The sequence below is a fragment of the Mustela nigripes genome, chromosome 5 (genome assembly GCF_022355385.1).
Source record: "Mustela nigripes isolate SB6536 chromosome 5, MUSNIG.SB6536, whole genome shotgun sequence".
Taxonomy (NCBI): Eukaryota; Metazoa; Chordata; class Mammalia; order Carnivora; family Mustelidae; genus Mustela; species Mustela nigripes.
The window spans coordinates 128,294,197-128,438,375 of NC_081561.1; the positions used below are offsets into that span (position 1 = coordinate 128,294,197).

General features: G+C 43.7%; 2 protein-coding genes and 2 pseudogenes across 5 annotated transcripts; all 4 read right to left on the reverse strand.

The window, feature by feature from the left end:
- Nucleotides 1-7,289: 7,289 nt before the first annotated feature.
- DDO (D-aspartate oxidase) lies at nt 7,290-27,115 on the reverse strand. 3 transcript variants are annotated; one of them, XM_059399271.1, is made up of 5 exons: nt 27,035-27,115; nt 25,043-25,218; nt 21,875-21,983; nt 17,743-17,919; nt 7,290-8,967 (listed from the first exon to the last, which is right to left on the reverse strand). In XM_059399271.1, exons 2-5 carry the CDS (start codon nt 25,212-25,214, stop codon nt 8,406-8,408), a joined length of 1,020 nt encoding a protein of 339 aa, XP_059255254.1. In that variant the 5' UTR covers nt 25,215-25,218; nt 27,035-27,115; the 3' UTR covers nt 7,290-8,405. The 3 variants fall into 3 exon arrangements, with proteins under 3 accessions (XP_059255254.1, XP_059255255.1, XP_059255256.1); XM_059399272.1 differs by lacking the exons at nt 21,875-21,983; nt 25,043-25,218 and having other exon boundaries at nt 27,035-27,113; XM_059399273.1 differs by lacking the exons at nt 21,875-21,983; nt 27,035-27,115 and having other exon boundaries at nt 25,043-25,129.
- A 5,849-nt stretch (nt 27,116-32,964) lies between these two features.
- LOC132018712 (U6 snRNA-associated Sm-like protein LSm3) lies at nt 32,965-33,336 on the reverse strand (annotated as a pseudogene).
- Nucleotides 33,337-34,468: 1,132 nt separating this feature from the next.
- On the reverse strand, nt 34,469-74,948 carry SLC22A16 (solute carrier family 22 member 16). Of its 2 annotated transcripts, XM_059401204.1 has the most exons (8): nt 74,845-74,948; nt 63,063-63,542; nt 53,829-53,946; nt 48,423-48,954; nt 45,049-45,176; nt 42,195-42,304; nt 41,028-41,127; nt 34,469-34,859 (listed from the first exon to the last, which is right to left on the reverse strand). In XM_059401204.1, exons 1-8 carry the CDS (start codon nt 74,895-74,897, stop codon nt 34,650-34,652), a joined length of 1,731 nt encoding a protein of 576 aa, XP_059257187.1. In that variant the 5' UTR covers nt 74,898-74,948; the 3' UTR covers nt 34,469-34,649. The 2 variants fall into 2 exon arrangements, with proteins under 2 accessions (XP_059257187.1, XP_059257188.1); XM_059401205.1 differs by lacking the exon at nt 45,049-45,176.
- Nucleotides 74,949-111,146: 36,198 nt separating this feature from the next.
- On the reverse strand, nt 111,147-111,688 carry LOC132017490 (large ribosomal subunit protein uL22-like; annotated as a pseudogene).
- Nucleotides 111,689-144,179: the final 32,491 nt, after the last annotated feature.

Genomic DNA, 144,179 nt, shown 5'->3' on the forward strand with positions numbered 1-144,179 from the left:
TTCCCCCAGTCTCCTTCTTGCTCATTGCACTGGCCCCCTTGCTTCTCTTTATGCAGACCAAGCACACTGCACTTCAAGGCTTTTGCTCTTCCCTCTGCCTAGAATATTCTTCCTCCAGAAATTTACATTGATTGTAATTCCCTCATTTTCCTCAGGTTTCCACTCAAGAGTCACCTGCTCAGAGAGGCCTAACCACACCACTCTGTATAAAATAGTAACCTCTGATCCTCCCTGTTTAAGAATATATTTTTTTCAAAAAAATTAAAAATTTAAAAAATAAATTAAAAAATTTTTTTTCTTCATAGTATGTTGTACCTCTGTACATTAGGGTATGTATGTGTGTACTCGGTCTCTCCCAACTGAACATATACATTCCATGAAGACAAGACCTTTGTCTCATTCCCAACTCTTTCTCCTCAGTTTGGGAACAGTACCAACATATTGTGGGCATTTAACAAATATGCCTTGAATCAATGAATGAATTGTATAGATTGGAGGCACCATCAATTCAGGGTCACTAACCTCCAAGCATTATTTAGTGATCTGTTTCATACCCCCATGGTCAGATTTCTTCCAGATGCATCTTCTAATATCACACTCCCCTGCCGCCCAACCCCCCCCGCCCCCCCACCTCCCAGCTTCAAGCTCCTTCCCTGTCCTGCAGCTCCTCACTTGTTATCAGCAAAAGAATTTTCAGGTCGCTTTCCAGGAAACCAGCAAGGTCATCAAATGGAAACTCCATACCTACAAATGCTCCCACATCTGCTTCCCCCTGGTCTGTCTTGCCTTCTGTCTCAGTGGAAGAGAACATCTCCCCACCCACTGTGTTCCCCAAGGATCTTCTGCACCCATTAACTCTCTGTGGTTGGCTCTTCAGTTTCTCCCACTCAAGGGCCAGTGTCTTCCAGCATTTGAACATTTTCAAGTATCCCATTTTAAATATCCCAGGGCTTGGATAAGGGTGAGCCTCACACACACTATCAGCCTTGGCTTGGTTGGGGGACTGAGTCTGAAGGCCCAGGTCAGAGGTCTTTGGGACCTGAGCAGTGTGGGCTGAATTACCATGAGCAGGCCAGAGCTCACCTCCATCTTTTGACCTAGTGCTGTTCTCTGGCCTTCCCATAGGCTCAGACAGCTGAGGGGCTACTAGCTGAGGGGCTGCTAGCATGTCTGTCCCCAGGCCCAGCCTGTCCTAACAGCATGTGCCTGTCAGGGTCTAAAGCCTGCCTCTCAGGGCTGGCTGTTCACCAAAAAGCTCCCAGAACAGTTCTCAAAAATATGCATTCCCAGGTCCCACCACCCCCTCCCTTGAGATTCTGATTTATTAGGTCTGGAATCTGTATCTTTTTTAAAAGCTCCCCAGCGATTTTGAGGTATGGTCAGTATTGGAAATCTAGATCAGTGTGTCTCAGTCCTGGATGCACATTAGAATCACCAAGATTAAAAAATAAAATAAAATAAAATCACCAAGATGAGGGTGGGGGTACTTTTAAAAAACATGGATGCCTACTATCGCCATCCAAGAGCTTCTAATTCTGTTGGTTTGTGGGTAGGCTTAGGTATCACATTTTTGTTTTGTTTTGTTTTGTTTTGATTCCCATGCACAGTCAGGGCTGAAGACCTCTGGTCCAGACAGCCAAATGGGATTTTAGTTCAGAGCAGTTAATTCACATCTGAATGGGTACAAAGGTGGGAGAAGTCCAGACATACTAAAGGGGCCATCAGTGGGCTATGCAGACAGCAGGACCCAGGGGTCAATGTGGGATGGGCCAAGCTGAGATAAGGTATAGAGCTTACCCAGAAGGCTTTCTGCTGATGCAGTTTCCTGACACGAGGCCCATGTTTTTTTCTTTTTCTCTCATTTCTCATTTGGTAGGAACCAAATCCCAAGCATGACAGGCTGGAGACTGCAGAGACCACAAAAGCAGGGAAGAGACCTCGCTTTCATTCGTTCCCTTACCAGAGGACACTCTTATACTCCTTAGTCCCAGTCTTATAAAATGATGCCAGTGGGATGTGGGGGCCTGGATGAGGGCACTGACGTAATGGCTCTGTTCCTAAGGAAATTTTCTTTGTCCTATGCCCTCTGGCTGCTTAAATCATTCAATTGCCTGAGAATCCAGGCCAGGAATGTATTCTCTGTGGTATTTTCAAGCTGCGAGATATTAGTAGTAGATAGACTGTCACAGTTTTTAAGGAAAATCAATTAGGAAGCCAACAAAAGAGCTTGTTGCAGGAGGCTTAATAGTTTTTTTTTTTTTTCAAATTTAAGCCGAGATAATCTGTCTTCTAATGGTGCATTGAGAGTTTACTCACCCAGTGATTCAACAAAGGTGTATCGAGTACGAGGCTTGGTGTTTGGAGTTGGGTAGAAAATGTTAAATGAATCAGCATGTTCATGCCCACATGGAAGTTATAGTTTAGGGCAGAGCAAACTGTAGCCCTGATACCAAATCTGGCCCTCTGTCTGTTTTTATAAAATAAAGTTTTATTGGAACACAGGCATAAACATTTGTTTACAAATGACCTCACTCTTCTCCAAGTGGTTGCAACAAAGACTACATGGTCTGCAAACCTAAACTCTTCTCCAACTATAGGGGCAGAGTGGAAGAGTCGAGTGGTTGCAACGAAGACTACATGGTCTGCAAACCTAAAATCTTTATTACTAGGCCCTTAACAGAAGCAGTTTGTCAACCCCTAGACTAGTGGATCGTTTCCCGTCTCAAGGATCCACTTGTTTTTTATAAGCTGACTTAGTTGGGGATTTTTGGTTGCAAGGAGAGAATCTCCTTAAATGGGCTCAAGGCAAAAGGGGGATTATGATAAAGTATTTCCCTGTGGAACCCATGGACAGGAAGTTAAAGACAGGCATTACTCCTACAGCATGAGCTTTTGTCATACTTATTGGCTATGACTAAGTCTGGTAATTAAAGAACATAATCTGCATTACTAAGAACACCATTGGTTACCATAAGATCGAGGCCGGGAACTAATAACATACTCGGGAGCTAGCACTCCTGTAAGAAAAACGGTTGCCTGAGCCACACGGGGCTTTGTTCGGGTAGTTTTGACTTTGTTTATCCTCATAATAGGTGATAACAATGGTAAAGGAGATAAGGATATATAAAATGTCCCCTACTGGTAATAAGAAAAGAATGAGTAAGGTTTTTAGGCAGAAGGGGGATTTAGGCCAAATGCTGGATTTGCCCCGTGATGTTTAGATTTTACTCTTCTAGCCATAAAAAGCAACCTTCCTATTAAAATTCCCGCAGGAAAAATAACTTCTTGGGGGGGGTAGAATCTGAAAATCTCCAGCCCCCATCTGTTTTCCCTCCTTAATAAAATGATTAAAAAAAAAAAAAAAAAAAAAGGCAGTCTAAAAATGTGAGGTTTCCGAGGAATGAATGCAGAATTGACTGTCCATTCAAACCTCATGAGAAGTGGAACTAGGGCAGGACTTGAGGTCATTCTCAATGCTTCCCCAGAAGTACATGGCCCCTTGGCTTTCCGCCTCTGCTCTTCTCTACCTGCTCTCTAGCCCGGCTTCACCTGTAAAAACCTGAACAACCTGGACTGTGAGCCCAACCCTGGACGTCTCCCAAACCTGCCATTACCAGGAAACAGTTTTAGAATCCTGTAGTATAAATTCTGAAGGTCTGACTGGCTTAAATCAGTTTATAGTTGGACCCTTTTAGCAGAGCCTCCTAAAACCTTACATTGTCACCAATCCAAAAGACTCCATTTCCAGCTTCCCTTGAATCTCAGTGTTAGGCCTGACGCTAAATCCTATGCAATGAGATACAGTCTCCTGGGATGTTCCCTTGGGGGTAGAGGTGATGGTGTGATGGCCAAGAGCCCAAGAGCCACACCTTTGAGATAGCTGAGTGTGAGCAGGAAGAACCTGGGGTACTGACTGAAATTCCCATACCAGCCCTGAACGGCCTCCATCGGGCTTCTTTTAGCAAGAGAGAAATGCACGCCCGTCTTGTTCGAGTAACTATTGGGGGAGTTTCTGTGACTTGCGACTGAACCTAAACTAACTAATCATTTCCTCTGATCCAATAAGCTCTGACCACAGAGGCAGGGCATCGGGGATACTGCCCAGATAGTGAACTCCAGAATGGAGCAGATTTGCCAGGGAAATGGGCCTGGGCAGAGCAGGCAAATAATCTGGAGTATTGCCAACCCTGGCTGAGGTCCGCTGCCAGGCCACTGGGGTCTGCAAGGTAGGGAAATACTAGGAAACATATGAAATTTGAGGGTAGTCTGACATCCTAGAACTTGGCACCAAGGTAAAAATTATAATTTCAAGGGAAACGGGCTCTGGGTGGTTAAATTATGGGTAGCGCGGCTGCAGGCCAGGTCGGCAGGTGCCCCGAGCAGATGGAAGTCAATTGTTCTGCTAATAATTGAAGAAACGTTGGTTAAATTCTTTCAGAGCTCTGGTTAACTCATTCCCTTTGGCTGCGAAGGGCTGTAATTTATAGGTAGCAAAGTCACTTAGGATAATAAAGCCCCCAGGCCTGGTAGCAAACTGCTAAGATTTTTCAAGAAGAAAGGGACCACTTAAACATCTCAATCCGGAGTGAATGATACCCAGAGGAAACAGGTTTCAAATGTGTCTCCATCATTCACAGCCTCAAGAAGAAAGATGAGAGGAACCAAGCAAGATACTAAAAGTGCTACATTCATTTCCAGTATCTGACAAGTGAGGAGAGACCTAGGAACAGGTTTTCCCTGTAAGACTAACTACAACTCCCAGAGGACACAGGTCCCACCATTATTTTCTTCCTTTTCTCTAAAAGCTCTTAATGGATTGAGAAAAAATGGGTTCAAATATCAGTTGGTTTGAATGCATCTATTCAATAAAAAGAATAGATGTCACTGTTAAAAATAGCCTTTCTTCTACACAGCCGTGTCCTACTGGGCTATGAGCTTTCGCCTTAACTTCTTTCTAAGTGAAGAAAAGCCTAAAAGCACGTACATCACCTCTGTTTGCTGGAGAAGCACCTAGCTTGCAGTGTCCATTCCCTCAAAGCCACCAGGTCCCCCTGGTCACAGGCACAGCAGGTCCGAGCTCACCACAAATGTCAGACCCTTGAAAGCAAAGATTTAAGAAGGAAATCAGTTGTTCTCCATGTTTGGGAAAAAACTTCAAATGGCCTGTAATAGAAAGTGGAGGGGCGGGGAGCAGAGGGGAAGTACTCCATTCTCTGGCCCGAGCACAGGTCACCAAAGACAACAACTTACAGAAACAGGAAATCCTTGTGGAAATAAAGATGCTCCAAATGAGAAAACAGTGATGATTGATCCAGAGTTTACTAGAACAAGGGAGTTGGCCACCATGGCTCCAAGGCTGGCAGAAGAGTGGGGAAGCTTTAGAGTAGCAAAGAGAAGACTTTAGGTATGCCCTAAGTGGGGTCTGTCTGTCTCTCCGCATGAGCAAGCTGTAAGTGAGCTAACTAGAAGCAGGTGCGTGTGGGCTTGCCCTAGTTGCTCCTCAGTTGAACTCGGGCCACCAATTAGGGCAGCTGTCAGTTATTAATCAAGTCCTGGCCATGTGGGGCCAATTGTTTCAGAATCAACTATTCAGCTCTCTGGATTGTTACTAGGGACAGCGGTCTGGCTTTCTGCACCTCTGACGGGGAGGAGGCAGGCACCCTGGGTGCCTCGTTGGAGACGAGAGTGTTGGTTTCCTGAGCCGGTTGCCGCGGGTTATGGGTCAGAGTTGTATTTTTATATACGATGTGGCCATCATCTGTTTGTCTCTTCAGTTTTTCATCTTTCAAAGACAGGGGACTCTAGGCAGCTGACCCAGAGCCAACAAGGTGATTCCCAGCATTTCTAGGGAGCCACTGATGGAGATAGTTAATTCCATAGGCCACCTTGCCCAGAAGTGCCTACATGAGCAGGTCCATCCATGTGCCAAGATGGCGAAGGACGAAGGGAGAGGTCACGGTTATGGTAGCTCTGGGGTCCTAGGGGGTGTGGAGGGAAGAACGCTTCCTAGTTCTCAGCTGCCAACAGTTATAGGTTAGAATGCTGTGGGAAGGTTTGGGCAAATACTGATGGGGCCAGGACGGGTGGGGGGGCCACCAAAGATCCTAATTTAACCTAGCAAGCCGGAAATGGGTCTTTTTTTCAAAACCTCCCAGGTGATTCTAGTTGATTTCTAGTGTGCAGACCAGGCTGGCGGCTGTTGACCAAAATGAATAAACCTTTAAGAGACATGGGGAGCAAACATTTAGCAATCAGTGAACATGCAATCAGAACAGGGAGCCGTGATCAAGAAGCCTTCAATCTTTCAGTCTTTCCACTGGACTAGGGGGGAAAAAAAAAAAGCAGACTGACCTAGAGTAGCAAATAGCCAGCAGCACAGAGTGTGAGCCTACCTCCCCAAAATGGAAACGCTGCGGGATCTAAACCGTGGGCATAAGGGGCAAATCAGCGCACTTCAAACTACTGTAAACACAACTGAACCGTTCCTACTTTGAGCGGCCTTCTGGATTTTCCCTGTAACCATTAAATGTTTTTTATTCCCTCTCTTTAAAATGCCGTTTGATCCCGACTTGGTATTTCTCCCGGACTGTGATGAGAACAGGCACGTGCACGTGGGGTCAGCCTTTCTGAGTCTGCACTTTTCTCAAATACCTTACACAGAACAATTATGTTCGGGGCATATAAACTCCAGAACCTGAGAACAATCACACACTCACTCCACACAGTGGGTGTCCTTTTTTTTTTTTTAAATTTCTAGTCATTTCTAAATTTTCCGATTTCCCAATTTATCCGAATTTGATACAATACCACCCCCTGGTGGGAACCTTCGGGGAAGACGCTCACGGGAGGAGTTTTAATTCGAGAAGAAAATTCAGAGCATCTAGTGCACTGCTTTTTTCTCTCTCTCTCTCTCTCTCATTCTCTTCTCTCTCTCTCTCTCCCTCTTCCAGCCAAGTGTTCTCTTTTTAAAAACCTTATGCAAAACCTCAGGGAACAAAACAATAAAATGAAGCTATGCTGGGGGCCTTCTCTTTCCCAACTCCTCATTTCCAACCTCACACTCTCCCCCACACCGCCACAACCCCAGGATGTCCAAAATAGAACTTATTATCAGTAAACACAAGCCATCTCCTGCCAAAATTAAAACTAAAACGAAAATTAAAATTACAGCTAGTTCTGCAAAGCGTCCTTACCTCAGTGAATGGCATCTTCTTCACCCTTCTCTAAAGCCAAAACCCTCCTGAGCATTCACGATACACAAGAACAGAATAACTCTGAGCAAACCTGAGTCAGGAAACCAGGTTAGATCAATTTATTTCAGCGATTCCCAAACTCATTTTTACCATAACACATTTCTCCCTCATTCCCGGTAGGTTTTTTTGTTTTGTTTTGTTTTAACAACTTGCAGAAAACTCTTTGGATATATTTCATTCGGAATGATTGTTCTTTCCTAATCAGCAAATTAGCTCTTTGGCTGCACCTGCTTGCTACTCAATCTTCAAAAACGCTTAGGCAAAGTCAATCACGCTACAAGCGAGTGCTTGTGGTAATGGAGAGTACGGCCCTTGGGGACTGACCCCAGACAGTTACTGAGTTGACGCTCTGTCCATAGGCAACTTCGTCCCTGTCTTCTTCTTCTTCTTTTTTTTTTTAAGATTTTATTTATTTATTTGACAGAGAGAGAGATCACAAGTAGGCAGAGAGGCAGGCAGAGTGAGAGGGGGAAGCAGGCTCCCTGCTGAGCAGAGAGCCTGATGCAGGGCTCGATCCCAGGACCCTGAGATCATGACCTGAGCCAAAGGCAGAGGCTTAACCCACTAAGCCACCCACCGCCCCATCCCTGTCTTCTAACCACCATGACCAGCTGAGAGGAGGAAGAGGTTGCCATTAGTACTTGGAGGAATCATGCTTTGTCTTCTATTAAGTGTAATAAGCCTGTGTTGCGTGATCACCGTGTATTTTATTTAAAGGGATTATAATGCTCCCTTGAGCACAGCCTGCAAACTGTGACTAACAGTGAGTTAAGTGTTTTCCATACATCATCTCTCGCTGTGGATTTATTAGCCAAAAGATGTCAAAATCCTTATCGTTCTAGCATCAGTGTAAATTAGCACAGAGCTTTGAACACCGGATCTAGAAGAAATCTTACTCTCCCACAAGTATTTTTAACAAAAATAGTTTTGTGCCCTATGTCATTAGAACTGGACTTCAGCCTAGTTATGCATCGGTCCTAGATTAGGTTAGAACTAGTCCTAAGGCTACTAGGGCTTCATATTGCATCATTTCCCATTTTGAAAAGAAGGATACCACTAACTAAACTTTCATGCAATGGAGAAGTTAGTGGAATCAGTTGTGCTGCCTAGATCGTATTTTGATCATAGTCTCCGGGGCCATTTGCATGTGACCTACAGCTTTGACTTGGGACTCCTGAGGGCTCGGACACACTCCCCCACCAGCCTGGCGGCCTCCAGAGCAGTGCCCCAGTGCACGGAGATGCCCCCGCTCCCGTGGCCGTAGTGGTGGACCACGGGCAGCCTCCTACCATCCTGGGCGAGGAGCTCTGTCTGCAGCCGCAAGCCTGGCCGGAAGGGCCTTAAGCCCACCTTCTCCCTGATGTGGCAGGCTCCACGGAGGGACGGCTCAAGAGCACAACAACGGGAAAAAATATCTCTGCTCATTTCTGCATCTGGGGACAGATTCCAGTCTCCTTTCTGCCTCGTTCCTCCCAGGATTACGTTGGCTATGCCAGGATAAATATATGTCAGCCCATTCCCGTCCCGGATGAAATGCTTCACCCAGGGAGCCTGAACTCTGAGCACTTGGCCCCGCACTGGGAACAGCTTCGAGTCTCCTGCTAGCTGTCTGCTTCCAAGGCCTGAGCAGTTGATCACGATGTCGAAGGACGGATGGAGTTCCCACAAGTCTCCTATTCGTCGGGTGAGTATCGGGACCCCACTTCCTTTTAACCTGGGAAGAATGAGAGAGACTGTTAGGGGAGACTCAGTGGCTTCCTGTGCAAGCCCTCATGGGAAATGATGGACAAGACCACCGTGGCCAGGGTCCGAGCGATCCAAATTCTAGCCATCAGCTGCCCCGCATCCTTGGAAACTAGAGATTCCTAAACTGGAAGCTAAATGGAAACCTGTTTCAAAGATTCAAAACAAAAGAAATGTCTTGTACCTTTTGGTGTTTTATAAAGTTCCTATATCATACTAGCTGCTCAATAAACACTAAATCAATTCATATTTTAAATCCCCTAACCTTTTCTTTTTATGCCCTCTATTTAGAACCTAAATTTGAAGCCTGAGACATGTTGTCTCGTGTTGTGAACTCGTGCAAGTTCCTTTGCATTGTTCTGGTCTCCGTAATGAGATGTTTGGAACAGGAGTCACACCACCCATTTTATGTCTACCACAGGAATGTTTGCACGAGACAAATGCAAAGTATTTGCAGCTGATGGACTGACAGTTGCTGTTGATAATGATATTTTGGACCAAGTACATCCATAACAAAAAGAAATGGCTGGGGGCACCTGGGTGGCTCAGTAGGTTGGGTGTGGGACTCCTGGTTTCCACTGGGGTTGTGACCTCAGGGTCCTGGGATGGAGCCCCATCCACCCTCATAGCTGCTATGCTACTCTAAAATGCAATCCGGGTTTGCCTGCTCCCTACACCCATCTATCACTCACATTCAATGGTTTAATAGCCTGTAAGAATGACATTTGGTCTTCAGAAAATGTTTTACATTGATTATTATTTGAACATTATCTTGGTTTTGCTTTTAACACATTGTGGATTCCGCATGTTACTTAGTTAACACTGTGCTCTGGGTTCCAACTCTTCTAATTAAAACTCAGAGTTATTCTCCTAATTCAGAGAAATAAAAGAATTTTACCAGCCTGAGGACTTGACTGCACTGAACTTGTTTCCTCAACTGTCACCTACCGATAAGAATGTTGTAAGTCCGCAGGTTTTTGTAAAGATTATGCATGAATTCAACAAATGCAAATGTCCTTCTCAAGGGTCCCCCACTGGTTGCTACTGATGAAAGTCCACTCTCTCCCTGGAGACTTCTGAAATCATCAAAGCGACTGGAAACACCCCCTTATCCCCCAGCACCCCCTTCTTCCCCCACAGCAGGGTGCTGAGTACCTCCCTGGCCTTGACCCCAGGAGGGAACTTACTGAATGTGCCAGGGACCTGTCATCCTTGCACTGTTGCAATACAACCTCGTGTGATGCCCATTCACTCTTGTTATCCCATGGGCAATGTGTCGGTGAGCAGCAGGGTGTAGGAGGAAACCATACCGGAAGCTGCATGTTGGTTGACCAAGCACTTGTACAACCATATGTAGTAGTTATTTTATTCTGAGGGTTTTGAATGACATGGTTGGGGGTATAAGCTTGGTGACTTGCCCCATAAGGTTTCCTGCAACTGAGCAAGACCTCATTCTAGATAGGGAGAATGCGTTGTCCCAACCTCCCCTGAGGAAATGTGGGGACGGGAAACTCAAGAAGTTGAGTTCACTAAATAGCGCCAGACCAGTGTCTCCTGGCCATCACGTTAAAACCCAAGTGCCCATTTTCACCAAGCCTAAAAGTCAGCCCTCTGAAAGACCATATCAGCCTGATGCATTCAATTGGGGTGTGTGGGGGGTGTTCAGCAAGAGGGGAATTGAGCAGGTGTGGCCCTGAGAGGGATGGAGTTCCACGAAGCTCTTCTTTACACACACACACACACACACGCCCATACTCCACATCCCAGAAGCAAAGGGGAGTCCCCTCATCCTCTCCCTTCTCATAGGACTAGAGGCATCCTGTACCCCAACTCCCATCACACAGCACAGACTAAGCCATGTAAGAGAGGAATAATCCTGGGCAGCATGAAATAAGGAGTGGGGTGCCTGGGTGTCTCAGTCCATTGGGCATCTGCCTTTGGATCAGGTCATGATCCCTGGGTCTTGGGATTGAGCCCTGCTTTGGGCTCCCTGCTTAGTGGGAAGCCTGTTTCTCTTTCTCCCTCTGCTTGCCACTCTGCCTACTTGTGCTCTCTCTTTCTCTGTCAAATAAACAAAATCTAAAAAAAAAAAAAAAAGAGTAAGAAAAAAAAAAAGAAATAGGGAGGGGGCGTTGGGTTCAGTGTGGAGACTTCCTGGGGGAAAGGGGACACAGGGAAAGACAGAAGACAGGGCTCTGTGAGCTCTAGTAGGAGGGATGAGGCTGCTTTGACACTGAGTATGGTTATACCTAAAATAGCTTATAATACTTAGATTTAAAATATACATATATACATTTACATATATATGCATAATTTGGATGTGGTAAATAATTTGTATTCAGAAGGTCAATGGTGATATTTTCAAAATATATCCACAAATTCTTTGAACCCTTCCAGGCTGAAGCCTAATTCCCCTCCCCTTGAATGTTGGCTAAACCTAGTCACTTGCTTCTAATGAACGTATATATCATATATACACACAGACACATATATATACATAGATATAAATATATAAAACATATATATATTTGTTTTTGCAACATATGATATATGATCCTGGATTTTCTTTTGCTATAATGTATATTATTGGGACAATTGGCAAAATCTGACTTAGGTCTATAGATTTCAGAAATGTACCCATGTTAATTTAATGCCCTAATTCTGACCTTAGTTATATAAAAGAATGGCCTTTGGTTTAAGAAATATATATTCAGTATTTGGGGCAATGGGGCATCACATCTGCAGCTTACTCTCAAATGGTTCAAAAAAAAAGACATATATTTGGAGATAAAAGGATAAAGAAATATGGTAAGTTTAAGAGTTAGGGAATCTGGGTGAAGAATACATGGGATTGGAGCGCCTGGGTGGCTCAGTGGGTTGAGCCGCTGCCTTCAGTTCAGGTCATGATCTCAGGGTCCTTGGATGGAGTCCCGCATCGGACTCTCTGCTCAGCGGGGAGCCTGCTTCCCTCTCTCTCTCTGCCTGCCTCTCCATCTACTTGTGATTTCTCTCTGTCAAATAAATAAATAAAATCTTAAAAAAAATGATACATGGGATTTCTTTCATTTTATATAAAGTCTAATTTTGTGCTGGAAACATGATATCATCTGATGGCCATATTCCTTAGTCATTTCCTATTTGCATATTCTAATAAATCTAATGCATATTCTAATAAAATCAACTGCTTTCTATTCCCCACTTCTCAAAATATCCATCCCTGCTCTGACCACTCCATGAACTTGTATTCAAGTTCATTGAACGTCTCTCAGTTCCATTCAGGGGTACAGCGTTCTCTGGTTCCTTGTGTGGATGAGGCTCAGGGTTTCTATGGGCAGAGTGGTCCTGAAGGGGAGCCCCTGGGCACCCCGAGTCAGACCAGTGGGTGGAGTTTCAAGGAACAGGTCACCCGTGGAGCTGCCTTAGGATAGCTACTGAAGCCCCAGGGGGAACCCTTAAGGCTACGACACTGCACAGGGTCAATCTGTCATGTTCCTGATGTATGATCCATATTTCTGTCCAACTCCTAAGGGAGCCACATGAGTTTTGGGGGGGTTTTTGTTTTTTTTTTGTTTGTTTGTTTTTTGAGGCACTGCTGTGAGTGAGGCCACATGGGAGAACAGAAGCTATAGGAGATGGGAGACAAGGAAAGTAACTATGAGGCATTGTTGTACCAGTGGAAAGGAAATACAGAGAGAAGATTAGTATGATCAGTGCTCTGGTCAGTGCGGACCTTATCAGGGCCACAGTATAAAGCATGGCTTCTAAAGAAAGCAATGTACCGAAGTTACAGGGTCCCTAGCACAGAAATGAGGCATCCAGCTTTCCGGATGCAGGCAGGATGATTCTGATCCAGCCAGGATGATATATTTAGGTAGGATGTCTGGCAAAGAGACAGGCTCGGTTGACTTACTGCCTCTATGATTCATTTCCTGGACAGGGCAAGTGAAAAGCAGCAGAATATGACTCCACCGGCTGAGGATATAAAATATGATCTGTATGGCTCATTAAACCTCTGAGGGGTTTTTGTTCTTTTTTCTTGTTCTGGTTATTGTTGGGCATCGCTTTTTTTTTTTTTTTCTTTTTTGAGAGGGGGATGGTCCCTTCTGTTCTTTGAAAAAAGCTAAAGATCTCAATTGTGGTTAAAAACTTTTTTTTTTTTTGGTCTTTCCTAGAAGTTTATATTATTTCAGAAGGTTAGAGCTGAGGTTGGAGACATTTTTGTGTGGCTTGCTGAATGAAAAGCCTGTTTTTGAGTCAGAACACTGTAGGCTGAACACTCACATTGTATGGAAGGGGTGTAGGAAGCAACACAACAGACCCTGGGTGTGAGGAACAAGCAAAGATTGTGTGGCTTCCCAGCTGGGTTCGCCCCGGTGGAGAAGAGCAGATGCAGCCCACGGAGTGAGCCCCATGGGTCCCACTCCCTCAGCACAATGCCACTCTGCCTCTCATTTGGCTTGAAATCCTTGCCTGATAGGCTTGCCTTGGGCATGGAGGAGTCCCAGCCCTACAAAGCCTCCCTTAGGAGGAGAGGAGACAATGTCGCTCTCTTCCTCTTCCATGTTGGCTTTCCTGCCAGATGTCAGGCCCTGAGGGAAGAGAAGAAGACACCTAATGTCCACAGAGAGGAGGCCCTGTGTGCTGTCTGTGTAGACCTCGCTTGGGTGGTGGGCAGGGAGCAGGAGGAAGAGGAAGGTATCAGGGGCACAAGACAGTGCTGAAAAGATGGAAGGGTGGTGGTGGGACAAGGGTGTGTGTGCTCTCTGTCTGAAGCACCCATGTCCCAGCCCACTATCATGGCGGCCATGTCTTTCAAACAAATGGACTGACGAAGACCTACCCAGGACTCTAGCGGGGGAAAGAGCAGCCCCTCAGGCCTCTTCCCCCTGACTCTATCCCCTAAAAACAGACAGGAAGCAGCGTGCTCCAAGGCATGAACCCTAGCTGACTGGTCATCAGGCCAATGGCACTACTGCCAGGAGGTGGCTCCCACAGGCACAAAGTACCACTTGACTCCAGGTTATTTTAAGTAGACTGACATGCTGACAGCAGGCCTCCAGCTAATGAGGAAGTAGCAGGATTTCTCCAGGTCTTCATCCCACAGTTAGAAATTAGTCCTGAAAATAAGGTAATTTTGGAAATAAGGGGCCTGTTTTCCATAAGGTGATACTTTAGAAGCAGGTAGAACAAATCATTCAGGTAATATTTGTTTCCGTAGGAAAGTGGTTGGGGGTGGCTCCCAGAGCTAAGACATTTATTCTCAGCCAGAGTGGGAGGGCAGCTGGGATGAGGGCCACGCTGGGGACTGGCCCTCCCTCACTGTCAGCCTGGGGGTGCCCCTCCCCCACAGAGGGGGAAGCTTCCTACTGCCCAGGGCAGCCCCAGGCCAACTGGGAGGCTTAGGAAGACTCCTCAGAGAAGGGACACATACACTGTGGGTGACGCTGGCTTCCCTGCCCTGGCCCCCTCCCGTAGCAACGTCACCTGTTCAGGTAGCCTGGACCCTCATGCTTCCTCTGCCCCCAAAACTCTTCATCTTCTAAGGGCCTTATTGACTATTCATCTCTCAAAACAAAATGAAAGCAATGTGCCCTCTCTTCCAGGAAAAATTTCTGTTTAGGTTTTCTGTCTAGACTTTATATCCAATGCTTCATTGAAATGTTAGGAGAAACTACACGGACATGCACACACACACACACACACACACACACACACGTGATTACCATAAGCTCAAGACTCTTTCTAGGACTTAGAACTTACCCTGGCTAATCTGAGCTGTGCCTCCCTTCCACTGGGCCGCTTAGAGGACCCCACTCTGGATCTTCTCCCGCTATGCATGAGAAATTAGAATGTGGGGCCAAGGAATGGACCCAGCAAGCGCCCCCCTCCTTCACAACCAGTCCATGAGCTGGGAACCCACGGTCCCCATATTTTCCCCCTACTTCCAGGGTCTGCATCGTCTTCCTCTGAGAGGTAGATCATGTCACTTCGTGCACCCTTGCCCAAGAGGTAGCCAAAGGACAGCTATTGGCGCAAAGTGAGCTTGAAAATATGGACTAGGGTGTCTCATGGCATGCACCTAGTATCCCCTGCCACCATGTTACTGTGCAGCACTCCTGAGAATCCAAGATGGCTATATGTAAACTTGACCTTTGGGTGGTTGCACATTAGTTGTTAAAGTAAAGGGATAAATGATATTTTATTTAATGGTTTGTTAGCTTGGTTTGGAACATTTAAATATGTACACATACCATATGGGCTCCTGTATGTGTTCTTGTCCAGGCTGGATGTGGTAGAGGAGGGTCAGATGTTGGGTGTGTTCTCTACATTCCAAAATCACAACAGAAGGAAACTTCAGGGTACGAAGGGAAGTAGAAGGGAGACAGAGTAAAGGCAGTTTATTTCTGCTTTGAATATATACATTTAAAATGTAGCATTGCATCAGGTTGGTTTTAAGGAAAAGATGGAAAGAAATATTCATGAAAAGAAATCATTTTTCTTTTCAAAATTGGAGTGTGTGGAATGCTGTTGTGCCCGAAAGTAAGAAAGTGCTAAAGAGAGAGAGAGATGCAGAAATGTCAAAAAGACATAAGAGCTGCTTGAAGGGGCTCTCACTGGCCAAATCTTGGGCAATTTGAACATCAAAATAAATAATAAGAGTAATAGATTATAATTCATTGAGTAAAATAGGAATCCCCGAGCCCATACTGACATAAATAAGTAACTGAATAAATATGGGGGAGGGGAGTTTTCCTTATAGTAGAAAGCAAACTAAATGTGGAAGGAGTTGGAAATTTATCACTTGGCAGGGCACCTGAGGTGGCTCAGTCCGTTAGGCCTCTGACTCTTGGTTTCATTCAGCTCAGGTCATGATCCCATGGGTCGTGAGATCAAGCCCTGCATCCAGGGAGCCTGCTTAAGATTCTTTCCCCTTCCGAACCCTCCTACACTGTTGGTGGAAATGCAAGCTGGTGCGACCACTCTGGAAGACAGCTTGGAGGTTCCTCAAAATGTTGAAAATAGAACTACCCTACGACCAAGCAATTGCACTACTGGGTATTTACCCTAAAGATACTAACGTAGTCATCCAAAGGGGCACATGCACCTGAATATTTATAGCAGCAATGTCTACAATAGCCAAACTACGGAAAGAACCTAGATGTCCATCAACAGATGAGTGGATAAAGAAGATGTGGTATATATACACAATGGAATACTATGCAGCCATCAAAAGATGTGAAATCTTGCCATTTGTGACAACGTGGATGGAACTAGAGCGTATCATGCTTAGCGAAATAAGTCAAGCGGAGAAAGACAACTATCATATGATCTCCCTGATATGAGGAAGTGGAGATGCAACATGGGGGGTAGGAGAAGAATGAGTGAAACAAGATGGGATCAGGAGGGAGACAAACCATAAGTGACTCTTAATCTCACAAAACAAACTGAGGGTTGCTGGGGGTAGGGGGTTTGGGAGAGGGTGGTTGGGTTATGGACATTGTGGGGGGTATGTGCTATGGTGAGTGCTGTGAAGTGTGTAAACCTGGCAATTCACAGACCTATACCCCTGGAGCTATTATATAATTATATGTTTATAAAAAATTTAAAAATAAAATTTAAAAAAAAAGATATTTTCCCCTTCCCTCTCCACAACCCCCTTCTTTCCCCTCTAGTTCCTCCTGCCTTGAGTAAATAAATGAAATATTTTAAGAAATGAAATGATCACTTGGCAAACATTATAGTAGTGATCAAGTCAAGAATCATGAATGAGAGTTAAAGCTAATGTGCAAAAGTCTTTTTGGAGGGGGACCAGCTTCTAACACAGTGCCGAGTTCAGGCATAGATGTTGAACACAGAATTGTGGGATTCATGAATGTGGAAATCAGTCATCCTATAGATCATACCTGGGACCAGATCATCGTTGCCACTGCTTATCTTGAGTCATTTTTCCAACGTTTACAAATAATTCACCTTGTCCCTATTTATCTACCATATATACAGATTTGGGGACTGAAAGGGCCAATGTGTCTCAACCCTAGATATACTTATAATTTCCAGACTAAACTAAAGGGAGATTTATTGATGCGTTGCAAATAAAGAAACTCTTGATGTATTTCATAACTAAGTGGGATCAAGAAGTCCCGAAAACCAAGCCAAAATGCAAGTTCAAGGTATTTTGGACTGAACTTGGTAAGGAAGCATTTACCTAATCTAGATAAGATAAGACGCCTTAGGTATAGATGTCTTAATTATGACAAAGAGAAAAAGAGAGCGATTTTTTTCAACACTAATGAGAACAAAAATTTCAAAAACAATTTATAATAAGCTTAAGATTCTCCATCTAAAGAACTGGAGCAAATCATCTAATTCTATAGCCGGAAGCTACTCTCCAAATGTCTCCATTTTACAAATGAGGAAATCTCAGATACTGTGTCAGTGAGTGGGTTTTACTTACTGGTGGGCGGGGGACCAATAAATCATACAGCCTGAAGAAGAATCCGGCACCACGAGGTAGAAGAAGATGAATGTGTTACTAGCGGCGTAGTGTCCCTTACTGCTCGCAACACACACACCGTCTTCAGATCGTTCGACCCAGCCCTGGCCATTGTGAGCAGTGAACAGGACACATGGCAGAAGACCTCTGGGGGCCCAACAGGGAATTTTTCCTCTCTATTGTATGAGAAGCTACGAAATTATTTATGGCTAGGACAGATAAAGGAAGCAGCAAGGAGCCATTTCAACTGACCTCTTCTCCAACCACGGGAGGTAAGTAGGGCTTTCACATTTCAGAGTCGTGAAAGCGTGACCAAACACATGCTGGGGGAATTTCTTCAGCTCAGCCTCGGTCATCTTTCGAAACCCCAGAACCACATCAGCCCAGAATGGCACTTCCTCCGTAGGAACGCTCCGAAATATTTGCCAACTGAAAAACATAAGTGGAAAAAATTTCCTGAAATTTTGTGAAATATGTTTCCCGTGAACCTCCACATTTTTTAAAGCATTTTAAAAAACACACTTTCTGGGGCACCTGGGTGGTTCAGTCGGCTCTGGTCATGCTCCCAGGGTCCTGGGATCAAGCCTTGCTTCGGGCTCCCTGCTCAGCGGGGAGTCTGTTTCTCCTTCTACCCCTCTCCCCTGCTTGTGCTCTCTCAAATAAATAAATAAAATATTTAAAAATAAATATATAAAAACACACTTCCTATCCCCCTAAAAAGAAAAAGATCTACTCTTCCATTCTCTTGGGTTCGGATAATTTAGCAGCTATGTTTGAAATGTTCATGACTGGGCGGGGGGGATAAGATGTTTAAAAAGCTGTGTTTTAAAAATTGGACTTAACTCTTTTTTTCTAAAAACTCCTCTCAGACTTTCTTTATTGACTTGTGACTATGCACTTTTGAGGAAAGGTTTTGGTATCTTGTAGTACATTTTATGTAAGTTGCAAGCATCCATCAGAAGCTTAAAGGTTGCCCTCCATTCTGAACAAAATATCTAAATTGGAGCGAGCCATCATGGGTGAACAGGAGGCTGAGTGTGCATTATGGGGTAAGTTGTGGGTCATCCCCTCATGCTGAGTCATCAGGAGGAGCCCAGTTACCGTCGGGCCACCAGCACAGCCAGGGTGGATGAGGCCGGAATGATACTGGTTGTTAACAAGCTGGCAAGAATGCTACTAAGAGATGCTAGGCACGTGTTTGGATTTGCAAGTCTTGGGTTGTTTTCATCAATAGATATAAGGGTTTTAAATCATGGCTACTCTAAAATAGCAAGGAAAATCGCTTGAGTGCTGTACATAGTAGCTCATGATGTGATCATTCACACACCAGAATCCATACGTCTCTAAGTAGTTCATTTAAAGAGCGCCCAGGGAAGGTGTGAACGCTGTTTGCTGCAGGGCTCCATGCTGGGCCTTCTTGCTGTCTCATTCTGCACACTCTCCCTCGGCTAGATGGCCCCTTCCATATCTTCACCATCATCTACACGCCAGACGCTCAGGGGGCTACAGCTCCAGCCCTCTCTTCTCTCCTGAGCTCCACAACCAGACCCAGACCCATGTTGACTTTCTCTCTCCCCCCCCATCCACATGCCATCAACTGCCAAATCTCAAGTCCCATCAACTCTCTTTCTCAGCATTTCTCAAATCCATCTACTCTCTGTCCCCACGGTCAACACCTAAAGGGTTGTACCACCGTCTCTCTTTCCAGGCTACAGGAGGGATAGTTTTCACACATAAACATGATAAACATTTCAATGTGTAAAATCTCAATGGCTTCCCATTACCCTGGTGGTTTTTCAGTTCCTTCAACACACCACAGTTGTCCTAGACTCAGGTCTCTGTGAACGCTCTTCCTTCTACCTGCAATGACGCCCCTTGTGATCCTGACCCTGTCTCTGCCCCCTCCTTTCACTTCTGCAGTGTCACCAGACTAACCTACACTCATCCAGATGGTCTCTGTTGAAACATCACTGTGTTCCAGGTGGCTTCTCAAACTTCCCGGAGCAAGTTTATTCTCCAGTGATACACTTCCATAGGACCCTACATTCTTTCCTTGGTAACTCGGGTCTTATTTGCAATTAGTTAGACTTAGGACAGACCATAAGCTATGGGAGGGCAGGACTGTGTCTTTTTTTTTCTCAACAATTCATTCAACATACATTTATTGAGCATTTACTATATGCCAAGCAGTGTGTATTAAATGGCTCCTTATTCTATCACTAATACTGAAGAGAGTGCTATACTGGTGAATGCTGAATAGAGTGTTTTGAAGAAATACATAGATGAATAATGAATGAGGCTACACACTTATGCTAAAGATGCTCTGGACATCATTTGTGCCCTTATCTCTTCACTTGACTGATTCAAATCTGTGTTGTTGTTGTTGTTGGTTTGTGGTGGTTTTTTTTGTTGTTGTTGTTTTTTGTTTTTTGTTTTTTTTGGTAAGCAAGTGCAACAAGATCACTCATGTGAGAGAAATAAATAACTCTCTTTCAGACCAGGTAGAGGTACATTCTTCTTAATACCATCGACGGCGACAAAATCTCAGTCTTGAAAGGACATTTGCATTTTAGACGCAACTGTTTTCAAAAATTACTTAGAGACAAAGTTTGTGAGTTAAATATGTCACATGGGTTTTGGACAAAAACAAATTGTGGCCATAAATCAAGGAGAACAATTTTTCTATGCGATTCATCAGCTGGATTTGGAGTTACAGTATCAATTCATCTTCAGGAGGTCGAAAGGAAGTAAAAGTTGCTGCTTGTTTCGACTGTGGGAAATGAGGGGCGTCGACGCCAGTCATGATGGTGGGGGGGGGGGGGCAAGAAGAGGAAAAGGGCAGAAATCGGCCTGAAGGGGGGGTGTTCACTGGCAGAGAATGTCAGCGACAGCCTGATCACAGAGGAGAGAGGGCAGGCTTTTCTAAACTTCACAAAAGATGCAGCAGTTTTGAGAACTTAGTAAAAAGCAAGCATCCCTCTGCTCTTCAGGAAGCTATGGGGTATTACTGTGTTAGCACATAGGACATCACAGAGGATATATGTGTTATGTCATAAATTAAAGACATAAATTAGAAGTGAAAGAATGGTTAGTGATCTCTTTTTAAGAAGCTATAGCAAGATGTTATCATATTCTAGGTGCTAATCCACACTAGAAATGCCAAAAAGGATTCTTTTAAGTTGTTCATGTAATTATGCATGTCTCCTGAATTATGCATATCCTGAAGATATTGAGAATCAAACAGAGGGCGCCTGGGTGGCTCAGTCGGTTAAGTGTACGACTCTTGGTTTCAGCTCAGGTCATGATCTCAGGGTCATGAGATCAAGTCCTGCATCTGGCCCCATGCTGGGTGTGGAGGCGGCTTAAGATTCTCTCTCTCACACTCTCTCTCTGCCCCTCCCCAACCCACCCAACACTGTTCAGGTACTCTCTCTCTCTCTAAAAAAAAAAAAAAAAGAAAGAAAGAAAGAATCAAATAAAAATGTCCTAACCATTTCAAAAATATGCCTCCTAAATGCCACTTTAAAAGATAACTTTAGTTACCAACAATATTTCCTTTTTTGGGACATCTCATTCTCCAATATCACACCTGTTGGCTTTCCATCAGCCACAGGATCCCCACATAGCCCAAGTTCGGTATTTACTTGCTATAAGTTTTGTTTTTGTTTTTAAGATTTTATTTATTTATTTGACAGAGAGAGACACAGCGAGAGAGAGAACACAGCAAAGGGAGTGGGAGAGTGAGAGGCAGGTTCCCCGTGGAGCAGGGAGCCCAATGTGGGACTCGATCCCAGGACTCTGGGATCATGACCCGAGCCAAAGGAAGACGCCCAATGACTGAGCCACCCAGGCACCCCAAGTTTTTTAAGCCATATTTGAAAATCACTGCATAATACCTGAGGAAACCCAAAGTAGTATTTGTGACAAGAAACTGTAACAGTTGTTTAAAAGTCTAATACTATAAGGGGCCTGGGTGGCTCAGTTGGTTAGGCGACCAGCTCTTGACTTCAGCTCAGGGGCATGGGATCGGGTCTGGCATTCAGCTCTGTGCTCAGTGCAGAGTCTACTTGGGATCCTCTCTCTTCTTCTGCCTCTGTCCCTCCTCCTGCTCAGTCACTCACCCTCTCTCACTCTAAAAATAAATTTTAAAAATCTACTTTTTAGAAGTCTAATACTATATATACTAATATATGATATATGATTAATGTACTAATAACTTGTCTTTCTTGAGTTCTTGGGAGTAACGCCTAGAATGTTCTTCAAAATCCTCCCACATCCAGTTCAGTCCTCCTCTCAGCAGATGCTCAACAATATTTCAAGATGAATTCTCAAGTCCACTAAGATCATTCTAAATTCTAAAATAACTTCAAATTTCCTCTCTTACCCAGATACCAGGTGAACACCAGCATCTTCAGCTTCTGCAGAATTGGCAATTGCAAAGAGGTGGTCAAAGGTCTCTCTAAACCACTGCTTCTGCTTGGCAATGGGTGCGTCTGTAACCACGGGGGAAAGCAAAGCAGGGCAGAAAGGAAGTGGTGATGATGACCATGCTCCCAACTAGCCCCTTCCTAGACACTGGGAGAAAATACAGAGGCAGGGAGGAACATTTAGATAAGGCACCACATTGGGGTCGAGAATCCATTAGCAACCAGAGTATCGAATGTTGACACCAGCTGTTGACTCCTGTTCATGTAAAGATTAATCATCAGAGGGTGAAGTGGCCGATCAGAACAAAATCTGACATAGGAGCCATCTGGAAGGTGGTCTTTGGCCCTAGATATATTCCAGACCTTGACAGGTCCATAGCCAATCTGAGCAGAAGTTAGTTCAGGCTGAGGGAGGTATACCCAGATGGCCACACAGTTGAGACAATAGAAGAAAGAACCTAGAACCTCTTTCCTGGGGTCTAAAAACATGGTGGGTAATAAGGGAAAAATCTGTGGGGCCCAAGGCAACCAGAACAGAGAACAGACTACACATCAATAGGAAGCCCAGGGTCCTTACCCTCTGATGCAAGGAGACAAGGTCAGCATTATGGAGCTGAGCTCCTCAGGAAGGACTTGCTGCAGTTCCATCCTAGGCTGCCATTCCTCCATCCCCCTCCACTCCCTGGAACCACATGATAGTTTAGGGTAGCATTCCCCAGGTCAGTAGGGCATGCAGGGAGCACACGAGGCACCACCTCCCTGGCAGAGTCCTATGGATCAGTGCTCCCTGTCAGCCAGGCATCGTCCCTGCCAGAACACAAGAGACTGGACCCAGATACTAACAGAGAAGAAATAAGGGTTATGGTTCAAGCCCCCAAATAATAGGGTCCAGTGTAGGCATAGAGAGCGAGCACAATCTGGGGGTGCTGACAAATCCAAACGGGGTGAAGAATTGGGACATCTGATCCCTAGGGAAGGTTATGAGGGAGAATCCAAGGTCAGGCTAGGGTCTGAGGAACAATAATCCTGAGGGGCCGCGACGGCAGGAGCCACAGGGGAGGCCAGGGAACTGAGGCAGAGAGGACGCTGGGTAGGCTCTGCTTGGAGAGATGCCCCTAGAGTTCACGGTAGAGATGAAAAGGCCTGCGGAGCCATCTTGCTCCCCCAAAGTCTCCAGGTCAATGCGGCCATCTCAGGTAGCAGAGTTTTATAACAATTCTCTTATCAGAGTGCCAATAAATATGTCTTTAATAGTAGATCTGTGCTGTCGTCTTTAAACACAGCCCATGTGAACTCAACACAGTCTTCCAAAGTGGCAGCCTGGGCCACTGGCTTGGAAATAAGAGAGGAATCATAAGCTGTAAAAAGAGCTAAACTAGGCCTTGCACAAATTATACCCCAACAGTCCAAGCCGGTGTCTGGGGCTGTATTGAAACGCATCCCCTTGATCCCATTTCAATCCTTAACAACAAAACAGTGGCTGCACTTCACATGCTACAGGAGTCATCCCCAGAGAATGGACGATTGCAATTCAGCGGCGGACAATGCAGGCCAGCCTGGCGATCTAAGTCACGTTCAAGGGCTGGTAAGAGAAAACTGCAGCTGGAGCAGTGGTAGTAATGGCAATCATTGCTACAGCACTTCCAGGTGCTGTTCTAACCAATTTCCATGTAGGAACTCATTAATCCCCCAGCAGCCGATGTTGTTCCTAGATGGAACTGACATTTATGAGCACAGAAGTATCGCTGGGACTGGTCTGAAAGAAGCCCAAAGAGAAGACTGAGGTCCTTATCCGGAAGCACCAGGGAGAAGCGCCCTCTGATCCAGGGGCCCGCAACCACCCAGCCAAGGGGTGAGCTCAGGCCTCCACGGCCCGCATGGACTCTTAGATGAGCCTCCTCTACCGATGATTCCATGACTCCCATTCAGCCTTCTGACTGCTCGCCCAGGCCTGGTGCAAGCCAAGGGGCTCCTGGACAATGGACACAAGAACTCTGGTGGCAGGAAAGGTGCTCAGAAAGTGTGAACTCGCATTCTGCAAAGCACTCCAGGTTCCTGAGCGTATTCCCATGCACGTGTAACTCTGATTTTACAAAAAATAAATAAATAAAAGCTAAAATTAAAGGAGGGTAGAAATGAGGAAGTGGAGATGGTGAGTATAAGCGTCATTGGCTGCAAAATGATTTTGGTTTCTATTTAATGCTGTTTCCCTTCTTCTGTTTCATGTGCAGAACACAGAATGGAACGGATATGTGAATGTGTTTAAAAAAAAATCAAGGCATCTGTAGGCCTGAATACATACAACGGACTGTTTGTATACTGGCTAAGAAGCGAGGTAGTTTTAGGGGCAGTTGGGTGGCTCAGCCCTTGAGTGTCTGCCTTTGGCACAGGTCATGATCCCAGGGTCCTGGGATTGAGCCCTGCCTCCGGCTTTCTGCTCAGTGGGAGGCCTTCTTCTTCCTCTCCTACTCCCCTTGCTTGTGTTCCCTCTCTCGCTGTCTCTCTGTCAAATAAATAAATTGAAGAAGAGGAAGAGGAACAAGAACTGGGGATAGTTTTAGTCCCATTACAAATAAGCCTCGGAGTTACCAGCTGTGGTAGTCATGAGTGCTCTTCTCCAAATACTTCTGGCTGGCTCCTTTCTGGGAGCCTTAGAGAAATAGACTTTCTGGCCACCTTCAGAGAGGTGGGGGCAGGTGACTAGTGCTGGCCAATGACCTGTCATCAGAAGGGATGAAAGTTGCTTCCTGTCCAGAGCCTTTCGTTGCTAGGGTGAGACCCTGCCCACCCCTCAAAACTGTCTCCCCCCAGACACAGGTCCTGACGACATCCAAGACAGCAGCTACCCAGCCCCTTAGGTCCCAAGGTGATGAGCAGAGCCCTTGTTGATGCTCAGTAGACACAGTCTGAGCCAGAGACGAAGCTTTGTTTTTTAAGCTGCTAAGACTTGGAGGCTATGTTTGTCCTGCAGTGTAACTCAAGCATTCCTAACAGAGGAACCAATAAGATGTTAAAATTGAGCATTATAGGGACATGCACATCCAGTGGTCCTAGTCTACAGAATTCCACTCAGAGCCTCCTAACGTCTATCATATCTGACAGAGGAGCTAAAATCCCTCTCTTACCTGCATCGACATGAGGGATAAGCATGCCGGCTGCCACATCGCTCGTGGTATCAGGAGAGAACTTGTCTGACAGGACTGTAATGGAGCATCCCGGGACCAGCTTGGAAACGCACAGGGCGGTAGAGAGCCCCACCACGCCTGCCCCCACAACTGCGATCCGTACTGGGTCCATGGGCCTGGGAGGAGAGAGTGTGAGCTAGAAAGCTCGGTTAAGTGTTCTTCCATCCAGTTCAAAGCCTGGCCCTGATGACTCCTTCCTTAGGTCCACAGTTTCTCCAAATAAGGTCTATCCCATCAGCAGTTCTCATGGGTTAAAGAGAGCCCCTCCATAAGCTCTTTCTGGTAGATGTTGGGGTATTGGGCAACAAAGTCTCGATGGAGTTTTAGACATCAGCCTGAAGTGGCCTTTAGAGCACATGACAGGTAAATGGGTTTGCATCTGGGGGCAGATTTCTACTCACTCAGCTCCTTTCCTAAGCCGCTTCTCCTGTGGGCGCAGCCTAGGGAAGGCTGGTCAGGTTTGCAAGGTAGCCAAGAGGAGCAGAGATACCCTCTCTATTCCCAGAAACCTCCTGAGGAGTGGCCACTGAGAGGACAGGACCCATGGGGCAACTTTAGAACTCAGCTCTTTACAAACTGGTTTTTAGTTACAACGACAAGACAAAAGTCTGAACAATTGAAACTCACTCCTTCCCCCTCCTGCCCCTCTAACTGGAAACCAACGCTCGTCTCCCTTCCCTGCCTCTGCCACTGCTTTCCCACCGGCCGCCCGTGTCACCCCGCCCCCCAACCCCTGTGCCTGAAACCCCACCCTCTGAGGGTAGACTTTCTCGAAAAGGAGCCTGGATTTGTTGGGGGGGGGGGCGTGGGCAACCCATGTCTTCCTACCTCCTAGCCTCAACTCCCTCATCAGCAAACCAGGTCATGTGAATTCTTTATTAGCTCCTTTGGGTTGGAAAAAAGAAAGACCCACAGAGGTTATCGCACAAAGGCAGCTCTGGCATGGAAATGCAGGAGGCGGACCTCCAGGAGCCTGAGGCAGGTACCCAGCGTGAGAACAAAAGGGTGGTTGAGGGCCCGACACCCACCCCCTCCTCACCGTTGAGCAGCAGGAGCCCACTGAGCCTCTCCGGCTGTCAGCCTCCCCAACCACTGCTGCTCTCCTGCTTGTCTTTCTATTTTCGTTCCCCACCCCCTCTCTCTGTAGGTCTTGGGCTGAAACTCCAGAGAGAGAAAATGCGGTGGTTCCAGGTGCTCACTGTCATTGTTATCCACGTTCTAGCACCAGGGGAGCTCACTGGGCTAAGCTGGCCTAGAAACGTGCCTCTTGGCACATCTGCCCTTTCCTGTCCAGTCAGCAGTAGGCAGGGCATCAGTTCCCGTGGTTCAAATCATGGCCACCTGCCCATAAAATTCACCTTTCCCCGGGAGGGCATTGGGCAGTTCTCCCGTGAGTGGGGCCAACATGGCGGGGCTCAGCTGTCGGTGGTTTCCTCCAGTTCTGATGGGCTCTGGCTCCAGGATCATATAAGGTCCTCCAGTGAGGTTTAAGGTGTGCTTTTTCTATTTCTCAAGCAGTACATGCATTTCCTCAACCATTAGTTAATCTGCTTCCTCCCCAACAGGTGGGCTAGCTGAGAAGGAACAGGATTGCCAGGACAGAGGGAAGGGTCTGGGACAAGGGAGAGACCAGTGGAGGCGGGGCAAGCTGGAAGAGCATAGCCCCGCATATGCCCTTGCTGACTTTCCTTTTTCGCAGGCTCCCCTGCCCAGCAACTTTCTCAAAATAGCTCTAATAAATTAAGTTGAGAGGGAAAGTAACATGGCTGAGAACAGCCAGCTGCCAGAGAGGAGAAATTGAGCCAGCCAGGTGGGTACATCCTGGCCCAATGACTTGAGAATCACAGTCACCTGATCCGATTAAGACAGTCCCAAACCCCCAGAGCACGTAACAGAATGACCCCCGAGCTGCAAACGGAAGGATTCGAGTACCTGTCTGTGAGAAAGCGGTCTGGGAGTCCACAGAAGGCCCTGGCACCAACACTTGTTTTCCCAGTGAGTGGTTGGTCTAGTGCCCTGAGAGACAGAGGGAAAGTAAAACTGCTTCCCATTGGGGAGTTTATTAAGGACATTCTCTCTAATCTTCCTCTCCATTGGCCCATAACCCCCCCCCCCCCCCCCGTGTCTCTGTAACTTATTTCCCTGGAGAAAGGAGGGATTAACTTCATTCTGTAAGCTCCGTGGAACTGAGGCTCTGCCGAACCCCTGGGGGCTGGTCCACCCTCAGCAGCTCTCCTCTTTCTAGTTTACAAACCCCCCTGTCTTGCCACCAGTCTGGGACTTCTCCAGCTGATTTGTAGGCATGGTAAATAACAGGTGAACCTGTCCAACTTCCAGCAAGTTCTGGCCAGAAGCCACACTGGTTGCCTCATTTGTCTCTTCTGGGTCAGCGGGTTTTGGCAGGAGTGGGGGTAGGGTGAGGGTAGAATAATGTTGTGGATCATCTAAGAAGATGACCCGATTGCAGTTGGAAAAATTACTCAGGAGATAATCGAGGATAAAAACCAAATGATTCTTTAGCCCACAGATTCAAGTATTTGTTGAGTGTCCACCATGTGGTAGGCACTTGACAGTCAAGAGGTTGTTGACCGGGAAGCAGTCAGAGGAACCAAAGTAATAATAATATCATAACTAATATGTATTTAACATTAATCATGGGTTACGTGCACGTACGACATCATATAGCACAACTACCTTCCGAGGTAGTGAGATACTATGATTATCCCCATTCTATACATGGGTAAGTTGAGGCTCTAAGAGCATAAGGAAGAGCCCAATTTCTCCTACATAGCAAAGCCCAGTCTGAGTGTCAGACTCCAAGGCTCAAGGTCTTAATCAAAGTGCACACTTGGGCATCGAGACCTGTCTGCTTTACCTGAGCAAGTCACCTAATTTCTAAGTTTCAATTTCCCCCTTTGAAAATTGGGAGTGAGCTAATTCCTCTTACAAGTTATTGTAAGCATCTGCTGAGTTAAAATCTATAACATTCTTTGTGAGTGTGGCATATGTATTTTATCGAGCACTTGCTATAAAATTAATGAACATGCATGGAGCACTCACTCTGTCCGAAGCACGCTGCAGGGACTACGAGAGATTTAAGGATTTCTAAACTGATGTTTTCTCCCTCAAGAAAGGAAACGAGGGAGAGTAAGACAGTCCTCTGATACGTAGTGGTTACTGTAGGTGCTGTGGGGGCTCAGAGAGAGGGAAGCGTGGTGGACCCACATGGCCAGTCCAGGAGGGACGATGGGAAATGAGGAAAGTTTCAAAGAATCAGAGGGATGTGGATGGACGAAGAAGAGGAGGGAGAGAATTATCTAGAGGGAGGAGAGGGCGAGCAAAGTCACAGAGGCAGGATGTTTGAAGAGAGCTGAGGAAACAGCGTGTGTGTCCATGGGGAGGTATGCGAGAGCAGAGTGTGACGTCTGGTCAAGATGGAGGCCACCATTTTCAAAGCAATGGCAGCCATGGAGGATACCTGAGAAGGCTTCTTAATCCCCGCCCAGGGCAGGACTCCATTTTCCTCTGAAAGCAAGAAGAGGAAACATTTAGAAATGAAACCAGGAACACAAGCTGTTGTGTGTAAAGGGCTAATCCGTCTTCTATTCTTTTGCTCCACAGAACTCTAGCCATGTTGCTTGAAAGAGGGGTCATTTAGAAAACTGAAAGGAGGGGCGCCTGGGTGGCTCAGTGGGTAAAAAAAAGCCTCTGCCTTCGACTCAGGTCATGATTCCAGAGTCCTGGGATCGAGCCCCACATCAGGCTCTCCTCTCAGCAGGGAGCCTGCTTCCCCGCCCCGCCCCCTCTCTCTGCCTGCCTCTCCATCTACTTGTGATCTCTCTCTGTCAAATAAATAAATAAAATCTTAAAAAAAAAAAAAAAGAAAGAAAGAAAGAAAGAAAACTGAAAGGAAAACTGATTTAGGTATCATTGAGGTGGGAGTTAAAAGTGGCATCAGGGGTCCTCTAGTTGGGTGTCTTGTGTTATCATTTTATGGGCAAGTGGCTGAGGTCGAAAAAGCTGAAGGGACCCCCTGAGATTGCAGGTGAGCTCAGTGTCACCCTCCTCCCCAGTGATTTTTCAGAGACTTTTCACTGCAGGCTCTGGAAGTCCCCAGAGCCTCCCTTGTGCTCCGTATTGGAGGCTTCCCGAGTCCCCCAGCACCGCCTGCTCTGCTCTCCGTGGGCATCAGTGGCTTGGGATGTGTCAGCCTTGTGAGTGTGTTTGTCCGCCAGTAAATAAAGAGCCTCAAACCAACAGAACTTGAATGTTTCAGGATGCTGTTAAGGAAGCAAGGCTCTGGGAGACGGGGATTCAGCCACAGAGGCTACAAACCGGGGTAAGGAAACAGGAGAGGAGGGAGGGTGGAGTGACTGGACTGTCTGATACATTGGCCAGCCCTGACTCGAGACACGGGAGCAGGGCAGAATCTATCATTGAACCCTTTCTTCTTTGTAAAATAATTTGACTTTCAAGATTCACTTACTGGAACATCCATGAAAATCTCCTGATGGAGTAGGCGAGGAATGGACAAGGAGGATGAATTTACTTGGGGAACTAGCAGTTGTCAGTAAATACTGGTGCAACGTGGACTTTAGAGATAAAACAAGCAGCTGTTACTGGCTTCTGGCAAATTCAGATAATTCATCTCTGTTGGGGGAAGTTACCATGAACTCTGGCTTCCATAGTCAGCTGAAACAATCTCGAAAAAGAAACTGTTCCTCTTCACCATCTATAGGAATTTATGAAGTGCCCCCTCTGGATATGTCATTTTAGAGAATGAACCCTTTGTGTTTGGCTTGCTTTCGATAAGTATTTGATCGACGTTAAGAGAAAGGCCACAGAATACATTCAGAGTAGATTTTCAATATGAGCTTCCCTAACAGCACAGCGACGGGAGGCAGGACAGGCTCAGCTTTTGTGGGGGCTGAAGTTTTTACAGTTTTGTTTGTTTGTGTGTTTTGAAGCTTATACAGTTTTTAGAGTCCTCTATAAGATAAAAATCTATAAAATCGTGAGAGAAGAAGTGCCTCTGGTCATTTTGATATCATCTGACAGAGAGGAAATATAACAGAAGGAAAGAGACAGTGGTCTTAACTGATGGCAGTGAACTTATCTTGCTTTTGCAAAATTTACAGAATTTTACAAAAACGTCTGGCCAAATGAACCCATCATTGAGGTCTCTCACAGGAACCTGTGTGAGGGAGGGAAGCCAATCTGAAGTTCATGCTCTGGTGGCTTCGCAAGAGGCACTCCCTACAGCGGTCATGGGCCAAAACCAGTCACAGGGGCAGGACACCTGCCACGCTTCCTGATGGAGCAATGGAATCATCTATGGAGTGGAGAGAGACAGCGCTTCCAGCATCAGAATTGAATCACAGTGGATATGTGATGTAGATGTAGTAGCTTATCTTCCCGGTCCCATGAGGGACATCTTATTACCATTCTGAATTTTTCCATGAGAAGGCTGAGATGAAGAGAGGTTGATTTGCCCAAGTGATAGGACCTTTGTCCCGCCACTAGCCTCCACCACTTCTCACAATAACTGCCTGTCGAAGTCAGCTGGACGCACAGACCTCCGTTGAACAGATCTGGTGACAAGGTCACCTGCCTCAAGGTCACCTACTTGTGTGTGGCTGGTTCTCTGAGCTTTCCCGCGCTGTGGTAAGGTACTCCTTGAAATACTTACAACTAGAGACAGACCTGACATGCCAGGACTCTGTTCCAACTATTAAAGATATCTAACATCACTGTTTTTCAGGTATAAAATCAGAAGGCTGTGCATATGGAGAAATGCTGGAGGAACAAAGTATGTTTGGCTTCCTGTATGACTCATATTTGTAATCGTTATGATGAAAAGCCCAAATTTTCTCCCCAACAGCTTTTTATCCCCCTACTGATTTAAAAACACTTTTTATCAAGGTTATGGAATATAACAACAACATACCAAAACCAATTACCTTCCTTGATGCCAGTAATAAGCAGTAGAAAATATATGAGAAACTCAGCACTGCTAGTAATAAATATATTTACCGAAGAATAAGTAGGACAAGAAATGTGCATGATTTGTGGAGACAATCACACTTCATTGAAAGACATTAGAGATAACCCAAGTTGGGGCACTTGGATGGGTCAGTCATTAAGCGTCTGCTTCCGCTCAGGTCATGATCCCAGGGTCCAGAGATAGAGCCCCACATCAGGCTCCCTGCTCAGCAGGGAAGCCTGCTTCTCTCTCTCCCACTCCCCTTGCTTGTGTTCCCTCTCTCTCTGTGTCTCTCTGTCAAATAAATAAATAAATAAATCCCAAGTAGAGGTAGACATAACTCATGATATTGGATGGAAGAGTCAATACTAGGAATAAGGTATATTTTCCCTAAATTAATCTAAAAATTCAATTCAATTCAAGTTGAAACCATGCCAGGCAGTTTCCATAGCGTCAGTAGGAGTGTGGGCTCCTGGGTCCCTGGTCAGTGGCAGAAATGTGATATCTGCATGAGCAGTGGAAGCCGAGGGTATAGGTGTGGGGGCTCCCAGCCCAGTGAGGACAGTGTCTTCTGGCCTCTAGCTAACTTCTTCTCCATTTTGTTCCACCAGCCCTCCCCACGCTTTTGTAACTAATTCCCTGTATTAAATTTTTCTTTGCCTGAAATAGCTCAGAGGGTTCCTGTTTTGCTGACTGGGCTCTTGCTAATACAGAAATACCTACATGAGTGATAGACTGAACGTGTTTAGGGTCTGACAAGACAGAAAGAACAGGGCTCTCCAGATGGGATTAGTGCCCTTCCGAGACACCAGAGCATTCTCGTTCTCCCGGCAGAGATACACGGAGGAGGTCATGTGAACACACAGCAAGACCCTGGCTGCCCACAAGCCAAAAGAAGAGGTCTCAGGATAAAGTCTACCTTGCAGGCATCCTGATCCTGGAATTCAAGCTTCCAGAACATGAGAACTAAGTTTAATGTGGTGGAAGCCGCCCAGACTATGGTATCTTGTAATGGCCGCCTGAGCAAACCAAGAGTAAAAAGAAAAGTCAAGACAGTATCAAAGATTAACCAAGAGGAAAAACCTATATACCCATAGAAAAACAGGCTGAGGATAAAGGAAAAAAAGAAAAAGCAACACAGTAAGAGGTGAGAAGAAGGATAAAGAAATAGCTCCCTCTCATATCCTCATTGTTTTGTTTTCTTTCACAAAGGGAGAGAGGTTTAGGAGGTTACGTTTTATTTGCCAAGTGAAGAACTGAGGACTTACCCAGGGAATGGAATTAATATAAAAAGCCAAAATAATTCAAATCAAATCCCTTTTTCCCTCTTACTAATTTTTTTTTGTTTTTTATTTTTAAAAAGATTTTATTTATTTATTTGAGAGAGCGACAAAGAGTGGAAAGGGAGCACAAAGGGTGGGGAGAGGCAGAGATAGAGGGAGAGGGAGAACCAGGACCCAAGCTCCCCACTGAGCAGGGAGCCCGATGGTGGGAGGGGGCTCAATCCCAGGACCCCCATGATCATGACCTGAGTCAAACGCCTAACCGACTGAGCCACCCAGGCGCCCAGTAATGCTTTCTAAACAATAGCATCTATGTAGTTGTTTTAATCCTTTTATTTATTTTTTTAAGGAAATATCAAGTTTAATTTAAGGGGAAAAAAACCCCAGAAATTGTCTGAGGAAACAACAAAACAAATTAATTCCCTAAAAAAAAGAGTTCTACATCTTGGTGATCATATTTATTGAAAGGGTTGCAAAAAAAAAAATAAAGCACCCGTTAGCTTAAGAATTTTTGAGCTATCTGCAAATCAACTCATTTCAGGAGTGGAAGAATCCTTGGTTATTTCTTACTATCAACATTTATGCAGGTTTCTCTTTTAAATGTCTTCTACATTTAAAGAGGCAGTCATACAAAAACTCCTATATTCCAAACACGATAAATTCTTTGTTTTAGCTGTGAATGGAGGGGCAACTAGTACAACACCATCTCCCTGGACAAAAAGCATGAGAATATTCCATTTTGCTGATTTATAGATCTCTTTGTATGTTTCCTCCTCAATTTCTATGGTAGTCACAGTTTCTTCCACATCTCCCAATATCATATCTAAATGCTGATCATAAGCATGTAATCTGCCTCAAAGCTCTCTGTCATTTCTCATTTTCACATAAATTCGCTCATCTAGGCTGATGAGACCCAAGGGCTCCTCTACGGTGTTGGTTGGTTGTTGCTGCCCCACGTCGTCTGCCATGCTTCAAACCCTGCGCCCTTTCCCCTTAATCCTCCTTCTACTTGCTTCTGCTGCTAACGTCACCAATTCTAATATATTAGACATAGGCATAGCCAACGGCTAATTTTCCAGAGCATAGAAAAAATTAATGATGAAGCAATAGGAAAGAGAAATCCCAAACCTATGGCAGACTTGTCTGAAATGTGTTCCTCTAACAGGTATTATTTTTTCTGTTGAAATATTAAGGATATTAAACTGAACATACATGCAAAATATGGTGTTAGGTGAAGCTGGGGAAACAAAATTTAGTACTTAAAAAACACAAGAGTGAAATCTTCCTGCAGAAAAGATTTTTCAAGGCAAAAATACTTTTTTTTTTTTTTTTTTTACATTGGTAACATCCAAATGGTACTTAAAGTCAATTTCCTGGATGATCAGTAAACAAAAATTTTGCAATGCACTATAATGCCACAGATTCTCTGTACTGTGCAGGAGACTTAGAGAATTTGGCAAATTTAGGAAAGATAAGAATGTCAAACTAGAAAACTTGCACCTGGCCCCAAGCAGACAGCTGTCCTTTAACTAGACCCGTCACAAAACACATCTGTCTGCTCATTCAAGGCCTCTTGCCTCAGGGTGCTGAGAAGCCAGACACCTTTTTCTGTAGCTATTGTTTTTATGCTTAAGTTAGGAAGACAACATTTTTTGACAGGGCATTTTTTAAAAAGATTTATTTAATTGAGAGAGAGAGAATCTCAAGCAGACTCCCCATTGAGTGTGGAACCCAAAGTGGGGCTCAATCCCACGACCCTGAGGTCATGACCTGAGCTGCAACAAAGAGTCAGAAGCTTAATGGACTGCACCACTCAGGTGCGCCCAGGGCATTTCTGAATAAAATCTGAATTTAGAGCTATGCTTCTCCTAAGAGGAGAAGGAATATCAGAAATAGAATCTTCTAGGGGCTTTGTCGAAACCTCCCATGCCCTCTCTTCCCAGTCCCCAGGGGGCAGGGGGAACCTGGTCCTGTGGGAGGGTGTGACATTCCCTCAGGCCCACATGGCTGGAGGCAGGGGGACGGTTGAGAATCAGTAACTTATAAGAACAGGGAGAAGTATTTTATTGCAGTGATAAAGCAGTGTAAAAAAAAAAAAAATGAGAATTCTCATCTTGGTTTTATTTCTTTTACTTTTACAAAACAATTGTTTTAAGATTTTCTTACAAAAAAATTTTTAAAAGACATACAAATGACATTGGGTAGATGAGAATAATACTCCTCCTAATACAAAGTCATTAAAGTAAACAAGAGTTCAGGTACCAGACAGCACAAGGCACATTTATTCACCAAGACCAGAAGCCCCTGAGTCAATGACTTCTACTTTTTCCAACACAGTATTACTGGCTGCGGGAAATAATTTGCCTGAACTCTCTTTTTCTCTCTCCTGTTCGGCAGCCTCCTCCCAAGTCGTCGCCAGAGGCCTCCCCATGGTTTCTGGAAGCATTAGCGACAGCATGCCACTGACGAATGCCAAAATCCCAACAACCAGCTAGAAGGAATTAAAAGAACAATAGTAAGTGACATATCAAGAAAGAAATGTACCCTTCAGAGAGAACAGTAGTTTCTGAACCTTTTACAGAGGGCAATAGCATTAAACTGGAGGCAGCAGTTGTCATTTTTACTCCCCGGGGAAACTTTGGTTACTTATGCCGTCCGCAGAGTTGGTCCAGTCACTGGTTCGTTCATTCGACCACCATGGAGACCTACTCAGCAAATCCCAGTTAATGTCTACATTAGTGCCCTTGCAGGCACTGTGTCCTAGGAGCTGCACGGAGAAAAAAGTCCCTGTCCCATCTTCTCCGATCCTAGAGAAACCCAGCAATTGAACCCTGGGTTGGGACTTCATGGCCAGAGACTGTCTTAGTCAAAGTTGTCCCTGCCCCCCAAAACGGTACATGATCAATATTCAATAGATGACGCAGAATGAATGGATGAATGAATGAATCCACAAATGAATGTTTCAATGAACCCAAACCTACAGAATTTAGAGAGAACCAAACAAAGGCAAATGGAAACTAACTGCTACTTTGGGGGGTAGGGGTCCATGTGATTTCCTAAAAAAATTCAGTATTTCTTTATTTTCCAAATTTTCACACCCAAAAGGCAAGCTTTTAGATTAGTACCAAGGTGGTTTGCCTTTAAAAAAGCAAATCCCGGAAAACAACGTGGAGGTTCCTCAAAATGTTGAAAATAGAACTACCCTATGACCCAGCAATAGCACTACTGGGTATTTACCCTAAAGATACAAACGTAGTGATCCGAAGGGGCACGTGCACCCGAATGTTTATAGCAGCAATGTCCACAATAGCCAAACTATGGAAAGAACCTAGATGTCCCTCAACAGATGAATGGATAAAGAAGATGTGGTATATATACACAATGGAATACTATGCAGCCATCAAAAGATGTGAAATCTTGCCATTTGCGACAACGTGGATGGAACTAGAGCGTATCATGCTTAGCGAAATAAGTCAAGTGGAGAAAGACAACTATCATATGATCTCCCTGATATGAGGAAGTGGTGATGCAACATGGGGGCTTAAGGGGGTAGGAGAAGAATAAATGAAACAAGATGGGATTGGGAGGGAGACAAACCATAAGTGACTCTTCATCTCACAAAACAAACTGAGGGTTGCTGGGGGGAAGGGGGTTGGGAGAAGGGGGTGGGATTATGGACATTGGGGAGGGTATGTGCTTTGGTGAGTGCTGTGAAGTGTGTAAACCTGGCGATTCACAGACCTGTACCCCTGGGGATAAAAATATATGTTTTTAAAAAATAAATTTTAAAAAAATGCAAATCCCATTATACCCACTTTACCTCAATTTAAGAAAGAGTAAATCGCATTAAGATTTAAAGACTGCCTATCTATTCTCAGTTGATCCTTATGGAGATCCTGGGTGGATTCTAGAACTAAATCTCTACACAGTCTGTAAAAATGGGTCTCATCCTTACATAATTTAAATGCCTCCAGCCAAAATTACTGCCTGGGACGATCCCATAAAAATAAAAGTAGGCACGGATTTCCTGACAGGTCTGCGTCCTTGGAGGAGACACCCGCAGCGCACAGAGCCTCGGTGGCATGAGGCAAGACCCCATCAATAACACGCAGGACCCGGGAAGGAGGATTTTTATTTTGTTTTTCAGAACGCTGATAACCTAATTCTTCGAAGTCCTTGAGCAAGCCTAGAAGCAATCACAGAATTTAATGTGACTTTCCGAAGGACGCTTTAAGGTATTTTCTGGTGCCTCCAGACATAGCAGGGAAACCCACTGGGTAAGTCTAAAAAGAGTCACTGGAAGATCCAAACCAGGACTGGATTTTTCTTTTGTGGCTTGGCCGTGAGAAGGATCACCAGGCAGGACCCAAACCCCATAACCTGTCACCCCCTCCTCTTTCTCACGTAAGACCTGGTCTCCTCCCCCCCCCCCCCGCGCGCCAGCTCCCTCCGCCCCCTAAGGCGTCCTCATCACAAGCCCCCATCACTTGTTCCTCATCTCTCCCTCCCGCTTCACCCTCTCCAGACCCCACTGCCCCCTACCTCGGATGGATGGGGGAGGGGGGACTGCTGGGGGTGGGGGACGGTTCCTCCATCAACAGCCTCCCTCTTCTTTGCATGTTTTCAACCCTTTCCTTTCTCCCAGTTACTTTCCTTCAGTAAAAATAACCGTTCTCAAGCCTCTTATAATCTCTGTGCCCGCCCCGCCTGGGAACTTGCTCCTGCTACCCGTGTGGTCTTGGTTACTTAAATTTCCTGCTCCTCAGTTTCCTCATCTGTAAAATGGAAATAAGAGTAGTACCTGCCTCAAAGGAGGGTTGAATGAATTAAATTAAAGGACCCATCTAAGGCGCATTAAAACAGTGCCTGCCCCCAGTCAGCAGTCCATAAATGGGATCATGTCATTCAAAGAAGCCAGAGAGGCCCCCGGCCTTGGCCCCCACCACCCGAGCCCCTCAGTCTGCTCACCTCCCCTCACCTCTTCATAAACTGACTCCCACACCCGCTCCTCTGGCTGACCTGTGGGGACTTCCAACCCATCACACACAATTCCAGTGCACTGTCCTTCCCCATGTCAACCTGGCCCTCCTACTCGGTTCCCTCCCGCCACCAAGAATGGCTCTGGCATCCCTCCACCCCCTACCTTCAGCACACCCAACTGCTCACCATGTCCCATGGATGTGACTTTTTCATCCCACTGTCTCTAAGTCACCCTTAGCACAAACACAGTTCCCTTCCGACCTCCTTTGAGATCCCTGCCTGTATTTCTAGAGGCTCTCCTGACTTCCATAACCCACCCTGGTGTTAGCAATAAGCATGACCCCAAACCCAAACTCGTCATGTTCTATTTCCTCTGTAAGCCTCTGCCTTCCTGTTCCCCCCACCTAGAATTCCCTTCTCTCTTTCTCCTCTGGCTGACTTCTACTGGCCCTTCCGGACATAGATTGGAGGACCCCTCCTCCAGGAAGCCTCCCCTCTGGCCCTCGCCTGGGTTGGTAGCCCTCTCCTATAACCCATGACCCTGGCATTCCCCATGTTCAGCCCTCATCTCTGGGGCTCGGGAGGGTTTGTTCTTCTGCCTTCCCCAGGCACTGGACAGACAGACGTCTCTCAGGACCGAGGCTGTTTCTTTCATCTCTGCTCCGTAGCACCTGACAAGGAGGCTAGTTCAAATACAACATTCAACAAATCTTTGCCAAACTAACTGAAGAATACAAAACTGATAGAAATTAGTGTCCCCTTATTTCTTAGACTATTAGAAAACAACGGTCTATAATAAAAGCATCAGAACAGGTGATTTTCACGTGCTTCTTTTTGGAAGAGAAAACACAAACTCCTCTTCTAGATCAGCATTTCCATTCCTCCAAAGCAAAATATTGGCTCCCTAGGCACTTTGATACCCATAAAGAAGCTTAACGACATATTTTATAATTTATTTTCTTACTCATTAAAAACAACCAGCAAGGGCATCTGGGTGGCTCAGTGGGTTAAAGTCTCTGCCTTCAGCTCAGGTCATGATCCCAGGATCCTGGGATTGAGCCTGACATGGGGCTCTCTGCTCAGCAGGGAGCCTGCTTCCCCCTCTCTCTCTCTGCCTGCCTCTCTGCCTACTTGTGATCTAATAAATAAATAAAATCTTAAAAAAAAAACCAGCAACAGCTGTTGCATCCAGAAGAAGCATATTCAGACTATCTCTGCAAGGAACACAAGGCCCTCCTGACAGAGGTTGTCTTGGGGAAAGAGGACTGGGCACTGAGGGTCAGGGAGGGGGACTTGATTTCTTGGCATTCCCTTCTGCACTGCTTGTTTAACTTGTGTGAAAAGCAGGGTATTTGGGTTTGAATCCAAGCTCTGTCACCCCGGTGACCTTGAGCTACCAATTACTTTCCAAACATCAGTCCCCTCATTTTTAAAATGCAGATAGCAACAAACAGTATCTGTAATCTATGAAGACCCAAAGGGGTCTTCTTGTTTTTGTTTTTGTTTTGCATAACAAGTGCTATTTAAGTACCTGGTAAACAAAATTTAAAGTCCCTTTTGACTCCATAGCCCCTGACTGACTATTATGGATGTTCTTTCTTTCTTTCTTTTGAATCTTTATTTGGTTTTAGTATTTTTAGAGCAGTTTGCTTTCATAGATGTATGTATCTTCTGTGTGTTTCAGCTTATTGGTTTCAAAAATGCCTTTTCTGCTTTTATCTCCTATTTATTTAATGAGGAGCACAGAGTGCTAGCACAAAGAAGATGCTTCTAGAAAAGTCCATGCCCTAAAAAGGATGGTGGGCTCTCCAAAACACTTCTCTATGCAGGACAGATAGCACGTATCATTTCTCAACCTCAGAGTCAGCCCCTGAGAGATGCTGGCATCCCAACACCACAATTAAGCAAACTTGACAAGTGCCCGTTACTGGGACATGAGAGATATCCAGGCTAAGCCAGTGATTCCCAAAGTGTAGGTGCACACCACCTCTGTGAGCAAGGTGATTTTGGGTGCACCACATACTTTGTTCAATGGTTCAATGGTAATGGTCCCGTTACTTTGTTTTGGAAAAACATACGACTAGCCTAACACCCAGGCTTTTGCTAGTGATATTGCTGAAGACAAAGCTAATTTTAAAAAGCCAGTCTATTTGATTTAAAATACCAGTTAAGGGATAACATGAGTGGCACACAGAGAGAGGGAAATGCTTTGCTGGATACAGTCCCGGGGATCCAAAGTGCCCTGTCCAGCCAGAGTCCAGCGGTCTAACCAGGGGGACAAAAACACACGCACAGACCATAAAGCTGGACTTTGGCTCCCTGTGGGCGCGGAAAGCAGCGCACGTGTAATGCTACGCAGACCAGAGGAAGGGAGACGTGGGGTCGTGGGATCCAGGTGTCTTCCTCAGAGAAGGGGGGTTTGCTCTGCTTCTTCAAGGATACGGGCAAGTTTAGCAAGGGGAGATGGGAGGGGGTCCCATCTGCAGGGGGTCCATCTGGAAAGGAATCAATACCCAGCAGAGCTCAGATTTTCTCCAACCCTGAAGGTGATGTGGCAGTCAGGAGTTGCTGTGGTGTGGCAGACTCTTCTGACGGGGCCGGGGGAAGCACAGGGGGAGGATCTGGGAGGCAGACGGCGGAGGCCATTGAACTGGAAGCAGGCAAGCTGGGGTGGTTTCGAGAAGGAGGGTGAAGGTTTGGTGTCATGGATGGGGACACGAGGGGGATAGAAGAACAGGACCATTGAAATGCTGACGCTCAAGCGTCCTGCTGGAGGCTGCTGCCTTCTCCCCCAAAGTGGGGGTCAGAGGAGAAGGGCATTAAGGCACGGACCTGTCCTGTCCGGGAAAACCTGACTCTGTTGTGAGACACCCTGGAGACCAGGCAAAGGATGGGTTTGCAGCGCAGAAGGGAAGTCTGAATGGCAAAGAGGTTTTCCACACAGGGACTGGGGAAGATAGCCCGGATGGCTCTCAGAGAATGAGTCCATTTAAGGCGAAATCAGAAAATGAATGAGGAGCACTGAAGATGAGAGGGGCCAGCCTAGAGGGAGCTGTGGCAAGTAAGTTCAAGAGAGGGCATCTGGAGGAAGGGGGAGAGCCAGAGACCCAGGGCCCTCCCCTAAGTTTCACAGCGCCCCAGGCCACCTCCAACCCCCACTCCCAAGCCCTCCCCGCCCCCCTAAGCTCTCACCCCACTTGTCTCCCATCTTCCTCCTGAGCAGAAGCCTCCCCCGTGAAGAACCTGTCCAGTTTCAGGTAAGCTGAAAACCAGACCCCTAAAGCTCTCCATCAGGCACCACAGGATCCTCCAAGCAGCAAGCAGCCTCCAGAATTCACCTTGACCTGGGCCAGGTGGGAACCCAAAGGCAAGGGCGGGGTGGGCCCCAGGCCCCGGGAGGACGGAGAACAGAGCTCTCCCTACGCAGCTTCAGGAGATGGCTGGGGAGAGGTCCATCCACCGCAAACACAAATGCAATTATGGACTCATCAGAGGCAATCACGGAATATAAAACAGCAACCGCCACTCTCCTTCCCGACTCGTGAGCTATTAACAAGGTTTCTATAATCTCCAGAACTGCATTATAAACTGGCTTCCAAGAAGTAAAAATACAGAAGGCAATTAGCTCCCCTACCCCTCCCTCTGCTGGCCCAGCGAGGTTCTCTAAACTGATGCACACCTGCGGGAGGAAGGTCCAAGCGTTGGAGAGATAAACCCAGAACGGGGCCACAATGCTTCCCAAACGGCTCACCATGCTGCCGCTTCCCACTGCCAGAGACCTGCAAACAGAAGGAGCATTAGGACAGCAGCAGGAAGTGCAGATGGGTGCTCGGAGGGCGTACCTCCTGCAGCATGCCCCCCCCCCCCACGCCCCGCCACCACCACCTGCCCTGCCCTGCCACACTTCTAGCAGAGAACAAATATAATAAAACTTCAGCTCGGCCTAATATACTGGAAAATAATTTTACACTAAAGTTTCGAGAATCACTTGGGATTTAGATCCACATTCTGTGAAACAGTGGTATATACAGGCATTCAGCAGATAATTCAAGACCCTTCAAGACCAAAAAAAATATAATAATAAAAATAACCCATTCTTCCTTTGCTATGCAGATGAGGCCCTTATGTGTTTTCATTCAATCTAACATTGAGAATAACATTGGTCTTCTAGAGCAGGAATTTGGTTGGGGCAGGGAACGGACAGGAATGAGGAAGAACGGATTTATATCTGTGGAATATTCTATTTTAATTGTTTAAAGTCAAGCAGTATCTTAATGTGCTCCTCTCTAAAAGCTATTTCAGGTAGACTTATAGAATGGGTAGTAAGAAGGAAAGAATGTGTTTTTAATGTGAGTAAGTATCTCTAATAAAGCCAAGAAGAAACGCCCCACACAGGAGAAGGCAAATCGGCCAAACAGCTTGATCCTGGACCTCGAGCCTCCAGATATGTGAGAAAATAGATTTCTGCTGTTTCAGGCACCCAACCTCTGGGGTTTTGTTAGGGAAGCCCTGAAAGTTAAGACAACGGACATCAGAACATCAAGAGACACACCCTGAGAAAATTAGCCTTGAATCATACAGAGAGTCGGTGTAAGTCAATTGTATTTGAGATTTAAAATGATTTTAGAATAATAGAGTGTGGTTTCACAACAATTTCTTTAGTATCCTTGTTAATGAGGTATAGACAAAGCCTCAGATTTAAAATTTGCATCCTCGTCTGACTTTCCCATGTCTCAGAGCTCCAGTAACCGCTAAAGAAAGAAAGCATTTCTACTCAACGGTCAAATATAATGAAATGACATGTAAGCAAAGGACAACAAAAAAACAAAAGAAAAATAATTCTTACCTTACCACGGTCGGGTACAGCTCTGCTGTATAAAGATAAATAAGACCAAACGAGGCCCCTATGGCAAATTTTCCAGCCATAGTCACCACCACAGTATAAACAAAGTAACCCTGAAAAAACATGTATTAGCAAAATAGACCATCAGAGGTAACATTTTTAAAAGAAAAATGTGAAATCTTAAAAATTATTATTATTTATTATTACTATTATTTCTAATTACCCAATACTGTTCAGAACTATGAAAAGTTTCATTTCTCTGTTTGAATTTTTGTAATCTCTACTCATGGGCTCTGAAGGCTTTTCATCTTTCCAAAATTTAGAGAAAAGTTTAATTGTGCCTTCCCTCGGCCTTGGAGATGTCAAATGAACAAATGAGAAAAGCCGTTTGCAAAGACTGTTCGAGAGCAAGACACGTCCAGACGGTACCTGTTCCGTAGTAATTGACCCACTCCTGGAGTTGAGCAGAGCAGAATGAATCAAAGAGCCATAAAAACAAACTGTGCCCTTTGCAACAGTAATCTTCTAGCTTATAAATTATCTTCAGAAAATAATCTGAGATGGATAACTGAATTATTAAAACAGATTCTTCTTTTTTTCTTTTCGTCGATGCGTTTCTCAACAGCGACCCTTCTCAACAGCGCCTCCAGCTCAGTTTCTGCGGTCCCTCTACTTCCAGCTGTGGCTCGCAAAGCCCTCCCCCGTTCCATCTTTGCTCTCCTCTCCTGTCTGCCAGCTGGATGTGGAGACCCAGGGGACCCCGGAGTTCGTGTGTTGAGGATGGCGGTGCCTCGGTCAACCTCAATCCATGAATGACCTGGTGAAGCCAAACACTCCCTCCCCTCCCAGCACCACGACCCACATCGGACTTTCTATGGGCAAGAATAAGTATCTGTTCTGCGAAGTCCCTGGAACTTGATGGAACTCGCCTCTAATGAAGCAACGAATGTCACCTTGTCATCCTGATCCCTGCGTGTTTGCTGGATGACTCTGTTGACAGTATCTATTGTAGACAGTGTTAACCGAATGAATTAATGTAACCTGGAAAACACTGATGGGTGCTGACACTGCCATTTGGGGAGAAACTTCATCAGAAGGAAGAAATTTGTGGTTAAATGTTAGTGCCCTGTTTCTAGAAATCCCCATCAGCTACTCTCCTGTTTTCCCTATTATCACAGGCATGTAACCATTATAGGACTCAGAGGTTTTGGGGTTCCCCTAAATCTTCACCAGCCAGCTCAAAGGCAGCTGCCATTAACTCAACTACTGTACCTGTAAACTACTTGAAAAGACAAAACCAAAAAAAGGTGTAAATGAGGTTCCCTCAAATTGGCAACAACCCCCTGGTCCTGAGTAGTTTGACGGCATTCATGTTAGTTGTGTCAATCAGTGGGAAACTTCATTGTATAAAACATTTGATTCACCATCCTTCAGAATTAAGTGAAGTATTACTATAAAAAGTCACTGGTTAACTTAAAGAAAATTTCAAACAATATGCAAAACTTAAAAAGCCTTGCTCTAAATGGTGAGATACTATTGTAATCCTAGAGAAAATTATAGAAAGTATTTTTTAGAAGATTTTATTTATTCATTTGAGAGAGAGACAGAGAGAGCACAAGCAGGGGGAGAGGCAGAGGGAGAGGAAGAAGCAGACTCCCTACTGAGCAGGGAGCCGAAATTGGGGCTTGAGTCCAGGACCCTGGGATCATGACCTGAGCAGAAGGCAGACAACTGAGCCACCCAGGTGCCCCATAGAAGGTATTTTAAAGTACTGTTAGAATAACCATATTTTCCAAATCAAGAATGAAAACACAAGTTCTGATAACATTTTGCAGGGGGAAGAGGAGGAGCACTTCTGGATGCAAGAATTATTCTGGGGGTGGCAGGTAGTGCCCGGACGGCTCAGTCTTCCCAGCGTCCTGGGATCGAGCCCCGCATCGGGCTCCCTTCTGGGCAGGAAACCTGCTTCTCCCTCTCCTTCTCCCCCTGCTCGTGTTCCCTCTCTCGCTGTGTGTCTCTCCCTCAAATAAATAAATAAATAAAATCTTTTTAAAAAGAGAGTTCTTCTAGGGGATGGTGTTCGCCCGACCATAGAAATGGGAAAGTGGTCTCCGTAGTTTCTGGCAGTGTTTCTCAGTAGGAAACTACATTTTTGAGAACGAGCTCCTTGAGGGATTTAGGCACACTTGAAAGTGAACACCACTAGGTGCCTGCAATGAAAAGCAAGACTGTTTAAATGGAAACAGTCCTGAATATAAAACTCATTATATCCTTCAGATGTCTCTATTGGCTTCCTCCCTCCTCTGGGTTCTAATCAGCTGCTACCTTCTCTGAGAAGCACACCATCCTCGATCACCCTGGATAAAATAAACACATATGTCACACCCACAAACACACATACACACACACACACACACACACACACACACACACACTCCACCCCTCATCCCCTTTTGGTTTTCTTCACACTTGTAGAAACTTGATTCACTGTGTGTCTTCAGCCCCTAGGACAACATAATAGATACACATTTGTTCAATGAATGAATGTTTACGACAACAATCATCACTGGAAGACGTGATCAACTTCCCTCATTCAGGACCACTGTGTTTACAAAAAACAATACTGGTCATCCATGGGAACTGGGATTATGGGCTTTTTTTTTGGAAACATTTTTTTCCCAAAAAAAAAATTTTTTTTAACATGAACATGTATTACTTACATCACAGAGAAAGAATGGTTTTTTTTTTAAATTTTTAAATATTATGTATCTTCTCTGTCCATGTGTCTGAATGGACCTTCGTCTTACTGCCATGGTATAACTAACTGTGCCTTCAATAAAACATAAAAATAACTCACCTTGGGGATCACCATAATCATACCACAGAACAGTGCTCCGGAGATCAGAGAGCAGACCAGAACGTTTCTTCTCCCTATCCTGTCCATCCCCCAGCCTATGAAGATGTAGGCAGGAATTTCCACTGCACCTGTCATCGAGTGAAAGGGCTCTCTATAAGCCATGACAACAACCACACCAAGGGGACCTCGTCTTCTAACCCACCACCCAAAAGGAATGATCAGCTCTCTTCCCATTACCAGGGTCCCCTAAGGGCTACCCAATGCCCGCCCTGCAAGCCCAATCCCTTTGAAACTCCCTGGCATGAAGAGGATGTGTCCTCGGAAGGGCACTAACACCCCCACAGTCCTCCTGGCACTTATCGCCTGTCCTGGGGATCTCGCCCCCCACTAGGCTGTAAGTTCCCCGGTACACAACATGGGACCCAGAGGCCAGGCGTATTGGATGACTACATGAGTAAATTCATAGACAACATTGATAATTTCTGATCTTTGGTTTTTCACGCTTGGCAGAACGAGGGAAAATTCTAGATCACTAACTTCCAAGTTAGGAACTAAAGCAGAGAATTCACTGTCGGCTAGGTACACAAACCAAAGAGAACACACGAAGGATTTTTAAATCTGAAAGTAAACATCTAGACATCTAACATGAATCCCCGATGGCCTCTTTTTACTGCCCTACCTTGAAGGTGAAGGCTGGAGCTCTGAGTCCATAACTGACTGGAAAGCCCTTCTCTTGAAAAACCAAAGTTTGAACCTGAGATCCAGAGCCTAAAAGCTCTATGCCTACCAGCCAGAACGAAACAGGGCGCAAGCAGAACCCTTTGGCCAAACTAAGCAACCCCAGCGATCTCCTTTAGGAAAACTGCCATTGTCTACCAGGCCAGATCTTCCATGTAATTCAGTCTTGGGGTTCTCCCCTCCCTTTGCAGCTTGCCTAATCTCAGGATGGGCCCCGCCCCCACTGCTCAGGTGTGACAGGCCCTTGTTCACACAACTGCAGAACACTGCAAGCACATGGAGGGGCAGGTCAGCCTCTCTGTCTCCCACAGCTTCTGAACACACCTCGGGGGGTGTGGGGAGGGGGGTAGATACCTACACTTCGGGTGAACATTCTCAGTAGTATATCAGAAATTTACACAGCCGCCACTGCTCAAAAAAAATAAAAAAATAAAAAAAGTGGCTCAGGCAAAGACAAAAAAGAACATTCTGAGCTGCCTTTGAGGCTCCCTTCCATCGACATGGAAATAGTCAGCTCTGAAGGAAATGCTCCCTTCCACAGACCTGCAGTGGCAAAGTCCATGCTTTTAGGCCAGATCAGGGTGTACATCTCTTACTCTACTCTCCTTTTTTTTAAATTATTTTTAAGAGTTTATCAGGCACTTTTCAAAGTCAAATAAGATAATGACCCACAAAAGAGCCACATGGGAGTAAGACCAGCTTCGGGTCCCCTCTTTACAACCGGGAGTAAATGCTTTGAGCCAGATGAGTAAGGGACAGCTCAGGGACCGGAAGCAAGGTCTTCAGCAGCCAAAGCTCCTTTCCTGCAGCCTCCCTCCCCCCACTGCCTCCCTCTGTGCCTCAGGCCAGGGTGCCCGGCCACCAACCAACTTCCCAGGGTCTAGAAAGCAGAGCTGCAACTGTGAAATGGCTGAAGGGACATTTAAAGTATCCTACAACTGGTTTTTCTTGAGTTGCTGCTTCAAGATACTGACACCACCTCTAGTTTTTGGTGTGACCGTGTCTGGAATAGACATGTACAAGCAATGAGGCCCAAGCCTCCTGGGATTCGGACAATCGGCCATTACTTTCTTCCATCTATAATGCAGAATCTCCCCATTCATCCGGACCCAGTTCTGCTCCTATCCCCACATGACCCCACGGGTATGTCTTGAAGCTGGACTGAAATCCCCACCAGCCCCAACCCATCTCCAGAGATAGAAACTCGTTCCAAAATGTCACAGCACAGAAATGCTGCCTGGAAGCACCTGCTGGCAAGAGAACTTCCGGGAAGGGTAAAAACATGAAAAATCCAAGATAGTAGAGAATAGAAAACCATGTATATTTATCTTAGAAACATTTTTATATTTATGAGATGTCCCAGTTTCTTGGGAATTTATATCTCCATTAAAACAAAGAAACTATATCATAGAGAACTAAGATTCCAACTTCCCTAAGTTTCCCCAAGTCACACATACGCCCCCACCCCCTGCCCCACCAGTCCTCCTGCCCCTTGCTACTCTGCTCGAGGAATTCTGCATCATTTCTCGAGCTGACATATAGAATGGGTTTTGAAGCCAACACGGACTCTGTCTGCAAGCTTGTTGATTTCCCCAAAAAGAGAAGACTTAAAATGACTCCCCTGGTAATTCCTGCTGAGCTATAATAAATAAAAACAGATGTTTTTATGTCATCAGAGTCCCTTAATGAGAAGGGATGCTGTCTTTGTGGAAAATTGTAAGAGCGAGATTTTTCTGAGGATAATAATAAATACAGGCAGCCTTCATGAAAATGACCAGGAGTTAAGACTAGATGGACACGTATCGACTTCTAAAGTTTCTCTCATGTCTGGTGTGATTTTGGTTGACCCTCGGAGTCATGCCTCAAGACGTCATGATATCTGGGACCATTTTAACCTGCTACTGAAATAAAGAGGCATGAAAATGAAATTATAGTTGCGTGTATTTAAGTGACCTTACAGACTACAATTTCTAAATTAAGGACTTTTGAAGGTAGAAAGATACCAGAAGAGCTCCAAGATATATTAAATTTAAAAACGAAAGCCACTTGCAAAGAACAGTAGTTAGTGAATGATCTCTTCATCTGCACAAATGTATGAAATGCATAGAAAGAGGTCTAAAAGGGTACAAGCCAGATATTACAGACATCACCTCTCACAGAGAGTTCTGAGATGGGAATGGGCTTATGGGAAGGAAGCAAGCAAGGAGCAGAGGCAGAAGAGGAAGGAGGGACTCAATTCTTTGCTGGCATTGTTCTAAAAGAGAAATATAGGCGCGCCTGGGTGGCTCAGTGGGTTAAAGCCTCTGCCTTCGGCTCAGGTCATGGTCCCAGGGTCCTGGGATCGGGCATTGGGCTCTCTGCTCAGTGGGGAGCCTGCTTCCTCCTCTCTCTCTTTCTCTCTCTGCCTGCCTCTTCGCCTACTTGTGATCTCTCTCTCTCTCTCTCTCTGTCAAATAAATAAATAAAATCTTTAAAAGAGAAATATATACCTGTACTCCAGCATAATAACACTAAAAGAGACCATAATAAATAGTTGGCAATATTGTTCCTAGTACAGAAAAGACAATAAAAACATACTAAAAACATGGTGGAAACATCAATTCATTGCCACACTTAAATATACTTTAACTACTTACCCATGAGGAAGAGGTTTAAATATTCATTGCCTCCTAAATTAACAGAATTCAAGGAGAAGAAGTAGAATCCCAAACACCCAGTGAACCAAATCAGCCAAACAATAAGCGTCCTTGTTCCAACATTCCAGTCAGAAAACAGATCTATCAGGCTGTGCTTCTTAACTTCAGAGGGTTCATTACCAACAGGACCATTTAGATCCAGTGACAAAAGTTCTGACAGTTTACAGGAGCTCGCCCTATTCCACTTGGCCATTGTATCAACTACTCTCTGTGCTTCTTCATATCTTCCCTGTGAGAGAAGCCAAAAAGGTGTCTCTGGGAGTATCCAACAGCACAGGACAAAGGGGACAGTCACTGTGGAGAGGATTATCTGATAGATCCACCAGGTCCTGACAAAGTAGGCTGTCAAAGCCACCAACATTGTTCCAATGGCAAAAAAGGAATGCATCTGGATGCATGCCAACGTCCGAGACTTCATGCCAATAAATTCCATCACATAGACAAACACCACCACGAGATAGCCACTTCCAGACTGAAAAACAAAGCAGGGAGGGTGGTCCAGATTTAAGGTCACATTTATTAACTGCTAAGGGGTCTGATCTCTCTGCATATCACACATGGGCAAGAAGGAAAATGACAAAAATTGTTTTCTGAGACCCTTCCCACATTTGTAAAATGGTGGTTAAGTCAATCCATCCTTCTTTAAATGATTCTTCCCACCCATCCCCCACCCTCACCCCCGCAAAAGACCAACTCGAGAAGCTACGTATGATAGAGATGACAGGATATGTATGATATATGTTAGACTCTGCCTTGGGTTTCATGTAAGGATTCCTCTGTAGCGTGCGTTTATTTCTCAGTTAATATAACTGTAAACATGCATACCAATTACTCTACATACAAGAGGCCCTTATTATTAAACCCTAAACTGTTAAATGGGAGCAAAAAATTTGACAACTAATGTGAAGAAAAAGATTTGGTTGAAACTTTAACAAGCAACAAAAGAGAAAATAAACTGGGCTTCATGAAAATTAGAATTCCGTGCGTCAAAGGAGGCTACCAACAGAGTGAAAAGACAACTTATGGAATGACATATCTACAAATCATGTATCTGGTAAGAAATTAATCACCAGCGTATATAGAAGACTCCTAAAACTCAACAACAAAACAAGCAATCCAATTCAAAATGAGCAAAGAAATTTGGATTATTCCAAAAAGATATATGAATGGCCAATAAGCACATGAAAAGTTGTTCATCACTAACCATTACGGAAATGTAAATCAAAACCACATTGAGATACCACCTCATAACCATTAGGAAGGCTATTAATTAAAAAAAAAAAACAAACAAACAGAAAATAACAAGTGTTGAATAAGGATATGGAGAAATTGGAACTCTTGTGCACTACTGGTGGGAATATAAAATAATACAGTCCTTATGGGAAACTGCATGGGGATTCCCCCCCAAAAAACTAAAAATAGAAGTACCATATGACCCAGCAGTCCCACTCTGGATATATACCCAAAATAATTGAAAGCTAGGTCTCAAAGAAATATTTGTATACCCATGTTTGTATCAGCATTATTACAATGGCTAAAATGTGGAAGCAACAAAAACATCCATGGACAGATGGACAGACAAGCAAAATGTGGTCTATCTAGATAATGGACTATTATTAAGCCTTAAAATCGAAGGAAATTCTGACACATGTTACAACAGGCTTTAAGGACATAATACTAAGCGAAATAAGCCAATCACAAAAAAAATACAATACTGTATGATTCCACTTGTATGAGGTACACAGTGTAGCTGAAATCATAGAGGTAGAATGCAGAATGTGGTTGCTCAGGGCTGAGGCGAGGAGGAAATGAGAGTTAGTGTTTAATGGGCATAGGGTTCCGGTTTTGCAAGATGAAAAGTGTTCTGGAGATGGATAGTGATTATGGCTGCACAACAATATGAATGTGCTTAGTATCCTTTATTTTATTTTTATTTTAAATAGATTTTATTTACTTACTTGACAGAGATCACAAGTAGGCAGAGAGGCAGGCAGAGAGAGAGAGAGAGAGAGAGGAGGAAGCAGGTTCCCCGCTGAGCAGAGAGCCCGATGCGGGGCTCGATCCCTGGACCCTGGGATCATGACCTGAGCCGAAGGCAGAGGCTTAACCCACTGAGCCACCCAGGCGCCCCTGAATGTGCTTAGTATCACTGAAATGTATACTTCAAGGTAGCTAAGATGGTAAATTTTACGTTATGTGTATTTCACCACAATTTTTAAAATTGGGGGAAATAATTTTATTTTGAAAACAAGCCTATCTTTAACAAAATTTAGACTATAATGGCAATAGGTGATCATTCTTAGAATAAACAAAGAATAAATCAAATGATGGATTTTTTTGTGTGCGGGGGGGCAGGGTGGATGATGAGGGGATTAGAATTTTTCCTTCCAGAGTATTTCACATTTGACTTCTATAACGCAAATCAGAAAGTTAATTTTTACAAAATTATTTAAGAGCCAAAGGCCTCTCTTAATCCTTTGATATTCAAATCATAATCTTTTGAAGGCTCATCATGTCATTATCCTTGTGGATGTTAATTTCTTCAAAAGTTAACTGGTCTAGCTCTGCCACATCCCAACAGGCCAAGGGATTTTGGTAGGATGATTTGGTTTTCCCCATTGCTCTCAAAGACATTTGTAATCAAACATCTTTTGTAAGACCTGCAATTTCTCCTTCCATCAGAGAGTCAGAAAGAGGCTAACCTACAAGCAATTTCCTGGGCCAGAGAAGCTGACACTAGCAGTAAGCAGGGATGTGCATGGTGGGGCCTCTCCTGCATGAATGCTTGGTTTAATATTTTTGTGACAACAGCTTCCATTTCTTCATACAACCTTGTAATTGCAAGACTCAGATAGCGAACCCTGATCATGAGGACTCCCACATCCAAAAATCTAGTTGTTTGGTAACTGCTGCTGTTACAGTACACAAAGATGGTGATTACTGTCAAATACTATAAATTTCCCCCAGTAAGTCAAGAGGTAACATCAGTGCCCAGCAGGGTTTTTTTTCCATATTAATTCTGAGTCCACTCCCACTTCTTATTGGTTACTTCTGTCACTGGCTTCAGACAATCCATACATCTATGTAATCCCAAGACACTCTTTGGATCCATTCACACCCGTCACCTCCACTGATAACACTCTGCTCTTCCCATCTCCCTGAACACCACCCTCCTCCCCCAACAGAGCAGGCAGAGTAGCCACTTTGCCCCACCTGAGCCCATTCAGGACATTCCCATTGCCTCTAGGAAATGACACAAACTCTTGATCATCCTCTGAGGCCCTGGCTAAGCATCCCCGACACCTTCAGCCTCATCGAGGTATTTTATCTCCTCTCTATTCTCCAGACATCTGGACCTTCAATTCCTTCTCATCTTAGGGCCTTCTTACTGGCTGCCTCTGCCTGGAACATTCTCTTACCCATCCCTCAGAACTAAAAAGCCCATGACTCTCCAGACTCTCCACCTTCCCAGCTTAAGACCCCCCACTGTCATGCCTCCATTGTCAACATTATATCTTCCAGGATGGCCCATGAGTGTCTCACCTTCCTACTACTCTCTAGGGTCTTTGAAACAGTCCGGTCCAGTTTACTGGGCGGGCAGATTCTAATAAATGTGTTGACTAAAGGAGTCTGTCTGCATCTTCCCTACTCAGAATTCAACCCAACTACATTTCTCATGAAAATCAAAGACAGAAACTTAAGGCTACATTTACAAATGCATTCAACGAGTGGCTGTTTCATTTTCTCGGTTCCAGAAATAAACACATGGTTTTTGTAAGACTGAAACAGCTATTTTCAGAATGCATCCTCTTAAGCCTTCCAAAAGAGGACCTTCACAATCTCTCCATACCTGTGCTTCCACTGAGCCATCATTCCCACCAAAGTTCTCATCAAATCTCACTCTGCAAGCCCAGAGCCATCTCTTTTCATTCTGTCCTTAATGGACACAGACTGCAGGTTGTTAACTTTTGTGTTAAAAACTCTTTATATTCCTAAATATATATAAGTACTTTTTAAAGGGGGCTATGCGGGGCACCTGAGTGGCTCAGTGGGTTAAAGCCTCTGCCTTTGGTTCAGGTCATAATCCCAGGGTCCTGGGATCGAGCCCCACATTGGGCTCTTGCTCTGCAGGGAGCCTGCTTCCTCCTCTCTCTCTCTCTGCCTGCCTCTCTGCTTACTTGTGATCTCTGTCTGTCAAATAAATAAATAAAATCTTTTTTAAAAATAAAAGGGGCTATGCCTCCAATTCTCCTAAATTTTTTTTCTTTTTATGCATCATCCCCATCCTTGGGCATGCATGTGGCTTCCTAGGAACCCTGTCCAGCCATCAGGGAAGACTCCAAAACTGAATGCACCTGCCTGCTTTGTGAGGGCCAGGACCTCTCCTGAGATCGCAGTCCTTGGCCTCTCCCCGGAATCTTGGCTCATACGCCCCAGTGAGAGGGGATGCTTGCCTGTCCCTGGGTTTAGCAAGATCACAAGCTCCTCCCACAGTAGAAACTTCACTCCACTTTCCTTGACCAGTGACCTCCCACAGGACTCACTGCTTCTGTCATTTGGCCATTTGAACCCTGTCTGGATGCCTCACCAAGTGTGGGGATGCTTTGTCACTGGCTGATCCACTTCTGGTAACAGTCCCCCCCAGAAGGACGGCATATGCTGTGTCAGGCGCCCTACCATGCATTTAACTTTAATCTCACTGACTCCTGAAAACAACTCAGTGAAGCAGGTAGTATTTTCTACAGTTTACAGCTTGGAAACTAAGGCCCAAAGAGTGTTTGTCCAAGGCCACACAGTGAAAAAGCCAAAATATTTGTTTGCCCAAGGCCACACAGTGAAAAAGCCAAAATTTGACCAAGTTGATGTGCAAACTCATGCCTGTTTCCATATATTTCCCTGTTCCTTGTAACAGAAGAGCCTGAGGCCTTCTAGTGTTCATTCCTACCACACAGTATACAAAAGGCTTTCTTAACAGTACACCTTAAGCATCTCTTTGGCTCCTGCATTCGGGGCCTGACTCCACCAATAGAATCGCTCAGAAATGAAATAATGCCTCAGTGATTGTGGAATGTGGATCATGTGCCAGGCGTGCAGTCAGACAAGAAGTCTGCCTAGTAAGCAACCACTTTTCATGTTAATGAATTTAGCTGTAAACACAGGGCGTTACTATTGCACAGAAAAAGGTCCTACTGGAGTGAACTAAGACAAGTCCTTACTCTCTCTCTCTCACCACATTCTAACTGACCCAAACTGACACAGGCTCGAGATGAAAATACAGCAGAAGAATTAATGAGATGTTTTTTGTTTGTTTGCTTGTTTGTTTTAAAAAGCACACACACAACTCACCATAGCAAGAAGAAAGCGTGTGATCATGAAACTGTAAAAATCAGATGAGAACGCCACGGCGACACCAAAGAAAAATATTCCAGTGCTTGTGATCCACAAGACAAACCGCCTTCCTATCCTGAAAAATAAGAATCGCACAGCAGGAAAACCAAGGTATGGTTAGTAACAGTTCAAGCATCCTCTCCAATTCACAAAAGGTGAGTACGACCTATGTATTTAATAGCTTCTGTACTGGGGCGCCTGGGGTGCTCAGTTGTTAAGCGTCTGCCTTCGGCTCAGGCCATGAACCCAGGGTCTTAGGATGAGCCCACTGGGCTCCCTGCACAATGGGAAGCCTGCTTCTCCCTCTCCCTCTCCTGATGCTTGTGTTCCCTCTCATGCTGTCTCTCTCTCTGTCAAATAAATCTTTAAAACAAAACAAAAACAGAGGTTTTGCTACATTCTGCTCCTGGAACAAGGTGCTTAGTTGCCGCATATTTTCTTAACGGGGAGGGGGCATTTCTTTGTCTAAAAAGCAAACAAACAAATTGCATTCCTGACGGATTTTTAAAAATTGAGATATAATTCGCAGACCATGAAATTCAACCTTTTTTTTTTTTTTTTTAGAAGGCTACACTACAGTGGCTTGTAGTATATTTACAAAGTTGCACCACGCTCATGACGAATTAATTCCAGGACGTTTTCATCACTGCAAAAAGATACTGTGCACCCAGGAGCCATCATTCTGCCTTTTCTGCTCCCTCCGGTTCCTGGCAACCACAGTTCCGTCTCTAGAGATTTGCCTGTTCTGGAGATTTTATACGAACAGAGTCACAGAACATATGACCTGCTGCATCTGGCTTCTATCACTTAGCATTGCGTCTTCAAGTCTCGTCTTAGAGCATCTGTGGCTGTGGCGTGTATGCTGTCTGTACCTGGGTGCTGAAAGTGTACAGCAGCACTTCCTTCCTTTTTGGATCTAAATAACACTCCGACATACGGCTATTCCACATTTGTTTGCGTAGTCATCACTTGATGTAAATTTGGATTGTTTCTACTTTTTGGCTCTTGAAAATAATGCTGCCATGAACACCTTGTAAGCAAAATTTTGTGTGAATTTAAGTTTTCAGTTCTCTTGGGTGTATACCTAGGAGTGGAATGGCTGGGTCATACGGTAACTCGATGTTTAACCATTTGGACGAACTGCCAAACTGTTTTCCCAAGTGGCTGCCCCATTTTTATAATCTTGCTCACAACGTATGTGGGGACCAATTTCTCTACATCCTTGGCAACACTTTTCTGTTGTTGCCTGTCTTTTTGAGGATGGGCATCCTAGTGAATGTGCAAGGGTATCTCATTGTGGTTTTGATTTACATTTCCTTAATGATTAATGATGGTGAACATTTTCTTATGTGTTATTGGCCATTTGTATACATTCCTTAAAGAAATATCTATCCAAATCCTTTTCCCATTTTTGAATTGGGTTCTTTGTCTTTTCATTGTTGATTTATAAGAGTTCTTTATATATTTAGGATACTGAACCCTTATTAGATATGTGGTTCTCAAAGATTTTCTCCCGTGAGTTATCCCTGAGAGATCATTTCAAGGCAAAAGAACATAGCTTTGAGATTCCAACCAAGACATCTGCCTGGTAAGGCAGAGGATATGGAAGCAAATTTTAAAAACCATCCTCTGCACACCATCAGCCTTCTATGCTCTCACACATACTAGCAGGGATGGTTGGCCCTACACACCCACATTCTCCAAACTCATCTGAGCCTTGAATGCCATTTCATATGTTTTACCCATCCCCCATCAACCCCATCTACCACCCACAATGTCTCTACCACCCCTCCCCTGCACAGAACAGAGACCATCAGAGAAAGCCCCACCACTTCCTGCTCTGTCCACTTGCCAACACATCCTATGTCTGGACTCCGTTCTCTCTTCCTCCCTCTGCTCTAGAGACACACACCCTTTCCTCTCCAAATACCAGTCTTTGTATTGGATCATGCCTCTTCCCCCCTCCCCTGAAAACTTCCTCTAACAAATACTTCATTTACCTCTCTCTTTCTCTCTCCTCTGACTCCTTCCTTTCAGTTTAAGTCTTTTCCAGCCAACGACAAGAACCTTCTCGGGACCCCGTCCCTCTTTCAGCCACATCGCATCCTGCCTTTCTTCCACTGATGGCTTCTCCCTAAGAAATTCCTGCTTCCTCAACTCCTACGTTTCCTTAGCCACTGACCGCCAGGTCACCACTGGCTTTCCTGAGATCGCTCTCCAGTCCCCACAGACCCCCAGGCTGCCTCCCTCAGTCTTCACATGCTTCTCTCTCGTGTCACTGACCCTCTTGCTCCTGAAGGCCCACTCCCTGTATCAGTTTGCAGAACTCCCCTTCCCACATTTGCCGTGAGGGCCCACCAGCCTCAATGCTGGCATTTCCTCAAGTGCCCTCCTGCACGCGCTCTGCCCTTTCTTGTCATCCGCTGGCCTGGCTCGGATTCCTAAAGACACAAGATTAACTTCCTCCTGGCCTTCTGCTCCTACTGGTTCTTCTCCATTTGCATGTCCTGCACAGCTGCCACCTTTTATTATTGCTGGTGGTGCTGTTTCAATTCTCCCTTTTTTTCTCAATCTAGGGATCGGACATGCTCATTGGAAAACATACTCAAACATGTTTTCCTTTCGTCTAAAGTGGCTCTTTCCCTCATGTTTCCTGAATTGGTTGGTATTCTCCCCAAATCCTCTCCCTCCTGCATAGTGGTCACCAAATTATGTCAGTTTAAAAATGCCTCCTTGGGTCACTAGGGTGGCTCAGTCGATTTAAGCATCTGCCTTCAGCTTGGGTCAAGATACTGGGGTCCTGAGATAGAGTCCCACGTCGGGCTCCTTACTCAGTGGGGAGACTGCTCCTCCCTCTGCCTGCTGCTCCCCCTGATTGTGCTTTCTCTCTCTCACTCTTTCTCTTTCAAATAAATAAGTAAAATCCTTAAAAAAAAAATGCCTCCTCAATATGTGTCCATCTTACCCTCTCTGTCTCCCCTGCCTTCACCATTTCCTACCTCTTTCATTCCAAAGGCCTCCCAACTAGCCCTCCTAATGTCGAACGAGCGCACTCCCCAATCACACTTCCCAGAAATAAACACAAAGCTGGGTGTAGTTTGGCTTCACTACCTTTAGCCATCCTTTCCTTCTGCCAAATGGGCCTCCCCACAATTCCCTGAATGTGCTGGGCTATCTTGTGACATAAAATTGGGTTTCCTCCCCCTTAGAAAGCATTCCCAGTGAGTATCTAAAACCCAGGTCAAACGTGCAGGCTTTTCTGACCATCACCTGGGGTCTTGCAGTAGAAATGAAGAGACAACGTACTGTAGTAATCAGGTGTTCAGGCCTGGGTTCAAATCCCAGCTCCACTGCTTACCCTCCAAATAAACTTTCTGTGCCTCCTTTTCTACACCGGTACTTAAAATAGGGCCAGTACTGCCTACCTCCCAGACTTCTTTAAATAATTAAATGAGATAATACACAAGACATTTAAAATAGCACCTAGTGCATAGTAAATGGTGTGTAATGGAGTTGTTATTTTAAAAGCATTTGTCACATTTCATTGAAATTATCTACTTAAAAGTCTTTCTCCTCTATAATGATGGAATCAGATCTTATTTCCTTGCCTTTTTATTACATCATGCATACAAAAGAATGCCTACAAAAACGTATGTACAATTTGGAGAATAATAAAGACTCAAACATCTGTGATTTCACAACCCAAAGTAAGAAAGGGACCATTGCCACCTTCCCAATAGCCTCTCACACCTCTCTTGGTGTTTCCAAACCCAACTCCTTGCCCCCTTTTTGGAGGGACCATTATCCTAATTTCAGCAACCATTAATTCCTTGTTTTCCATTCCATTTTACCATGTTTATAGACAGCCCAAAACAAGACAGGTTACTTTTGCTAGGTTTTGAACTTTCTATCATCAAACAGTACTGTACATATTATTTTATGTCTCGCTTCTTTCACTCAATACCATTTTTGGAGATTCCTCTCTGTTGTTTGAGTGATGTTTCATCCATTGCATGGCCGCACAACCCAGAGCAAGAAATACTGCCATACGTGTGTCTACAACATGGCTGAAGCATATCTGGGTTCCTTGCATGGCCAGGCTGGTAGCAACAATGCTGACGCACATACCCATGTGGACGTGTGCAGGGGCATCTCCAAGGCCCAACCCCTAGGACATGTGAGTTGTGCACATCTCCAAATTTTCTGTATAATGAGAAACGATTCTTCAAAGTTTTCCTGATTTGCAGTCTTAATTTGCATTCACACCAGCAGGGCGAGAGATCCTATTACCCATTATCCTCACCAACACTTGGCATTACAAGACTTTCTACTTTTGACAACTGGTCAAAAATAAACAGTATGTTATAGATCATTGACACCTTTTTCATCTTTCCATTAGCTGTCTGGATTTTCTCTTTTATTAAGTGACTTCAAATCTTTTTCCCAGTTTTCTATTGGGTTTGTCTATCTTTTTCCTATTGATATAAAGTCCTCTAAGTATTCTGGATTCTAATCTTTTAGTTATATGTAAAGCAAATATTCTCTCTCTTTTTCTATCTTGTCTTAAATTCTAGTGAAGTCAAATTTATTCGTTTTTTCCTTCATGGTTAGTGCTTTTTGCATCTTAAAAAAAATCTTCCCTTCCTTTAATTAGATTCTGAAAATGTTCTCCCCTATTATCTTTCTAAAGTTATATAGTTTTTCCTTTCACATATGGAACTTTAACCCTGGATTTTAATCCTTCTGCTGTTTGTACTGTAAGGTGTGAGGAAGGGACACCAGTTCTATTTTTTTCTATATGGCTGTACAGTGTCCCAGCACCACTTATTATTCTTTTTCCTGCTGATGTGTGATGCCTCATTTGTTCCATAGTTATATCTATAATTGCACTACTCTGTTTGGGGTCCCCTAAGGAACTATCAACTGTTTGTCTAATGATATATCTATTTATCTCAATGATTTGATTCTTGATGTCTGTCATTTTCTCTATAAAGAGTTTATATACTTTTTGATTTACCAAAAAAAGATTTATCCAAAAAAGATTTATCCATATATATATTATATTTTTAAGTTTTTACAATGGCATTTTTTAAACTTTTTTTTTAATTGAAGCATAGTTGACATCTGTTACATTAGTTTCAAGTGTACAACATAGTGATTCAACAACTCTATATATTATGCTCTGCTCATCGCAAGGGTAGCTACCACCTGTCCCCACACAAGGCTATTACAATATCATTGATTATATTCCCTGTGCTGTACCTTTTGTCCCCATGACTTACTCATTCCATAACTGGAAGCCTGTATCTCCCACTCCTTCATTTCACCCACCGCCAGCACTGTCTCCCCTCTGGCAACCAACAGTTTGTTTTCTGTATTTATGGGTCTGGTCCTGCTTTTGGTTTATTTGTTTGTTCATCTGTTTTGTTTTTTAGATTCCACATATAAGTGAAGTCATAAGATATTTGACCTTCTGTGACTTATTTCACTTGGCACGATGCCCTCCAGGTCCATCCATGTTGCTGCAAATGGCTGGAATATTATTCACCCATGTAACATTATATATATTACACATATTATATTATAAGTTCTATTATTACATTTTATTATAATTAATATTACTTTTATTAATATTTATTATTTTATTTTATATTATTAGTTATATATTTATTGTATATTTATATTTATTATATAGTACATATTTATATTTATATAATAATTATATTATTATTAATGTTAGGTCATATTATGCATTCTGTGTTATTAGCATATTGATACATTTTATTTCAATTTATTAACATATAATATATTGATAAATAAAATATATTCTATTAATATACTATTTATATATCACAACTTTTTTATCCCTTCTTCTATTAATGGACACTTAAGTTGCCTCCATATCTTGACTATTATAAATAGTGCTACAGTAAACATAAGAATACATATATTTTTTCAAATTAGTGTTTCCTTCTTCTTTGGGTAAATAGTCCATCATAGAATTACTGGATCAGGGCGCCTGGGTGGCTCAGTGGGTTAAGCCGCTGCCTTCGGCTCAGGTCATGATCTCAGGGTCCTGGGATCGAGTCCCGCATCGGGCTCTCTGCTCAGCAGGGAGCCTGCTTCCTCCTCTCTCTCTCTGCCTGCCTCTCTGCCTACTTGTAATCTCTCTCTGTCAAATAAATAAATAAATCTTTAAAAAAAAAAAAAAAAAAGAATTACTGGATCATATGATATTCCTATTTTCAAATTTTGGAGAAACTTCCATACTATTTTTCCACAGTGATTGCACCAATTTATATTCCCACTAATAGTGCACAAGGGTGCCTTTTCTCCACAACTTCACCAACACTTGTTATTTCTTGTTTTTTTTTTTTTAAATTTATTTTAGCCATTCTGACAGGTGTAAGGTGGTATCTCATTGTGGTTCTGATTTGCATTTAGTGATGTTGAGCATCTTCTCATGTCTGTTGGCCATCTGCACATCTTCTGCCTATTTCTTTTTCTTCTGCCCATTTTTTAATCAGATTGTTTTTCTGATGTTGAGTTGTATAAGTTCTTTGTAGCTTTTGAATACTAACCCCTTATGTATATATCATTTGCACATATCTTTTCCCATTCCATAGGCTACCTTTTCATTCTGTTGATGGTTTCCTTTACTATGCAAAAGCTTTTATTCTTGGGTAGCCCTGATAGTTTATTTTTGTTTTTTATTTCCCTCTCCTGAGGAGATATCGCTAGAAAAATGTTGCTAAGGCCAATGTCAAAGAGATTACTGCCTATGTTTTCTTCTATGCATTTCATGGTTTCTGGTCTCATATTCAGGTTTTTTAAGTCGTTTTGAACTTATTTTTGTGTATGATGTAAGAAGATAGTCCAGTTCCATTTTTTTGCATGCAGCTGTTCAGTTTTCCCCACACTATTTATTGAAAAGAATGTCTTTTCCCCATCAATATTCTTGCCTCCTTTGTTATAGATTAATTGACTGTGTAAGTGTGACTTCATTTCTGGACTCTGCAATGGCATTTAAAAATTGTTCTATTTACTACTAGTAGATATAAACATAATTAATTTATATGTATTAACATATCGAGCAACCTCATTAAATGTTCATTAATTCTAACTTCATCTGCTGGATTTTCTTCATACACAATTATATGCTAAAAATAATGTCTTTTCTTCTTCTTTCTGATTAGGCATTTCTCTCTCCTTCTGTTTCTCCCTCTTTTTTCCTTCACTGTTTTTCTTTATAGTACTAGAATCTCCAGCACAAAACTAGGCAGAAGCAGTGTTTCATGTATCTTTGTAGGTTCCTGATTCCAAAGCAAAAGCTTTTGACATTTTACATTAAGATGTTCATGGTAGGTCTTTTTGTAGATACCTGTTATCAGGTTAAGGACATTCTTCTACTTTTAGTTTTGTCATGAATTAATTTTGAAATTTAACAAATTTTTTCCTGTATTTATTGAGTTGCAAATATGAGTTTTGTCCTCTACTCTGTTAATGTAGTAAATTCCATTGATTAGTTTCTAATACCAAGTATATTTTAGACCTTACCCCTCCACCATCATGAATTTTAATCTCTCATATTTTCCATCTGTCTCTTGATGTTTATTATTAATAATTTTTTTCTGAGCTCTCATCCATTCTATTCATTCTTTCTTTACTTGTATATAACAGGTTGTCACAACTACCAGGAATTTGTCAGTCGCTTATTTTGGTCTGTATTTCTAGATGTTCGAGGTAGTTATTCTTCAATTTTGTAACATTTTAAAAATACAATTTCCAGGGGGTGCCTAGCTGGCTCCGTTGGTGGAGCATGTGATTCTTGATCTTGAGGTCATGAGTTCAAGTACCATGTTGGGCAAAGAGTTTACTTTAAATAAATAAGTAAATAAATAAGTAAATTTAGTTAATTTTTCTCATTTTGTTAAAATACAATGTCCAGATTGTTATCAATAATTTTAAGTTTGTCATCTATTCCTTTAAGAGCAGTGAACATAGTGGATTTTTGACCTACCCCTGACAATTCTAGTATTTGAAGTCCTTGTGCAGAAGGGCTGCTTTTGCTGCCTACTGCTTCTGCTGACTCTCACTCATGGTGCCTTCTGATCATGTGTTTTGGCTTTGACTGACCCCATTTCCACACCTTCCACACAACTACCAGGAAGGCAGTTACAGAACAGAAGATTCTTAATCACAGAAACATAACTTCAGCCACCAAATAATAACTACACTCCACTTCCCTAATTTCATTGTTCAAATAGCACCTCACAGGATGTGAGTGAGAGGTGGGGAGACCTGGGCACTCCTCCCTTTAGGCTTCCATAGACTCTGCCTCCATTGGCTTTCACTTCTAGTATGGCCCCAGCTACAACAAAGCCCTATACTTTTATTCTGGACACATCTGTTGGCCCCATTAGACTAGTTCACACCAAGAGCAGGGACTTTGACCTAAGCTGCTGCCTTCAGGTTCCCGGGACCCAGCACATGCCTGTAGAATTCACAACTACGGGACCAAATAAATTCATTTCTGTATATTAGGCCATGTATTTAAAGCGTAGTCCATGTCCATAGGGAGGAGCTTTGCTGTATTTAAATGTTATGTACCCATTTGTATGTGTGTTTTTTTAAAGAAAATATGGCTAGTGTATCAAATCCGCAATTTCACAGATAGTACTGCTTAGAACCAGGCTATATCTATTAAAAAGCAGGTATATTTAAACATACACACACACACACACACACACACACATACACACACACACACATATATATTTTATATATATATATTATATATATATTCAAGTAATAACAAGTATTTATTGAGTTGCTATATTTCCAGGTAATTTTTCTGCATTAATTTTACAATAACCCTTTGAAGTGAGTGCTATTATTTTCATCACCAGCTTACAAACTAGTTTCTGAAACACAGGTCATACAATTTTCCCAGGGCTCATGGCTAGTAAGGTACAACCAGGATCTGAACCCAGGTCAGCTATCATCAGAACACATGCTCTAACTACTAGGTTTTTTGTGTATCCCTAAATAACAGATCAGCAAAGAGGTAGGTATCTAGATAGGAGGTGTGAATATGACTAAAATTTTCAACATAATTTCCTGACCTCTAAGAAAACCAGATAGGAAAATAAGCCTTACACTGATGCAACAAACTTAAATACTTCATATTACCTGTCAGAAAAGTGGCCAAAAATCATCGCTCCCAGCAGGACTCCCACCATAAATACGGGCTGGACCATCCTTGCATACCATTCTCGGTTGCAGACCAGATCCCACTGAGTCACCACGGTGCTGTCCCACTTGCTCTTGTCATAGATGTAGCCATCCAAACAAGGAAAGCTACTCTTCTGGCCATTATAATCAGAGTTCAAAGCAGAATGGCCATCCCTCCGGAATCGGTGACAACTTGTCAGTTCCCAGACCTCACCATTCTGCAGCTGCACTATAATCTGATCTTTATGGCCTGTGAAAAACAGGATCCAGATGTCCTCCAATCTCCAAATAGAGACATTGCCGAAAAGAACCTGACTCACGTTGCCTGGAGGCCTGCAAGTATGGTAGGGGGACACTGTCAGGAACACAGATGCCAAGTAGTGGATACCACAAGAGATGTTCTGGAAGGCACATATAAAATAAAGGAATTTCTGAAATCTGTAAAGAGAAAAAAAGCAAGTTACTATATCTGGCCTACAGGTTCAAAAAGACTATAAGTAAATACGAAGGGTATTCATCATATTTAGCTTAATATATATACAGATGGATAAATACAGAAATAATTAGATGTTTCCATACATATATGTGTTATTTGTTATCATATATACATAACTCTGTTAGGTGAACCCACAAGTAATGACATTGAGACGGGGAACTAAAGGGACCCCCATGAAAAACTATTTTTCCTGTTTCTAGTCTTCCTAGGACCTACACCCCACCCTTTACACATGCCTTACAGAACAGATAATGCATGTCCTCCTTATAAAGGCCAAGGAGTTCATGATTTCTTTGGAGACTTCCAGTATAGTAGATAGCATCTAAGGAGTGACCACGTGGAGTCATAAAGAATGTTTTCCAAGACCACGAACTCATCAAGACCCCTGGCTGCAAGGCATAAGTGACTTATGGGGGACAACTAAACACTCATCTTTGTTCCCAGATACCTGAGAAGATGCTGCACCAGACCATTCCCAATAAAAACCCCAGACTCCAAGCAAAGATGAAACTCATTCTCCTTTCCTTTCCAACTTTCCCAGAGATTCTGTCTATATCTGATTTCTCTATGTCTTCAATAAACCTTGCTCTCATTTCCTCTTGGCTCACATTTGATTTCTAACCTGTGCAAAGCCAAGGACTCTCCTGGTTGATCCTGCAGGACATCCTCTGGGTTCTCAAACCTGGCCAATCCGCATCAACATCCCAATAGCAGCACACACACCCAGTGCCCAGAATTTGTTTTCTAAAAACCATTTCCTCATTAAAAGGAGCCAGGAAAAATGGCTGATTTGAGGACAGAACAGGAAAAATTAAAAGTATGGCTAAAGCATCTTACAGAATCAGAAAGTAAAGAGGCATGTAAAAATACAAAAGGTTGGGGGCATGTCACAGGGACACAGGAATCAATCTGAAAAAGCTCACAATTTGAGCAACGAAAGAAATAGCACGGTATATCCCAAGGTGTAAAATAAATCTACAAGTCTATGATGCTTTGTTTAATTTTATGTGTCAGCAAGAATGGGCTAAGCCCAGATACCCGGTAAACATTATTTCTGGATGTGTCTGTGAGATTAACATTTGAATGGGTAGATGGAGTAAAGGAGATTACTCCCACTGGTGGGTGGGCATGCTGATCCCACTGAGGGCCTGACTACAGCAAAAGGTGGAGGAAGGGCAAATTCATTCTCTCTGCTGGGGCCGAGACATCCATCTTCTCCTATCCTTGAACATTGCAATTCCTGGTTCTCAGGGTTTTGGACTCAGACCCAAACAGGGAAAGTGAAGGACTCCATAAAAACCTGCCTTTTGCTCCTTTTCCTGCTTCTATTACTTTTTTTTTTTTTTTTTAAGATTTTATTCATTTATTTGACAGAGGTAGAGAGATCACAAGTAGGCACAGAGGCAGGCGGGGGCGGGGGGATGCAGGCTCCCAGCTGAGCAGAAAGCCCAATGCGGGGCTTCATCCCAGGACCCTGATATACCTGAGCCAAAGGCAGAGGCCCAACCCATTGAGCCACCCAGGCGCCCCCTTGCTTCTATTCTTGCTAGGGCCTACTTTATACATGCCTCAGAAGGCAAACAGTAGGTCCTCCTTGTAAGGAACACAGAGTTAATGGTTTCTTTAGAATAGATAATATCCAAGGAAGAACCAGGTGAGAATGACCAACCGGATGAAGTTGTTACAGGCATATTTCAGATCACCAGTGCTAGACATCCATCTCAACGCCAAGGTCCCTCCCTCTAAGGAATAACACCTGGGCTTTCGTCTCCATACTAACTTGTTCCTGGATGCCTAAGAGGACATGTACACGAGACCACGAGACTCAGTAAAAACCCTCGAACCCTGACCAAAGACAAGATTTCCTCCTTTCCTTTCTGAGTCTCCCAGAAGTTCTGTCTATACTCTCTCTATACTTTCAATAAACTCTGCTTTATCCTCCCACTGGCTCAGATTTCTATCTTGTGCACAGTCAGGGACTCTCTTGGCTGGTCCTGCGGGACTCCTGGGTCCTCAGACCCAGCCTGGTAGCAACTAGACCACGACTTACATCATCAGCCCCCCGATTTTCAGGCCTTCAGTTGGACCTCACAAGTACAACACCGGCTATCCTGGATCCCAGCCTCCAGACAGCACATTGTGTGACTCCATAACTGTGTAAGCCAATTCCTATAATACATCTCTCATCTGTATCTCTCTATATATCCTATTTGTCCTGTTTCTCTAGGGGACCTTGATGAATACAGATTTTGGTACTAAACATAGTTCTAACAGAACAAAATTTAAAGAATGAACTTTCTGGGGACAACCTGGGTAGCTAAGTTGGTTAAGCAACTGCCTTTGGCTCAGGTCATGATCCTGGAGACCTGGGATTGAGTCCTGGATCAAGCTCCCTGCTCTGCAGGGAGTCTGCTTTTCCCTTTGCCTCTCCCCCTTCTCATGCACCCCCCTTCTCTCTTTTTCAACTAACTAAATAAATAAATACATAAATAAATATTTTATATGAAGTTTACTATCTTAGATGCCTCCTATGACTGGAGTCATGCCATAGTTATTCTTTTTGTGTCTGGCTTATTTTACTTAGCAAAATGTCCTCAAGGTTCATCCATATTTCTGTGTATTGCAGAATTTCCTTCTTTCTCTTAAGGCTGAATAGTATTCCACTGTAGGGTACACACCACATTTTCCTTACCCACTCATTTGTGGATACACACAGAGGTTGTTTCCACATCTTAGCCATTGTGACTAGGGCTGCCCATGGGATACCCATAACCATGGAAGGGCTAATATCTCTTTGAGATCCTGTTTTCAATTCTTTTAAACATATACCCAGAAGTGGGATTGCTGGATCATATGGTGGTTCTATTTTTTAATTTTTTGTGGAACCTCCATACTGTTTTCCTAGGCGGCTACACTCGTTTGCATTCCCACTGGCAGCACACAAGTGTTCCAACTTCTCCATATCTTCACCAACACGTGTTGTCCTTTGTTTGTTTGTTTGTTTTTTAATAATAGCCACCCTGACAGGTATAAGGTGATATCTCATTGTGCTTTTGATTTGCATTTCCCTGGTGATTAATGATAAAGGAAGCTTTTTCATACACCTACTGACTATTTGCATATTTTCCTTGGAGAAGTGTCTATTCAAGTCATAGGCCCATTTTTTTTTAATCAGGTTATTAATTATTTGGTTAGAAGTTGTATCCATTCCTTATTTTTTGGAAATTTGCTCCCTATCAGATATATGGTTTGGAAATATTTTCTCCCATTTTGTAGGTGGCCTTTTTATTCTGTTGACTGGTTGCTTTGTTGTGAGAAAGCTTTTTGGTTTGATGTAGCCCCATTGGTTTATATTTGGTTTTTGTTGCCTGTGCTTTTGATGTCATACCTATGAAATCAGTGCCAACATCATTGTCAGGAAGCTTTCCCGTCTTCTACTAGGAGCTTTACTGCTTCAGGTCTCATGCTTAAGTCTTTAAACACGGCCTTCTCTCTCCCAGCTTGCACCAATGGCGCAACTCACAGGAGTTCCTAAAGTCAGAGGATGGAGTAAAAGACTTGGGCCTGATTTTACAGATGGTTCCACACCATATGCAGGCACTGCCCAAAATTGGACAGCTGAAGTACAATAGCCCCTCCCTGGTACAGGCCTGAAGAACAGTCGTGAAGGAAAACCCTTCCAGTGAACAGAACTTCGAGCAATGCACCTAGTTACACTTTGCTTGGAAGGAGAAATAGCCAGACATGTGATCATATATCAACACGTAAGCTGTGGCAGATGGTTTAGCTGGATGGTCAGAACTTGGAGGGCACACGATCAAAAAATGGGCGTCAAATAAATTTGAAGAGGAGGTATGTGGGCATATCTCTAGGAAGAGGGGAGAAATGTGAAGATATTGGTGTCCCATGTGAATGCTCACCAAAAGGATTATTAAAATCCTCCTCAAGCAGATAGCATGATCCATCCTGCTGGCCTCTTTCCCAAGCCATCCTGTCATTGTCCATTGGGCTCATGAACAAAGTGGTTATGGAGGCAGGGACACAGGTCATGCACAGGCTCTGCATCTCGGTGAGCTGATCTGGCTCAGACACCATGAGGACCACATGTGCCAGCAGCAGAGACCAACACTGAGCCCCAGTATGGCACCGCTGCTGGGGTGAGTGTCTGCTTACTGTGCGGAACCATGTGGGCAGCACTTCGTCCTGACTAGAACAGACACTGGTTATAGACTTGCCTTCCCTGCACAATGCTTCGGCCAAAACTACAATACTTACAGAATGCTCTATCCACCACTGGGGTATCTCACGTAGCATTGCTTATGATGAAGAAATTCACTTCACAGCAGAAGAAATACGGCAGCGGGCCCCTGCTGATACCACTTACTGATCTTACCACGTTCCCTACTACCCTGAAGCAGCTGATTTGAAAGAACGGTGGACTAGCCTTTTGAAGACTCAATTACAAAGCCAGCTGGGTGGCCACAGCATGCAGGGCTAAGACGAGATTCTCTAGAAAGTTGTGTATGCTCTGAATCAAGCTCCGATATATGGTGCTATTTCTCACACTCATGAGTCTAGGAATCAAGGGGTGGAAATGGGAGTTATACCACTCACTGTCACACCTAAGGACCCGTTAACAAAATTGTTGCTTCCTGTTCCCACATCCTTATGCTCTGCTAGCCAAAGATCTTAGCTCCAGAGTGATGAATGTTTCCACCAGGAGACACAACAATGATGCCACTGAACTGGAAACAAAGACTGCTGCCGTCAGAGCACATCGATGCTAAATGGCGCTGTTGACATACGTGATCTTCCTCTTCCCATCTACTTCTCAGAGCTGCCCACCCACCTGGTCCTGGAGCTCCCCCTCCCTGGAAGGCACTTCCAACCATCCTTTAGCTCCCTTGTTCTCAAACTTTTTGTTCTCAGGAGGCCTTATATTCTTAGAAATCTTGAGGATCCCAAGGGCCTTATCTTTATGTGAGTTGCCAGTATGTATTAGAAATTAAAATGGAGAACACTTTAAATATTTATTCATCCGCTCAAACCTATTAATAAGCCCATTTCATGTTAACATTAAAGAACATACAGCTATAGTTTTCAAAACAAAATGAAACAAAATTAGTAAGAAGAATGGTGGCGTTTTGCATTTAAAACTTATAAAAATGGGGCACCTGGCTGGCTTAGTCAGTGGAGCGTGTGACTCTGGATCTTGGGGTTGTGAGTCTGAGCCCCACATTGGGTGTGGAAGTTGCTTAAAAATAAAATCTTCAACACCCCCCTACACACACACACTACTCAGATTAAAAGAAGACCCCTAGTTTCTCCAGTCAGTGGCTGCATTCCATCTGATACATTTTTACACTTCAGCTAGCCTCTGGAAGTCTATTGTATCTTCATGAAAAATGAGAGTAAAGATGGCAACTAATGTCTCTGTGTTACCATGGCAGCGGTTTGGACCTTGCAGACGCCGAGATGGCACAGGGCACATTGTGAGAACTGCTGGCCTTGCCTATTCCCCCTGCGGTATTTTCGCTCCACTCTTCTCATCCCCCACGAACGAAACACCTGTCATTCATTTACTCATGTTCTCTCCCATTGCTTTCTTTCTCTTCTCTGGCCACGACAGACAGCTTAAGTGCACTCCTGTTCTTTATGTTGAGTTTTTAGAGAACACCAGGTGAACGTTTTCTATTTCTCTACCAAATCAATAACAATAAAAGGCCCATAATAGGTTGAAAGAAAGTCCCATAAAGGTAGAAACTGTAATGCAGCCACTTTCGAATCTCCTATAGCACCTTGCCTGGTGTGTAGTGTGGTGTCTGTAGAATGTCCCAGCATCCCTCAGGGTTCAAGTAAACAGCACTGACGTTAATGTGTCCTCAATGCTTCTGGTAAAGAGAGGTGCTCAAGAGGCCAGTGTATAAAGAATTTTGAGAAAGTATTTTTTTAGCTGGGTTCTTCATCAGCATAAAAAAAAAAAGAGTGTGTGTATGTGTGTGCAGAGATGTATAAAATGAACATATATGGATATATAATATTTATATACTAAATTAACACCTTGTGCATATTGAAATAAAAATTCACATATATATTTACTTGTATACACGTTCATATGTAAAATGGGTGTTTTCTGTGGTACTCCAAAAGATCATCTTGGCCCACCACGTGGTGAACACCCCACTCTGAAGGCTATCACAAGCTGGCAAGGCTAAGCAAAGTCGCAGAAGTGGTGATGTGAAGTCAGCAAGAAGGCAACCCCCCAAGTCCTCAGGGACGACTGCCAAGATGGTACGTGGCATCCTCACTTCTCATAGAACCCCGCATAGATGATTAAAAAAAAAAAAAAAAAAGTAAGATGGAATCAACTTAGTGGGTTGTAGCTATCAGGGCGCCACATGCCGGAGCTGGCCACAGTTTCAAAATTCAACTCTGGATCTGGCACTGGCCCCGGCAGCTAGTTCAGAAGAGAAAAACACAAAGCTAAAGGTAAGCCAGAATCAAGTGACTTTTTTCTAGTAGCAGAAAGGGAGGGAAAACACACAGATACTATTCTTGGGGTCTCTGGGGGATGGGCAAAAGAGAAGAGCCTAGAGCCCCAAAGCTTGAGTCCTTGGGGCTAGAGGGGAGCCAACTCTGTTTTTCCAGAAAACATGCCCCTGCTCAAAGAAAGACTGAGAAATCTGCCTCACCGAGTCCACACAGAGGGACTGGATAGGAACAGCAGGCTGGAAAGACAAGCCTGACCTGTTGAGACTCAAAAGATCCCGAGAGGCTAAGACCATAGCTTGAAAGGGTCATGTGGGAGCCCCTCAGCCCTCCAGGTCACTAACCCTGAGGCTCAGGTTCCTAGATGTCACGTAGAGTCCTAGGGTCAAGGCTCTGCCCTTGGCCTGCACACACTGAGCTACCTATGAGCACCTAGCAATGCTGGTGGGTCACCGGCTCCCAGGCAACAGGCTAATGAATTCAGGAGGTATGATAACAGTGTATACTTTTCTGTGTATATGTAATATATCAACTTAAACATTTTATATCTACAAGCCCCAGAGAGCGGGAAAAGGAGTCACCAATGCCCTGCTGAGGCACGATTGGAATGGGTACCAAGTCACACCCAGTCTGTCCATCTGGTGCCTACCAGATGGATTTCAGCCCTGAATGGCCACCCAATCCATGCTGACAAGGAGGGATCTTGTTGCCTCCTTGTTGGATTATTTATCCAAATGCCTAGTAAATATCTCAACCCAGAAATCCCATGCGGAACTCAGAACACTCTCAAATAGATCCCAGCCCCAAGCCTGCCCCAGCTGGAGCGTGTAACTGTTTCTGAGTTTCAGACACCATCATCTACACAAAGCAGAAATATGGGGCATGGGGTGGAAGGCCGAGAGGGCCTTCCCACTTCTCCTCCATAAGCAGGAGGTCCAGTCAATCCCACCTGTTAAAAACTGTCTAGTCCTGGGGCACCTGGGTGGCTCAGTGGGTTAAGCCTCTGCCTTAGGCTCAGGTCATGATCCCAGGGTCCTGGGATCAAGCCCCACATTAGGCTCTCTGCTCAGCAGGGAGCCTGCTTCCTCTTCTCTCTCTGTCTGCCTCTCTTCCTACTTCTGATCTCTCTCTGTGTCAAATAAATAAATAAAATCTTAAAAAAAAAAAAAACAAAGAAAAAACAAAAAACAAACTGTATAGTCCTCCCTGTTCACATCCCCCCACTCCCCCGCCTCAGTCTAGACCCTCCTTATCTCCCCTGGGCTCTTACCTAGGTCTTCTCTGGGCTCTGCCCAAACTCCCACCCTTCCAAGGCACCTTCCATTCTGCAAGGTGACCTTCCTAACACCTGAACTCCATAGCATGCCACACAAACACGTTCTTGGGGATGATTGTGAGCTTACCTCTCCCCTTCCTTCTCTCAGCCTCATACTTCCTGCCTCCCCAGCACAGCCCACTTCCTAACCCAGAAATAATAAACCACCTAGGAGTCTCTGAACAGTCCAAGCTAGTTCACATAACTACATATTCTACGTGCCAGAAAGATCCAGAGTATCCTTTCAATTCAAACTTCCCTTTCCCTGTTGCAAGAAGGACTTCTTAGGCATCTAGCATTGTGACATATCACTAGCACCCTTACAAAGACTGTTGTGCATCAGGTATTATCCATGGGCCCAACCTAAGGCCCCTGCAGGATAATACTAACAGATACAGCACACCACCATGTTCGCAGCTAGAGAGACACACTAATGGAAAAACAATCATACAGACACACACAATGGGCAGAAAACCCAGAAGCAAAGGAAAACAAAGATGACCAGAACCCCTAGAAAATGGACCTCTATAATTTGGGTGACAGATGAAGAAATGACTGTCAGTCCTAGATTTATATTATTCTGTACAAAGAAGCCTAATGGGTGGCAGCCCAGTGTGGTTAAGAGTAGGCACTCCAGAGCCAGACTGCCAAGCTTTGAATCTTGTGTCTGTTACTTACAAACTCCTTAACCTTACTCATTAAACTTTCTCTCCCTCAGTTTCCTTATCTGAAAAATGGGTTGTTCTGGGACTGAAGACAGTTAATACGGGTACAGCATTATGGCACACTGTCAGTGCATAGAAGAGCTAACTATGATGTTCCTAAGGCAAAGTCAAAAGGGAAGAACCTAAACAGCTTCAGATACTGAAAAAAAAAAAAAAAAAAAAAAACTACCTATGTCCACAGATGTAAATCAGCTATAGGCTCCACATTCCCACGCTGATATTTCAAATACTTTCTCTCCTTAAATCGAGACATCCACGTTCTCCGTCTATCCCAACATAGATGCCTGCATGTGAGTCCTCAGTTCCCTCTCACCCAGGCCAGAAGTCCAAATTTGTGCACCTTCAGTTATGGCTGCAGGACAAGACCTGGAATGGCTTTTTAATTCTTAAGTGCCCTGCTTTCCTCTCTTAAAGGTGATTAGGATTGTGCTTCCTCACCCTAGAAATGACTAATGAGAAATGAAAGATAATTAGGGTTCTCTACTTAACATTGTCACTAGGTTTCCTTAAAAGGCTAATGACAAAACACAATGACTTCCCTTTCTATTTAAAAACAATAAGGAGTACAATTAAAGCAAATATCAGAGAAAACGGGGTGTCCTGTGCTCTGGTCACACTGTTTTTTGGGGGGTTTTTTTGTTGTTGTTGTTTTTTTTCCTTCTTCCATAAGCTTGTTACCCTTACCTTGCTACATGCTGCTTTTACAAGCCAACTGTTCCCACCAGGATGAGGACCCAGGTAACAGTAACAGCCATGCCTTACTGAGAACGTCCTGAATGTTAAAACTTTGACGTACATGACTGTGGCCGGCTAAGAGTTGTCTCCCCCAATCCATTCTCCTCTTCTCCCACCATGCAGAGCTTCATCTGACCCATGTGGGTGAGGACAATGAGGGCAGATGCTTCAAGCACAGAGGGAGAGGCCCCATGCTGTGGATGACAGACCTGCCTCAGCCACTTGGGTCCCTGGATGATCCCACGGGACAGAACCTACCCTGAACAATTACTGGAGAGGGACAAACTTTCACCTGAGGGGTCTCTTTGGTAGCCAAACACCAACTGATATAATGACCCAAGTTAATCCCTAAAATACAGAGGGAGAGAATGGTATTAGTACCTCTTACCTCATAGGGCTACTACAAGGATGAATGAGAGGCTGCCCGTGGAACCCTTGAAATAAATATCTAGAGTGCTATTATTATCCTCATTCTACAGATGAGGACATAGTTAGTAAAACGCTCACAACCAGAGTTAGCATGTGGTAGAGCCAGGCCTGGAATTCAGACATCCAACCCCAGAGCTGAGCTTGTAACCCCCCTGCTGTTCTGCTTCAAGAAAGATAAAACAAGATAATGTATAAAGACCCTGTAGAGCCTTGGGGTGGTATCTGTTGTGCTCAGGAGAGCATCACAGTTGACAGCGTGGGCTGTGGAAGCTGATGGACATCCGGTGACATCCAACCCTACCCTTGGATTCCTAGATCCGAGAGGGAGGCACAAGGCCCAGCTTTCACCAGTGTAAAATGTGGGAAGCCACCAATCTCGGGGAGCTATAGTGAAGACTGCAGGTAACAGGTGCAAAGAGGTTCTGACACAGCAGAACAGGAGGAAGCGGAAGACAACTGGGGCCTCTTGCCCCTCCGCCCACCGCTCAACCCCCTTTTTGGGGGCTGGACACAGAAGAATAACCAGCTTCTGTACAGCATCCAACTTGGAGAGCAGCACTGTGTCATCTCTTCACTACAAGCCCGGGAGGGAGGTGATTCCTGTTCTGGGGATAGGAAACTGAGGCACAGTATTCCCAGAATCATACTAGAAATAAGAGGCAGGCGAGGATTCGGACTCCGCTCCAATTTCCAATGGTCAAGCTGTATGGCCCGGACCTGGCAGCCTCTCCTCCAGAAAACTTTCTGGGTCAGACAGAGGAGCGTTTCTCCATGAACGAGTGAATGAAATATTTTAATGTCTTAATTAATTTTACAAATGAAAGGAGGTTGTCAAGTGGCTCCATGTGGGTCCCAGTGTAGGGTGTCTGTGGGTCGCTGGCAGCACCAGCCTCAGTTTCCCAGTCATTAAGGATGCAAACACTTTTCTCTGCAAGGGCATCAGACGAAGCATTGTGTGCAACCACCCGACACAATGTACGTGGCACTTGTTAGGTTTCTATAAATGGCAACAAAATCTGACTAACGGTTGTTCCTGGGGCACTCCCTGCCAGGCACAGAGGGAGACCCTATAGGGCCAAGCTGGACAGCCGCTCGTCTGGGAAAGTGAAAGAGGAGCTGGTTTGGCGGACCAGAGAAACCGGCCGCCAGGGACAGGCAGACACTCCTCTACTAGGGTGACCGGGCGTCTCCGGCGGGGCCTGGGCACTCCGGCTCCCGCAGAGGACACGCGCCGGGTCCCACCTGTCGCAGCAGGCTGGCCGGCCGGGGCCCGCACTCACCACCCCCACGGCCGCCCCGGGGCCCCTCTGCTCACTGTAGAGGAGGTCCCGGCGCCAGAGTCCGAGAGGACAAGGCCAGGTCAGAGTCAGCAGTCTGGACACGGGTCTTCCGACTTCCCCACGAGAGCAGGGGGACAGGTTTTCGGATCGCTAGCGCCGCGCGAGAACCCCACCGCAACGGAAAGAAACAGACCCCACCGGCGCCTCCTCCACGTGGCTCCCGCTCCCCTCAGCCAGTCGTCCCTCCTCCTCCCCACCCCCAGCTCCCTACCTGCCAAAGTGCCCCACGCGGTCAAAAATCGGCTCCAAATTGTGGGACCGCATGGTGCCGCCGTGCACTGCGCTCCCAAGTTGGACACTCCGAGCTCGCCGAGCGCCCGGGACCGCAGGCACCGCGCCCCGCCCCGCCCCTCTCCGCCCTGCCCCAGCCAGCCGCGCCCCGGGGGGCCAGCCGGGCAGTCTGTGTCCCCCGCGCGCCACAGGGTGCGGGCAGAGCGCACGGGGCCGGGCTGGCTTCCTTGCTCCTCGGCGCCGGCTCTCCCCGCCGTGGCGGTCTAGTACCGGGAGCGCTGTGGTCCCAGGGGCACACCGTCGCACCCGCTTCCTCCCCGCCTCCCCGTCCGACCCTCCGCACACTCCCCATCCTACTGGTTGCCTCTCTTTCGAGGTCCACGCAGTGCCAAGGCAGAAAGACAGTTCAAGGCAGGAATGCGCAAGCCTGGGTTAGGTTGGGGGGCTGCAAAGACCTAACATCTTTGAAAAGAGGCGCCTTCCAAGCTTGGCTTTCAAACTTGAGGGCGGAAGGGTGTACTGCAGAACTTGGCTTTTCTTTGAACTTTCTGGACTACACTCTTGACCAGGACAAACACCGCTTTCTCTGAGAAGAGCGCCAGGACAGAGTTTGAGCGCCAGGACAGAGTCCCCAAGAGCAGAGCCTGAAGAATGGACTGTGATGACCCCGAGAAGTGACAGGATTTGGCAGACCATGTTCAAGCTTTTATGTTTCCCAAAGAGCAGAGGAACTCTCTGGGTAGAGACTCAAGCAGAATAGTAGCAATAAGAAACTTGTACTCAAACAGGATTTGAAAAATCCAGTTGGTTAAGTGACTGCCTTTGGCTCAGGTCATGATCTCCCAGGATCAAGTCCTGCATCAGGTTCCGGGCTCAGCTGGGAATCTGCTTCTCCTTCTGACCTTCCCCCTCTTGTATTCTCTCTCTTTCAAATAAATAAATGAATAGATCTTTAAAAAAAAAAAAAAAAGGGAGATCCAATTTTGGGTTTTTTCTATGCATATAAAAAATTGTCCCAGCCCCATTTATTGAATATGCTACCCTTTTTCTCTGCATTGCCACCTCAACATCTATAGTTTCTTTGTAGTGTGGGTTTGTTCTGGGCTCTCTGAATCTGTTCCATTGATCTATTTCCTTTTCCCTGTGCCCAAGTGTCTTTATTATTATAGTTTTATACAATCTGCTCCAATCAATCTTTTACTACTACTCCAAAAGAGCTCTAACCAAAGCACCATAATCTCCATGTTGCCAAATCCAATGGTCAATTCTCAGTCCTTATTTAATGCTCATTGTAAAGAAAAATTTTTAAAGGTATTTTTTAAAGGTATCATCATGACTCACATAAAAACATAAAATGAACAAGTCAGTAACTTTATTCATTAATTAGCAAGGGAACCAATAAGATATTATATTCTGTTCAAAGAAGAATTCAACAACCCTGCCATATAAACACAGTAAGAAATGCTAGTACGAATCTACAAATAGATGCAGAAATGGTCTATCCACCAGGCAACTGTATCTAACCAACTCCACCAATGCATCAATTACATTCCACTAAACACAATTCATTTCTATGGACAAGAATCATTTGCAATATTGTCATTTTCCTACAACTTACAGAGTCACAAAATAGTTCAAAAATAATGAAACATGAGGATAACCCCAAAGAGCATTCCACATTTGATCTTAGCCAAAAGGCCAAGAATGATCCAAAGAGCATTCAAAAAAAAAAAAAAAAATTTCCCATCTTAAAGTGTTTCACAATGTTCCCTGGTACCACAATATCAGTTTGTCTTTCTTAAAACATCTTTGGCACATGTACTTCCCCAGTCTCGTGATTTCCCTCTTATTTTCCTGCTTGCTATTATCTTAGTCACTTTGATCCTCCTCCTTTTCCCACTTTCTCTAAATGTTAGAGGGCCCCAGGGCTCTGAGCTCTTCTATTTTTACATTCTCTCTCCATAGCATAACGTAGTCCAAGAGTTGGCCAACTATAGTCCATGGGCCAAATCTGGTCTGCTACTGCTCTAGCAAATAAAGTTTTATTGGAACACAGTCATGCTCATTCCTTCATATATTGTCTGTGGCTTGCCTTCATACCACAATGCCAGACTTGAATAGTTGTGGCAGACTGTATGGTCTACAAAGCCTCAAATATTTACTATCTGGCCCTTAACAGAAAAAGCCTGCCAACCCATGATCTACTCCTATGGCTTTCATAAATTAATGACTCCCAGATCCACATGTCCAAGCTGACCTCAGCGCAGAACTGCAGACCTCCAAATACCACCATCTTCTCCATACCTCGTCTGCAGGTCTAAAAGCCACCTCAAATTTACCATGGCCACCTTCATTCCCACTCATCTCGAGCATTTCCTATCTCAGTAAATGGCACTTCTTGCAGCAATTGCTTTGGGCCAAAACCCCTGGTATCTTCTTTCATTCCCCTCATGTTTTCACACTCCACACCCTTTTCCATTAGAAAATTCTGGTTGCTCTGCCTCGATGATAAAACCTGATTCTGAACACTTCTCTCTACCTCCACTGCTAACCTTCTTGTCCAAATCATCACCTCCAGCTGGATTATGCAACATCCTCCTAAGTGGTCTCCATGCTTCCCCCCTTGGCCCACAGAGCTCCTTATAACAATGCAGAGCAAGACACTCCCTTGCTTGGCAGCTTTCTGTCACTATTAGAATAAAAACCAAAGTCCTGGCATGGCCATGTCTGCTCATCGGATTCACTTCCCACCTTCTTCTCAACTACTCTGCTCCAGCCTCCTTGCTCATTCTAAACCACATCCCGGTCCCCACACTTTCACACTAACTGTCCCCTCTACTTGAAACTTTTTTTTTTCCACTTTGACTTTCTATTTATTTTTCACCTTAAAAATACACCCTCTTCCAAATAAAACATCCACAACAATAAAAACAAACCAATCATCCCCACCAACAATCTGGGTAGAACATTGTGGTATTTTAAGGTGTACAATTCACCTTATCACTGGAAGGCTAAACCCTTTGACCATCTTCATCCATTTCTCCCAACCCCACCCTCCCTGCTGGAAACCACCAATCTACTCTCTGTTTCGAAGAGTTCAGTTTCCTCTGCTTAACACTTAAGACTTCCCTGTCTCTGGGAGGTACAGAGCTCATTTTCTTACTTCAGTCACGTCACTGTTCAAATGTTGAGTCTTCTGGAATATTTCTCTGCTTCTCCTACAGCATCAGTCCTCATCACTCTCTAGCCCCTTACTATGCTACCCTGCTTTATTTTTCTTCAACCTGAGATGTGTGTGTGTATATATATGTACATATATATATACACATGTGTGTGTATATATATATGTACATATATATACACATACACACACACCCATATATACATATATATATACACATATAAAATATTATATCACTGCTATAAAATATGAACTCCATGAGGGCAAGGACTTTGGCATATAGTAGGTGCTCAGTAAGTATGTGTTGAGTGAATGAAAGAACATAATCCAAACGAAGATTAATGAAACAAAATTTAAGCAATTTCCTAAGAGCACCAGTTTCTCTACACATGAATGGAAGAAGACAAAGGGCTTAGCTCAAACCCTACTGACAGCTTAGGCAAGTCTTGGGATTTCCTAAAGAGGGGCCCGCTAACAAAACACATATCCTCTTAGAAATCCAGCGAGATAATTTTAACACCTGTTAACATTTAACAGGTGTATTTCTTCAAGTAAGCCGAAAGGGGAAGGTAGAATAGGAAGCGGGGAGAGGCAGGGGCCCAAGAAAAAACAATGTTTGTGCATCCTTCTAAATCTAGATGCATTGGTTGTTGAATTGGGTGACTTGAAATCCCTGGCATGGAAATAAATATTCTGATGTCCTGTGGCCTCGTGGCTTCCAGGTCCCAACTCTCATCTCAACCTGGACTTTGTTCAAAGTTTCCTTGGAGCTATATCTAGGTCCCTAAGAGGTATCCACAAACTGGAGAGAGAAATCAATGAGCAAATGGTGATTAAGTTAACTGATGGGCAAAGAGTGACCCACAGTGTGCCCGGATGGCTCAGTCGGTTAGGCACCTGACTCTTGATTTTGGCTCCGGTCATGATCTTAAGCCCCGATCTCAGGCTTCTTGCTGGACGTGGAGCCTGTCTAAGATTCTCTCCCTCTCTCTCTTTTCCTCACTAACTCCCCTAAGCTTGTGTGGACATGTGCATGTATTCTTTCTCTTTTGCTCTCTCAAAAACAAAGGAGAAAAAAAAAAAAAAAAAGACTGACCAAGAGTCTTACTTATAAAATGCTAAGTATGCATCCGATTATAAGATTAGTAATAAATGTATGAAAACAGATTTTCTGCCCAGGGCTAGGAAATCACCAACAGAGCAGGAAGGGGATTTGGTGTGGTGGGGGACAGGCAGTTGCCCACAGAGTTCCTGCCAGAGGAAGTTTGCAAGGCAATTCTCACAAGCTCTGTCCCACCTGTTCCTCCCCATGCTCTAGACAGACTGCCACATGCTATGGAACTGAAGTCCTTCCTCAGCAGAAGCCCAGCAGAGCAACCCCGAGAGGAAATTCCGAAGTAAAGCTTGCTTTGGCACCCTCTCATTTCCATGACCACACTTCCCTCCAACTTCAGGGACCCCACCGCCTCTGTCCCCAGGGACTCCACTGGGACTGGTCTCCAAGTGCCACTTCCACTCCCACTCCCACCTCATTCTGGGTCCCCCCACACGAAGCATCCCAGGGAGAAATTCCTCCTCTTCCTTTGTCAAAGTCCTACAGCCCAGGGAGCTCATTCACACCACTATACCTCTTCCCATGCCACTACTTTGGACTGGAAATCTGTCCCCACCTCACTGACTGGATAAATCCACTAATTCGTTTTTGTTTTTGTTTTTTAAGATTTTATGTATTTATTTGACACAGAGAGAGACAGCAAGAAAGGGAACACAAGCAGGGGGAGTGGGAGAGAAGCAGGCTTCCCACCGAGCAGAGAGCCCAAGGCAGGGCTCAATCTCAGGACCCTGGAATCGTGACCTGAGAGGAAGGCAGATGCTCAATGACTGAGCCACCCATGTGCCCCTAAATCCACTAATTCTTCAGGACCCAGCTCAGGTGCTGCTTCATGCCTTATTCTTGATGACAACCAAATGAAGTTCCAACACCTTTCTCCAGTTTAAAAAGGTGGAGTCAGAACCACCACTTCCTATCTATGTGATCTAGGGCAAATTATTTCCCCTAAGTTTTCTTTTAACTGCTCTAAGTATTCTCTTGAAGGTTATAATAGTGCCTACCTGGTCATGCATATTAAATGAGATCAGTGTCTCCCCAACTTTAGCATCTAGCCATTGGGGACCACCTTCATGATAATTCCAATATCTATACACATTCCTGAATGCATTTTTATTTTTATTTCTTTAAAGATTTTTTTACTAATTTATTCAACAGTTAGAGATCACAAGCAGGCAGAGAAAGAGGAGGAAGCAGGCTCCCCGCTCAGCAGAGAGCCCGATGCAGGGCTTGATCCCAGGACCCTGGGATCATGACCTGAGCCGAAGAGAAAAAGCAATCTGCTGAAGGTTGCCCACACTGGGGCTGCAGAGCCAGATTCCAACCCAGCTCTGTCTGACTCCAAAATTATTGCTCATAACCATGACACTGGCACTGCTTGTTACAAAAAAAAAAAAGTGCAGAATTGTGCACAGTTACCCTTAAAATGACTGGTGTGGAAATCTGGTGACTTCAAACCACCAATTGCCCCAACCTCCTTAAGAACGCCTAACGTTAGTATGCCATTAGCCCTCAGAGACACCCATCCAGCAGGGTGTTCAAGTCAAAGACCTTAAAGCTCAAAGAAGGAAGTAACCGCTCCAGGGTGAGGTAACCTTGAAGGCTTCCAGAAGAATCTGATAGTTGACTAAAGATTTGAAGGGTAAGTGAATATTGCCAGGCAGAGGCAAGGGAGAAAACATGTTTGGGTGGAGAAAATAGCCTGAGTAAAAGCCCAGAAATAAAAATCCAGGCACGTGTGAGGCCACAGTGTATGGCAGCGCAGCTGACAGGCTGAGAGCAGGTGTGTTTGGTGCTTTGCCTCGTGCCTGGCACACAGAAAATAATGGGTACATTTCGCCGAACGGCCTTGGAAGGCACTGTTAAGAGCTCACGCTCTGCAACTGACAACCTGGTTGTAAATTCCATCTTCATCACTTAAAAACCGGGAAGCCCCATCCAACTCACATGTTTCTGGGATCACTACCTGGTCAAAAGGGTTGAATTCAGTGGTGAGGTCAAATGAGCCGCAAGTGCTCTAGTCACCTTTTCAGTTGCAAAGAGCAGCAGGCCACATTCAAACCAACTAAAGTAAGAAAGGCGCTTTTTTTTGACTCACTGTAGGAGAAGTCCAGAGCTAGAGCTAGCAGCAGGTGCCATGGGATATGGAAGAACAATATCTCGGGTTTCCCTTTCTCTCATTTCCCATCTCTTCCCTGTGCTCTTCTCTGGTTCTTTGCATAGATCTAGATCCCAGATGAGAGAAATCCACTCCTTCCCACCTACAAGTCAATTTTTCAAAGCCAAGGTTGAAGGTGGGGGAAACCAGAGTGCTCTGCTCCACTGGCAGGCGGGCGGCACAGGGAATTCTCTGATTGGCCGGCCTGTGGCAGGGTAGGGAATCCTCTGATTGGCTGGCCTATGACAGGATAGGGAATCCTCTGATTGGCTGGCCTATGTCACATGTTCGATTCTCATTAGAAACAGCTAGACAGTCCCTCAGGAAAAAGGAGAACAGCTTCCTGGAAAGGGATTCCAGATGAATAACATTTAGAAACTTTTAACAGTGTGCTTAACCCGTGGTAAGTGCTTAATAAAAGCTAATGTTATGAAGACAGGCCAAGAAGGATAGGTAAATTAAGGCCACAGTGCTTAGAGCCTTGAATTCCAGGCAGCGATTATTGAGCTTTAGTTAATGGGCAGCGAGGAGCCAAGGAAGGCTTTGTCCCGTCTGGTGAACAAGGTTTGTTTGGTGAAAATTGGTCCGATAATGGGGTGTGACAGGAGGAGGAGGAAGATGGGGAAGATGGTGGTAGAAAAGTCCATTGGGAGGGTGATACGCTTGGAGTCCAGTGCTGAGGATGCAAATTAAAGAGGTTGTCAGTAGAAACAGAATGAAGGGGATTCCCATTCAAGTGGCGGAGAAGGCAGAACGACCGGCTCTGGCGACTGGCTGCCTGCAGAGGGCACGTACATAGAGGAGATGAGGAGTCCCGGCGCCTACAAGCCTGAGTGACTGAGGATGATGGCCTGGCCGTATGGGTTCCTCTCTTCCCTCTCTTTCCATCCTCCTCCTCCTTCCCTACTCTTTTGGGGAAGATGCAAGTCTCTCTCATCCTAGAAAGCCGAGGCTTTGGTGCATTTCACTGGCATACCCACTGAGGGCTCCAGTGGGAACAGCTTTGAAAGGTTTGTTTCTTAAACAAATGCAATATGCTGACAAAGATTCAAGTGAGTGAAATATTTTCCCTCTCACCATAAAAGATAAACAAACAAACGGGATTTGCAGGATGTGCAAAAGATTTGGAGTAACGGTTGTAGGTCTCTTTTAAGAGCATGAAATGAATAAAAGTTATGGCTAAGAACCTTGAGTGTTATAATATATCTATGTTAGAAATATAGGTGTGCCTGGGTGGCTCAGCCGGTTAAGCATGCATGGGATTCTTCAGTTTGGCTCAGGTCAGGATCTCAAGGTGGTGAGATCCAGCCCCCCCACCAATGGTTGGCACTCAGGGTGCAGTGTGAGATTCTCTTATGGGCTCCCTCTGTCCCTCCCCCCTCTCTAAAATAAATAAATAAATCGATTAAAAAAAAAGATATTTTAAAAAAGAAATGGTGAGCATAGCAGAAGATAGATTTCTCCAATTTCAGGAGAAAGTTGCAAGGGGTGTGTGTGTGTGTGTGTGTGCATGTGTGTTGTTTCTGTGTTTGTATTTCCAAGTCTGTGAGTGAGCTGAAGAACAACGGACATGCTGGAAGCATCTACATGTTACAGTGATACTGACCAAAGTATTTGGAAAGTGAGGAGCAAGTCTGAGGAAGGAAAGAGAGAGATTTTCTTAGTCCTACATCTAAACTGTGTTCCTGGGATGCCTGGGTGGCTCAGTTGGTTGGGCAGCTGCCTTCGGCTCAGGTCGTGATCTCAGCATCCTGGGATCGAGTCCCACATCAGGCTCCTTGCTCGGCGGGGGAGCCTGCTTCTCCCTCTGCCTCTGCCTGCCATTCTGTCTGCCTGTGCTCGCTCTCTCTCTCCCTCTCTCTCTCTGATAAATAAATAAAATCTTTAAAATAAATAAATAAATAAATAAATAAGTAAGTAAATAAATTGTGTTCTTTATGGGCCCGGAACACTAAGAGGAGGGTTGCAGGGTAAGGTGCACTGGAATCATCTGAAAGAACCTGTTACTTAAGCCACCCAGTCTATGGTATTTTTTTATGGCAGACCAATACTTGGGTATCTTTTCAGAAATTGCTTATGCATAAACAAGCAAAAATAAATATATTGGTTTCCATCCCTTTTTCACACAGATGATTCTGCAACTTACCATACTGTATCTTGGAGAACAGTTCAAGTCGCTCTATTTTATTTTAAATAGGGGCATGATATTTTCCCACTGTAGTCCATTTATCCAAACTTCTGTTGTTGAACATGATGCTGCAATGAATACAGAGGTCCATATAGCTTTTCAAGTTAATGTTTTCCAGTTAGTAGAATTGCTGGATCATATGGTATTTCTATTTTTAATTTTTTGAGGAACCTCCATATTATTTTCCATAGTGGCTGCACCAATTTACATTCCCACCAACAGTGCACAAAGGTTCCCTTTTCTCCACATTGTACCAACACTTGTTATTATTTTTTTGATACCAGCCATTCTAACAAGTATGAAGTGATATCTCATTACAGTTTTAATTTGCATTTCCCTGATGATAAGCAGTGTCGGACATCTTTTCATGTAGCTGTTTGCCTTAAGCTTTTCTTTCATTGGAACTTCCATATTTTGTTTAATTTATTTTTTTCAGTTACAGTGTAGTCTTCCATTGCATCTTCTGATTATTTTTCTCATTAGTAACCAATAATTTTATATTAAAAGGCTGCTTATTCTGTGTGTGTGTGTATTTTTTTCAACCAAGCCATACTGTTTGACTTCCATACTGTTTGACATCATTTTTCAGGTGATTCCCTTAAACTTTCAAAGGATAACATTACCTCGTTTCCAAGTAGTGGTTATGCTATACCTCTAATTCTTCTCTTTTATCTAATTGAATTAGCTAATACCTGCAGAATGATGTTAAATAACTGTAGTGTTACTAGACATCCTTGTCTCATTTCTGACTTTAATGGGAACATATTATTTCTCCATTAAACTCAATGCTGGCTTTAGAGATAGATCTAGTTAATTGTGTTAAGAAAGTATCCAACTATTGCTAAGGTTACTACATCTTACCAGGAATAGATACTGAATTTTATCAAATGCCTATCTAGTAACGATTGGACAGATAATACTAATTTTCTCCTATTATAATAATAGATCTCCTAATATTGAATAGCCCTTGCATTCCTGGAATTCCTAATTGTTAATGTTGGTATTTTTTTAATATGCTACTAAAGTTTTATTTTTAATGTTTATGTTGGATTGTTGGATTGATATTTGTAAGTGAGATTACTCTATGGTTTTCTTTTATAAACATCATTGCATATTATCAGTATTATGTTGGCTTCATATAAAATAATTTGGATGTTTGAGGAACCTGGGTGGCTCATTCAGTTAAGTGTCTGCCTTCATCTCAGGTCATGATCTCAGGGTCCTGGAATTGAGCCCTAAGCCCCACATGGTGCTTCTTCCCCTCCCTTTACCCACCCCCAACTCATGCTCACTCTGTCTCAAATAAATAAATAAAATCTAAAAATAATAACACTAATTTCGGTGATTTATTTCTCTTTCTATGCTCTGGAATGGTTTAAATAGCATTAGAATCATCTTTGTCTTTCATGGAATTCCTCTTTTTTTGAAACCCTGCTTTACTGACTTTTTCAGTGAACCATCTACTTGTCCTAACTGCCTTAGATAAGAATATTTTATTATTTCCAAACTTGATAAACATTATCCTTATAACCATAAGGACATTAAAATATCATGAAAATGAAGAAACAATCAGAGAAATGTACAAATGTCTATATGCAAAGTATTTTAATACAGTGTTGTTTATAATAAAAGCAAAAAAGAAAGTAACTTAAGGGCTAACTATTCACAGGGGACTGGTTAAATTATAATGTTTTCTATATAATAAAATACCATGCAGCTATTGAAAGTATTGTTTTGGTATGGGAAAATAAGTCTTTCAGTTTTAATACATTCCTGAATCATCTATAGCTTTTACACTAGGAAATTGTTACTTTTATAATGAATAATATATAATTTTAAAATAAAAATTAAATGATGGTATTGTTGCCTATTTATTCAGATGGAAAGATGTTCACAACAGATGACAGTGAATGTTTCAAAGCAATATGATCCCATTTTTTTAATGTGTGTTTCTTTAGTTGTAGAAAAGTTTGGAGGTAATTTTCTTTTCTTTTTTTTTTTTTTAAGATTTCATTTATTTATTTGACAGAGAGAGAGAGACAGCGAGAGAGGGAACACAAGCAGGGGGAGTGGGAGAGGGAAAAGCAGGGGGCCAGACACCGGGTTTGATCCCAGAACTCTGGAATCATGACCTGAGCTGAAGGCAGATACTTAATGACTGAGCCACCCAGGTGCCCCTGGAAGTGATTTTCTTGAGCTAATTGAATTCGGATTTTTTTTTATGTTTTTATTTTTTTAAAGATTTTATTTGTTAGAGGGCGAGCCTATGTGTGCAATTGGGGGGGTGTGCAGAGAGAGAGAGAGAGGGAGGCAGAAACTCTCCAGCAGACTCTACAATGAGTGGGGAGACCCACACGGGGCTTAATCTCACAGTCCCGAGATCATGACCTGAGATGAAACCAAGAGTCAGTCACTTAATGGACTGAGCCACCCAGGAACCCGTGTTTTATTCACATATCGTTTCCATTTTCCTAGGGTGATTATAAATTAGTTGGATGGATGGGCAAATCGATAAATAGATGGATGAAACGCAGTATTTCAGGATTGAACAAGAACCGTTACAGAATTAACCAGATGAAATGTCAGAATGCTGGCTGGCTCTAGCCTACCCAAATAAAACCCCCAGTACCAACCACTGGTGAAAGTAGTAAGTATTTTCTAGTCCCCCCCCACCCCCACCCCCGCTTTGGAAATTGAGTACCCACCATCTGCTGGGCTGCCTAGTGCAGCAGCTCTGAATTTCCAGGACTTGTGTTAATCAAGCCTTTAACATTTGTCTGAGAATATCTATATACTATATAGAGTACTATAGAATATACATATATATATCCTATAGTAGGATCTAGAATAACAGACTATAACAGCTGCTTGGACCTTGGAGATCATTCTGGAACAACCCATGCTTTTTACTAATAAAAACACTTTGCTGGGAGAGGCAACTTGGCAAACAGCAAAGTACAAACAAGGTGGGAACTCGTTTGTTTGAATTTGTTCCCATTAGACCACAAGAGGCCCCAAACTATGGTTACTTGTACCGAAGTGTCGCCCACACTGCCAAATGGAGAAGTTCTGGAAGAGCCGAAGATTCTATGAGAGTAAGATCTTCCCCTTTCCAGACCAATGACAACTACTTTGCTGATCACTGGGGGCACCATCAGAGAAGTTTAACACATAGTACCTGCCTTAAATAGCTTCATTACCAACAAAACTATTCATCAGACCCATACAGGCAGAATTCAAAGCTAAGAAAATTCAAAATAAGTTTGAAACCTAGTGGTCATGTCTCGTTTGTGTCACTAGATGTCCTTTCACCCTCATTTTTATAAAATATTTTCTTCTGGGAGCAACCTTCTCACCCTTCCTTTAGGAGGGATAGATAGAGGTTTTGTGAAATTTGAAGTTTATGCAATTTGGAGAAACCACTCCAGAGGATAAAAAAATTATTTAGAATGAGAAAAAAATTCAATGCATCTTGCATTACAAATTTCAAAAAGCTGACAAATACAAAAAAAACAAGATCTCAAAAACTAACCTAATATTTTTATTACTGAATGCTCTGACACTCTTTATAATCCTTTTATCCTCCATAACGTTGTGCGCTGGATCAAACCTTACCTGAACATAACCACATCTGGACTTTTCTGTTACATAAGCCAATATTTCTCTTTGTTGTCTAAGCTACTTGGAATTATTTGCAACACAGGATACTAACTGATACAGAGATAATGAAAAACTCATAATAAACCTTAAGGGTAAATAGATCTCCACGTACAAGGAAAAGCACTTGCAAAGCACAGCTTACAAAATATAGAATGATTTGTGCAATCATACAATTGCCTCCACTAGCAGAAAAGAACTTAGAATCACTTAATTTTTAGTACTGTGCTCAAATATAATTAAATCACGCAAGGATAATGAGAGAATAAAAACAACTGTAAGGCCAGAACAATAAAACAAAAAGATTGTTATTGCCTTTACTAAGTACTTATTAATTAGCACTTAATAAGAAATGGTTAAATGGCACTTTTGATGTGGTTGCCTAGAATTAATCATTGCCTAATACTGTTTTATTTCCAACGGAATAAAGAAATAATTGATCTGTGTAAAGATAAAAAAAGGGGGGGGGAGTTTAATTGGCTAAAACTCTACTTAAAATCCATTCAGTGAGAACATTTGAAAGCAGCAAGCAGAAATCATAATATACAAACAGGCATTAGGTAATATAGCTTTGAGACATAAATATGCTATGGGAAAACAACAGCTCTGAATAGAAAACTCTATACAACTTTTTGCAGGATGGGGAAACAAATGGTCGTTTTGAAACTGTGTGAGCTCAGCATGGGTCTGTTTGGAATAATGAAAGAAAGGAACCAAAACAATAATTGCAGAATATGATGGAAAGGAATCCTGCTGGGATTCATGGCTTAATTACTGCCTGCTAAATAACAGAGAAGGCAAAGCAAACTAAGTTTTAGCATGTCTTCTACAATTACGGTTCATTTAATGATGACCTTTTTGTATTTGCCTGGAACCTTAAAAAGGAGAAAAGGACAGGATAACTTGAGAGGTCTGCAAAAACAGTTAATATTGGGGATGAATTTTCTTTACAGCAATTTGGCAAAACAACTTCTCCAGTTACTGCTCATAATGAAAAAATGGGTTCCTTGCCAGAATCACAGTAGCAGGGCATGGGGCCTCAGAGAGCACCTCATCTAGAATGTACTTTGCCCCTAAATTAAAGGACTTGTTGAAGACCACGCTCTCAGTTGGTAGCCCAGTGGGCAGTAACTAATTCTGTGTAACCTTGGTCAAAGAGAGAGTTAAGCTTAAGGAGAAATATTGCAAGTTACAAAATGTGTGCTTCCCGTCCCCCTGCAAATTCTCCATCAGTTCTTGCCACCTTCCTTCTCTCCACCTACCCTCAGCAGATACCTGAGAATATTCCCTTTTCCCCCAGTTACTTCAGTTACAAAATTTGAGATTTATTCTTACAGGAAAATATACCACCCTAGGTTATGTGTTCCAGGAGGGATCTCATCCACCATCATGTCTTAGACCTCCCAGCCTGGTGGTGGCCCTCAGCCAATGTTTGTGGAATGACTGCCGTGCCATAAAGGTAACTGACTTTCCAAGTAAAGGCTCCTCCTATTAGCTGGCCTTCAGTTTCTTGGGTTTCCTAAGACAGCTCACCAGCCTGCCTTGCCAGTAGGCACAATGGTCTTTATGTGCCAATTCATTTATCTTCTATGACACAACTTGGCCCAGCTGGACTCTATCATAGGCAGAACTTTCCCCTCACCCCTGATGTGACTGCCTTCAATCACCCAGCCTCTCAGTCTCAGGTGACACTTGTTATTTCACCAAGGACACGGTAAAGAAGAATTAGTAAAGGTCTTGTACACACTCCCAGCACCACATCTAACCTCTCTCCTGTCTTATGCCTACATACTCTGCTTTCTCACCACTGTGAAGGATAGACTCTGTTCCAACTCAGTCCACCCCTGCAACCTGTGACCCGTGTCCCCATCTCCTCTCTCTTACTCAAGGTCATCAGTCATGCAGTTACCTTCTCTCTCCCCCACATTCCCCTCTCTGCTTCGGATCTCTCATCTGTATATAAGAATGTCCCAATATCCTGCTCTAAGCATCCTCACTCCCTGGTTTCCTCCTGTCTTGAGGGCTATTCCTTCTCAGTGTCCTTTCCTGAATCTTCTCCCTCTTTCCAATTCTAAATGCTAGATTGCTATAAGAGTACACGGACCTCTTCTCACGCTGCACTCACTCTCTCACAGGTGTCATAGTTTTAAATACTATCCTTACACCTGTAACCCCCAAATCAGGATCTCTGACCCTGAGCTTTTCCCTGAACTCCAATTTCTTGACACGTCACTGGAAAATCTGATGGGCACTGAATTATGATTTTTCCAAAACAAAATTTGTGACCATTGATCTCCCTAAAGCCGCTCATCCCCAGCATCCTGTATTTTAGTGACTGGTACCTTCAATCTCTTAATTACTTAGACCCCAAACGTTGGGATCCCTTTGACTCTTCTTTTCCTCTCAGATGCTACACCTGAGCAGCAGCAAATCATGTTACCTCTACCTCCCAGGTACACCCCCTTCCCCCCACTTGTCACCACCATTCTTGCCACTTCCCTGGGCTATTGAAGTGGCCTCTCAACCGATTTCCCTGCTTTTGTTCTTGTTCACTGACCCCAGATGATTCGCAATACAACAGCCAGAGCGATTCTTTGGAAATATGGGAACTGCTACCTTAAAGAAACTCTCACTAGGACATGTACTAGAAATGTTATGGTTTGTGATAGAGGAAAATTGGGAACAAGCTGTCAATGGAGAAATACACTGTGGCATATTCCTATGGCAGAATACCATGCAAGAGGGGAAAAGTGAGGGCGTTCCATATGGGAGATACAGGAAGATCTTGAAAACACATTGCTTTGAAAAATAGCAATTTAGGAAAGTGGTTAAATAATTTATGATGCATCCATATAATGATAGTGAGTAAATAGAACAATATGTACTAAATGGAAAGATGTTGAGGTACCTCGGTGGCTCAGCCTGCTGAGTGTCCTGTGAGATTGAGCCCCACATCAGGCTCCACACTCAATGGGGAGTCTGTTTAAGATTCTCTCTGTCCCTTTACCTGCACCTCTCCCCCTACTCACACACATGCATGCTTATGCTCTCATGCTCTCTCTCCCTCTCACTCTCTCTAAAATAAACAAACAAATCTTTTTAAAAATATATATATAATTTTAAAAACAAATATTAATTAAAAGATGCTCAGGATATATTGTGAAAAGGTAAACAGAAGGATCCTTTTTGCCTAGTAGAAATGTCCTTTAAGAAAAGAAATATAGGCATATGCTTAAATATATAGAGAGTATCTCTGGAAGGTTACACAAAGGATGGACAAATTGGTGTCTTCTAGGGAACAGAACATAGGGGTTAGATGAAGAGGAGGACCTTTATTTTTCACTTTACACTTGGGTGCTGCAAACTTTTTGCCATGAGTATATGTATTCTTTTATAGCCATATTCTTAATCCTGAGAAACTGTGCCCACCATGCTCCTTGTCTGCTAATATGCTTTCAGCCCAGCTCTGTGGGTGCATAACTGTGTGCTTAACAAGTATTCACCTGGATTTATAGCGTCATTTTGCAGGAAACTGCCTCTGAACCATGTGGTTAGGACTGTTCATCTCCCATTTAAATGCTGCTGCATAGCACTCCCAGCTGCCAGGGGGGCCCACAGGAGCTTATCTCAGTGTTAAAAAAGACTTGGAAAATTTCAGCTTTTACTGGGTTCCAATCACTTCTGTTTTCCCCAGTATATTCAAAAGGTACAATCCTGCTCTATTTCTTCTGGCCTTCCAAATAGGTAAATTCTCTCTGTGTTCTACAGTGTGATCGCACTGCGCAGAAACGCTCTGTACATTCCCTACAATTAATCTGTCACTATAATGGTAACAGGAAAAGAATAGCAGTGATCACGCAGTGGAAAATGAGTGCAGACTTCTGCATTACAGATTCAATTCTCTGGACAGACCTCCCCCTACACACCAACTAAAAATGCTAGATGAAATTATCTGAGTGGTTTAATTTACCTAAATTTAAATATGTAAGAAAATGTTAAATTTGGAGTTTTGAGTGAGACATCAAAATGCAATCAATATTAGGCCCCAAACCAGTTATTAGACAAAGATGAAGATGTTCATCACAGGCGGCCAAGAATCCAAGCCGCTGGAGACAAAAAATAGTGCAGTGACTTTCCACCTGGAACCCCACTACGGTGGGCTTGTGGGAAGAGTTCCCTGGTGAGAGCCTCACGATGCTGTGAGGGGTGATAGCCCCTTTCCCAGGTCTAGTAAGAGGAGCTTCCAGGAAACCTCTTAGCTTGATATGTGTTTCCAGAAATTGTGGGACACAGGGGACAGGTGACTCATGGGTGAGGAAGCTAAAGGTAGAGGTCTGGGGCAGCAGGGCAAACAAGCAGAGTGTTTTTGTATCACGATGAATCTGCATTCCAAAATTTATATGAAAATGCAAAGCACTAGAATGGCCAAAAATCTTTGGGGGAAAAAAAATTGTTGGAAAACTTATATTATTTGATTTCAAGATATATTATAAAGCTACAGCAATGAAGACAGTGCATGTTGGCATAAAGGCAGACATACAGAGCGACTGAACGGAAAGTCCAGAAATAGATTTACACTTATACAGTCAATCATCTTTTGACAAATGTCCCAAAGCAGTTCAATGGGAAAAGGATAATGTTTTCACCAATTGGTGCTTGGATAAATGGATGGTCCTATGCAAAAAAAAAAAAAAAAAAAAAAAAAAAAATCTATAAAAAATTAACTTGGATCAAAAACATACACGTAAGAGTTAGAATTTATAAATTCTGAAAGACAACTGTACTAGCTAGCTATTGTCTAGTAACAACATTACCACCAACTTAGTGGCGTCAATCAACACACATTTGTTGTCTCACAAGTTCTGCGGGTCAGGAGTGCAGACATGGGTAATGAGTCCTCTGCTTAGGGTCTTATAAGACTGCAGTCATGTCAGCCAGGCTTGCAGTCTCATTCAGGGCTCCACTAGGGACAGTTACTGGCAGAAGTCAGTGCAGTTGTAGGACTGAGGACTTCCATATATCGCTGGCTATTGGCAGAGGCTGCCCTTAGCAACTAGATGCCCCCCACTCCACCACAGTTCCTTACAATGTGCGGTTCTCCAAATGAATACTTGCTTCCTCAAAGCCAGAGAGAAAGAGACCCCAGCAAAGTGGATGTTAGAATTTTAAGTTACATAATCATGTAATCACATATTTCTCTCAGTTTTGCCATATTCTGTTGATGAGAAACAAGCCATAGGTCCTATCTACACTCAAGGCCAAAAGCAACTAAACAATTAAAGAAAGTATATAGTTTTTCTGCACTAAAAGGGGGAAAAATGTGCATGACCCTACAAATCCTTTGTTTAAAAAAGTTTTATATTGCTGTTTCTTTTAAACTGAACTGTATGGTGATATCTTTTCTACATATGCTTTTTTTTTTTTTTTAAGGCACAATTGACATACAACATTATATTAGTTTCAGGTGTACAACATAATGATTCAATATTTGTATTTATTAGGAAATGATCACCACAATAAGTCTAGTTAATATGCATCACCACACACAGTTACAGAATTATTTTTCTTGTGGCAAAAACTTTTAAGATTTATTCTTAGCAACTTTCAAATATGCAATATAGTATCAACTATACTCGCCATGCTGTACATTACATCCCTGTGACTTATTTATTTGATAAATATAAGTTTGTACCTTTGACTCCCTTCACCCATTTTCTCCCAACCCCCATTCACCCCACTTCTGGCACCAATTTGTTTACTGTATCTATAAACTTGGTTTTCCTTCTTTTAGATTCCCTATATAAGTGAGATCATACAGTATTTTTCTTTCACTGTCTGACTCATTTCACTTAGCAGAATGCCTTCAAGTTCCATCCATGTTGTCACAAATGGCAAGATTTTGTTCTTTTTTATGGTTGAATAATACTCCTGTGTGTGTATGTGTGTGTACATTTTTTGAAGCTAGCTCCACGCCCAATGTGGGGCTTGAACTCATGAACCTAGGATCAAGAGTCCCATGTTCTACTAACTGAGCCAGCCAGGTGCCCTGTATACAATTTACACAATTTTTTTTTTTACCCATTTCATCCATCAATGGACACTTTGTTTCCATGTTCAGCTATTGTAAATAATGCTACAGTGAACATGGTGGTGCATATTAGATCTTTTTTGAGTTAGTGTTTTTGTTTTCTTTGGATAGATACCCAGAGTGGAAATGCTGCATCACATGGTAGTTCCTTTTTTTTTTTTAATTTATTTATTTGACAGACAGAGATCACAGAGAACCAGGCAGAGAGAGAGAGGAGGAAGCAGGCTCCCTGCTGAGCAGAGAGCCCGATGCGAGTCTTGATCCCAGAACCCTGGGATCATGACCTGAGCCGAAGGCAGAGGCTTAAACCCACTGAGCCACCCAGGTGCCCCAGTAGCTCCATTTTTAACTTTCTGAGGAACCACCATACTGTTTTCCACAGAGGCCACACCTATTTACATTCTCACCAACAGTGCACGAGGGCTCCCTTTACTCCACATTCTCACCAACATTTGTTACCTCTTGTCTTTTTGAAAATAGGCATTCTAACAGGTGTGAGATATTATCTCATACTGATTTTGATTTGCATTCCCCTCAAATTTGGTAATATTGAGCATCTTTTCATGTACCCATTGGCTGTCTGTGTATCTTTTTTTTTATTATTAATTTTTTATTTTTTATAAACATATATTTTTATCCCCAGGGGTACAGGTCTGTGAATCACCAGGTTTACACACTTCACAGCACTCACCAAAGCACATACCCTCCCCAATGTCCATAATCCCACCCCCTTCTCCCAAACCCCCTCCCCCCAGCAACCCTCAGTTTGTTTTGTGAGATTAAGAGTCACTTATGGTTTGTCTCCCTCCCAATCCCATCTTGTTTCATTTATTCTTCTCCTACCCACTTAAGCCCCCATGTTGCATCACCACTTCCTCATATCAGGGAGATCATATGATAGTTGTCTTTCTCTGCTTGACTTATTTCGCTAAGCATGATACGCTCTAGTTCCATCCATGTTGTCGCAAATGGCAAGATTTCATTTAAAAAAAAAAAAAAAAAAAAAAAAAAAAAAAAAAAAAAAAAAAAAAACCATTCATCTGTTGATGGACATCTAGGTTCTTTCCATAGTTTGGCTATTGTGGACATTGCTGCTATAAACATTCGGGTGCATGTGTCCCTTTGGATCACTACATTTGTATCTTTAGGGTAAATACCCAATAGTGCAATTGCTGGGTCATAGGGCAGTTCTATTTTCAACATTTTGAGGAACCTCCATGCTGTTTTCCAGAGTGGCTGCACCAGCTTGCATTCCCACCAACAGTGTAGGAGGGTTCCCCTTTCTCCGCATCCTCGCCAGCATCTGTCATTTCCTGACTTGTTGATTTTAGCCATTCTGACTGGTGTGAGGTGATATCTCATTGTGGTTTTGATTTGTATTTCCCTGATGCCGAGTGATATGGAGCACTTTTTCATGTGTCTGTTGGCCATCTGGATGTCTTCTTTGCAGAAATGTCTGTTCATGTCCTCTGCCCATTTCTTGATTGGATTATTTGTTCTTTGGGTGTTGAGTTTGCTAAGTTCTTTATAGATTCTTGACACTAGTCCTTTATCTGATATGTCGTTTGCAAATATCTTCTCCCATTCTGTCAGTTGTCTTTTGATTTTGTTAACTGTTTCCTTTGCTGTGCAAAAGCTTTTGATCTTGATGAAATCCCAATAGTTCATTTTATCCCTTGCTTCCCTTGCCTTTGGCGTTGTTCCTAGGAAGATGTTGCTGCGGCAGAGGTCGAAGAGGTTGCTGCCTGAGTTCTCCTCAAGGATTTTGATGGATTCCTTTCGCACATTGAGGTCCTTCATCCATTTTGAGTCTATTTTTATGTGTGGTGTAAGGAAATGGTCCAATTTCATTTTTCTGCATGTGGCTGTCCAATTTTCCCAGCACCATTTATTGAAGAGGCTGTCTTTTTTCCATTGGACATTCTTTCCTGCTTTGTCGAAGATTAGTTGGCCATAGAGTTGAGGGTCTATTTCTGGGCTCTCTATTCTGTTCCATTGATCTATGTGTCTCTTTTTGTGCCAGTACCATGCTGTCTTGATGATGTGTCTGTGTATCTTATATGGACAAATGTCTATTCAGATCCTCTGCCCACTTTTTAATTAGATAGTTTGGGTTTTTGCTATTGAGTTATATGAGTTCTTTATATATTTTGGATATTAACCCCTTATTGGATATATTATTTGCAAATATTTTCTCCCATCCAGTGGGTTGCCTTTTAATTTTGTTGATGGTTTCCTTGGCTGTGCAGATGCTTTTTACTTTGATGTAGTTTATTTTTGCCTTTGTTACCTTTGCTTTTGGTGTCAAATCCAAAAACTCATCACTGAGATTGATGTCTGGGAGCTTACCCTTATGTTTTCTTCTAGGAGTTTTATGGTTTCAAGTCTTGCATTCAAGTCTAATCCATCTTGAGTTAATTTTTGTGTGTGGTATAAGTCAGTGGTTCACTTTCATTCTTTTGCTTGTGGCTGTCCAGTTTTCTCAACACCATTTATTGTAGGGATGTTCCTTTTTCCACTGTAGTTCTTGCCTCCTGTCATAAATGTTTATTTCTTGGGTTTCTGCTCTCTTCCATTGATCTATGTGTCTCTTTTCATGCCAGTACCCTCCTGTCTTGATTACTATTCCTTTTTAATATAGTTTGAAATCAGGGGTAGTGATGCCTTGCGTTTTGTTCTTCTCAGACTGCTTTCACGATTCAGGGTATTTTCTGGTTCTATACAAATTTTAAGACTGTTTGTTCTATTTCCCTGACAAATGCCATTGGAATTTTGGTAGAGATTGCATTGAACATAGGTTGCTTTGGATAGTACAGACATTTTAACAATATTCATCCAACTCATGAACATGAATATCTTTCCATTTATTTGTGTTGTCTTCAATTTCTTTTATCAATGTCTTGTTCTTGTCAGAGTACAGGTCTTTCATCTCCTTGGTTAAATTTATTCCTAAATATTTTGTTATTTTTGATGCAATTATAAATGGAATTGTTACTTTCTTAATTTCTCTTTCTGATAGTTCATTATTTGTGTATAGAAATGCAACAGATTTCTTCAGGGCACGTGGCTGGCTCGGTTGATAGAGCATGTGACTCTTGATCTCAGGGTTGTAAGAACAAGCCCCACATTGGGTACATTTTGTTTCCTGCAACTTTACTGAATTTATTTACCGGTTTTAATGGATTTTTGGGGTATGGTCTTTAGGGTTCTCTGTATGTAATATTATGTCATCTGTAAATAATGACAGTTTTTCTTCTTCCTTCCCAATTTCCTTCCTTCCCAATGCTTTTTATTTCTTTTTCATGCCTAATTACTCCAGCTAGGGATTATAATGTTATGTGAATAAAAGTGGCAAGAATGGATATCCTTGTCTTGTTTCTGATCTTAAAGGTAAAGCTTTGAGTTTTTCACTGTTGAGTGTCCATGTAGGTCTTTATTTCCCTATTTAGGCTATAAGTTCCTGAAGAATGAGGAGTATCTTACACTTTATCAGTCTCAAGGCACCCAGCAGCAGTGTCTCACATGTCTTAAACACTCAAGAAACATTTGGGTAGGGACGCCTGGGTGGCTCAGTTGGTTAAGCGGCTGCCTTCAGCTCAGGTCATGATCCCAGCGTTCCTGGGATCAAGTCCCACATCAGGCTCCTTACTCAGCAGGGAGCCTGCTTCTCTCTCTGTCTCTTCCTGCCATTCTGTCTGCATGTGCTCGCTCTCTCTCTCTCTCTGACAAATAAATAAAATCTTAAAAAAAAAAAAAAAGAAATATTTGGGTAGAGAGTCAACTTGGCACAATGGAGAAAGTATGCAGGCTTATGGAATAAGGGAAAGATGAATTCAAATCCCAGCTCTGCCATTTATTTGTTAGGTAAACTCAAACAGTACTTAATATCCTGAGCCTCGGTTTCCCTCTACAACCCCACAGTTTTGAGATAAAATAGGTAAATGTGTATAATCTACTGTTATTTGTAGATGTAAAATGAGTGCATGTTAACATTAAGCAAATAATTAAAATGCCAGCTTTCTGTGATGGATATTTCTTCGCTATCAAAACATCATGATTCCTTTTTTTTTTTTTTTTTTTTTTTTTTTTTTTTTAAAGATTTTATTTATTTATTTGACAGAGAGAAATCACAAGTAGATGGAGAGGCAGGCAGAGAGAGAGAGAGAGAGGGAAGCAGGCTCCCTGCTGAGCAGAGAGCCCGATGCGGGACTCGATCCCAGGACCCTGAGATCATGACCTGAGCCGAAAGCAGCGGCCTAACCCACTGAGCCACCCAGGCGCCCCATGATTCCTTTTGATTCCTGCTCCCTTTAGTGTAAGAATAACCCCACTCAAATGTACATGCTGTAAGGTGCCCCAGCAATGACCCTTTCCTGCAAACCATCTTTTCCCTTGAATAAACTTTCCTAAAAATAAATCCGATGAACAACTAAAATAGGTCAGAGCATCTTCTGAATTCTAATTATAATATTTCCTCCACAAGAGGGCACAGTGTGACTGTGTATACTGTATGAAAGAAAGGTTAGTATTACACAACAGATACTCTGCCTCAGTAACCATTTTCATTTGAAAATTGTTTTTATATACTTGCATTCATTTTATTCTTTAAAGCAAGAATAATTGAAAGCAGCATATTTCCACCACTTCCTTCTGGAACATCTTTTCTCAAGCTATAACTGGTTAAGTACAAACTTAGCATCATTCTCTGTTTAAAGTAGTGATTCATCTCTTTTCCTGGAGTCATTTCCTGTAGGTCCTTAAGAGGCCTTCTAGCTCCAAATTACTGTATATTCCCGGTTCTTGTTATGTTTCCTGCAGGCCATCAAGTTCATGGGTTTTATTATAGCCTTGCAAATTAGCAGGAAAAAATTTACTAGCCCATAAACATTTTATCAGCTTCATCTTGTTCCTGGGGCCAGATTGGTAACAAAACAGCTGAAAGCACTGTTATGCATAACTTACTCGGCTATGAAACTAATGATTGTTATGCAACCCGTTTCTAACTTTTTATTTCCTCCTTGCAAAGGGTGTCAATGTACAGTGGCTACGGGCATGAATGTAACCAAATAAACCCGTGACCCAACACTATGCAATCTGTGGCATGCGTGGTGAAAGTGATGAATACACAGATGGATTTCATTGGCAAAGAGAAATCCCCCCTCTCCTGAAAAGTCTCCTTGGCCTCTGCTCAAGGAATGACTGGCCAGAACATGTCAGTTCCCCCCTCCTACTCCTTGTCCCTTTGCTCCCCCTACCCTGCACCCAGACGCCTAGAGGGCGAGTAGGCAGAACCTTGGCACACTATTTTATAAGGGTTTCTGATCTCCGGACTGAGATGGATGTTTCCACACTTAAGAAGTTGGCACCTGGGTGCTGTGGTGCCATGGCCTAAGTCACTATCTACTTTTATCCCTTTGCAAAATCACATGTATTTCTTTGTGACTGCTACTCCCCATCTCAACTTAGACTTCATCCTGGCCGGCATTAACATGGCTGAGGATAAATATCCTTACCCCTATACTTTGGGAATGTCTGCCCCTTTCTGTAAGAGTAGTTGTGGTTCTACATCTTTCTCTTTCATACCAGCTACAGCTCTGCCCCAGGACCACACCGGTCTACCACCTAGCACCAGGTGGGAGAAAAGCCACACAATAATTAGTAATGCAGGCAGATGTGCCACAGAAGAGAGACAGTTTCACGTAGGCAAGAAGGCAGGTGAAGACAACCATGGAGAAGAGGCCAGTTTTTTTTCAACCATCAGGTCTTCCCTCTTTAAAGTCAAGGCTCTGGGTAAGTCAGTGGGAGTCTGACTGGTCTCATTATTGGGCACTAGTCCTGATTTGAGCTCTGCGCCATAAGCAAAGGGAGTTGGTAAGGAAAGTGGAGAGTTGGCACCAATAAGAGAGGGCGGTTGAAAGTAGGATCCCCAGTGGTTCCTAGTCCTGGGTTGCCGAGCAGGATGTGAGGATGCTGACAACATGAATTTCAAGTCGGACTGTAGGACCCCCTTTTTCCCAATGAATATACCAAGAGAGGTGAATTTCAGCCTGTGAAAATGGAGTTCAACAATGTTTTCTCCACTACAGGATTTCTCAGAGTCTTTCACAGGCCAAAATTTATATCTCCCAAAGGGAGAGATTATTTTACCACAAAACCTGTTTTTGGAATAATGTCATACAAACCTAGTGTTTTAAGATGCACACAAGGGAACTTTTTTTCTAATCATCTAATTTGAACCAATTATCTAAAAGAAAAAAATGTGGACAGCTACATGTAAAAGAATGAAACTACACTGCTTTCTTACACCATACACAAAAATTAAATCAAAATGAATTAAATACCTAAATGTGAGACCTGAAACAATAAAAATCGTAGAGGAGAACACATGTAGTAATTTCTCTGACAGCAGCCATTTTGGTAGAAAAAAAATCAACATTTCCTAGATATGTCTCCTATGGCAAGGGAAATAAAAGCAAAAATAAACTGTTGAGATGGCAACAAAATAAAAAGCTTCTGTATAGCAAAGGAGGCAGTCAACAAAATGAAAAGACAACTTGAACAGGAAAAAATATTTGCAAATAACATATCTGATGAAGGGATAGTATCCAAAATATATAAAGAACTTACATAACTCAACACCAAAAAAGCAAATCATCCAATTAAAAATGGGCAGAAGACATGAACAGACATTTCACCAAAGAAGATGCTGAACATCACTCATCATCAGGGAAATACAAATCAAAACCATGATGAGCTATCACCTTATACCCGTTAGAATGACTAAAACCAACAACACAAGAAACAACGAGTGTTGGTGAGAATGTGGAGAAAAAGGAACCCTTGTGCACTATCGATGGGAATGCAAACCGGAGCAGCCACTGTGGAAAAAGGTATGGAGGTTCCTCAAAAAATTAAAGATAGAATTACTATATGATCCAGTAATTCCACTACTGGGTATTTATCCAGAAAATATGAAAACTCTAATTCAAAAAGATATATGACCCCTATGTTCACTGCAGCATTATTTACAATAGCCAGTTTACAGAAGCAGCCCAAGTATCCAATGATAGATGAATGGGTAAAGAAGATATGGTGTATATATACAATGAAATATTATTCAGACACAAAAAAGAATGAAATCTTGCCATTTGAAATGACATGGATAGATCTAGAGGGTATAAGGCTGAGTGAAATAAGTCAGTCAGAGAAAGACAAACACCATATGGTTTCACTCATGTGAAATTTAAGAAACAAAACAAACAAAAAAGGAAAAACAAAAACAGGCTCTTCGGTATAGAGAACAAACTGGTGGTTACCAGAAGGGAAGTGGGTGGGGGGATGGGGGAAATAGGTGAAGGGGATTAAGAACACACTTATTATGATGAGCACTGAGTAATGTATAGAATTGTTGAATCACTGTATCACATATAACACTGTATGTTAATTATACTGGAATTAAAATAAAAATAATTTAATTTTAAAATGATATGTGTCATTCCTTACTAAATAAGAGCAAAATTGTTTTTCATCTGTGACCAAAAAATAAGACTGAGGAATACCTCTAGGATGTTTTCAGGGGGTTGGAGATAGCATTACCCCTATACATTTGCAAATACCCAGGGTCCTAGTGAAGCGTATAAAAATTGCTTTTCATGCAGCTGCATCTTTAACCCAATGAGCTCTTAATGCTTCTCAGATGTCACCTTTTAAGAATCCCCAAGTTCTAAAAACTGGTTTAGAGGTTGCCTGCCCCATGATGTGATAAACTGATAGATGAAGAGGCTACATGTTCTTTAGGCAGGCTCTGACTGCCTGATATCAGGCAGACCTGAAATAATAAGGAACTAGGTGTTGTTACCATTGTCTTTAATAATTGCCATGGCAACGCAGGAGATGAGCACACAAGAAAATGTTTTGGCTGGGTCATTTGGAGGTTGGGGAGTGCTCCCTACCCATCTACAAGGCTTCCATGAGTCCTGCTGATCTTGCTCTGCTCTGCACTGTGAGGGTGATCAAGAAGAATGTCCTTAGAGCATGTCTGAGTAAGTGGGGAGAGCCAGGAGTTACTATCTGAATTCCAAATGGAGGAAACCAACCATCAGTCTTCAGGGCTCAAGAATAAATAACGATAGCTCAGTATATATTGAATTGGGTTCATGTGATCTCGCCATAAACCTATAGACACCTTGCACCTATAGAAACTTCCTCTAAAGTGTCTTGTGTGAGTACCTGTGTCAGATTGGCCTAAAAGGTAACCTACAAAACTCTGACCTATGAAACTCAGCCATCTATTCTGAGAAACCAAAGTCTGACACTGAGATGAAAAAACCAGAAACTGAAGAGAGAGAGAAAGAAGGAAGGAAGGAAAGAAGGAAGGAAGAAAAAAGAGAAAAGAATCCTTAATCTCCTCCAGAAACCCAGGGAGAGGGAGGAGGTACATACCAATACTTGTGGCCACACGGAGAGAGGACTTAAATGGCCTGAGAAAAAATGTGTCGTTCTAAGTGGAGAAGAAAACGGCTATTGTCTAACACTTAAATCAGAAATACTGTATAAACAGCCAACAGCTGTTTTTCAGCCTCTGCTTTTTAGAGCAAAAGCCAATAAAAGAAAAGACATACTCTTTCAAATGTGGTTTTTGTTCAGAGCCCAGATTTTCTACAACTAATTTCCAACCCAGAAGTAGGTTCTGTTTTGGATCGTCTTGTTTTGAAGACCAGAGAAAAGGACAATGTTTAGAGCGACAGCACAGATCTGGATTGAGGCTGAGCCAAACAGACTTGCCATACCACGGGGAAGGCGTATATGTGTCCGAGGGAATTTTAGTATTAAAAACCAGAAGCCAGGGGCACCTGGGTGGCTCAGTTGGTTGCGTGACTGCCTTCAGCTCAGGTCATGATCCTGGAGTCCTAGGATCCAGTCCCACATCAGGCTCTGCTCAGAGGGGAGTCTGCTTCTCCCTCTGACCTCTCCCTCTCATTCTCATTCTCTCTCTCTCTCTCAAATAAATAAGTAAAATCTTAAAAAATAATAATAATAATAATAAAAATTAAAAATAATTAAAAAAATAAAAACTAGAAGCCAGTCCTCTCAAAACACTCCTCAGTAACTGCATATTATAAGGAAGAGATGTTCACTTTGCACGTGGAAGTAGGAAACAAGGTGCGTGTCTTTGAGGTATTGTTTGATTTCAGGACCCTGAATTACAAAATCATCAAGGAGAGTAAATGACACGGTTCGTTCTTTTGTTGTCCACATAATGAAAGCCACCTGATAAGACCAGCAGGACTCTAATGAGCACCCGTCTTGTAAATAAGGAAATTACAGGGAACTTTTAAAAGGGATATTCAGATGAAAAATTACTACCTAAGTCTTATAATTACGAAACCAGAGGAATAAAATAACAGTGAGGCGAGGCCTGGTTTATAAACAGAGACTCAAAGATATGGCCTTACTTATTCCCTCTTGGTGCCTCTGTTAATGCTGTTTACTCCACCCTGAACACCAGCTTCAGTCCCTAAAGGAAGTATTATACCTACTTTGGGTATTAGCTCTTCACTCATCTCTAACTTTTCTATTATAAAAGTGTAATGTATGTACATACACATACATGTATGTGAGGAGTGACAGAGAGAGCTTTGAAATGTTCTCTTTCTCATATCTGCTATCTTTAAATGGCAATATGCAGGCTATGTTTGCTTCCGCGTGTGTATATCTTGTTTCTGTGTCCATCTGTGTCCACATGATACCGCTCCCAGCTTCGCGGCAGAGCCGACCCTCTGAAGGCCCTCCTGCTACAAATCTTTTAGATCCTAAACACAAATTCATTTTTAATGTGGCCTGCAGAGAGCAAAGGAACCCTCCAGAGTCCAAAGAAAGGAGCAGTAAGCTGAAAGCCAAGCAGGAGTGGTAAGGTGAGTACAGGACCAAATCGACCCTTATGTCCTGGGCCCATTGCAAGGTGCAGAAGGCAAACTCAAGTAAACTCTGACTGTCGATGGGGCTAGATCAGTCATCTGAGTCCTGGAGGAACCAAACGAAAAACTCTTTTGGAGTAAGTAACTCTGATTTAGGCCCTCAGCACTTCCACAGATCGAGCAAAATGAGTTCAGAATCAAATATCACCAGACAGCAAGAAAATAAGCCACAATAGGTAAGAGCAAGCAGAAAGCACAAATTCATGCTTCCAAGACTTAGGTACTGGAATTTTCAAAAGCAAATTTTTAAATACTATATATGAAATATGACCAGGCAGATTTGGAAAAGAGCTAAGTAAAATATTTTTAAATGAAAAATATAATTGCTGAAATTAACAACTCAATGGCTGGAGTAAACAATATCTAAGACATAGTTGAAAAGAAACTCAGGGAATCAGTGTGTCCGAAGAAATTACCCAGAATGCAGCACAGAGAGACAGGAAGCATATGAAAGAGGGGTGAAGACATGGAGGACGGAATGAGTTCTAACTCATCCTAACTCATTCTCATGCTGATCCTAAGAGCCCCAGAATAGGTGACAATAGGTGAAAGGCATTATTCGAAGAGATAATGAATTGAGAAAGTCCAGCACTGATGAATGATAAGAATCCACAGAGAGGGGAGCACAACAGAGACTATGCAGGATTAAAAAAAAAAAATTAAATCTATACTAAGCACATAGTAGTCAAACTGCAGAATGCTAAACTCAAAAATAAGATCTTAAAGGCAACAAGCAGGAAAAAAGGCAGATCACTAACAAAGAAACCTATAAAGCATCAAGAGAAACGGAAACCAGAAAACAGGTAGAATAATATTTTCAAAGTGATAAGAGAAAAGAACCCAGAAATGCATGTGTGGCAAAAAGCTGCTTTTAAGAATGAGTGTGGAAGGGCGCCTGGGTGGCTCAGTGGGTTAAGCCGCTGCCTTCGGCTCGGGTCATGATCTCCGGGTCCTGGGATCGAGTCCCGCATCGGGCTCTCTGCTCAGCAGGGAGCCTGCTTCCCTCTCTCTCTCTCTCTCTCTCTGCCTGCCTCTCTGCCTACTTGTGATCTCTATCAAATAAATAAATAAAATCTTTAAAAAAAAAGAATGAGTGTGAAATAAATCATTTTTAGATAAACATGATATATGAAGGAAAAAATGAACAATATGAAGGATGCTATGCTTAAGCCTCCTTCTGGGCATCATACCAAGAATGCTTTTTTGTGAAGAAAAAGATTTAAGCAGGAGTTTAACATTTACTTAGTTGAGTGACAAAGAGGGTTTTTGGTGTTCCCTGACTCCCTGGGAATTCAGGAAACAATTGAGTTATTGGTGGTTTAAAATGTCAGAGAGCAGTAATCACAATGTGCTTCCCACTCTCAATTACTTCAAGTATTGTCTGATTTTGAGGCTATTCTTGAGAACTAAATGTTTTTCTAGTATATATTGTGCAGTTTCCACGTGCTCAGTGTGACTAATGCATTAGTCACAAGTTATAATATGAGACACTCAAGAAAAGACAGTCTTGGTCTCTAGAATGACTCTCTTCCCAATACTTAGGCCCCCACCGTCCCCCCCACCCAACCAATTATTGTCCCCTACCTCTGATATTGGCTCTATTCTGGACAAAAGATACCTCCAGAATACAACCTATTGCTTCTTGAAGCCTTTACTTCCCTAAAAAGCTCCAACGTGGGCAGACATTTTTCCTGTATTTCTCATTCCTTTCCCTATAATCTATTGTCTACTAGTGGGGAAATGTGTGAGCTCAGCTATTAAGAGAAGAGAAAGAGGGAGACAAGAGAAAAACTTAGCTGGGGTTGACACAAGTCCAACAAAGATATTTTAAGCTGTAGTTTTTGTAATATGGAAAAGCAGGGACCAACCCAAGTCTCCACCAATTAGGATCCAGCTAAGCAAATTTTAGCAAACTTTAGCATCTGAAAAAAAATGGAATCTGATCTTGCCATGGTTGATGACAAATGCAAGCCTCTGTGGACTCTGGGTCCATGTGGCTTATGGGATCGCATCCAACTGCTTATATAAACTCATGTCAAACTGATAAACAAAGGTCACAGACTCAATTGTGCACCAGGGTTACCACTGGTCATGCAGACAGAGGGCTAAGAATTAAGAAAAGATACAGATTTTTCTAACTTATTAATTTATTACTTATTAGTAAATTTATAGTGAAAGGGTTTTAATGTTGTTTCCAATGCTCCATGAATTTTTACATGTTTTTCCATAGAAGAGATACATCTTTATTTAAAATGGCAGACTAAAATATATATTAGAGAATAGCTGTCGCCCTTACGGCTGAGCCAGAACATTCAGGAAGAGGCCACCTCTTTCTAAGACTGAGATCTAGACCTTATTGGAGAGGGTACAGCCATGGTGCTCTGAAAGAGTTCATAAGGGGATGCACTGGTGAGACTTTCCAGAGACCTGCTGTCTGGAGTAGCGAGGAAGCCATCCATTGAACGAGATACCATGTCCTAGAAATCATGACAGAGCTCTCCAATGGGGTGCCAGGGAAGCCATCCAATGAGAGGTAGCCCACCTTTGGCACTCTATTGTGACCCTCCAGTGGGGGTTCCAGTGGGAATCATTCACAGGGATGGCCCCGGGAAGCTCCCCACAGGAAGGCCCCATTGTGGCCACCCAGCTGGCGGGGCAGAAAGAGCCTTGCAGGCCATAGGAGCGTGCCAAGGCAAGCCACCCGGAACCAGCAGAGAAGCCCCAGCCTCTCCCAACATCCCCGTCTACTGACAGAATCGCACACCACACTAGCTGGCAAAGCAGAGCCGCAAAAAGGGTCCTGGTCCATTATTGTAGAGCAAGGGGGAATTGGGAGGTGATAGGTGACCAGTTGGCAACTTCTGCAAGGAATTTAGCTGATGGCTCTACCTATGTTCATTCCAGGTTGGAAGGCCTGGAATTTCCTATCAGAGAGTCAAGCCTGTGCCGGGAGCCTGGGCTGCTGAGCAGACAGCTGAGTGAGCTGGTTCTCAGCCTCCCTGTGTGCAAGAGCTTTTATGAAAGCCCACTGACTTTCCTTACGAATCATTTCTGGTCTACCCAAGGCAGGATGGGCCAAACGGGTCTCCCAGTCTGGTTATTTAAAATGCACATCTAACGATACAAATGGGTCTTTTAGCTGTGTCAAGGAAAATAATGAAGTTAGAATACGGTAGGAATGAATTAAGAATAATGAACAATGAATAGGTTTAGTGGTTAAATAAATGCCACTCATGGTGTAAAACTTCTACAGCATACCTTGGGACAATGTCGTGAACAAGAGCCTCGGCTCGGAGCGACTTACTGATTGCGTCAGCTGGGGCAAATTACATCACCTCTCTGTGCCTCGGTTTTCCCTTCTGCAAGTGGGGACGACAGTACCTGCTTCAGAGGATTGTTGGGAAGACTAAGGAGTTCATGGTAAAGCTCTGCAGACCAGGTAGCACAGAGCTCCGAGGGAGCCAGTTATCACTGTGAATATTTGAGAACAGATACACCCAGGCTGATGTACGCGAGGCCCCTCGCAAGTCCCTTACAATCTCCCCTGCTCTCCTCCCATAAAATGTTGACCTTCCCCCTCAGTGCTGTTTCCTGGGGGGCAGGCAGGCACCGGGCAACCAAGGAATCATGCTGTGTAGCCCCTCCATTCCAGCGGTCACCCAGGACACTGGCTTAGCGCTCCTCTGTCATCAATGCTGGACAAAGAGGCCAAAAGCCAAGACAAGTAAACTGGCCCCCACAGAACTGATCCAAATGGCCTGGGGCCTGGCAGTACCGGTGGAAGGGCTTGAAAACAAAAACCACCAAAAAACAACACACAGGTTTGTCTTTGTCATGATTGACCCAGCTCGCAGCCAGGCATGGAAACAGAGCAGCTTTATGAGAAAATGCCTTTCTTTCCACGCGGTAATTGAATCCAGTTGTGGCTTGAGGTTGCACATGAGTGGGGTTTAAGAAACGTTTGCTTCTTAGATACATCTCCTCCAGCTGAACAGTCTTCTTTCTGTTGAATTCTCCTTCAGCAGGGTGTTAAAGCTCCCGCAGACCATACGATGCTTTGGGATCTGGCTCTCACGCTCACCCTAGAGATAACTGGCCATCCCGTAGACACTTCAAAAACTAAACTTGTGGGCGAAGTCCAAGATGGTCTTTCTGGATCCTGAACCCTGCTTTGTAGCAAACAGTTGTTTGGGGGCAGTTTGGGGGGCAGCTGAATGTCCGGAACACGTTAGATCAACTATGACAGAATTCCTCTTCAAAGGGGCCCTCCTTGTCTGATTACCATCCTGCGCCTGGAAAACCCCCACGGGGGAAGTGGGCTGAGGCTAGGACAGGATGTTTCGGAGTCAGATTTGGTTGCATCTTGTCCCATGGCTACTGCTGCCCGCTGACAGCATGCTTTGCTCCCTTAATGAAACGAAACAGTCCCTGTTCTAGCAATTGCCACCCACGTGAGGACAGCAAGTCTTCCACCGCCCAGCTGGAGTCCTGCCCTGGAGCCCTTGGGGCACACATTCAGAGACCTTAGCCAGAAACTCCTCAGTAAAGCATGTTTTTTAAAAATTTTTAATTATTTTGGTATTCTTGCATGATGAAATGTTCCACGTGGGAAGTAGTGTGGGATAGGAGTTAAGTGGGAAAGAGTACATTTCCTTCAGAAACATAAAAGCAAAAGATATTGGGCATTCACCCCATGCATTAGAGTCTGATGGGCAGAGCTGACACCATGTTGGCAGTCTCTCCTGTCCTCAGACTATGAGCTGCCGCTTCCAGCCTCCCCCTATGAAAGGCTTTCCACCCGGTTAGGTCAGGGTACAAACACTTGGGGGGCACAGACCACAGGGGCCACCCACAGAGGTGTGGGCAGGGCATGCAGAAGCCACCGGGATGGACGGTGCAATGGCACGGGGCCAGTAACAGTGGGCACAGGTACCACCCCTTGCCCAAGGATTGAAGACAACCAACCACTACTAGATCTAAAGAGAAGAAGTGATGACATGTCTACGAGGGCAATTCCATAGCAAGGAGCCAGGAGAGCAAGAGCCCCCACCCCCACCACCCTCGCCAACTCAGAGCTCTGCCTCCTGCAGGGGATCTCCACCAGCAGAGCCCTCTGGAAGCTGGAGGGTCGAGGGGGCCTGTAGATGGCCCCACATGGTTCAGCCTCTCAGGCATAAGCAGGTCAGCAGAGGGATGTGGAAGAGCCAGTGGGAGACACACCCAGCACACACACACCATATCCGAAGCTCATAGAAGATAGGGCCTAGGTTTTACTCCTTGTTATATTCAAAGGCCTGGCCCATAGTTGCTACCTGGTATATTTGTTTCTGAACAAATGCATGAAGGAAAGATTGAGAGCGTACCCACATCCATGAAAACTATTAGTGCCAGATGAAAAGTGAGTAGGAACAAGGGATGACAGTACTCCCACACTAGAAATTTTCACAGGAAAGGGAAGGCACTGTGGACTGCTTAAGTGGAAAGGGCTTCGTGGAGAAAGTAGGAAAGCTGGGTCTTAGAGGAAAGGCACGGATAGATCAGTGGGGACACCATTCCAGGTGGAGGAAGCAGGACAAGCAAGAACCCAGAGCCAAGTGTTGAGGAAACAGCAGCACAGAGTGGGAGGTTTGCGCAGAGACCAGGAGCTGTCATGGGGACCAAGCTCCAGAGGCCACAGCGTGGTGGCCCAGGAGCCTGTGACATGCCCTGCGTGCCGAGGGCAGACTCAAAGACCCAGACAGCTGAGCACGTAGTAGTCATACCAGGGAGGGGACAAACACCAGAGGTTCCAGATACACCTGAGCAACAGGAATGAGAAGGAAAGGAAAGAGAGGCACCAAGTGAGAGAGAAGAGAAGGACTCAGTGCACTGCTGTGGTGGGGGATGGGGGTAGACCGTGACACAAGAGGCTGAGAGCCTGGGCAATGACCGAATTGGTGACGGAGGACCCCGTCAGAGCTGTGCTCTCCCCATGGGCCACCCTACCCACCAGTCATGTCTGTGGCCACCCATCACTGTCGCCACAGGAAAACTGAGGCAGCTGCCAGAGGACACTACCCAGCCCTGCCACTAAAGTCCTCTCCTCAAACTTCGAAAGCTCCCAATGCCAGACTTCCAGGAGCTGTGGGGAGCAGGTATGCTCAATGGCGGGGAGGGGGAAAAGGCAGCATGTTAGCCCTGCCCCACCTCCTTCAGGCCTCAAAATAGTACCCACGCCCTGGCCTGGAGGGGGATCCTAGCCCACACTCATCTCCCCATCTCCACTAGGATGACGCAAAGGGTTGGGTGGGAAGGCAGACATCTCTGTCCCTGGGGAGCCTGGCCCCCCCAGGAAGGCCCACCGGTGCTGGAATTCAGAAGGATGGACATGGTTGAAATCAGGAACTACTGTGCATCCCAGTTGTGAGGGGTAGATGCATCTCCAGCCTCCCTGGAGCTTCTTCCTTTGCCACCTGCTGCCCTGCTCGGTCACAGACTTCCAGTCACCTGGGCCTTGTGTGGATAAGTACACAGTGCTAGCTTGCAGGGAAGATTTCCCCTAGAGACCTCGGGAGCTCACGCTGGCTCCACTGCCATACCTTCAAAGACACAAAGTAAAAGAGAAAGAGAAAGATCTCAGCACTGAAACCTTTGTTGATTTTCTGAAACTGAGTGAAAGAGGAAAAAAAAATGAAGGCAAAAGGAAATTACATCTGTAAGTGAAATTCTGCAATTTCTGTTTATTTGAGGCCAAAGTTTCTAAGCTCATAACCAAGCACCTGGTTGTGCTGGCCCTGGGGAGGCACAGAACACTAGATGCCCAGGATACAGCTCCGGGTCTGTTTCAGGACCCCAGGCTGGCCAAATACCTCCCACTTCCCCCTGCGTTCATGTCCTAGGCTGCTGGAACAAATGCCCACCAACATGGCAGCTTAAAACAATCATCACATGGTCTCACTCATATGTAGAACATAAGCAAGGACACAAGAGGACCACGGGGGAAGGGAAGGAAATCCCAAAAGGGAGAAATCAGAGAGGGAGAGGAACCACGAGAGGCTATGGACCCTGGGAAACGAACTGAGGGTCTCGGAGGGAAGGGGGTAACAAGGTGATGGGTTTAAGGATGGCACGTGTTGGGATATGTACTCGTTATATGTAACTAATGAATCATTGAACACCACATCAAAAACTAATGATGTAATATACAGTGGCTAACTGAACATAATTTTTTAAAAAACAATACAAATGTATTCTCTCATAGTTCTGGAGCAGATGTCTGAAATCAAGGTGTTGGCAGGGTCATGCTCCCTCCAGGGGCTTTGGGGAAGATTCCTTCCTTGCCCCTTCCAGCTTCTGGTGGCACCAGGCATCCCTGCCTTGTAGCTACATCCCTCCCACCGTCTTTTTCTTCATATGGCCTCTCCTAGTCTTCCTGTGTTTTCTTTCCTGTCCATTGCAAAGGTACTTGTCATTGGATTTCCAGCCCACTGGAGAATCCAGATCAGGATCCTTTCACTACATCTGGGAAGACCCTCTTTCCAAATAAGGTCACATTCCCAGTTCCAGGGGTTACTATGTGGACATACCTTTTTGGGTGCCATTATTCAACCCACTACACAGGCCTCATCTTCATTCTCCCCTAGCCTCTGGATCCTTACACTCAACCTAGAAACATGGTCAAGTTGCCGCATCAAAAGAAAAATAAATTCTTTCTATCCCATTGCCCTTTCAAGCTGTGCCATCCTTCCTTTCGTTTCTATGCTCAGCTACTAATCTCTCTAAAAAGTAATCTGTATTTGTTACCTCCATTTCTGAATTACCACTTAATTTTTTCCTGCTTACATTTTTTCCCTCGCTTACTTTTTAAATCAGTTTCTTTCAAGCATAGAGAGAAGTGCAGAGAACAGTATGACTTTTTTTTTTTTTGCATGTATTTTATGCAGAATTTACTCTGGGACCCTAAGTTTTTCTTTCTTCACTTTCTTCTGGGATGTCTTTTTCTTCCCTGCAACCTCCTGTTCTGATTTAGGGACAGTCTGTACTTTTTCAGTAAGGACCAGCTCCGTGTGGCAGGAAGAGCTCACATAAGGGTTAATCCGACCACGAGCCCTGTAAGTCGAGGGGCTTTGTTCACCTGGATATGCTCAAAGACCAGAGAATCTACATCTAGCCCCTTGAGTGCAGCAGTATTCTCTGTATTTTTCAGCATGTGCAGTAACAATTCAGCACTCAATTTGGGCCACCGGCCCTGGGTCCAGCCCCGCTGTTTGGCTGGGCACACCTTACCCGCTCTACCACTGTCTCAACAGAATGGCACACGCTGCTTCTGCAAAGTGATGTCCTTCAGAGACCCGGTGGCTTTTCTGATACACATACCCTTGATAGCCTGGGCAGTTTCACATGTGTTCTTAAAGTGAACATGAAGATTTGAACCTTTTGGTTTGCATGATTTTGTAGGCTTTTCTGGGTCAAGTGAAAAGAGAGCCATTTTCAGAGATCATCTCAGGCCACTCACGAGAAGAGATGATTTTTTCAATGTTTACATTTTTCACCCACTTAGTGTTTTTTTTGTGGTAAAAAGTGACACAAAGTTTGCCATTTTAATCTTTTTAAATGTGCGATTCAGGGGCACCTGGGTGGCTCAGTTGGTTAAGCAACTGCCTTCAGCTCAGATCATGGTCCCAGAGTCCTGGGATGGAGCCCCGCATGCTGGCTTCTGCCTCTGCCTTCTCCTGTGCCCCACCCTGCTTGTGCTCTGTCTCTCTCTCTCTCTCTCTTTCTTTGTCAAATAAATAAAATCTTAGAAAAATAAATGTTCAATTCAGTGGCATTAATTATAGCCACTTATTTTTCAGTGTTCCGTACTTTGGTTTCGACCCTCACCACTGTCCTGTAAGCATTCTCTCAAGGATCAGCAGCTCCCATCCTCAGCCTTCTCTTCCCCTTTACCAAACTGGATATTGCTTCCCACCCCCTTCTTAAAACTCTTCCTCAGTTTCACAGACCCCTGTTCTTTTCCGGTTGGACTACTTCTCTAACTCCTTCCTCCCATTCCCTAAATCAGCATTCTTCAAGGACTTGCCCAGTTCCCCTGACTTTTTTTTTTATATTTTATTTATTTATTTGATAGAGATCACAAGTAGGCAGAGAGGCAGGCAGAGAAAGAGGGGAAAGCAGGCTCCCTGCTAAGCAGAGAGCCCAATGCATGGCTCGATCCCAGGACCCTGAGATCATGACCTGAGCCGAAGGCAGAGGCTTTAACTCACTGAGCCACCCAGGTACCCCAATCCCTTACTTTTGATTGCTCGCTTAGAAACCTCTCATATCCTCATCCAGAGTTATGCCTCCGACCAAACCCTCAGTGCAGGTGACATGGGCTAAAAGCGTAGCTAATAGTTTAATGGAGCGCTTGGGTAGCTCAGTTGGTTAATCTTCCGACTCTTGATTTAGGTTGTGATCTCAGGCCCTGAGATGAGCCCCAGGTCAAGCTCTGTGCTCAGCACGGAGTCTGCTTGAGAGTCTTTCTCTCCCCCACCCCTCACGCTCACATTCTCTCTCAAAAAAAAAAAAAAAACTTAAAAAAAATTAAAACTTAGCTAATAGTTTGAGCCTCTGAGTTGTAGGTGCTCATATCCAGTTGCCTTCTAAGCAACCCCACTTACCTATCCCATCGATCCCCCAAACTTAGTATGTCCAAAAGGGGATTCATGGTCCCTTCTTTTAAACTTGTGCTTCCTAGAGGCCAACATGGAGTCTCCCATGCCATGCAGGGGCCTGTGTCCAGCAATGACGCAAGCAGTTAAGGTACTGCAGCTGGGGGATATCGCCGGCACCCACATCAGCTGATGCCCCAGAACTGATAAGGAGCAGAACCAGAGGAGGTCTCAGAGACCCCAAACTGATTCAATCCCTTTAAAAAGGGGAAGATTTGGGCAGCAAATCGTCAGACTCTCCAGACCTGACCCCTCTACATCTGACCACTTCAAAAAGGCAAGTTCCACTGAAGGCTCTGCCCGACTGATCTCTGAACAGAACCAAAGCCCTTCCCTGCTCCAACATCAGAAGCAGTGAGTGTCAGAGCTGACCCAGACTGGACCGAGACCTCATCTCAGCTGCGTGCCCCCAGAACTGACTTTGCGTTTGGTGCGTTCACTTCCTGCAGCCTTCTGTTAGCTTGTGTGCTGTGTGCCTTGTCTATGTCCTGCTGTGTGCCGCGTAAGAAGCCAAGTTCAACCACATGGTGAACTGTCACTGAGTTTGGAATTCTGGACCTGCTTTAGAATTGTGACTTAACTTTGCTTTATGATCGAATACAGCTGATATTGTGGAAACAAACAGCTCATGTGTGCACCTTCATGGAGTGTTATGACATGCTTCCTCCATGTTCTTCCTACCTCTGCACACGGCACTACCATCCTCCCCATGTGGAAATCTTGGCACCGCCTGTGGCTTCCATATGCCCTCTGACCCTGTAACTTCTGTCTCTACAGTAGCTCTTCCCCACCCCCGTGCCATCTTTTCCATCCTGACACTCTCCAATTGCTAATGCCCGCCTTCCTGCTTCAGTCTGGCAGACTTTAGAGGCCCTCGCTCAGGTCTCCCTGCCTCCACTCGCTCTATATTCCATTCTGTTTCACATATCGTTAATAAATTGTTCTCCCTGAAACCCAGTTCTGCTCCACCACCCCAAAAGCCCTTGGTAGCTCCCGCTGCTTTGAAAATAAAGCCGAAACCCCCTCAGATGAACCTTCAGTGCCCTCCCTAAAAACCGGCCCTGACCTCTTCCTGACCGCCACATCCCCTTCGCTCCAGCCACACAGATGAACGATCTGCCCTCTGGACTCATCCCACACTTCCTTCCTCACCCCATTCAAAATAAGGGTTTCACAGTCTTCTAAAAGACCTCTTTTCTTTCTGTTAAAATATGAGTAACAAAATAAGGGATACTGACGAAAGAGAGGACTGCAAATTCCGCCAAATAGGATCACCCACCTCGTATTTCCTGTACGGAACAGAAACACATCCCAGATTATTATCTGACAGGGTTACAAACAGAGCTTTGTTTGCTCATGGAATTCACCAACTTGGAGTGGAACCATCACCTTCTGAGGACCCAAACATTTTCTTGGTGACTCACCTGTTGGGGGGAGGAAAGCATCATCTTTCCTGCTCTGAATTTCTGTAACTGAAAAGGGACTCTGGGAGCAGATAAGATGGTAACAGAAACTATCACTGCAGACCTGAAATCTTGTGACTGAGTTTTAGGAAGCCAAATAACATTGGAGATGTGGCGCAAAAATTAAAAGAAAACCAGCCCACAGAAATGCGTGGAGGTACAAAGAGAAGGACACCCCTGGGTGCTCCCTTCTCATGCATTCCAATTCCCAAGCCCTTGGCCCAACCAAGAGATGACATCAGAATGCTTTCAAGAACCCCACACATGCCTCACCAGTCCAGGCACACCAAAAGGCAAGAGGTTCTTTTGGAAAACCTAGGTGTGGCATCCTTTAATCCATATTAAAAGACCCAATTCGTGCATCCTTTGGTCTATACAATATCTGAAATTTTAGATTCTTCTTTCAAATCCCTTGTCCATGTAGTGCTATTTCTGTCCCTGTGGCCTTTGAGATGTTCAAAAGCAACTGAATCTTTGGCTTCTGAAGGTGCAAAAGCACTCTGAGCACTAAAATCCCTCCAAAACGCAACCAAACACAAGCTTAGGGAATGGGATATTTTCTTAGCAGAGAATGATACTCTGGCTATACAACCCGGGCTTGCATCCTGTGGTAGGAGCTACTAGTTGTGTTGCTCTGGGAAAAATTATTCACCCTCCCTCGGCCTCAGTTTCCTCATCTCTGAAATGGGATGAATCGGTTACTCTGCAGAGTCCTAGGAGGATTAAAAATAACATGTCAAGGGTGTAGGGCAGGACCTGGCACTGAAAAAGTTCTCCTTAATAGTGAAATTATTTTTAATGGTGAGAATTTGGTTGGAAAAGAAGACTAGGTTAAGACACATGAGGGTTTTTTTTTCTTTAAAGAAAAAACAAAGTAGTAGTAAATAAACTAAGGTGTATCCTTCAGATTTGTGTCCATTTGACATGATTTATTTAGTCACACCTCCAGTATGATACTGGCACTTACTACACTCGAAAGCAAAATCTTCCCATAATCTGTCACAGTTCTTCTGTCTATGCAAGAAATATTTCACTGTTTTTCCAAGACAGAGATTCCCAGGATATTATTCCCAGAACAGAGCCTAATTTTCCGGTGAGACTCCACCTCTCCCCGCTCTCTCCATCTCCCCACTCTCCCCACCACCCCGCTGCGCCCAACCACCCCCCGAGCTTCCTCCCGTCCCCCCATGCTGGCCCCTCCTTCCTTTAACGTCCATGGGCTGGATGAGGGTTCAACCCCACCTCCAGGGATTGGGGAGTGGCCCAGAGGTAACCAATCAAAACATCATATTCTCTGGCCAGTCATTGTTTCAGAGATAAGCATGTGACCTAAATCTGAGTCCCTAGGGAATTGTGGGAGCCACTAGAAAGGATCCTCTCTTCCACTTGCCCATCAGCTAATCCGAGAGGATGTGAAGCAGAGGCCACTGAGGGGGTGTTATCATCCAGCCGCAGTTAGGAAGTAGCACAAAGGCAGGTGGGGCAATGGAGAGAAGATTCAAAGCCCCAAGACAGAACGGGATTGGAGGGGAATAATCCAAATTACTGAAATGGCAGAAGGGACGACAGAGACATTAAGGGGTGAAAGGGAAGAAATAAGAGGATATTAGAGAAAGAAGGAGTAGGGTGCCTGGGTAGCTCAGTCAATTAAGCAGCTGCCCTCTGCTCAGGTTGTGATCTCAGGGTCCTGGGATTGAGCCCCACATCGGGCTCCCTGCTGGGCGGGAAGCCTGCTTCTCCCTCTGCCTCTCCCCTGCCCAATTTGTGCTCGCTCTCTCAAATAAATAAATAAAATCTTTAAAAAAGAAAAAGGAGTAGATGAAACAGGTAAACAGAAGTAAGAAAAGGACAAGGACATCTTCTCCAGGCTTCTCTGAGTTTCAGCCATTTCTGTTCCTCCACCTCTTCTTCTCTTCACTTACCTGTACTCATTTATTCAACTACAAATGTGTATTACTTGAAGAGTAAAAAGGAGGTAAGATAACCAAATGTCCAGGCTTCCAGTGGGGTGGAGCTCACCAGGTATGAAGGGCTCTTCCCAGGAGAGCCAGACACCCACCCTATCTTCAGGCAGAAGCATCAGCTGCAATTCTCCTGTGGCACTAACCTGGATAGCAGCTGTGCGAGCCTAGGGATGTTCCAGAAGCTGAGCTTGGACTCAGAAACCATCCCTCTGCTGAAAAGGGACACATGACATATGAGGCCTTTCCTTGCTGGACCAGGTCACTTTCTCCTGTTTTCCTTCCCAGCAGGTAGGCCATGCACTAAAGAACAGCTGGCTGCAGAGAAAAGTCACAGTCCAAGAGCCAGGCATGCTGGGAGTTCCCTAGAAGCAGGGAAGAAAGGGTGGATGGTCTCATGAGCCCCTTTCTAGCCTCATTAGCATCTCCCTCACTCCTGGGAACCAGCACACTAAGATGAAAAGTCTTCACAAAAGTAGTTGTGCCTTTGGGAGGAAGACAGTTTTTGTGTGTTCATTTTCAAGGCATTAAAGCTTTTTATTTTTCTTACTCTTCCCAGATGTACTATACCAAGTCTACCTTCTCCAGTGGGTAGTAGATCTCTTAATGGCATCATCAGCAGATCTGTAATTTTCAAGTTGTTTTCAGATATTAAACCTCAGTAGAATTTAAAACATCCTTTCCAATCTTGGTTCCATTCTCACATTCTTAGCTCCCCCCACCCTGTACAACCTGGAACCTGATTGATTGAAGGTCTAATTCTGGGTCGCTTCCTGCCCCTGCTTTCTCCTTCCAGATCAGGTTCCTCTAGTTTGTTGGGCTAAGAGTTAAGACAGGGAGAGGGCAGGTGTCTTATACAAACAGACCACTGCTGTAGGCTATACTGACAGTTGATGCCCTCTGGGAGGTGGACACCCAAACACTGGCCTCCTCTGGGGGATACATATGAGTTCTTCAGAGGCACTTGCAGGGCAGGGATATGGTAAATCCAGGTTCAACCCTTCCATGTTCTTCAGCTCCCATCACTGAATGTACAGCTACAGACTCTTTGAGCTAGAGTTCCCTGGGGAGTAGGAGAGGACTATCTTAGGATGGAAATGGAATAAATCCAACTACTTTCTAAGTAACAAGCACATGAGCCACAGAGAACTCATTCCCTAGCCTTGGCAAACTGGGTGTGTTCCAGCTTCTCCCTGCAACCCTTCTGTGTGCCTTCTCTTCTTTCTCCAAGACTCTTCTCTGCTCCTAATGATGTACTGGTAAATCAGCAAATCCTTTCTCAGTTGTCCAACTGGAGAACTACTTCATATCCCAATCTTTATTAATGATTTTCTCAGAATCCCCTTACTGGAGAGAAAAGACAGCTACCTCTATTTTTCATTCCCACAGGAAGGGGAGTAATTGCTTTTCCTCATACCCACTATACTCCAATGACTCTTAGATTGACTTCTCTCTCTCTTTCCTCATATTTTTACATATAATATGGTGGTTGGTCATAACAGGGCCACATCTGTCTCATCTTAGGAATCCTTGGTTCTCTGGCTCCTATGGATGTTGGCTTGAGTATTGAGAAATTATCTTTTCTCACTCTTGGGTCTTGGTACCCAGGCCAACAGAAGTAGACCCACCTAAGAGCTTGCTACATGTATAAATGAAATGAAGTTCCATCTCCAGAACTCTCCATCCTTTCGTGTAGAGGCAGAATTTTATCATGTTTCATTTTCCTTCTGCCTGAAGGACTTTCTTTCATGTTTCTCTAATATTCCTTCCAGTACAAGTTTGCTGGGGCTCAATTCTTTCAGGTTTTGTGTATCTAAAAAGTCTTCCTTTTGCATTCATTTCTTATGAGACTATTTGGTTGGGTATAGAATTCTAGGTTGACAATTTTTTCTTTCAGACCTCTGAAGGTTATTGTTTCTTTTTTTTTTTTTTTTTTTTTTTGCAACTTGCTTTATTTCTGAGAAGAACTCTGCTTTCATCCTTACCTGTGTTCCTCTGTTCATAACTTTTTTCTCTGACTACTTTGAAGAGTCTCTCTTTTTCACTGGTTTTGAGCAATTTGATTATCTTATGCCTTGAGAGAATGTTCTTCACGTTTCTCTGCTTGAATTTCACTCTACTGAGTGCTGGATATTCTTTTATTTTTAATATATTATTGGGTGTTGTTCTGGGACACAGTTACTTGGAAATAGTTTAGTCCTTTCAAGGCTTGCTGTTAAGCCTTGTTAGGAAGGACCAGAACAGCATTTGGTCTTAGGCTAATTAAGCCCATTCCTGAGACAGTACCCTTCTGAGTACTCTACTCAATGCCCCATGAATTTTAAGGTTTTCAACTCTGGCTGTTGGTGTTAAGGACTATTCCCTGTCCTAAGTGAGCTCTAAGGATTGTTCCCTCTAATCCTTGTGCGTGCTTCTTTCCCTGGTTTAATGGAGTTCCCTCACATGCTATGTGATGATCAGTACTCAGCTGAACACTTGAAGATGATACTCTGTAGAACTCTGCAGTGTTCTGTGTGTACAGTACCCCCCCCCCAAGTATTCTGTCCTGTGACTTCTAGCTTCATTGGTCTCCCTGGGATCCCAGCTCCATCTCCTCTACTCAGGGATACTGCTGGGCCACACCCATATTCCCTTTTGCTGCACTATGGCCTAGAAGTTCTCTGAAGGTAGTCCACTGGGGACAATCACAGGATTCACCTCATTTGTTTCCACTTTCCCAGGAATCAGTGCTGGTGGTTCAATGTCTGAAAATCATTAGTTCAGTCATTTTTCTGGTTTTTCACTTGTCAGAATGCTGGTTTGAGTGTGCATTTCCTGGAATTTCCAGGAAATACAAAGCTCTTAGATGGACTTTACAAATCAGCTAACCTCATACTTCCCATTCACCAGTGAAGAAACTGAGGTGGGGAAAGGGCCTGCCTGAGTTTGTGGCAGACTGTGAATGGGGCCAGTTCTCCTGACTTCAAATGAAAATTGTTTTGAAAGAAATGAGCTCCCAGGAGAAAAGAAAGAGCTTGAGGAATTTCAAATCAAGACTCCTGTGTGTCAAAGAGTAGAGTCAATTGCTGTCACTGCCCTCATTTCAACATTCGCCATGGGTTTAGTGCCTTCAATGACGGTGGCCCCTTACCTCGATTTCTGCATTAATGAGGAGGCTTTCACTCTTTCCCTCCATCCTCTACCATGTCAGTCTCCTAGAAGGATACTGTGAAATCTTCAGAACCAGGAAGAGGCAAATAGTAGAATTGGAATTTGAGCTCATACCCCAGAGACGTCCCAAGGGAACCTGAATGTCCTCTAAGCAAATGCATTATTATATGGACAAGGAAATTGGGACCAGACAGGCTCACTGGTGCACCCAAGCAGGCCAAATATCTTGGTTTTGTGCTCAGAGGCCCATGTCTGAGAGACAGTGTGTTTAAGCATTAAACAGTCAGCTCTTAATAATGCTGAATTTTCAATATACCCTCAGCTCACTTCATTGTTTCCCTGCAAGAACCACTTCACACCCAGCTGGGCTTATGTGTCAGAAACTTTTCCAAGTCTTTCTACCCATGTCTTCAGTGCACTTACAATAGTCTGTTTTGCTTGTTTATCCACGCAGTGGGGTGAAAACTCCAGACACAAACCTGGAGTCACTGTGAAAGGAAGTTTTGGAGAGGAGGACCAATGCCAGAGAGGAGGAGGAGGAGAAGGAAGGAAGGAAGCAATGAAAGCAATAAGCCCATTTCTCAGGTCACTTCAAAAACCTCCAATTTGAGATACTGAACAGATAAGCATCTATTTTTTCTTTGCTTTAGGAACTGCCCCTCCCCGTTTACTTTAATACAATACTAAGCACACACTTCTCAGCACGTAAGAACTCAGGGACAGTCCAGGTTTTGATGCAGGGGGCAAACTCTGCCTTGCCTTGTTGACTAGTCAGTACAATGGGGCCTTTCAGTGCAAAAGCACATGGTTCCGGGCAACGTGACCTAAGAGCTGGCAAAGTCTCTGGGCAGCACAAAGGAACGGAACTTGTCTTTGTGCTATGAGCTCAGTGTTAGTGTTTGGATTGCCCTGTGGTTCAGGGCTCCATTCAGGGCTCAGGCAATGGTCAGTGCCACTCAGTTGCACTTCCTGACCCCTTTCCTACACCTTGCCAGCCCAGCCTATGGGGAGCCCGCAGCAGACCAGGATCCAAGAGAAGGAGGCAAGGCCAGGGTGAAGATCCTCCAAGGAAAACACCTGTGTGCATATAAAGCCGTTTTTGTAGTGGTCAGAAAACACCACTCTCTACATACCGTGGTCATTGTTTTCACTCTTTGGTGAATGTGTAAATTTTCACAGAGTGTTCCTTTTTTTTTTTTTTTTTTAAGACTGTATTGATTTATTTGAGAGACAGAGAGTGAGCAAGAGAGAGAGAGACTGAAAGAGAGAACATGAGCTGGAGGAGGACATGGGTCTTGATCCCAGGACTCCAGGATCACCACCCAAGCTGAAGGCAGACACTTAACCAGCTGAGCCACCCAGGCACCCCCACAGTGTTAAATTAAGCAAAGTCTGAAAGCGTAGAATTTTCACATAGATAAAAGTGGGGAAGTAAAATTGGGTCATTAGGAAGAGCCTCGTGTCAAACTACATCTTACATCCAACTGGAGGAAGAACTATTTTGAACATTGTCCTTAAGGCAATTTAATGGGTATTACTTAATAACTGTCCCCCCCCAAGGCCCTCACAGCATGAGGTGGGGTCTCCAGGGACTTTTTTAAGCCTCAGGTTGACGGGGAGGGAGCACCGGGGACAGCTGGGCTGGAGTGACATTCTGTCCACTGACCAACCGATCATCACCTCTTCCTTAGGGCAGCAAAATACTAACCTGTCCTTCTTTAAACAGCAGCCCCAAAACCTGAGGAGGTCCTGATATGCTTTCTAAGCATCAATTCGCCATGTTCAGCACAGTTTCGGGGGGTTCACTGGAAAGGGCACTCAGCATACGGCAGTTACTGAACACCTACTACGTGGACTTTGGACCTGCTGCCAACCTCCCTGATCACCGTTTCACTGAGCTCTGGTCACCAAGAAAATCAAGAAGGCCAAGAGTCTATTAAGGATAAGATAAAGGATATTTATGGAACCCTGCAGGACTTTATACTAGACTCTTCCTTGCAGTATCTCATTTAATGTTCAAAACAATAACCGTGAGGAGGGGACCAGCCTCTCCCATCTTCCAGAGGAGCAAACAGGTTCAGCGAGTTGGAGTGGCCCAAGATCCCAGAACTAGAGCCCAGACTCACACCAAGCAAGTGGACCCACAGACCAGGCACTTACCCACCAGCTATTGTGAGAGCTGGGGAACAAGGAGCAGGAAGCAGAAAAAAGGAGGAGGCAAGAAGGTGGAGTTGTAAGGCAGGTGGGGTTCACATTCCCTGTGAATCTCCCCAAGCTGAGATGGAGAGTTCCTCTCCACAATGCCAGATGGAGAGACCATAAAGAGAAAGAAGAAAAAAGAACAAAAACAAAAACGAAAAACACAAAAAACCCAAAAACCACCCCAGCTTCCAATGAGGAGCCAGCAGCGGAGTGCTGATGGCAAAGTCTCGGTGAGACACTGTGGTTTATGCTCTTTGTCTTCCTTCTCTGGCTCCCCTAGCAACGGAGCGGTCACACCAGCGCTAACCCACAGCACACCACGCTTACTTGCCTCTTGCTTCAGGCAGCAGGACTGCTAAACAGAACCGCATGCTGATTTCTGCTCCGTTAAGCAAGGGAACCGTCACCAGGGTCTGCCTGGTGGAAAAGGACTGAAAGCAGATGGAAAGATGCTTAGACTTCAAGGTTACGCAAGAACAAATAAGAAAGAACAGGTTGCAAATTATTTTTTGGAATATTGAGCTATGAACAAAACCCTGACACTCACCAAGACAGACAGCAGAGGAAGTAAAATGGGGGGTGGGGGAGAAGATCGTGACTGAGGCTGCTTTGGCACATCTTGCCGCTGCCACGTTTTTCTAGAGTGTCTGAAAATCCTGGTCTTTAAAATACATATGCTTTTTTTTTTTTTTTTTTTTTGAGCCGTGTGTGTGTGTGTGTGTGAGTGTGTGTGTGTGTAGCCTCAGGGCTGAAAAACAAACAACTCTATCTCCATGAGCTCATGCTGGAGTCGGTGTAAATTGTTTCCCTCCTATGTATAATGTTTCTAATTAGGACTATTATGGAGGACGAGCTTTGTGGGTTGGTGAATTGGCTCTTTGTGCTAATTGCAAACAGAGGGCTCTGTGCCGGCCTGTACTGGGCTGACCTGCTTCTTAGATGCATCACTAGGTGGAGCGACCCCTCCAACCCCGCTCCCCACTGTCCTGCATCAGGGGAGCCACCGAGAGGACCGGCTCTCTCCCCCTCATCACATTAGTCATTGAAAATAAGACCACGCAAAGAGATGATGACCCCGGCTTCTAGCTGGCCCTTTTACTCTGATAAAAACACCTTTCATTCACAGAAGTCCTGGGTGAAGCTGTTTCTCTGCAGGGGAACTATTTCCCTGAAAGGAGGAGGGTGAACGATACACAAATCTCCTTCCTCCGCATCAAGAATTTTGGAAGGATCGCACTTGGACATCTGTGAAATGAAAACTGGAGAAGGCCTCCCTTTCCCTGACCCGCTGAGGCCTCGGAGGAGGAGGTAATCTGGAAGGTTTGAGACTCCCTGGCTGGGACTCCATGGTCCCGCACTTCCCTGGGTCCGTGAGAGACTTAAGAAATCAATCCTCCACCACCTGAGCAACTGACTAAGCTCAGGTAATTGCCTTCTACAGGTAAAAACCTTGGTCATCCTTTTAAGAACCATCTTATTAATTACTACCTCCCGGGTCTAGCTGAGGTATGCAAGGCCTAGAAACGCAGAGTTGGCTTGGCATGGAGGTCTCTGCGTTCCTGGTCACAGAGGCCCTCAGAAAGGTCCCTTGCTGATTGAGCAAAACGTTTCCATCGTGGGACTAGAGGCTTCAGAGTCTACAAGAGAGGCCAGAATTTTAAGGTGGGTGGAAGCTGGCACACAAAAGCCTACCCCAGGGATCCTGATAAGCTCAGATGGGGTGATGGCAGTGGTCTTGGGCACGCTTCCCATTGCCTCAGGCTAGATGTATCAGTGCCCCGTCCAGGCCTGCAGAGTCAGGATAGCCCAGCTCACAAAGCCAAAGCCACATGGAAAGGAGCTCAAACTGTGGCCAGAGAGCCTGAGGCTGCCAGAAAAAAGTGCATCTTCGCCACCCCAAGGCAAAAACGAGACAACAGATCCTTCCGCCTGCAGATCCTTCCGCCCAGGGGCCCATTGGCAGCTCCCTGGACCCAGGAACCAAGCAAGGCGGAGAGTCTCCAGAGGCGGCAGGACACGGGGTTCTGGAGCATCTAGCTGCAAGCCGGCTCTGGGCGTAGAAGCAAACAGCTGCTCTGAACCCCAGAAGCATTCATGCCTAATGCCCACTGGTCTGTCTGGATGCCCTACCTATGACTGAATTTTTTATTTGGCTTAAAAGGAGAAACACCAGTATAGCATAGTGTATTTTTAATGAATCAATTTGTTCGGTTTTGGAGAACTACCATTCGTTCTGGGACAATGTCCTTTCTACATTTTTGGTAGAAAAAAGGGGGGGGGCTTATTATTTCAGAAACAGATGGGATATGTAATAGATGATAACATTTTTTGGCTTTGTTTTTTCATATTCCTATTTACCAAAATAAGCTATGACGATACTGTGTTAGTCTTCCCTTTTGTTTGTGTGTTTCTGTTGGTGTGTGTGGTAGCTTGAAGATGGTCACAAATTCTTTGGCACTTCTCCCATGGAGAGGGGCATCTAATTTATCTCCCCTTGAATCTGGGCTGGCCTTATTGACTTACTTGGCTGATAAAATAAAGTGGACATACTAGTTGAGATCTCCGACAACTAGGTCATAGGAAGCCTTGCAGCTTCCTCTTAGGCCTTCTGGAACACTTACTCTGTGTTCCAGCACCAACTGCCGTGCTATTGGAATGCCCCAGAAGCCATGAGCATAAGCCCATAAAGGAAGCAAGGCCCCTGGCCAGTATTGGATGAGATGCTCCCTGATAGCCACCTCCCGCTTGCTAGACATTGATGAGCCCTTTTGAAAGAGGATCCTTCCGCTCCAGCTGATCTGTCACAACTGATACACATGGACCAGACATGAATTCCACCAACGCTGCCCAAAATGCAGCTTTGTGAGGACAATAAATGACTTTTGTTGCTTTCAACCACTAAGTTTGGGAGTGATCTGGTACACAGAAATAGATAACCAAAACAGCTTGTTTGTCTAAACAGTTTGTGAAATTCAAAAATCAGAGAACTGCTGTTCATGGTGTTTGTTAAACATCTATGTCAGGTGGAATCATGGCTCCCCTCCCCCAAACATGTCCATGACCTCATCTCCAGCATTTGTAAATACGTTCTGTACATGGCAAAAGGGAATTAAAATCACAGATAGAATTAAGATTGCCAATCAGCAGACCTTAAAATGGGGAGACTTTTCTGGGTTATTTGGATGGACCCTATATAATCACAAGGGTCCTTCAGTGTGGAAGAGGGAGGCAGAAGAGGAGGTCAGAATGATGCAGAACTTGACCTCTGTGGCTGGCTTTAAAGATGGAGGAAGGAATGTGGATGGCCACTCAAAACCAGAAGAGGCAAGAAAAGAGGTTCTCCCATAAAACATCCAGAAAGAAACGCAGACCAGCCAACCCCTTGATTTTAGCCCAGTGAGGACCCATGTCAGATTTCTGACCTTCAGACTGTAAGAACATACATGTGTGTTGTCTTAACACACTAAATTTGTGGTAATTTGTTACAAAATCATAGAGAACGAATACAAAGCCTCGCCTGTGCTACTATATACCGTTGACCTCTTACCCAGTGTCAGAATAGAAGGTTTAATATACTTGAAAATCTTGTACAGCCCCTATTTTAAAGATGGGACTATAGAAGCCTACAGACTTAAAAGTCAAACTGCTAATGTGTATTATACCGAGGACTAGAACTCAGGTGCTCTCAAATCTAAATTCCTCAAGGAAGGGAAATTTGGGGGACGATGGGAAGTTCTCTTTGATTCATCATTCTATCCCTCCTGTCTAGAACAGTGCCTGGTACATGGCAGATATCTGTTGAAAGAAAGGGTAAAAAAAGTCACCAAAAGACAAAATCCATAGCTTCATCAAAGACAAAAAAATTCTCCATCACATCTTATATTTTACATCAGATTATGTGGCTTTTAACAATGTTCTATCTTCAATCTCACCATTTGCCCAATGTCAATTACAAGTTATATATTTTTATATAGATACATGGCACAAAACTTTAAAAATATGAAAGAATACAATGAAAAATCTCATTTTCATCCTACTCTCTACACATCACCACAGTTACCACTTTCTCATGCGTTCTCCCAAAGATACTGAGCCATAGCTTTGAGACTTTAGGTGGAACGGTTTTAAATGTGTCTACTGTAGTCATTGGATTTGTACCTTCTCAGCAGCTCTGTTGTCATTTGTCACTTTGGCTCTGAAAGAGTCTGAATTACTCCCTGTAACTAGGCAAGACTCACTCAACAAGGCGTTCCCTGCCCAAGGCGGAAGTCAGGGGTCTTCCCCGGTGCTGGGGCTTACACAGACCTTGCACAATAAGGCTTATGGTGGTTACTTAGCTCCAGGGCTGGTTAGTTGAAGCCCAGGCAAATCTGACACTGTGTCCCATGTCCCACAGCGGGTGGAAGAGACATGAAGATCTCAGTCATGCTTTCCAGAAACGCTCTATGAAGGTTGATGTACACGCAGTTTCCTGCTTTAACCACTGGTTACTGATATAGTTCAAGAGGCAAACTGGCTCATTTTCCTGAACCAGTTAAGGAGTAGCCGTAGGAAGCTAAGTGAAAGTAGGGGGAGCAAGGAAATGTCACGCCTGTCAGCTGTCCCCAGATGCTCCTCCCCAGCGTAGGTGAGAATCCTCATTGTACCCTCTTAGCACTGCACACGCCGCCCCCTTGCAGCTCAGTCTCTCCTTATTTACACGTACAATACTACTACACAGAAAAAGTTTGTAACATGTATGACTGATTACTTGTAATTATTTGATTAAAATCTAAAGACACTTCATTTAGACTAGAAGCTTCCAGAGGGCAAGGACGGCACTTCTTTGCCTCACGATTGTATCTCCATCAACTAAAGCAGCTTGTGGCAAATGGGTACACAATACAAAGGTGTTGAGTGAATAAATAAATGAGCGGAGAGCCAACCTTTGTACCAAATGCCAGGCATTCTCGAGTGCCCGATGTGTACTTATTCTTCCAATTCTTCCAAACCTTCTGAAAACAGGCTGTATCATTCCCCCCTTTTACATAGAGGGAAACTAAGGCAGAAAGTGCTTGAGTAATCTGCCCAGTGAATGGCAGCCTGGCCCAGAGCCTAGCTGCTTACCCACCACATGACACTGCCTTTCAACGAAATTTTGGGCAGGTGCCCAATGACCGAGGCTCAGCTGCCAAGTGAGGCAACGAGGGCTTGTGGAGCCCAAGGAAGCGGAAGCGTGTGCACGACCAGGGACACAGGGAGGAGAGGAGAGCCGCAGACCAGTCGTCGGCCTGTCAACGGGGACCCTGGTGCCGGGCGTCACAAGTGGGAGTAGGAAGGCTTGGCCTTCAAGCCTGAGGGGTTTCTGCTCACATTCCTCCTGTGCCTCTGACCACGGCCAAATGCCAGCACTGCAGATTCTGAGGTGAAGCGGCGCCGCGGTGGGATTTAGGGTTTGAGGGAGAGGACGAGGACGGAAGGACAGTGCCGCCCCCTCGAGGGAGTCAAGCCCTCACCAGCCGCCAGCCTCAGCGGAAAGTGTTGACACACGGGCACACCAGCGACCCCAGGCCCTGGCCTCAGTGGGCCCCTGCAGCCTCCTCTGCCCGTCCGGGGCCGCTCACGTTCCCCGAGCCCCAAGCCCCTCGTGCCTCTGACTCACCCTGGAAATGGGCTGTTCTCACTCTGTTTCTGTCTCGCGGCCTCGTCCCCATCAGCCACCCTCCAGCCTCCCGCTGGGCTGGTCCGAAGCTGCTGGGCCAGCAGCCCCCACCCCTCCCGTCAGCGCTCCTGCCAGTAAATCAGACTCCGCGCCCCCCCTCCCCCCACCTCCAGTGCGGGACCTACCGCGCATGCGGCGCTGCTCTTCACGTTGCCGTGAGATGGCCTCCGCGTGTGGACCCCATGCTGGAGGCAGCCCCCTTGCGGGGATCTGGAACTCTCCGCCGTTGGTGCTCTGCGCCGGCTCTGTCTCATTGCGCATGTCAGGTTGAAAACCGGCGCGTGCTGGGCCTCTTCTACAGTTCTTAGCCCTGGGGACACACAAGTAAACGCTTTTTTGTTAAAGGAAGATGGGTTATTGTCAAGGAGGTGGGGAGGTATTTGGGGTGCAGGTAGAGAGGGACCCCACACATCGCAGGCCCGCGCATGCCCAGGCCGGCACCCCGCTCACCATGGCATCAGCACTAGCTCGGTGGCCTGCCTGCGCTGTCTCAAGATTTAATCTCTCCATGAGCCCGCTCGGGTCTCGGGGGCACTGTGGGGCTCAGTCAGTCAAGGGTCTGCCTTCCACTTAGGTCAGGGTCCCAGGGTCCTGGGATTGGAGCCCAATGTAGGGCTCCCTGCTCAGCGGGGAGCCTGCTGCTCTCACTGTCTCTCTCTCTCTCTCTCTCTCAAATAAATAAAAATCTTTAAAAATATATAAAAACGTAATAAAAAAAAATAAATGAATCCCTTTTGATCCAAAAGGAGGAGCGAGAAGTTGTGGCCCCAGAGCTGTGAGCCAGAGTTTCAGGGAAGGAAGGAGATTGACAAGGAGAGAAAGTCTTCTGCCAATCGTCATTTCCTTCTCCAAACTGCAAGAAAGCATAAAGTAAGATATGAAATAAAATAAAATTTAAAATCCTTCCCAGTGCTTTCAGAGGTAGACCAGTCCTGGCCTCTTCCCCAAAGACACTAATAACCTCATTCGGTTTTGGTGTGAGAGCAACTGTCTATTTATAATAACGTTCAAGGTCCCCGCTAAGAACAGGGGATGAATTAATACTTAGGAATTTCTCTTCTCTGCAAGTGCCCTGCCATTTAAAAAAAAAAAAAAAAAAAAAAAAATGCCATTTTTATGACTCACATTTCCCTCAAAGACGAGATAAGCACCTTGATTCATATCCATGTGCAAACGCCCCCATCGTGCAGGGAAAGCGGTTCCTCTGAAGGGCTGGGGGGCTGAGAAGCCCCTGGTTTTCTCGGAGGACTCTGCCTGCCCCCTCTTGGTTTTCAGGAAAGAGGGGCCAACCGGTCACATTCACTGCCTCCTAATTCTTCCTTCCATGCTTGCTTTCTTTCTAACTTTTTTTTTTTTTTTTAAGATTTTATTTACTTATTTGACAGAGATCACAAGTAGGCAGAGAGGCAGAGAGAGAGAGAGGAGGTAGCTGGCTCCCCGCTGAGCAGAGAGCCCAATGCGGGGCTGGATTCCAGGACCCTGAGATCATGACCTGAGCCCAAGGCAGAGGCTTAACCCACTGAGCCACCCAGGCGCCCCCTTCCATACTTTCATTTTAACTTTTACTCTGTAGGAACTGAAAAGTGTTTTGTGAATCTTTCACCCCCATCAGTATTTCAGTACTCTCTACTCCAGGAAATACTGCAAGAAAATTCTTACTGAGGAATTTGGATCGGTAGTGAGTGTGTGTGTGTGTGTGTGTGTGTGTGTGTGAGAGAGAGAGAGAGAGAGAGAGAAAGAGAGAGAGATTTTTTCTGGGTTTGGGATCAGGGTAATGCTTCCCTAATAAATAGAGCTGGAATGTGTTTCCTCCTCTTCTGTATTCTGGAAGAGGCTGTATAGAATTGGTATTATTCCATAAATGTAGTAGAATCTGCCTGTGAGAACATTTAGACTGAGCGTTTATTTTATTGAAAAGTTTTAAATTATAAATTCAGTTTCTTGTTAAAGATTTATACAGAATTTCTCTTTCTTCTTGAGTCAGTTTTGGTAATCTGTGCCTTTTCATGATAGTCCTATAAAATCCTTTCATTTTCTCAGGGGTGCCTGGTTGGCTCAGTTGGCAGGTCATGTGATCCTTGATCTTAGGGTTTTGAGTTCAAGCCCCACATTGGGTGTAGAGATTACTTAAAATAAATAAACTTGAAATAAAATAATAAATAAAATTTTAAAAATACTTTTATCAGATTGGTAGTGATACTCCCTCTTTCATTGTTGATGTTGATAATTTGTCTTCCCTCTTGTGTTCCCTAATTGTTCAACTCTAACTAAAGGTTTATCTTTAAAAAAAAAAATCTTTTCAAAGTACATAGTTTTGGTTTAATTGAATTGATTTTGTGTTACTTTTCTGTTTTTTATTTTATTGATCTCCATCCACATTGATCTTTATTTTTTTCCTTTCTTCCACTTACTTAAGGTTTCATTTGCTCTTCTTTTATGATTTCTTAAGATGAACATTGAGGTAATTGGTTCATAATATTTCTTCTTTTTTAAAGATTTATTTTATTTATTTTAGAGAGAGTGTGTGTGCAAATGAGCATGGTGAGGAGGTAGGAGGGAGAAGAGAGAGAATCTCAAGCAGACTCAGTGCTGAGTGTGGGCCCAACCTCGGACTTGATCCCATGACCCTGAGATCACGACCCACACTGAAACCAGGAGTTGGATGCTTAACCTGACTGCTCCACACAGGTGCAGTAATAGAAGTATTGGATGTGAATTCCTACCGACCACTGCTTTAGCAGCAGTTCATAAATTTTAATATGTTCTCTTTTAAATTAATTATGTTTTGAATTTTCCTTTAAAAAAAAGATTTTATTTATATATTTATCTTAGAGAGAGGAGAGGGGAAGAGGAGAGGGAGAAAATATCAAGCAGACTCCACCCTGAAAATTGTCTATTTCTTCCTTCAATTCTGTCAATTTTTGCTTCATATATTTTGGGGTTCTCTTTGTTAGGTGTGTATATACTTATATCTTCCTGATTTATTGAGATTTTAAGTATTATGAAATACTTTACTCTGTCTCTCATATATAGATTGTTTTAAAGTCTGTTTGATATTAATACAGCCATTCCATCTCTCTTATGTTCACTGTTTACAGAGCAAACATTTTTCTATCCTTTTATGGTCCATCTATTTTTATCTTTAAATCTAAATTTTGCCTCTTAGAGACAGCATATTATTGAATCTTATTTTATACCCAGTGTGAGAATTTATGTCTTTTCCTTTCTTTTCTTTTTTTTTTAAGATTTTATTTATTTATTTGACAGAGAGACACAGCAAGAGAGGGAACACAAGCAGGAGGAGTGGGAGAGGGAGAAGCAGACTCTCCTGCTGAGCAGGGAGCCTGATGTGGGACTTGATCCCAGGACCCTGGGATCATGACCTGAGCCAAAGACAGATGCTTAATGTCTGAGCCACCCAGGTGCCCCAGAATTTCTGTCTTTTCATTGGGTGATGAGTAATGTAATTTAATGTGATTAGTGATAGGATTGGATTATGTCTATCATTTTGCTATTTAATTCCTATACATTGCAGGTCTTTTTGTTCTTCTATTGCTCATTTGCTATTTTCTTTTGTGTTAAACAAATATTTTAAGTGCAACATCTTTATTGTTGATTTTTAAAGTATTTTTAAAATTTATTAATGATTCCTCTAGGGATTAAAATCTTACATTGTCATAATTTAGTTGTTCAAGTTAATTACTTGACTTAATTCCAATAAAATATAGCAACCTTACTCCAATATAACTCCATTCCCCCTTTCATTTATGCAATTTTTGTGTATTATATATGTGTTCATTATAAACTTAATCTTAGTGTTATAGTATATCTTTACAAAATATTGATTTTTAAAGAAATTGAGAAGAAAAAGTATATTTATACAGTTTTTCACATTTGCCCACGTGTTTACCATTTCCCATGTTCTTCATTTTTTTCTATTCTTTTCTTTCCTTTTCCTTTTTTTCCTTTCTTCCTTCCTCCCTTCCTTCCTTTCCTTTCTTTACCTTTCCTTTCCTTTCTTCCTTTCTTTTTAATGATGAAAACTTCACATTTAGAATTAGCCAGCTGGACTCCGTTTAAATGACCCCCATTTTGTTGGCAACATCCAAAGCATCATAGTCAGGAGCCAGACATATGTCTGATTCTGTTCATCAGGCCTCATCAGGGTGTTGACCCTGGACATCAATGTCACAGAGCTTCCTCGTGGTCTATGTGATCTGGTGCTTGTTGACCTTGACATCCACAGTGAACACAGTGAGTTATTGTCTTCTAACTTCTTCATGGCTGACTCAGTGGTTAGGGGGAACTTGATGACAGCATAGTGGTCAAGCTTGTCTCTCCCCAGGCATTCTTCCAGAGAGATTTGGGTTGCCTTCTCAGCTGCAGTGTCGGGCCATTAGAAAGTAGGTGATATGTGGATCTTTCTGTGCGTGGCTATGAACACCTTTTAACACCATTATCTTTGCCTTCAGAGCCTTTGCTTTGGCTTTGGGGAAGGAGAAGGGATCTCCTTCTTTGCTTTTGGCACCATCCTTGTAAAATACTTTGTTTCTTCTCTGGATTCAAGTTACCATCTTGTGTCACTTACTTTCAGCCTGAAGAGCTTCCTTTAGTCTTCCTTATAAATCTGGTCAGCTAGCAACAAAATTCTATCTTTATCTGGGAACATATTTATTTCATTTTCATTGTTAAAGAATCTTTCATTTTCATTGTTAAGGGATAGTTTTACTGGATATAAAATTCTTGGCTGACAGTGTTTCTTTTTCCTTTGTGCAATCTGAGTATCTAATTCTATTGTGTTTTGGCTTCCATGGTTTCTGACAAGAAGTTGACCATTATTGTTCCCTTGCACATAATGACACATTTTCTCTCACTGGTTTCAAGATTGTCTCTTGTATTTGGCTACCAGTAGTTTGACTATGATGTGTCTAGATGTGGATCTCTTTATTCATTCTGCTTGGAGTTTGTTATGCTTCTGGGTCTGTAGATTACTGTTTCATCAAATCTGAGAATTTTTCAGTAATTATGTCATGAAATATTTTTCTGCCACTTTTTCTTTTAGCCTTCTGAGACACCAGTCACATATATGTTCGTATGCCTGGTGTTATCTCACCAGTCTCTGAGGCTCTGTTTACTTTTCTTCAGTATTTTTCTTCACTGTCTCTCAGACTGAATAATTTCTAATAATCTGTATTCAAGTTCATTGATTTGTTTCTTCTTCTGTGATCTCTCCTACTAGAGTTTTAAATTTCTGTTTTTATATATTTCAATTCAAATTTTCCATGAGGTTCTTTTTTTTATAATGCCTACTTCTTTGTTGTGATTCTCTACTTGTCAAGTCATTGTCACTGAACTGTTCTTTAGTTCTTAAGTGCAGTTTCCTCTAGTTCTTTAAACATGTTTATAATAGCTATTTTGACATTTTTTTCCTGCTAAATCTAGTTTCTGGGCCTACTCAGAGAGTTTCTCTTATTTTGTTTTGTTTTGAGTATAGGGCACTTTTTTTTAGAGTATGAATCATATTTCTTGTTTCTTCTCATATCATCATTTTCCTTGAAAATTTGACATTTTAGAAAATATTCTATAGCAACTCTGGACTCTAATTTCTTTTTCTGAGGTGGTTATGTTGTTTTTATTAACTTGTCTGGACTTAATCTGTGGAATCTGTGTCTCCTTCAGTGTGCAGCTATGAATGTTTCTGTTCTGTTTTTTGTTTTTAATTCTTGTGTTTAGTTTTACCTAGTTCCCAAAGCATTGTCCCTGGGTCTGCATAATTTAGTGGCCAGCTGATGACTGGGCAGAGGTTATGCTCAAATACCTTAAGCCTGTAAGATCCATTCTCTGTTGATGGATCTATATGTGGGTTGTAGAATGCATTCAAAGATCAGTCAGTTTTCAAGTCTGCTTGACTTGTACTTTCTTCCAGGCTCTCTTGACTCTTCTTTGTAAATATGCATAGTTTCTTGGTCAACTAGAGATTCATGGAGAACTTACATAGCTTTACTATGGCTCTCTTATTTCTGGGGTTTCCCCATTAAATGTCTGACTGGTCAGCCACTCATTCCAATCAGGACTACAATCTCAGGCTAGCCACCCTTCTAAGTTTCTTTTTTAAATCCTACTGAGTTTGTTGCTTGGACTGACAATACTGCTGGGTATGGGTTTTCACTTTTCATTCCAAATCAGATCTACCTCTGTCTGACAGTGAGACTGTTGGTTTTCACAGCCAGTATGGTGCAGGTAAAATGACCAGACTAGATGTGTTGGGGGTACAGGGAAGGGAGCCCATGAAGGCCTCAGACTCTCATCTAATCATTTTAACATAAAAGGTCAGCAGCTTCTCATGACTAAATGCTTCTCAATTTGTTCTTTCCCTTTGCTTGATTTCCCAGACCCTGAAATTGTTTTTACCATTTTGCTCAGTTTTATATTTTATTTTTGGGGGGTGAGAATATGCCAACCTTTCACTCTGCCATAGGCATAAGTCCCACCCAATATATATTTTCAAAATACAATCAAACTGCACATTCTGTTTTCTATACTGAAAAGTCTATCTATTCTAGATTTTCCATTTCCTTTGTGAATTTGATAAGTAGACTTCTTTTAGTTGCTTTTCTGAATTCCAAAATTGAACTCTGGGGATCTTTATCTCCTTTGACCTAGGATCACTTTAAAAACTCAAAGAAATTTTAGATTACCATGTAGTTAGGAGACTCCTAACCTGGACCCCTTAAACCTTGGGAATAGGAGAAAGTAGTGACAAGGACCGAGAGGGGCAATTAATAAGATAATTTCCATATTTAAAAAACACTACATGAACATTGTATGATTACAAGAGATAAGGCAAAGCCTTCCACAGTGTCTCATTTCTAAGTTTGGGGGTGGAATTACTTCAACTCAATATAAGGGTTCTGGTAATCTTATGCTGATCAGAGGTTTTTGCTGGTAGTTATAAATAGTGCCAGTTAACAAAAGTGGGAGAGTAAGCCAATTATTATCTAATAAAGAGGTTTATTTTAAACATGGGTGTGGGTCCAAGGGAACAAAGTTAACAAAGGGACCTTAGAGATAAAATAGATAGAAACCTCTGATGTGGCCCACACCTTCCTGGTACAGATCAGGAAACATAAAGCCAGTCCAGTAGGCCACATGGCAAGTTAATAGCAGGACCCAAACCTACATCTATGGGCAACTCAACTTTCCCTTTAAGCCTAGAAACCTATTACAGCACAGAGTACACAGTCACTATCAATTAGGTCCTGTGATTTAAACAATATAAAATACAGATCGATGCTATCTAACAGAACTTTCTGCAATGAAGGAAATATTCATATTTGTATTGTCCAAAGTGGTAGCCACTAGCCACATGTGGCTATTGAGTACTTGAAATATGGCTAGTAAAACTGAGGAACTGAACTGAATACTTTATTTAATTTATAGTCGCTAATGTTTTGGAGAATGAATATGTAAACAATGGAGTCATTCATGAAATTAAATTCCTCCTCTAAGCTACTCAAAGCATAAGGCATTTATTTTCAAACTTTATTTTTAATTTTTTAAAGATTTATTTATTTATGAGAGAGAAAGAGCATGAGCAGGGGGAGGGGCAAAGAGAGAGGGAGGCAAGCAGACTTCTGTGCTGAGCAGGGAGCCCGATGTGGGGCTCCATCTCGGGACCCTGAGATCATGACCTGAGCCAAAGTCAAACCCTGAACCAACTGAGCCACCCATGTGCCCTTCAAAATTTAATTCACAGAATCCATTCTTTAAAAAAAGAAAATATTGTTCCCAAACTAATAATGTGTAAATCAGCAAAGCAAACATGAGAATGGGCAGGGAGCCAAACTGTCCCTCCTCTGCTTGCCACCTTTACTGAGCCTCACCTGACCCACCTGACCCACCCACCTGGGCCCTTGGATACCTCCTCATAAGCTCTCAGACTGCACTGAGCATCATGTGAAAATCACCAACAAAAAGTGCAGGAGAATAGAGCAGCAGCAGGTAATTCCCCCAACAATATCAACTGAGCAGCAGTTGGGAACTAGATATTGGTCTAGATACTACAGAATTACCCAGGAAATATGGCCCCTGCAACAAAGAGACAGGAAAAGGCAATAATGCTTACCAATAATATCTTAGCCAGAAGCTATCCATACCTTATCTTATGTTATCATCATTTTAGCTCTGTGACATGTTATGATCTTCATTTCACAGACAAGCACACTAACTAGGCTCTGGAAGAGAAATAGCTCCACCTAAGAACACACCCACAACTGATCAGGAGGTGGTGAGACCCAGGTCAGCCAGACCCAAAGCTGTGTTGTGCCCCCATCGGGGCTCACCATCTAGATGGGGGGGTTGTCTGTACCTGGGGGGCTCAAGTATGCTCCCTTGGGACCTGGAGTGAGAGAAATAATATTGTTCTGAGGGTTAAAGTATTATTGGATCAAAAAAGACAGAGTCACAAGTAGCTCCCAGAAGCTTCTGCTGTCACCAGATAGAGCTAAGGGTAGGTCAGCCATAAAAGAACAGGAAAAGAGAGGCTGAGGCTGATAAAGACAAAGCAGAATTACAGTCAGGGCACTGGAATTTGGCAAAGGAGCTGAGTAGTTCTAGCCCTTACATAGCCTTCCAGGGCATCCAACTGCAAGAGGAAGGCAACAGTGTGATACTGTGATATAATAAGAAATATATATTTGGTCTTTGTTCTCAGTTCCTAGCACAGAGCTCCCAAGCCCCTGGTAATTTTCTGAATGATAAGGGTAAAGGGAGCATCTTCTGTTATAATATTTGGTCTTAGCCTCTGTTTCCTGACACAAAAGCTTCCAAGACCCTTGCAATCCCCAGAGTGAAGGGAGTGACTTTTCATATGCTAATGAGATTATGGGTGGCTAAGCCACCTTCAAGATGGAGGACTGGTCATGATATCAGCCCCGTTCCCCAGGCTCCAGGGAGTCTAGTCGAGAGGGGCTAGAGATTGAGTTCATCACAAAAGGCCAGTGATTTAATCAATCTGCCTCCATAAAGGCTCTGGACAAAGGGGTTGGGAGAACTTTCAGGATGGGGAGCACATCTGGGAGGGTGATGTGCTCAGAAAGGGCAAGGAAGCTCCATGGCCCCCCATTTCCCACCATTCCTTGCTCTATGCATCTTTTCCATTTGCCTGTTCTTAAGTTCTAGCCAATACAATAAACTGGTAGTAGTTAGTAAACTACCTGAGTTCAATGAGCCATCCTACCAAATTACTGAACCTGAGGTGGGGGTTGTAGGAATCCCTAATTAATAGCCCGTCAGTCAGAAGTATAAGAGGCCCAGACACATGACTGGCTCTGAAGTGGGTGAAGTCTTGTGGAAATGAGCCCTTAAACTGTGGGGTCTTCACTAAATCCAGGTAATTAGTGTCTGAATTGAATTAAATTATTAGACACCCAGGTGGTATCTACAGAGAATTGAAGAATTCTTGGTGTAGTAAACCCACATGTTTGGTGTCACAAGGGTTTGGGTACAAAGGATCATATTAATCAGCATTGTGAGCTTAGAACCAGAGAATCCTCTGGTCCTCCAGCTCCCTCGTTTCTGTGTCCAGGCTCCCTGTGCCCTCTCTCTCCTGTTGTCTGCAAGAGAAGGAGGTACCAGCTAAAGGACATTCTCTTTGGTGATGCCTGTCACTGCAGTTCTTCCAGAAGGCTATGACCTCTGAGCCAGACCACCCAGCCCTAGTGCATACTTCTTCCTCACCCTACAGCCCTCTATGCTTAGCCGTTCCATGCCCAGAGGAGGGTGGGTTTGCAACCAAGTCCATAGTCTGAGAAGCTTCTGTCATTGGATAGGGATTTCTCCTGGTTTTCTGTAAAGTCATGACCCCAGGAAGTGACTTTACTGATTGAATATTGAGATGTGAGAGTCAGAGTTAAATGACCAGCAGAGCTCACAGACTCTGCTTAGGCCCAGAAATTATATGAAGCAAAGACTTCAAAGCAGCTATTATAACTATATTCAAAGAATTAATGAAAACTATGATGATGAAGATTGAAATACATACAGAGTCTTGACAGAGAAGTAGAAACTACTAAAAAGAACCAAAGGGACATTCATTTATAGCACAAAGGGCTGAGGAGGTCAACACTTCCTCTCACAGAAAAAAGAAATCTGGACAAAACTGTCAAAACATATATAACATTTTCTTTTTGAAATTGAAGATCCTTTGCTCAAACAGAAGTATAGATGGGAGCTTATCCGGTAAATGGAACAAATGAAAACACCTGCCAGTCAACAGACCGCCCTCCACCCCCAGCTGAACTGGCAGCCTCCTTTGGTTCATCGGCAACACCCCTGTCAGAACCCCGGCAGTGGACCAGTACCCTGATATTTGGGAGCTCACCTCCTGTTCTTAGATCCTTTAAAGCTGAGGTTCAGGTTCTGGATTGTCTGATAGTAATCCCAACCCCACTGCCCTTGGTTTAGCTCAGAGGATGTCATTAGAACCAGCTCCCCCAGTGGTCTTTTTAGAAATCTGTGGGGACTTTTAGGGTAATCCAATGACTGGAGAGTACTGCTGGCCTGCAGTGGGGGAGAGCCAGAGTTGCTGAGCACAGTAAACTGTGCAGGCTGTGCCCCACAAGAATTGTCCTGCATCCATTGCAACTTTTAAATGCCCTCAGTCATTCGTTAGGTGAATTTTATTTGTGGAGAGAAAAAAAGTGCACAAGTTGCAAGAGAGGAGTGCTAGGGGAAGGGGGGAGGAAGAGAAGCTTAAGCTGCACAGAATCCCAAGTGGGGCTCCATCTCACAACCCTGAGATCATGACCTGAGAGGAAATCCAGAGTTAGATGCTTAATGAACTGGGCCACGCAGGTACCCAAGGGCCCAAGTGAAAATTTTGTTTATAATTATTTGAACCTAGAACCAAGTTTACCTTATATATAAACAAAAAGTATTTTTTGCATAGTTTTCATATACTGAATTGCTAGGAATGAGATTACCACATAAATCAAGGTAAGTTGTACTTTTTTGCTTATCATTAAGATTGTTTATCATTCATTTATCATTTCAGAAAGTCCCATCATTAACAGCACCATGGCTTGTGGCATTCGAGCTGCCAAGACCACACATTACATCAGCATGCATTGTCTCAGTAATTCACTGTGGCTTCTCCTGTAGTTGTGACGTTTACATATGATAAAGTATATTACCACAAGTAATATACTTTTCCTTTTCTTCTCTTTTATACTACAGCTAGAGCACTAAATTGATAAATGGTTGACCTTAAACGACAAGGGTCTCTTATATACAGATTTTTTTTTTTTATGCAGTACAGAGCTGCAAATGTATTTTCTCTTCCTTAGGATTCTCTTAACAATATTTTCTTTTCTGTAGCCCCATTGTAAGTATACAGTATATGATACATGTAACGTACAAAGCATATGTTAATTGACTGTATCTTTTTTTATTTTTTAATTAGTATATAATGTATCACCAGTTTCAGGGGTACAGGTCTGTGATTCATCAGTCTTATATAATACCCAGTGCCCATTACATCACATGCCCTCCTTAAGGACCATCACCCAATTACCCCATCCCTCCACCCACCTCCCCCTCTAGCAGCCCTCACTTTGTTTCCTATGATTAAGACTCTTATGATTTGTCTTGCTCTCTGGTTTCATCCTGTTTTATTTTTTCCTCTCTTCCCCTATGATCCTCTGTTTAGTTTCTTAAATTCCACATTATGAGTGAGATCATATGATAACTGTCTGTCTCTGATTTATTTTGCTTAGCACAATACCCTCTAAGTCCATCACATTGCTGCAAATGGCAATATTTCATTTTTTTTGGTGGCTGAGTAATATTCATATATATACATATATATACAAATATTCTATTTTTTCATATATATATATATACATATGTATATACTGGTGTATATATATATATGTCTCACATCTTCTTTATCCATTCATCTGAATCAACTGAGTATATTATTGATAAAGCTGCCAGTCAACAGTAAGCTATTAGTGGTTAAATTTTAGGGGAGTCAAAGGTCATATAGGATTTTCAACTGGGGAGTTGGTGCCCCCAAGCCCCATGTTGTTCAAGGGTCAACTGTATTTGGAAGTTATATGTATAGGCCAGTTGCCTTATCTATGAACTTCATGCTAGATAAAGGGGTGTTACATAAGTATTTCTTATAGGAGCACTGGGTGCCTTAGTTGGTCAAGCACTCTATTCTTGATTTCGGCTCAGGTCATGATCTCAGGGACATGAGATCGAACACCGTGCTCAGGGGAGTCTTCCTGAGATTCTCTGTGTCTCTTTCCCTCTGCCCCACCCCCAATCATGTGCACTTGAAGTAAACACCAAATAAATAAAGAAAATCTCAAAAAAAAAAGACATTTCTTATAAAATAAGTTTGTTGGACGGGACAGAGGTGAGCCACTGATCTGGACAATACTCTTGTCATGTCCACCTTCCCTCTATTCCTTTCATCCAACAGGGAGCCTAGACAAAACACAAACAAATAAGAGAAAACATAAGGTATTTCAGTTAAACGCCAAGTGAATGATTCAGACTGGGTATCTAGGAAGAATCCTTCCAAAAGTTGTTTAATGGTAGCTGGAGTAACTTGGGAGATTTCTTGCAGATGGGACTTCAGCAGGGCTGTGATGGGGAATAAGACTAGGAGGAAGGAGAGGGGACCTACCCAAGTTTTGCACACAGGAAGAACTCAGTGCGAAAGAGAGAACAGGCTCAGCCCTGACAACATGTGGCAGACGCCAGGCAACCACAGGGAGACACAGGGCTGTTGTGTATGTCCTGTTTCCTACCTATAGTTCTGGCTCCGGGGCTTGTGGTGAGTTATGGATTTCACTGTGACAGCACTCTGATGATTGTTTATCATCTCAGCCTGCCCCTGCTGGGAAGGAATAAATGTTTCATTTCTAATTCAGAGCCACTAAAAATGGTAATATTAGAGTCATTCATTTAAATATTAAATAAAGGTTGCAGATCCTGGTGATAATTGTAGTAGACACTCAATATGTAATAGGCTATTGCTTTGTAACAATTAACGTTTCATAAAAAATTAACATTTCCAGAAACAATTCTTTGAATGTTCTATACTTGTGCCAATGGTTTTGAGGCTCTGACTGGTGAGAACCCCATATGTGGATGATTTTGACTGCAGATATGGGAAAAAAAAAAAAAAGAAATTGATGTTTAAAGTAAAGACTATTTATAATGTCCCAGAAGAGAACTCCAGAGATAGGGCAGGTCTAGAGCTGGTACAATGAGCAACTCAATGCAGTTCTCAAGACTACAGGCTCTTTCCACTTTTCTTTTCAGTGATCCTTGGTATTTCTCTGCGGCTTCCAAGGCTGGCTGCCTTCATGGTCTTGAGATGGTTACCACAGTTCATATTTAGAAGTCCAGAAATAGAAAATGGAATGTTGGTGTCTTGGTTATCTTTTTAAGCTTAAAACAAATTCTCCTAAAAACCCTACCTGAAAGTTTTCCCTCAAATTTTGTTAGCCAGGATTGCATTACATGCCCATGCTTGAACCAGTAGCTTAGCAAAGGGAATGAGTCCAATGAGTTGGGTTTGGTCCAATCACTTGTCATCCTCTAGAGCTGAGGAGGGGCCCAGCCTCCATGGAAGGAGAAAGCAACCCTAGAAAGAGTAAACCAATAGGGCTTCTGACAGCAGGGAGGAAGCAGGGAAAGGCCAGGGAGGAGGCAACAACATTGTCTGCCACAACCAGGGATTTCTAAATTGGTTTCCACAGAGCATTCTTTGGAGGTGCAAGAAATAAGAGGTCTTTGGTCAATTAAGTGTGGGATGGGGTGCATTAAATCATCTTCCTGGGAATTCACAATGTCATCAGCATATTAAAGGCTCTGAGAAAACCTGTAGTTCATGTTAAACCCAGAATTTCCAGACGTGTGTAAACTTTTGATTGTGAAAACCTGTGAACAACCCAACAGGAGTAGTGTTTCGTGAAACGTCTGTTTGTGAGACACTGGGTTGGGTTGGCTATTGGATCCTTGTTCAGCTTTTGTAATATTTTGAGTTGGATTTAGGTGTTAATAAGTTTTATGTGTCAATGCACTATAAGAAAATTTTAGACAGTTTTGTTTTAGAATGTTTTGCTACTTTTTTAAAAAACCTTAAAAATGTTGCAAAATTCATTTGTTCCCTTCTCCAAATTAGAAAGGGTGTGGTGGCAGTGGTAGGCTGGAGACCAACTTGTTTGCTGAAACTAGATCTGGTGTAAAGATCTAGATTCTAGATCTATTGTTTTCATTCTTAGCCTCTGGAGCAAACAAAAGTTAATTCTGCTGGCCAGGGTAAGCTCCAGATAAGCTGTCCAGCCTTTCTGTTATTTTGTTTTCCCACAGAACACAGGGTCAGGAATAATCCAAAGAGACTATCCAAGTCACATGGTACATAGCCCACTCCAAGGGCAATACAACAGTTAATAGTTTCCAAAATGAGGGTATGCGGCCTCGCTTAGGTTCACTAACCACTTAGAACAGTTTCAACTTGGGAAGTTGCTCTATATGCTCAACCTGATTCTTTACAGCTCACTCACAAATGCAACTGAACGTTGACTATGTGTGTAAGGCCCTAGAATTTCAAAGGTGAACAAAACCAGAAGCATGGTCCTTGCTTTAAAAAGTGCACTATCAGGGCGCCTGTGTGGCTCAGTCAATTAAGCATACAACTCTTGGCTTCAGCTCAGGTCATGATCTCACGGTTTTGAGATCAAGCCCCATGTGGGGCTTTGAGCTCAGCTCTCTCCCCCTCTGCCCCTCCTGCTCGTGCTCTCTCTCTCCCTTTGAAATAAATGAATAAACGTTCAAAACAAGAACAAAACAACAAACAAGTGCACTATTTAGTTGATGTCACGATACAAGTCCAAATGTTAACATGATACCAGGATAGCTAAATGATGCAGGCAACTTCACCAGAGAAGCCACCAGAGAATATTAATTAAGACTACAGGAGACACACCCTGAATTGCTGTCTAAAAACTTATTTTCCTTTTTCCAATTTTCACTGGAAATAAAGAGCGTGTTACAACAAATTGTATAAGAATTTTCACATAATTTCGTTGTTGGAAGCCCCCACTTAACTAGTTCTTTGGATCATTTTCCTATGAAAGTTCCTATGAATTACAAATGAGTAATTATATATGAAAACTATGTACACACATATATTATAATCAAAGCTAAGCTCTTTTTTCTTAATATGGATGGGGAAACAAATATAAACCTATTCCTTGTTTATACAGAAAGAAGTACGTGGGAAAGTAGTTTTTGAAAAGATTTTTTAGATGCATGTGTACAATTGAAGTGCTCATGATTAAGAGAGCTTAATACATTTCTACAAATACCTTAGGGGGAAAATGCCTTTGTATTTTCCAGCCCCCTCCCTCTCCTCTGCTCCATGCCCTATTTTCATCTGGACCTTCTCTTTCCTTTTACGCTGTAGCCTAGGCCCTGCTCAATTTGGATGTTGATGGCTTTCTAGAAGGGAACTTTGTTTTATTGGTTTGGAGTTTGGGCTCCGCTCGCTCCCACTCCACAGGCCTTTCCTCCATGTCACTCCCCAGCAGACTGGAGTCTCACCTGCTAAGGGCTGCTCTTCTCAGTGGGACCCCTCATGTTGTCTAGGTACAGAGAGAGGATCTCTTTCCCTTTCTTTCTTCCCTCCTGCCCCTTGAGTGCCTCATACCATCCAAACTCAGCCTATGAGAGCTAAAGGGCAAAACCCAAGAGCTGTTTTTACTCCTGGTGGTCTTTCTCCAATGAGTGATACAAAAGTGTTGATAGTGAAGGGGTTTGCCAGTCTCTGGACTGTGTCTTTGTGAGATGTGATGACTCAGGAATTGGAAGTACAGATGGTAACTTAGAAGAACCACAGTGAGGAACTGGAGGAACTATGTTCTCTTTGGCCCTAGATTTTGTGGGTGGCTTCTGCTTCATGTTGCAATTTCATGTCCAGAAAAGATAGTTGCTCTTATTGGTGTAATCATAGCTACAGATGGTATAGAAACAGTATCTAATGCATCTATTCTCTCCTTTTTAAGTTTTTATTTATTTCTTTAAGATTTATTTATTTTAGAGAGTGTATGAGTGCGTAAGAAGGAGGAGGGGCAGAGGGAGAGAGAACCCTCAAGCAGACTCCCTGCTGAGCATGGAGCAGGTCACAGGGCTTGGTCCCAGGACCGCAAGATCAGGACCTAAGCCAGAACTAACTGAGCCACCCAGGCACCCCTAAAGTTTTTATTTCAACTCCAGTTAGTTAACACAGAGTATAATATGAATTTCAAGTGCACACTGTAGGGAAATGTGGGAAAGCAAGAGAAAAAGTGATGGGTATTGCCACCAAAACACAATGAAAGAGTCCCTCATCTTTTGATGGTGTTTCCATAACGAACGAACCCAGATGCTTGTTATAGAGCCCCCTGCTTCTAAGAGTGCTCCTTGGCACAATGGGTGGTGTTTTTGGCATTCAAATGGCTGACCAGTAATCTGTGTAGATATAGACGTCATTCTCTGTACAAAGAGAGAGCATCAAATAAAGGAGATGAAGGGTAGTAAACTTCCTATTTATACTAGAAATGCATTCAAGCACATAGAAATTTCAGAGGAAGGAGTAAACCAACAGAATTCACATTTACTGCGAGCCTACTATGGGCCAGGCATTCTTCTGGGCACAACACATATTAAATGATTTAATTCTTAAACTCTATGAGGTAGATGCTTTTTTTGCATCTAAGATCAGAGAGGT

Excerpts from the sequence above, each read along its gene's own strand:
- SLC22A16 (XM_059401204.1), bottom strand. The coding sequence starts at position 74,897 with ATGCGGTCCCACAATTTGGAGCCGATTTTTGACCGCGTGGGGCACTTT. Across the intron at positions 48,955-53,828 it reads CACGCTTTCTTCTTGCTATG|TCTGGAAGTGGCTATCTCGT; the intron begins GTGAGTTGTGTG and ends TTTGTTTTTCAG. Across the intron at positions 34,860-41,027 it reads CTTGGACCTTCCTCCCGCAG|CTGGTTGTTGGGATTTTGGC; the intron begins GTGTGCATCAGT and ends AATTCCTTCTAG.
- DDO (XM_059399271.1), bottom strand. The coding sequence starts at position 25,214 with ATGGACCCAGTACGGATCGCAGTTGTGGGGGCAGGCGTGGTGGGGCTC. Across the intron at positions 21,984-25,042 it reads TATCCCTCATGTCGATGCAG|ACGCACCCATTGCCAAGCAG; the intron begins GTAAGAGAGGGA and ends CCGTGGTTACAG. Across the intron at positions 17,920-21,874 it reads GGTGTTCACCTGGTATCTGG|TTGGCAAATATTTCGGAGCG; the intron begins GTAAGAGAGGAA and ends TATGTTTTTCAG.